The sequence below is a fragment of the Podarcis muralis genome, chromosome 17 (assembly GCF_964188315.1).
Source record: "Podarcis muralis chromosome 17, rPodMur119.hap1.1, whole genome shotgun sequence".
NCBI lineage: Eukaryota > Metazoa > Chordata > Lepidosauria > Squamata > Lacertidae > Podarcis > Podarcis muralis.
Window position 1 is genome coordinate 731,107 of NC_135671.1, and position 140,816 is coordinate 871,922.

The 140,816-nt window shown below is 44.4% G+C and overlaps 6 protein-coding genes and 1 long non-coding RNA gene across 26 annotated transcripts in view; 3 read left to right on the forward strand and 4 right to left on the reverse strand.

Annotated features, from left to right (window-relative positions):
- Positions 1–20,632, forward strand: part of STXBP5L (syntaxin binding protein 5L) — a 66,209-nt gene extending 45,577 nt beyond the window's left edge. For 2 of the 5 annotated variants that reach the window (XM_028711474.2, XM_028711479.2), the window contains exons 19-26: positions 3,014–3,085; positions 8,534–8,602; positions 9,000–9,170; positions 10,174–10,413; positions 12,550–12,910; positions 15,095–15,260; positions 15,429–15,540; positions 17,074–17,486. In XM_028711474.2, the coding sequence (XP_028567307.2) occupies positions 3,014–3,085; positions 8,534–8,602; positions 9,000–9,170; positions 10,174–10,413; positions 12,550–12,910; positions 15,095–15,260; positions 15,429–15,540; positions 17,074–17,387 (1,505 nt within the window). In that variant the 3' untranslated portion in view covers positions 17,388–17,486. Of the gene's footprint in view, positions 1–3,013; positions 3,086–8,533; positions 8,603–8,999; positions 9,171–10,173; positions 10,414–12,549; positions 12,911–15,094; positions 15,261–15,428; positions 15,541–17,073; positions 17,487–19,992 lie in introns of those variants that run through there. The other 3 variants (XM_028711475.2, XM_028711477.2, XM_028711476.2) reach the window with 3 other exon arrangements.
- Positions 20,633–22,794: 2,162 nt separating this feature from the next.
- POLQ (DNA polymerase theta) lies at positions 22,795–66,645 on the reverse strand. Of its 10 annotated transcripts, none has more exons than XM_077921355.1 (30): positions 66,134–66,643; positions 62,776–62,958; positions 61,941–62,071; positions 61,260–61,416; positions 60,061–60,169; positions 59,724–59,943; positions 58,886–59,027; positions 58,654–58,800; positions 56,609–56,821; positions 55,241–55,383; positions 52,631–52,829; positions 49,793–49,932; positions 47,595–47,788; positions 45,289–45,413; positions 43,872–44,115; positions 39,395–42,285; positions 38,013–38,153; positions 37,197–37,390; positions 35,831–36,071; positions 34,724–34,917; positions 33,628–33,765; positions 32,387–32,561; positions 31,106–31,235; positions 29,645–29,754; positions 29,147–29,331; positions 28,743–28,854; positions 27,634–27,758; positions 26,846–26,999; positions 24,881–25,012; positions 22,795–23,800 (listed from the first exon to the last, which is right to left on the reverse strand). In XM_077921355.1, the coding sequence occupies exons 1-29, from the start codon at positions 66,243–66,245 to the stop codon at positions 24,921–24,923; spliced, it is 7,341 nt and encodes a 2,446-aa protein (XP_077777481.1). In that variant the 5' UTR covers positions 66,246–66,643; the 3' UTR covers positions 22,795–23,800; positions 24,881–24,920. The 10 variants fall into 10 exon arrangements, 9 of the variants coding, with proteins under 9 accessions (XP_077777481.1, XP_077777480.1, XP_077777479.1 ...); XM_077921354.1 differs by having other exon boundaries at positions 24,881–24,996; positions 35,831–35,996; positions 66,134–66,642; XM_077921353.1 differs by having other exon boundaries at positions 24,881–24,996; positions 66,134–66,642.
- A 1,652-nt stretch (positions 66,646–68,297) lies between these two features.
- Positions 68,298–90,425, reverse strand: LOC114587799 (tumor necrosis factor receptor superfamily member 1A-like). The gene is made up of 10 exons (XM_028712575.2): positions 90,043–90,425; positions 83,387–83,588; positions 80,085–80,213; positions 79,067–79,213; positions 77,380–77,464; positions 76,521–76,594; positions 74,921–75,043; positions 72,258–72,295; positions 72,009–72,135; positions 68,298–70,756 (listed from the first exon to the last, which is right to left on the reverse strand). Exons 1-10 carry the CDS (start codon positions 90,079–90,081, stop codon positions 70,488–70,490), a joined length of 1,233 nt encoding a protein of 410 aa, XP_028568408.2. The 5' UTR covers positions 90,082–90,425; the 3' UTR covers positions 68,298–70,487.
- A 3,437-nt stretch (positions 90,426–93,862) lies between these two features.
- Positions 93,863–106,287, reverse strand: LOC114588143 (tumor necrosis factor receptor superfamily member 1A-like). 2 transcript variants are annotated; one of them, XM_077921267.1, is made up of 6 exons: positions 105,652–106,287; positions 104,852–104,980; positions 104,539–104,685; positions 95,401–95,480; positions 94,295–94,350; positions 93,863–94,033 (listed from the first exon to the last, which is right to left on the reverse strand). In XM_077921267.1, exons 2-6 carry the CDS (start codon positions 104,904–104,906, stop codon positions 94,006–94,008), a joined length of 366 nt encoding a protein of 121 aa, XP_077777393.1. In that variant the 5' UTR covers positions 104,907–104,980; positions 105,652–106,287; the 3' UTR covers positions 93,863–94,005. The 2 variants fall into 2 exon arrangements, with proteins under 2 accessions (XP_077777393.1, XP_077777391.1); XM_077921265.1 differs by having other exon boundaries at positions 94,295–94,356.
- On the forward strand, positions 98,849–104,413 carry LOC144325964 (uncharacterized). 2 transcript variants are annotated; one of them, XR_013391135.1, is made up of 2 exons: positions 98,849–99,613; positions 101,636–104,413. It is a non-coding gene; the product is annotated as an uncharacterized LOC144325964 (long non-coding RNA). The 2 variants fall into 2 exon arrangements; XR_013391136.1 differs by having other exon boundaries at positions 102,203–104,413.
- A 4,015-nt stretch (positions 106,288–110,302) lies between the features above and the next one.
- On the forward strand, positions 110,303–139,806 carry CTC1 (CST telomere replication complex component 1). 3 transcript variants are annotated; one of them, XM_028713091.2, is made up of 23 exons: positions 110,303–110,558; positions 112,109–112,355; positions 112,851–113,050; positions 113,828–113,972; positions 114,947–115,249; positions 115,392–115,520; positions 117,644–117,867; positions 119,423–119,594; positions 120,341–120,544; positions 122,138–122,261; positions 124,210–124,324; positions 125,582–126,035; positions 126,668–126,757; positions 127,906–128,031; positions 128,250–128,314; positions 131,890–131,996; positions 132,463–132,631; positions 133,900–133,980; positions 135,273–135,432; positions 136,908–136,972; positions 138,132–138,297; positions 138,424–138,550; positions 139,541–139,806. In XM_028713091.2, the coding sequence occupies exons 1-23, from the start codon at positions 110,356–110,358 to the stop codon at positions 139,648–139,650; spliced, it is 3,786 nt and encodes a 1,261-aa protein (XP_028568924.2). In that variant the 5' UTR covers positions 110,303–110,355; the 3' UTR covers positions 139,651–139,806. The 3 variants fall into 3 exon arrangements, with proteins under 3 accessions (XP_028568924.2, XP_077777389.1, XP_077777390.1); XM_077921263.1 differs by lacking the exons at positions 110,303–110,558; positions 112,851–113,050 and having other exon boundaries at positions 112,172–112,355; XM_077921264.1 differs by lacking the exons at positions 110,303–110,558; positions 112,109–112,355; positions 112,851–113,050 and adding an exon at positions 113,074–113,364.
- Positions 139,807–140,530: 724 nt separating this feature from the next.
- The window catches only part of ATP6V1A (ATPase H+ transporting V1 subunit A), a 24,803-nt gene continuing 24,517 nt past the window's right edge, over positions 140,531–140,816 (reverse strand). For all 3 annotated transcript variants that reach the window (XM_028713095.2, XM_028713096.2, XM_028713097.2), the window contains exon 15: positions 140,531–140,816. This exon is cut by the window's right edge and continues 1,797 nt beyond it. The gene's annotated coding sequence lies outside the window, so the exon portion shown is untranslated.

A 140,816-nucleotide genomic window follows, 5' to 3' on the forward strand; every position in this document is an offset into this window, starting at 1 on the left:
ATTTTATTTTACCCACCCTTCACCCTTAGGTTGTGTAGTGGGTTACAACAATCTAAAACATGACATGAATATTATTATTTTTTAAAGAACACCTTCTCCTGGGCTGCCACACCCCACCCAAGTTTCTGAGGGCAGTGGAGCTGTGAAGAAGGCCCTCTCTGCCAATCTTAACACCTGAGACGATCTGTAAAGAAGGATGCAGCCTAAGCCATTTAGAGCTTTAAATGTTAACATGAGCATCTTAAATTGGACCCAGAAACAAAATGGCAACCAGTGCAGCTGGTTTTAAAGCAGGGGCTACACGAGATATAAATAAAATCCCAGCTAGTAATCGGCTTAGTCATGCTGGCCACATGACCCGGAAGCTGTCTGCGGACAAACGCCGGCTCCCTCGGCCAATAAAACAAGATGAGCGCTGCAACCCCAGAGTTGGTCATGACTGGACCTAATGGTCAGGGGTCCCTTTACCTTTACCTAGTAATCTGGCCACTGTGTTCTGAACCAATTGACATTTCTGGGTGATCTTGAAGGATGACCAAGATGATAAAAGGTCTGAAAATCAAGACTTACGAAGAACAGTTGAGGGTATTTTTAGCTTGGAGAAGATCAGGCTGAGAGAAGATAGCCATCTTCAAATACCTAAAGGGCTGTCTTGTAGAAGATGGAGCAAGCTTGTTTTCTCTGGAGGGTAGGATCCGAGCCAATGGATTCAAGTTACAAGAAAGGAGATTCTGACTAAACATCAGGAAGAACTTTCTGGTGGTAAGAGGTGTTCAACAGTGGAACTGACTTCCTCAAAAGCTGGTGGACTCTTCTTCATTCAAGTTTATTAAGCTGAGGTTGGGTGGCAGTCTGTCATAGATGCTTTAGTTGAGACTCCCTCATTGCAAGGGTTTGAACTAGCTCACCCTCAGGGTCCCTTCCAACTCTACAATTCTATGATTAAGAAGTTCAGAACAGACAACTTTCATGCTAAGCTATGCTGTGCGCTTGGTTAGCATTTTGATTCCTCCCCTTGTTAAATCCTTCAGAAAGCTAAGAAGTGTTTAATTTGCATTCTGCCTATATTATCTTTTAAAACATTAGTTGAGGCAAATGAAACAAACTCTGAACATCTAATCATCGGTACCTAAGTGCAGCAGTATGAAGATCACAAATTTCAGATATAGCATCACACTATGTAGAGTTTTCTGAAGCTGTGCATAGAGCTTACTCTTTTGAATCAGGTGTTTGTTTACTTGTGTTTTATCTTGTTTGAAATCCACTCTTCAGCAAAGCTTACAGGATAGTTGCTGACAGGGAGAGAATATTGTATTTTGGATGCTTTGAAAAATGAAAATTAATTTGTTTTAGACAACTACATAATAAATATTTCTTTCAAGGTAGGACTCAAGCTATGATTTGGTTGAAAGCCTCCACTGCTTGTAGTCTAGCAGCAAGGTTTTTAAATAGTTATACTGCTGAATAGGACAAACACAAGGGACCCAACAGCTTCGCAGGTAAACACATACCCATTGGTGGATGGGATGAGGCAGAAGTAGGCGGCCCATCAGCATACATACTCATGCAGCCAAAACACATCCATACATTATTTTGCACAAACATGTGGAGAGTATGGAGATAAGTCAACATCCCCAATTTTTTGTTATGTTCAACAGAGTGTTCATTCTTATGCACATTTTCCCCTAATATATTCAGTTTTGTAAATCTTGTTTGGTTGGAGAATTGGGTTACAAATTATGGAGAAGTGTGAATTTTGAAGGATGGTGGTGTTTTGGTTCTCATATTGTTCGGGAAAGTGGGTTTGATTCATCTTCGAATGTAACTGAATTTAACTGCTCCCCCATCTTTGTCTTGTGCTCCAAGAGGACTATCCACATACTTTAGGAGTTGCCTAATGACTAAAGCACATCCTTTCTGTTTTTCCATTGGTCAGTAAGCATTTTCTCACTGACCTAATTGGGAGCAGATTGGTTTTTCAATTGGTAGGAAGTTCAGAGGACACCTTAAGTCTGTTCTCCAAATACTATTTCTCTTCATAAATATGCTATAAGCTAAGAACAAACACACATGATGATGGCAATCCATGTTTAAATCTTCCTGTCACCTATTTGAACCTTAAAAGCAGCTGGGGGTGGAGCAGAATCTGGATTTGTCTCCTGAAGCTGAGGAAGGAGAGGTTTAATCCCCACTCCCCAAGTCATTTCCTTGCTGGAAATTGCTCACTTGAAATAAGCCACGGTGCAGCAATTATTTTCTGTCTTCCTCCTCCTACCCTCCCACAAAGGCTAGTGACAGCTTCAGGGGCTCATTTCCATTGGGAAAATGGTGTGGCACAAAGGGTTTAACCCTGCACAAGTATCACAACCCTGGTGCAAATCCATGACTGCTTACAAAGCTAGCAAGAAAGCTGAGTGATCAGTTATGGATATTGTGCGTCATGCTTGGTCCTCAGGATCAGTTTTCAGTGGCACAAGGATGCAAACTTGGCATAACAGACAGGTGGGCTGACCAAGGTGCAAAGGAGAATCCAAGAATAAATGAAACAACCTTTAATCTCCCAGGTGAAGTCAGATGTAGTAGTTTTGCTTGTTTGTTTCTTTTTGGCACTTACATCCTACATAGTCAGCAAACTCCACTGGACAGTTTCTACTACATCCTACCTGGTGAAACTTTAGAGCAGCAATTGAGCTACTGGGAAAAAAGGATGAAATGAATTTTGGAACAGCAAAACTCTCTAAGCCTTTCAGAAATGGCTTTTTTTAAAAAAAACATTACATACTTGCACTCTCTTTTACTGGCTCTCCAGTATCCATCCCACATTTTTCAGTTCTTAAATTAATTTATTTGGTGTGTCTTCTGACTCCGAGGGGCCTGTGAAGACAGGTGTGAAGGCTCCTTCCCCTGGGCTTATGTAGATGCTCTTATCATTTCCTTTCACTTTGGACTGTTTTTCCCCCACTCTTTCCTCTGCCTGCTGCTGCTGCTGCTGATATTCTGGCATGTTCCCAAGACAACTTTTGCATGCGTGGCCTGTCTAACTTTTATCCTGATTTAACGAAACGGATCCGTACTTCTTATCAGAGTAAGTTCTCCAAAGAATAGGACAAGTGCTTTGTCAGGTGTCGGTGTCTGACTGACTCAGATGTGTTTCCATCCAACATGCATGCCATTTCCTCCTTTTTGGAGGACGCGTGAAACATGCCTTGTTATACAGTGGTACCTTGGTTCTCAAACTTAATCCGTTCTGGAAGTCTGTTCCAAAACCAAGGTGCGCTTTCCCATAGAAAGTAATGCAAAATGGATTAATCCATTCCAGACTTTTAAAAACAACCCCTAAAACAGCAAATTAACATGAATTTTACTATTTAACAAGACCATTGATCCATAAAATGAAAGCAATAAAGGATGTACTTCAGTCACACAATCGATCAATCAGTAGCTGAACTGGGTTCCACACAGTCACAAAAACGCAAAATAAATAGCAAAAACAGACAGACCTCAGCGTAACACTCAAAACCGAAATGTAACACTCAAATCGGAAGCGTAACACTCAAAACAGAGCACGTTCGGTTTCTTTAAAAAGTTCTCAAACCGGAACACTTACTTCTGGGTTTGTAGTGTTTGGGTTCCAAGTTGTATGAGTACCAAGGCGTTTGAGAACCAAGGTCCCACTGTAGTAGTTTTTGTAACTGTACCATCTCTAGATCTGATGATGATTCTAGTTGAAATGGTGATGAAATTTAGCAGAAATGGTTTTAATTCTCATTCATTTATTTACTTCATGAAATTTGCACATTTGGTTGCAAAAAAACCCACCTCATAGTGCTTCACCCAAAGAAAATTGCTAGAAGAGCAATGGATTTTCTATTGAGGTTTTCGTGGATGGTGACAAAAGCTGTGGAGACTGGGCACTTGCGAGAGCCTGCGTAGACTGCCTCTTTAGGCTGGGCATTTGCAAGTGTCCTTTGTGTGTTGCTGCATAAAGTGTGGAACCATTTTCAATATTTCTGTAATATGCATGTGTGTGTGAACATATGTCTCAGAAACCCTGGCTCAACGAGGGTTGCAAGACATACGTAAATGGATGTTTAAATATGTGTGCATGTTTGTCGCCCCCCCCACCCCCGCTCTGTTTTTCTTTCCCTTCTTCCAAATTAGTGGCAAACCCTAGTTTGCTGTTGCATGTAAATGGGGTAACCTGCCACAGTACAGAACACACAGCAATCAAATTCGTTTCTGCATGAAGTACGAATCTGTCTTCAGTACTTTTGGCAACTGAAGAGAAGCATAATGCTCTTTGTGCGTTAAAATCTGTGTTTATATATTTAAAAAAATGATATGCATTTGAACGGAAGTTGAGAGGTTAGTACTTTGCGCAGATGTACCACATTTTGGGCACATGTACCACCTTCTTCTTCAAATCAATACAAAGAGAAGCTGCGCTTGTACAGCACTGTTTGCAAGCCATTGTGTCAATATCACATCCTCTCTCATCAGGACAAAGTTGTCACCGTAGGAGCATTTTTCTGGCTAATGGGGGGCTTTTGGGGGATGGGGAAGGACTGCAGCATGGCAGGAAATTGTTGAATGTTCCTTCGCTGTGCACTGCAGTCCCAGTGAAAATTGGGGAGTCCCGCATACATACTATTAAAAAAACCCACACACCTTGGCATTCACTTAAGAGCACTCTTTCACCACACCAGCCTTGCTGCCATCTTGTACCCCCTCCCCCCGTCTTCATCCTGACAGGCAGCAACAATGGGTGGCTGGAGGTCAGGTGAGCCCCTGCTGTCTTGTGACTGGTGTCTTGTCTAGCTCGTCTCTTGACTCGTCGGAATGGATTAGTTTGAACGTGAATTCTCGGTTGTAGCCTTCTGCATGAGATCAAATCTCTCGGGGCTTGCCAGAAATTCTTGAAACTTTAAATATATACACTCAAAAGCCATTTCTTCTAATGAAAGTATTAATCTGTAGAAATATTGTACTAGAGTTATTTAGGGATATTTAGTTTTTGCTTCTAAAATTATTCTCTCTGCATATCTTACGTGGAAGCATACATCCTTGCTGAAAGATATGAGAGGCACTTTACTTTTATATTTACTTTAGAGATCCCTTTTTGTTAGCACTGTTTTAGTTTATGTTTTATTGATATGGAATTCATCAAAAACATGAATCAAATCATTTTTTTTTAAAAGAATAGTATCAGGTATCCAAACTAGGATATATATAAAAAAGAATTGCTACACACTGAGGAAGATCCTAGCATAATTGTCACAGTGTCTACTAGTAATTGCAGGCATGCTTACATTCTTTGAAATGACTATTTTGGTGTTTCTGTTGAAATTTATACAGTGTTTCTGTATGGTAATAGCTGTTTGTTTAAATATTCCCCCCATGGGTGAAATTAATTACTATTGTTAGTAGTTACCGTAAGTGGTGGTTCAATGCCAACAAAAGTAACTAATCTCCTTTTGTAGGAGCGTCCTTTCAGAAGGTAGCTGCAATTACCACTCAGCTACATGAAAAGCAGTTTAACTTAGTTGTTTAGCTCTGACATAATGTTCATGTTTACTCAGAAGTCTGTTGCACGTGTTTAGTGGGCCTTACTCGGTCGTAAGGATGCTTAGGATTTTAACCTAACTACTGATTATGATGATAGTGCTGATAGCTCCTTTATAACAGCTTCTGTAAAATTATATGCAGAAAATAAGTTACTATTGAAAGTAACTTCTTCATGAAATGGCTGTAGAAATCTCTACTTTTCCTTAGCTGCCAAAATCAGGGGAGAGCTGGCTTACAGACTGGGTACCTCCAGGCTGGTGGCATGGGGCTCTTGTCCAAGAGTCAAATCCTATAGCTCCTGCTCTTGTCTTTTAACCACATTTATTTAGGACTGATCTCTCTATCCCATATCAAAAGACTCGAGGGTTTCGTTTAAGAGTATCAAATGTAACTGTAAAAATAGTCTTTCTGCCCTTATTACCAGGGATCCATAGGACAGGAGCACACCGCCAAGAATTAATGGTCTTGTTAACTTTAATGGACTGTGTGTTTTGCCCGTGACTCAAATATTCCAAAAGTGGCTCAAGTTATTCCCTTCTCTCCAATGGCTATCTGGTGAATTGCTGGCTGGCTTCATGCCCACTCTCCTTATATTTAATTTTGTACACCTGCAGCTAATTAATTTTGCCTGATGCCTAATCCCATGACAGGGATCATATCGGTAACAAATGGTGGAGATGAATAAGGGTAATAGCTTCTGGAGAAAAGAGCACATCATTTAGTCATTTAATTTATGGGACTCCTCACTGAATAATTTATCTAGCCATCGTGTAAATAAATAACATTTAGGAATGCATGAATCCCATAGCCTTCGTTTTCAACAGTTAGGAGATTTTGAAAGTTCCTAAGAAGCATGGTTAAAAGAGAGAGGATGTGCAGAGTTAGTAACCACGTCTAGTTTTCAAACAGCTAAAATTAGCAATAAAGACTTAAATGTCTGAGGGGATTGAAACAGAGCTTAATTTGTACTAGGCACAGCTGCAGAATTCCTCTCCTTTCATTATACCAAGAGGAAATAGGAAATTGAAGAATAGGAAATTGAAGATTTTCCCCCAGGTATGTGCAGATTCCTTTTAATACACCAGTTCCCACATACCAGGGAAGGTGGAATGCAGGCTTTACGATTTAGTTCACAGAATTAGAAGGTGTCTGAACTTCTATTTCAACTGTTTGCAGATGGCAATGGTTCATGGCATTACGGATTCTCGCCAAGAGAGGTGCAGTCCATGTATCCCTTCAAACTCTATCATTATGCAACCAATCCTCAGGTTCTCAGACAGCTAACCTCTCTAGGGGGCTGTAGCAGAAAAATGCAGTTTTGTTGTCTGAGCAATCAATTTGCCTTGCTTGCTGGAAACGTTTTGCTAGATCGTGACTTTCAGAGTCATGAAGTCCGTGCTGCTGAGTGGAGTGAAAGGTGTTTGGAAGCATGGATCACCATCACCTCTAGGTGATGCTTTTGGACTTATTGTGGCATTTTCCTCATGAGATCAGGGGAAGTGATGGGTGACATGTAGAGAATGCCTTCTTGAAGTCTGTAAAGTGCCCAGCTGACATTCACGGGAATGTCGGATTTGACATGAATGATGTGCTGTGAGAAGTAAGGCTGCATTTTCAGAAACTGAGAGCTTTGCTTTCATGAGAGTTTAACTCCATCCACTTTCATCCACATCTCAAACATCTAGAAAGCCATTTCAATTTTGGATAGCTCAGTTGGATAGAGTGTGGTGCTAATAACACCAAGGTGTCACAGGAAGTGTTAGAAACCAAGATATGAAAGCCAGGAGCTAAATGGCACCTTAAACCTAGGTTATGGGCGCAACAACAGAATGTCTAGGTGCACTTTTTTTATATAACAAGAATACAAAGCTGAAAATGAATGAGCTGCAGCTAAAATATTATGTTCACTTTTCACATGGTCTAGTGCTTCCCCTGCCCACCCCCATAATATTCTTAGGAGGGTCTCTTCTCCGGTCTTCAGAGAGTAGCTGGAAGTAGGGAGGCAGGAAAAGGTCCTCCTTTCCTTCCACTCTGCAGTTTTAATCCGAAATCTTGCACCCAGAGCTCGGAAACCGGGCGTTTCAATGAAATTCCCTGTCGCAACATGCGCCTGGAACAACGCTGGTCAAAGGTCTGATCCCTGTATGGGGCAGCTGCATATTTCTGCACTGCAGGGGGGTGGACTAGAAGATCCTCAGGATCCCTTCCAACTCAACAATTCCATGATATCTAATTTGTAACCCATGCCCAAGCAACTTGGTCCAGCTGCAGCCAGGTTATTTGTTTCAGTGTAGTATTAGCAAGCTGACTGTGAGGAAGCACAGGTTTAATCTGACCAGAATAAGGAGGTGTGTTTTATTTCTTCACCAGTTCTAAACTGTGTAACAGCACGAGGACTGAAATTACTGGTTCATAGAATAGGATAAGCAGTGTCAGTGTGATATTCTATGTGGTCTTTCCTTTCGTTTGCAGTGGTCAGTGAACTGTGTGTTAATGTTTCACAGCTTCATCAAGTGGCATAACTGAGTATATTGGGATTTCAGGATCTGGCAAGGAATCCTTGGGATGAAAAAGCTTCTGTAATGGCAGTTTAGGGATGTAGTGAGCATCTATTTCCCACCAAATATGGAAATCAAATGGACACATCAACCAGTTATGCCTCTTGGATACATACATGATTATGTAGAGTTTAATATTGGCTCCATGTGGCTTGATTTTTTTATTTCATATTGGAGTGTGTAAAGCATGTGGCCAGGTCTCTATTATATTTGTATGCTTTTGGGGGGGGGGGGCGGGATATGTGAACCAATCCCTTTGATATATATTTTTTTCACCATGCCACCCCACTAAAAATGTTCCTTGTTGAACAAGGTATTTGTGGGCAAAAAACCCTGTTTCCAAGCTTCTTCCCACCCTTACTGTCCCTGGATAATTGATTATATCATATTTTCATTGCGTTTCCCCCCAGGTCTTACTGAGCTATCAGATGGTCCAGTGTCACTGGAGCTGGAGAGATGCAAGTCTCCCACAACCTCAGGTAAATGTGCTCTGGTATGTCAGCAGTTTGTGATGGTCACTCTGTTTCTCGCTTGTGAGATGTAGCACATCTCCACTGTTGAAATATTATATATTATGTTCACTGGGAAATATATTTGTAATAGGAATAGCAATATTATTATAGCTACAATATGATTTTATACACACAGAGAGAGAATCCTGCAAACTACAAGGTGCTTTGGAAAGGTATGAAATAACTTGCTCAATCATGTTTATTTTATTTTTCAGGTTATTTTATATTCGCTTATATTTATTTGTTTTATTTAATCCCAAATTTGTGCCCAAAGTGACTCACAGCATAGAGGATTAACAGCAACTAATATAACAATTAAAAAATCTGTAATGACTTCTTATTTTATTTTTTAATGTCACTGCAGATCACATAAACGGACACTGTACAAGTCCAACTTCCCAAAGCTGCAGCTCTGGAAAAAGGATGTCTAGTGCGGATGTTTCAAAAATAAACCGCCGTGGTTCTGGAAAGCCTCCATTTAGGAAAGTGCAATCTGCTGCTTGCATGGAGATTTCTTTGCCAGTCACAACAGAAGGTCAGTAGGCATATGCATTTGGGAGCTGCAGTTTTCACCTTTTTAAAATTTAGAATTGGATCTATGTGGTATTTCACTTCACTTTTTGTGGCAGTAGCATTTATACTGCTGTCTGTCGATAATTATTAAATGGGTAATTCTTCAGAGGTATGTGCATGTGTGACATCACACAAAGGTGGCCAATGAACGTGGAGGCTCCATAACGTGACAAGTAAAAAAGAAAAACTCTGGGAGGGCTTTGAAAGCACAAACTGGGGTTGGTGAATGCATTGAAAGACCCCTGGCAACTATGAGTCGTTTTTGTATTTTAATGTGGTTTTTAAGGGGTTATTATTCTTAGATATTTAAAGAATTTGGCACACAAGCTTAGCCTTCTAGAGTTTCTAATAAGCACTCTCTCTTTTGGGATTATTGTAAGTAATCGGTTTGTGAGATTATGAAGACAAACAGGCTTGGATGTCTTTTCTGGAACACTGCTGTTTTATATGCTCAGTAAAGACCACCTGTAGCTTAGATGCGTAGGCTTAGAACGTAACTAACTAACTAACTAACTAACTAACTAACTAACTATCTAACTACCCTTCATCTGAAGATCTCAGGGCAGTCCACAGCGTAAAAATGCAGAATAAAACCACAAAATACATAATAAAAACAAGAACAAAACAAACCAAGAATCCCCCTGATGCATTTAAAAAGACACCAACTGTTAATCAGCCAAAAGCCTGGCTGAAGAGGAACATTTTCACCTGGTGCCTAAAGATGTATAACGAAGGTGCCAGGTGAGCCTCCTCGGGGAAAGCATTCCACAAATGGGGCCACTGCAGAAAAGACCCCGTTCTCGTGTTGCCTCCTTCAAATGCATCTCCAATTACACAGTCTCAGGTAGCAGCTTTGATACCTTGGAGAGCTGCTGCTAAACGGTGAAGGCAGTAATAGACCAGATGGACCCCGTGGCCTCTTCTCGGTAGAAGGTGTGTTCATTTGTGTTCCTCTCTTTCGGCAGAAACCAGAGAGAACTCCATCAGCCATTCTCGAAGCTCCAGCGTCTCCAGTATAGACAAAGAATCTAAAGAAGCAATTACAGCATTGTATTTCACAGAGTCGTTTTCACGGAAAAATGACACCACCGTGTCTCCTTGCCTTTGGGTTGGTACAGGCCTCGGTATGGTCTTGACGTTATCCCTTAACCTGCCCACTGCGGATGAACTGAGGCAGACAGAGCCTGTCGTCGTTTCTCCAAGCGGTAAGAAATCTTGATCTCCTGGCTTTCTTGGAAATATGTAAAAATAGGCCACTAAGCACAATAACTTGTTAAACTCAGGATTTGTCTCCCTTTGGTGCTGTGGAGGGGCAATGTGGTCAGAAATCTTACGATTTAGGCTTAGTTCTCACGGAAGTGCTAACCCTACCTCTGAGCTGTACCAAATCCTTACTTCCTGACATGGTAGTTTTCTGTGTCCAAGGAGTTGTTTTGTGGAGAGAAGGATTATTGTTACACCCCGCCTTGCAGCCCGAAGTGGTACAGCCCATGCAAATCAGTGAGGAGCAAGCTCTCTTATAAAGCAAATGTTACTTCAGATTATTTTTGTTTATTATAAACTAGACTTTAAACTTCTTCTGCCTTGCGGGATATCTTCAGGAGAAGAAAATGCTAGGTGAAGGAGGTAAAGGAGATCCCTGACCATGAGTCCAGTCATGACCGACTCTGGGGTTGCGGCACTCATCTCGCTTTATCGGCCGAGGGAGCCGGCGTACAGCTTGCGGGTCATGTGGCCAGCATGTCTAAGCCGCTTCAGGCGAACCAGAGCAGCGCACGGAAACGCCGTTTACCTTCCCGCCAGAGCGGTACCTATTGATCTACTTGCACTTTGACGTGCTTTCAAACTGCTAGGTTGGCAGGAGCAAGGACCGAGCAACGGGAGCTCACCCCGTCGTGGGGATTCGAACCACCAGCCTTCTGATCGGCAAGTCCTAGGCTCTGTGGTTTAACCCACAGTGCCAAGGCTAACCCTGCACAAATCTGGAGGGGAGTTCCTAAGACAGTTGGATGGTGTCTTGTACGCCTCCTTCCGTCAACTCCTGCAGCCAAGCTGGTGCCGAATTTATTGCTGTGCTTTCCTTTGGAACACATCAGTGAGGTCAAGTGGGGGGTCTTGTCATCTGGGCAGCGCAGGTCCTCCATATACACTGCCCAGCCTTGTGCCCCAGAAAGGTCACTTGGGTGCTTACAAATGCAGCGGTTTGACTTCACCCCTGGAGGCACACTCTATTGTCTCTTGAGACAGATGGATGCCAACAGCAACAGATTAACTATTACTTCCTTTGCCCGACCAGAGATGAATGGTTGATGAAGATGATGGGCTACGCCAAAATGGCAAAAATGACTGGGAAAATCAGGAACCAGGAAGATAAGAAACTTTAATAAGGAATGGGGGGAGGGATACAATTTACTTTGTAAACAACTAAAAACTTTGGCAGGATTTGAGTAACGCTTGCAGTGATTAAAAACTAAGGAGAAAATGGATTCTCTTAAGAATATAGAGAAAATATATGATGCAGTAGAAAAAGTTTGATCATGGCGGGGTGGATTCAGGGAATCCTAAATGCTGATGATTATGATTAATGTTTGAATTCAAGTGTAAAATTGAAGAAAAAAGGTTTAAAAACAAATAAAACTATTAATTCCTTTGGAAGTAGCAACTGCAGTAACCAGCTCCATCTTCTGACTATTACTAGCTGCGAGTTTGCTGATTGGCTATTTTTGGCTACAGCGCTATTTTTTCTAGAAAAATAGGTGCCAGAATTCTCCATGAACACCTCCCTTGTCCCTTACAATTGCAATGGCGCTCACCGGAGAGGTGCCAGAACTGAGTGCCAGTAAGTTCCAACTGAAAGAAACCCCTGGCTTTTTCTTACAACATTAAGAATAGCTTCCAATTTTTGGAAGGAAAAAAGACTCTCGCTTTGTCATATTTGGAGGTAGCGGGAGCTAAATTCCTATTTTGCTCGTTCCAGGAAACATGACGCCAAGACTGTGCTCCTCCCTTCCGCTCCAGTTGCACATGAGAAGTTAATGGCATGGGGGGAACTATTCAGATAATTCAAAGAGGTGATAGGAGATTTTCTGACCAGCATAATCTCTTGAGTGCTGCCAGCAGGTTGGCATGTGACTTCCCAGAGTTGACTCCCTCAGGTTTTAGAGATTTATAAACCAGCATGGCTCTTCTAAAGTCTAATCATTTGTCAATGTCACGAGGCAGCAGAAGAGGAAGATGCAAATATACTCAAGAAATGACTGTATAAAGTTGGTTCATGTGTGTTGGCAGCTTTATAGCAAATTTGGGGAAGTTAATCAATCAATTTGAATTATGTTTCCTAGGGACCGTTCTGTCACTGAAGGGAGCAGTGTTAACGTTTGGTTGCTTGAGCTGCTCAGGGACCCTAATACACCCACCCTATGAAACATGGAGAGATCCCAACAGCACCGACGAAAGCGAAAGAACAAGAAAAAGAAAACTCGTCATGCATTCTCCGTGTTCATCCCAGGACATGGGAGACCACCAGTTTGCTGTTGTCTGCTCAGAGAAACAAGCCAAAGTTTTTTCACTGCCTTCCCAGATCTGCCTCTATGTTCACAATATCACAGACACCTCCTTTCTCTTGCGAGCGGATGTGGTGACCATGTGTAACAATGCTTGCTTGGCATGCTTCTCTGCCCATGGGCATATCATGATACTGAGGTATTTAAAATTATTAAGTGAATATTATGAGCTATTCCCTATCGAAGGGAAGGGGAAGATGGCAAGCACAGTTAGGGGTGATGTGTATTTGCTTATCAAAGGAACCTCTGAAACAGGATTCCAAGGAAAATCCTAATCCTTCTCCTATTCCACATATATGAATATGGATAACACTCTGTAGATATATATATATTAAGTTTCTTTGTTTATTCAAGTTAACAACCTCTCAGGATGTTTCTGGGGGGAATTTACTGCTGACATGTCTGGTCTGGTCTGGTGTGTTGCAAACCCCTGGAATGGGGAAATGGTCTGGGCAATTAGACAGGATTGCATCCAAGCACTCTCTCCCATTCCTCTTGGTTCTTTACCAATTTGAGGGCAGTAGGAAGATGGCTGAAATGCAAGCGATGGAAGATATGAAGCAAGTCCAATAACACAGCGATTAGAGAGAGCTCACTTTCAGGCCTACCTTGTGACACTGATAGTGATGAAAAAGTCTTTCTTCTTTGCTTTTGTTTTAGCTTGTTGGCCTGCAGAAGTCTTCCAAATGCTTTTGAAGGACTACAATTCTGGCCTACAATTTTGAGTCGGTGATACACTTGGTAGTCTACTAACACCCAGTTTACTAAACACTTTGGTGATAAAATCACTGGCATCTGCTCCAACTCGGATGATGCCTCTTTAGAGTAGAATCAAAAGGGCTCATTGCAAGGGCAGTATCTAGTCATGCTGTGATGGATGCTTCTCAGCTTCTTTGTCTCACTTGCTTGGTCAGCTACCATTCGCATGCTCAACATTGTGGCCTGTCAGAATTGCCAATTAAGGGAACACTGTGATTTGTTTGTTTGTTTATATTTATACACTCCATCGATTCTACAAAAACATCAAAGCAGTTTACAAAAATATAATAGAAAAAATTACAACCATAATTTAAAACATACAGAAGTTTAAAATATTAAAACAGATTGAAATGACCTCAATTTTGTAAGCTTCTGGGTAGACTTTTCTAAATAAGATTTTTTTTTTTGCAGTAGTTCCACTCATTCCTAGAGGAGCAGTGCTGGAAGTCACTGTTGTTCTAACCCAGGTTCTGTCTTACCTTCCATTCTATTTAAAACATGCCTTTTAATATCTTAGTAGAACTTCTGAGAAAGATAATCTAGAGGTTTGGGGGGAAGTGTCATCGTGTTGCTGATATGCACCTGTACCTCACATTCCCATCCTCTAATCTCAGGGTAGGGGCAGAAGTAATAACAATAACAATAACAATTTATTATTCATCTGGCTAGGTTTCCCCAGCCACTCTGGGCGGCTCCCAGCAGAATATTAATAGTATTTTGGAGGCAGTTAGATAATTTGCACAGGTAGCAGCTTTGCTGGATATGCTTTATGCAAAATGTTTATCATAAGATGAAATTTAACCTGGAGCTACTGTAGCACCTGAATGAACCTGACCATTGGTTGATTTACAACCTAATCCTATACAGGAGCAAGTGGCACTGTGTTCAGTGGGACTTGTTGTTATTTAGTCTGTCTTCCACTGCCTCCCGCAGTTTGGTCAAACTCGCGTTTGTAGCTTCAAGAACACTATCCAACCATCTCGTCCTCTGTCGTCCCCTTCTCCTTGTGCCCTCCATCTTTCCCAACATCAGGGTCTTTTCCAGGGAGTCTTCTCTTCTCATGAGGTGGCCAAAGTACTGGAGCCTCAGCTTCACGTTCTGTCCTTCCAGTGAGCACTCAGGGCTTATTTCCTTAAGAATGGACAGGTTTGGTCTTCTTGCAGTCCATGGGACTCTCCAGAGTCTCCTCCAGCACCATAATTCAAAAGCATCCATTCTTCAGCGATCAGCCTTCTTGATGGTCCAGCTCTCACTTCCATACATCACTACTGGGGAAACCATAGCTTTTACTATACGGACCTTTGTTGGCAAGGTGATGTCTCTGCTTTTTGAGATGCTATCTAGGCCTGTCATTGTCCTTCTCCCACGGAGCAGGCGTCTTTTAATTTCGTGGCTGCTGTCACCATCTGCAGTGATCATGGAGCCCAAGAAAGTAAAATCTCTCACTGCCTCCATCAAATACGCATAGGATTACAGCTGCTTTGATGGCAAAGTTGAGAATCTGGACTGCGGGGAATACTGTATTTTCTATTCCAATGTATAACGTCTGCTTGTTTCTTTCCAGTTTACCCAGCCTCCGCCCATTGCTAGATGTTCATTATTTGCCCGTAACAGACATGAGGATTGCACGGACCTTTCGTTTTACCAACGAAGGACAAGCGTTGTATCTTAGTTCTCCCACAGAAGTCCAGAGATTGAACTACAGTCAGGAGATGTTTGACAATCTGCAGGTGAGTCTGGAAACCTCGTCAAACGCTGTGATTGGAAGTGTCAGGAAATGGGCCAAGAAAGAAATGAGAGGAGGGGAAGACATCCCATTCTGTTCCAGAGTGTAGTATGGTGAAAGTACCTGCCTTCTGGTCTGTTGTTTTGCCTAAAATGGATTTGTTTTTGCCCAGGACATGCTTGGGGAGTTGTTCATTCCGGTGGAAACTCCGGAGGCTCAGTACAGAGGCTTTCTGAAGGGGCTGTTTGGTGGAACCGGAGGCACACTCGACAGAGAAGAGCTCTGTAAGTGATCTCCCCCCTCTCACTCGCATCAAATACAAAACGGAGAAAAAAGCCAAAGAGAGCTAATAGCGAAGGAGGCATTTGCCTGCAGAATGGAAGAACATGAAATTGGCAGCCATGCCGACACACCTTTTTGGATGTGCTGCTGTCCCGGGCAACAAAATGGGAAAGATTATTCAAATAGATAATTTGGGTGATAGAGTGGTCCCTTGGTACTTGAATTGGCTCCCGAATGCCACAAACCTGGAAGTAAGTGTTCCAGTTTGCAAACGTTTTTCGGAAGCCGAACGTGGCTTCCGCTTGAGTGCAGGAAGCTCCTGCAGCAAATCAGATGTTGCGCCTTGGTTTCTGAATGGTTTCGGGAGTCGAACAGACTCCCAGAACGGATTAAGTTTGAGAACCAAGGTGCCACTGTACTGTGTTTGACACCACTAATTTAAAACAGACCTTTCACAAGTTGGTGTGTGTTAGTGTGCCAGGGTTCTGCATAGATAGGAAGGGGAAATAGCATCCCTTGTCACTGTTCACAAGTTGATCTAACAGGTAAGACTTTCTCCAAAGATTCTTGCTACCTTTCTCTTGTGTGAAATTTTTCCCCTAAGTGTGGGGAGAAGGGAAGTGAGCCTCTGGGGAGACAGAGCTGTGTCCCTCCTCCTTCTCCAACTCCCAACTCTCAACTGACTTTCACACAACTCTCCCTCTAACCCTAACTCCTCCTATCAGTTTCCACTGGCCAATCACATCACACTCATTTTAACCCTTTCCTTATGACCCACCTAGGAGGCAAACGCCACAATAACTGATTAATAAAATGGAATAATTATCCCTTCAGAAGATGGAGCTGCTTTTGCATGACGGGCCCAGGCTGTGGAACTGTCAGTACAGCATTTCAGCAAGAGGGCATGAAATAACATGTTGGCTGTATTGAATAGATATGTGGAAGGGAAATCTTCTCCCCCCCCGTGGCGATCACACATGGTCCCCGGACGTTTGACGGTCTATTGATCCCTGTGCCACCACTGTGATTGCTTCCCCTCTGCCACCAACCTGTTTCTCTCGGGTACACACAGAGTCCAGACAGTTGTTAACATTAAACCAAATAAATGAGTTTATTTTATAAGCCTTAACAAGTTTCAGATCATTTTTCTTGTCAGTTTCTTAATCTTAGTTTCCTTACCGGCCTGGACCTTCCTATTTACCTCTAACTGATTATCCCAACTGCCTATCTGACTCCTCTCAACAGATTCTCTCACTCCCTCACATCAAACTATCCCAACCCACAGACGTATCCTCACTCTCCCTTCTCTAACACCCGACTGACTCCCCAACAACTCCAGCGCTAACTCTAACTCCTCCCCTTGGGTTCCCACTGGCCAATCACTTCACTCATTTAACCCTTTCCTTATGACCCGGCATGATGTCACTAACGCCACCCCACCCCCCCTTTTTTTTTTACAAAATAGCATCAACAAAGGGGGGGAAATATAGTATAGAAAGAAAACCCTCTGATTCCGTTCGGAATTCTCTTTGTAGTTGGCGAGGCTACGGCAGGAAAAGCATCTCGCAGTCTTGCTCAGCACATCCCCGGATCGGGTGGCGTCGAAGGGGTGAAAGGAGCCGCGGGCAGCGCCATCGGAGAGCTGGCTCGGGCGCGCATTGCTCTGGATGAGAGGGGGCAGAAACTGGGGGAACTGGATGAAAGGACGGCGAGAATGATGGCCAGTGCGGAAGCTTTCTCCAAACATGCACATGAGGTGAGTGGTGGTCCTCGAATGAGGCGTCAGGTTGCATTTCTTGGCGCAGACATTATGGATCTGATGTGCAGAGATCTTTCCTGTTCTGATTAATTCAAGAGGGTTCTGGAAGCTTCTCTGTGTGAAAGAAACTTCATGATGTTTGGGTTATTCCTTCCGAGAAGCTGAGTAAAGGTAAAGGTACCCCTGCCCATACGGGCCAGTCTTGACAGACTCTAGGGTTGTGCGCCCATCTCACTCTATAGGCCGGGAGCCAGCGCTGTCCGGAGACACTTCCGGGTCACGTGGCCAGCGTGACAAGCTGCATCTGGCGAGCCAGCGCAGCACACGGAAACGCCGTTTACCTTCCCGCTGGTAAGCGGTCCCTATTTATCTACTTGCACCCGGGGGTGCTTTCGAACTGCTAGGTTGGCAGGCGCTGGGACCGAACGATGGGAGCGCACCCCACCGTGGGGATTCGAACCGCCGACCATGCGATCGGCAAGCCCTAGGCGCTGAGGCTTTTAACCACAGCGCCACCCGCGTCCCTTGAGAAGCTGAGTACAGCTGGCTTAAACTGGTTCTCTTATCTCTTTTTGTCAATATTGTGCTGACTATAAAAGTAGGGCCAGAAGGAGCCTGGGTTTCTCTGTCTCTTTTCCTTCTGGTGTGGTGTTCCGTGCACAGTATGCTTAGTGTTAAGGTTTAGATTTCTTATACGCTATTGTAAGTTTAAGTTACTGTATTTTTCACTCCATAAGACGCACTTTTTCCCTCCTAAAAAGCAAGGGGAAATGTGTGCGCGTCTTATGGAGCGAATGCAGGTGAGAGGCAGGCAGGAAAAGCCCCCAAGAGCCGCACACATGCTCCGCGCAGCTCTTGCGGGTTTTCCCCAGGAGGGAGACGGGCCTGACTGGTCACATCAGTCCCTTCTCCCTCTTCGTTGTAAAGCGCGCAAAAGCTGTGCGCTCTTTAAAGGGTGCGCGGCTTCTGCGGGAGGTAGGGGGATTCCCCTGCCTCGTAGAAAAGCCCGCAGGAGCCGTGCGCTCTTTAAAGGGTGTGCGGCTCTTGCGGGCTTTTGTGGGAGGTGTGGGAAGGGATAGAGGGCAGCCCCTCAGTCGCTTCCCCCACCTCCCGGAAAAGCCCCCAAGAGCTGCACTCCCTTTCACGAGCCGCGTGGAGCATGTGTGCGGCTCTTGGGGGCTTTTCTCTCTCCTGGTGAAAAGCCTGCAAGCGCTGCACACATGCTCCACGCGGCTCGTGAAAGGGAGTGCTGAGCAGAGCCTGGGGTGCATACAGGCTCTGTTCAGCGCTCCCTTTAAAGAATATTTTTTTCCCTTGCATTCCCCTTCTAAAATCTAGGTGCGTCTAATGGTCCGGTGCGTCTTATGGAGCGAAAAAGACAGTGAGTCTGCTGCAACTGGATTTCTTATGGACAGTGCCAATCCTCATTGTATTGGATTTGTGACCATTAGGCTCATTTGCCTTCAGGAGCTGTAAAGCTCTGCTGGGTGAAATATTAATTGCCTCTGGCCTATTTTTGGGGAATCCTGAAATGTGTTTAAGTTTTTTCTCTGCTAACGATACATTGGAATCTGCTCTGGATCAATACTGAGGAGAATTTGATGACACGAGACTTCTCATCTAGGCATCAGTGGGGTAGATGGAGCCAAGTCACTTGGCTTGCCTCAATTCATTTTCAGCTACCGAATGTTAACACCACTTGTGGGCGGAAGAGGTGTAAAAAGGTAAAGGGACCCCTGACCATGAGGTCCAGTCGCGGACGCCTCTGGGGTTGCGGCGCTCATCTCGCTTTATTGGCCAAGGGAGCCGGCGTACAGCTTCCAGCATGACTAAGCCGCTTCTGGTGAACCAGAGCAGCGCACAGAAACGCCGTTTACCTTGCCGCCGGAGCGATACCTACCGTATTTTTTGCCCCATAGGACGCACCTAGTTTTTTGGGGGGGAAATAAGGGGGGGGAATTATTTTCCCCCCTGGGGCGGGGGGTGCCCGAGCTTCCTCTGACCCCGGCCCCCAGAACAGGCTGCTATCCGCAAGCCTAGGGACCCCGGCGGGAAGTCGCGCTGGTCTCCCCAGGCTTGCGGATATCTGTCCCCCGAGCTTGTGGGGCTGGCGGTGGGGAGAAGCGCGCTTCTCCCAGCGCCAGCCTCCAAACCAGGTCAGGGAACAGCGGGATGGCAGCGCTGCACCTCCCTGCTGTCCCCCAGCTTGTGGGGCTGCCCGATATCTGCACGAAGCCCGGGGCGCGCTATGCAGTGCGCCCCAGGCTTCGGGATGCAGGCTGCTATCCGCAAGCCTTGGGAGCCCGGCGGGAACTCCCGACCCCTCTCGCTCTCCAGGCTTCAGCAAAAGCCTGCATTCGCCCCATAGGAAGCACACACATTTCCCCTTCAGGGGAAAAAGTGCGTCCTATAGGGCGAAAAATACAGTATTTATCTACTTGCACTTTGACGTGCTTTCGAACTGCTAGGTTGGCAGGAGCTGGGACCAAGCAATGGGAGCTCACCCTGTTACCCCGTCGCGGGGATTCGAACCGCGACCTTCTGATCGGCAAGTCCTAGGCTCTGTGGTTTAACCCACAGCGCCACCCGTGTCCCCAGAAGAGGTGTCCTCTGCTACAAAATATTGGGAATCAGTGTTGAACTGTGACTTCTTCATTTGTGTCTCTCGAATAATATTGCTTTTTCACTCCTGTAGGTAATGTTGAAATACAAGGACAAAAAATGGTACCAGTTTTGACTTTTAACCATGAAGAAGCAAGACTTCTGTGAACTGAGAACAGGAGTCAAAGGACCTTGAGGCCTTATTCTAAAAATCCAGTCACTGGGCAGAAGCAGCTCTTTGGAATCCCTTTCACACTAGAGGATCACGCGAGAACTTTTTGAGGGACCCACAAGTGGTGGGTCTTTGTAATCAAGTCTACACTGAGTCTCTTCCTCCCACCAGAACAATCATCTTTAACAGGTAATGATTTCACTGGAATTAGGTTTGAACTGTGGGGAGGCCTGTGGATAGTTGAAAATGTCCTGTACAAAATAGATTGTTAATGCATTTAAACTTAAAACTTTGCATGACTAATTGACTTCTCATACAACAAAAGGCGCAAAAGCAAAGCATGCTGTGATTGAGGAAAAGGGATTTCCTTCTAAGTTCCACAAACGAAATAAGCAGCAACACTTTCTTTTTAAAGCAAAGAAGTCAGTACATCTCAAGCATGTTGCTCTCGACAGACAATGCTCTGCATTCCTCTCATTTGACATTCCTTTTCTGTAGACAATCTTAGTTTGAAAACACTTGTGCATTTCATTAGTAGAAAAATAAAGTAAGATTAAACTTCCGTGGCCAAATGATGGTGCTTTATTTATGCAGCAGTCGATGTTAGTCAAAGGCCAAGAGGACATCATGTGAGAAAGGAGCAGCTTTGCTGGCGGTTGGAAATCGCAGCAGGATTGTAGAAATACGAGCTGCTTTCCTTTTCACTGCTAGTGTTGGGAAATAGAGCAATGAAGCAGTTTAGGCCAAGAAATCAACCCCTGTGATCTGTGAGCATGTCAAACACTGGGGGAGACTGATGACCCAATGAAGGGGAAACCAGAAGGTGCCTTGGAGGGAGTCTGAGGGGAGGATTCAGGACCAGGTTCCAGCATTTCAGGGGGTTGGACTAGATGACCCTCAGGATCCCAACTCTGATTCTATGGGCAGTAGAAGCCAGACATCCAAGTTGTCTCAGCAATGTTCTAGAGCGGCTAGGCGATCATTGACTGGCGTCCCGGTCAGGGTCTGTTTTCTGCTGGGGGCCTTTGGGATACTGGGGTTTCCAGCTGTGGGGATCTCTCCTCAGGGCACTTGTTTGCCCGCAAAGAGTCTGGACCAGCCATCAGAGTCCAGTTTGGGGGCGAAGGTCCAAAACCATGCTGGCTTGGCCCACTATTTAGTATGAAACCTCTTTAGTTTGCCAATCAACGATCAAGTTTGTATCAGAGGCAGTTTTAGGGTAGTGCAACTGGTTTGGTGGTACTGGGCTCCACAGCAATGCTGTAGATCTGAGTGCGAGCGGGAGTGAATTTTAGTCTCAAACACTAAAATTTGGAAACCCACAGTCTGCCACTTAGGGCTTTTAAGTTTGCATAAATTGTATATGATGCACACATGCAAACAAAGTGGAACCTTATCTTTTTTAGTTAATCATGAGCTTAATAATAATAATAATAATAATAATAATAATAATAATAATAATTTATTTGTACCCTGCCCTCCCCAGCAGAGCTCAGGGTGTCCGCCCTGTGGAACGCCCTCCCATCAGATGTCAAAGAGATAAACAACTATCTGACTTTCAGAAGACATCTGAAGGCAGCCCTCTTTAGGGAAGCTTTTAATGTTTAACAGACCACTGTATTTTAATACTCTGTTGGAAGCCGCCCAGAGTGGCTGGGGGGACCCAGCCAGATGGGCGGGGTATAAATAAATTATTATTATTATTATTACATCATAAAACTAACACAGTATACATAGAACATAAAAACAGGCCATCAGTTAATTAAAATACATCAGAGCAAATTAAAATCTGGACAGATGGCAGCCCATGGGCAAAATTGAGAGTGGTTAATATTCTCCAGGGCCAACTGTTACCACTGGTCTTATAAAGGGCCTGTGAGCGGGCTAGGAGGCCTCTTTAATGCTTGTTCTTATACAGTGGAACCTCGGGTTAAGTACTTAATTTGTTCCAGAGGTCCGTTCTTAACCTGAAACTGTTCTTAACCTGAAGCACCACTTTAGCTAATGGGGCCTCCTGCTGCCACCTTGCCACCAGAGCACGATTTCTGTTCTCATCCTGAAGCAAAGTTCTTAACCTGAAGCACTATTTCTGGGTTAGCGGAGTCTGTAACCTGAAGCGTATGGAACCCGAGGTGCCACTGTATAGAAAGAAAAGAATCAGACTCAACCCCAACCAAAGGCCTGGCGGAACAGCTCCATCTTGGAGGCCCTGCGGAAAGATGTCAAAACCCGCAGGGCCCTGGTCTCTTGTGGCAGAGCGTTCCACCAGATTGGGGGCCACGGCCAAAAAGGCCCTGGCTCTGGTCGAGGCCAGTCTAATCTCCCTGGGGCCCGGGTTCTTCAGGGTGTTATTATTTGCAGACCTTAAGGTCCTCTGTGGGACATACCAGGAGAGGCGGTCCCGTGGGTACGAGGGTCCGAGGCCCTATAGGGCTTTAAAGGTTAAAACCAGCACCTAAAACCTGATCCTGTACTCCACCGGGAGCCAGTGCAGCTGGTATAGCACCGGGTGAATGTAATCTCGCAGCGAGGACCCCGTGAGCAGCACACATAAGAAATGATCGATAAAACACATTTAAAACTCACATGCACACATAAAATTATAAGTACCGCAAATACAAAATCAGTGTAACAATCCGCAGGCATCTAACAATATATCAGGTGGCCTACCTGTCAAAGCACAGCGCTATTCTTTTTTTCAAGTAACGCTCCAGCGAAGGAAAGTGCTATAAAAAATCTGTTTATTATTTACACAGCAATGAAATAATATCATAGTTTACAAAGCAAACGATTCATTGGTTAAAATGCTGGCAGAAAAGCCACAACAGGAGCCAGAATTGCAGGATACAGCTACCTGCTTTAGAGACAGGAAAATCAGAGAAAATTCATTTTCTCAGAGCAAACGAAGGAAGTAAATGGACAGACCTCGTGAATATTCACTACAGTAACATCATAGTCCCTTAAATCAAGAGACACCCTCTTGGATCTGGCAACGGGCTATTTCCCAAATTTACTGCTTTTGAATTGTGCACACTTTGGAAAGGCTGCTAATGCCTTATAATGTCTTATTCTGTGCATATGGTGTAAAATGCAGTGAGTCATGTGCATGTATGAATTCCCAGGAGAATGTCATCCTTTTTTTGAAAGATGCAAGTATCACAGAAATCTGAGCTATAGATGCCCTAAATTGTATACTCAGTTGCGTACATTGTGAAATAAACTAACACAAGCAGCTGGGGAATCAAACTTTCCAGAGGATCCCAGCTGGAAAAGCTCAGAATGCTTCTCCCAAGTCAGTTACGAAAGAGAAAAATTGTAGGCCTTCAAATAAATAAATAAATAAATTACTAGGAATTCATTTAAATACTTTGCTTTAAGCATTTCATTGTGGTTTCTAGTTATGCGACATGTCATTTAGAGCTGCCTTCCCCAACCCGTCACCCTCTAACTGTATTGGACACCAGGGCACCAGGTTGGGGAAGCATGATTTAAAGATTCTGATGAGAATTCAAAATTGTCATTGAAAGAAATGGATCCCGTTCTCCGGACTCGTCAGAGACGTCTTGCATTTCGCTGCAGCGTCAGGCAGCGCAGTACAAACTTCTATATTACCTGTTCACAACTCCAGCTCTTGCAGGTCTCCCCAGCTGGGCCCAACTTTGACTTTCACCGACAGTTTCACTGAGAGTTTGACGGCGTGTTCCATTTCATGTTTAACAATCTGGGCCACCTAAAGGACAAGGCACTTAGAAGAATCAGTGGGACAGTAAGGCAGAAAGGGCCGCAGTTTATTTAGTCCAGTTGATCAGACATTTCCAACTGGTATCATATCTGGAAACGCCTCTAAAAGCGGGTCAGAATTATGCTGAAATTCAGAGACGCTGAATGCAAATTTCTGGGAGCCAGAACTCTCCCAGGAAAAGCTCACAACACGCCCTTAAGTTTGCGTCTACCAACAAATATAGCTTCGTACACCCACAGAAAACAGTTAACAAGGTATAGGTAAATCACATGTTACGGCAGAGTAAAAAGCCAATTCACAAATCATTTGTTGCAAACACAACAAAGTCAGAAGAGGAGAGACACATATAAACACAGTGAGATACTGCAGATTGGTTCAGCAACAACTCTGAATGGCACCCATATTTCCATCGTACTTCTATAGTTTATCGAAGCCAACACTGGTGAACAGACAGGGTGGATTTGATTTAAATCAAATTGATTTAAATCACTTTTTTACAGAAAGACATTCTTGTGGGAACAATCTTCATATTTACAACCAGATGAAGGTTTCATTTTTGGAATAATTAATTTTTAGAGTAGTTTTTAATCTCAAAAATTACTGATTTGGTTATACCATTAGAAATACATAGACAGGTAATTATGAAATTATCGTGAGGTTTAATAAGTTAACTGTTTATGTTAGGACAACTTTTCTGCTGTACTTTATTAGAAGGAGACAAATAATCATTTCCTTAATAGCAAATTATTTAACTAAAACAGTAACATTATAGCATATGTATCCATGTTTGTTACCTGATGTGGTTAAACAATTAACTGAGTTTTAGCACACATGAAAAGCTTTAAACAAATCCTTATTTCCTGAATAGCCTTTGGACTATTATGTAATTTAAATAGAAAGATTTTTCCTCCAAAATGTTTTATTTTAAAAATCTGATTTAAATGGAAAAAATATGTTTTGATTTTTCAAAAAATCATTGATTTTTATCCACCCTGTGAACAAACACACCAGCCCCATTCTCTGAGAGGGATGCACTCCCCAGTTTTCAGTAAAACCAGTTCCTCCTACCTGAATCAGGCTGTCTTCTGCAACCTCATAGAGAAGCTCATCATGCAGCTGGAGTATGAAGAAACCTCCAGGTACGGAATGCATCATCTTCTTCTTTTCCATCCTCTCTGGTTTTCCTAGGCAGAAGGAAACCTAAACAATGACTTCAATAATACTTATGGTAAGAGCTATACAAATTCACAAGTACCACAAGACATTATTTGTATTTGTTCTGTATTGCTATGTAATTGTTATGGCCTGTAAACACCTAAAAACTTGGGCAAGAGTAACGCTTGTTGATGTACTAAAAACGAAGGTAAAAATGGATTATTTTGAGAGAGAGAGAGATAAAATATACGATGCAGTGGAAATAGCTTGATATTGGAAACCACGGAGGGGGGGAGGGAAGTCTAAGGATTCAGGGAATCCTAAATGTTGATGGTTATGACTAATGTCTGAATTCAAATGTATAGTGTAAAACTGAATAAAAAAGAATTTGAAGACAAATATATAATTGTGATGGCTTTGCTTCTTTATTGCTCTAGCATTTCTATTTCTTTAGCATTTCTGTTCCTGAATTGGATAATATCTCATTCCTCTTCTAGGTTTTTAAATAACATTTAGTTTTATATAAGAAAGTTTCTAAAAATTAAGAAAAACGGAAAGTATATTATTCATAATTTGTTATATTTTGTATTAAATATCTTTGCATCTGGGAAAATCATGTGTTTGTAATACCAGTGTTCAATTCATTCTGTTTAATTCTGCCTCCACCTTTCAGTCTTAAAATAGCTTGTAAATTTGGCCATAACTGTGTATTGTACATTTTTTGTTCCCATTCCAAGTGGGATTTGAGTCTTTTTTCCAACGACTAGCATAATAAACCCAGTCAGATGGGTGGGGAAAATAAATATATTCTTAGACTGCAGCAATCATATAGAATATTAGTTCTTATTATTGTACAGGTACCTGCATTAATTAACAAGAATAAAGCAGCATCAAGATTTAATTGTAGTTTCATTATTTTCTGTATTTTGAAACCAAAAGTCCTTTGCTTTGTTACGCAGCCACTATATGGATAAAGCTGCTACATTTCCAACATTTATCATATATATCATGAAGCTTTTCAGGGGTCATTTGGTTATCATTTTACTGCAGTTTTTAAGTATATTTGAACATGATGAAAAAGTATTACCTATTCTCAAAATATTCACTCTTGCAGGTGTCAAACATTATTGCAGCCCCTAAATAAATGACTGGTCTGCAAAATGTATTTATTTCTTTGTTTTTCCCCCACAATGCTAGATTAAAAAACCAGGTAAAATTCTACTTGTTTTACCTACGGCACTTTCTGGCGTTAGAAAGCCGTTTTCAAAGTTTATGCTGTTCCTTGCATAGAATCATAAATGAAATAAATCATGAATGAGTGCCCTTGCTGCTGTAATTTAAGAAAAATCCATTTTTCTTGGCTAATGCCAAGAATACAACAAGCCACGTTAGCATTATAGTCTTTTATCTGATGAAGAAGTAATAATAATAATAATAATAATAATTTTTATTTATACCCCGCCCTCCCCAGCCAAGGCCGGGCTCAGGGTGGCTAACAAGCAATAATAAAAACAAGTTGAATGAATACAACTTAAAAACAAGATTGAAATATTAAAATATTAAAATGCAGCCTCATCACAGGATGAGAAAGGAAAAAGAAAAAAGTAGGGTCTAACCCACGAGTTCCCCATACCTCGATTTCTTCAAAGTCCTCAAAGCCTTGCTCAAGGGATCAGGAAAATGTAAATGAGCACTGGGAAATCATGGTGACTTGGGAATTTGAAATAATTTTACTGGCATACATGCAGCCCAAATCCAGCTGTTTCATACGAAGAGGAGGCTCTCGGAAGAGAACACTGACTATTTATCCCCCACCCAGTAACATTTTTAGATGGGAAGCATTTGCTACCAAATACAAAGCCAGAGGAGAAAACATACCCGTTTGTCTTTTTTGGAACGAGCTCTCCAAGTGCCCATAAGATTTTACTGCTGAAGGGAACGATTCCAGCTGAGCCTGAATATTCACGGTGGCTGTTTTGACAATATCTGCTGCAGAGCCCTGGACGACAGTATTCACAGCTTGCCTCTCTGCCTAAAGTTACAAGATGACTTAGAAGAAGCAGCCAACTTTCCCTCCCCGACAACAACAAATCTTTTCAGTGCAGAGTTTCTGAAGTGGACAGCCTGAACCCCTAAAAGGAGGAATAGAAGGGACAGAAGTTTTGAGGAAATTGCAGCTGTCTAGTCTTCCTTCCACATCTCAAGCCTGAGTGAGTGGGACAAGCAGGGAGAGAAGAGATGGGAAGGAAAGCCTTGCAGAAAGCAAGAATCCCAAAAGTAACCTTCAGCTTTGCACAGACCCTCCAATCCCTGCTCAGTTGCAATGCACAACTAGTTAAAAACAGAGCAGTGGATTCTGAAGTTTTAGAAGGAAATGTTAGGAGCAGCTACGGAAAACTGTTATATTCTTCTGGTATTGCTTGAAGTTTCGGTAAGACAGTTGAGGGCACCTTGGTCCCTGAAAGCTCCTCCAGCCAAAAGGAGGTCCAACATGCACAAGAAGTGTGCAAACTAAATTTAAGCTGGCTCATCTTAGATTGAATGGGCACAGTAATATAGTACCAAAGTCAGTATCACTGGGGAGTGAGTAAAACTCAGCTAGCTCAATGGATCTCCCTGCTCAGCTAGATTTTAGCAGCTGAAAAAAAAAACACTTCTTTGCATACCTGAGCCTTTCTGTAAGGATTTGAGTCCTTAATTGCTGGCAGGTATCTACGCCGCCCCATGATTGTCTGCACAAACCCATCTCTGCTGCACTTCCGGACTGTTTCTCTCAGGAATTTCTGAATACCTATTTAAAAAAGAAACAGTGTTGTGCAACTTCCAGTTCAATCCAAAATATTCAACAGCAGCTGCTCTAGTTAATTCTGTGTATATGCTGACATTTCATACGGACACTTCCATGCTTGGGTGTCAATATGTATCCCATCAGCTTAAGAAAGGAAAAGAAGATACAAGGAAACTCTTCCCAATTTATTATGTTGCTATATTTTACATTTCAGCTGCAAGATTGTGGAAACGTGCAAATCAACAGTGGATGTACAGCCTTCTTTGCTGTTTTGTTTATTACATTTCTATCCCATCTTCCTTCTATCATGAAGTTTAAGGCAGCAAACATGCAGTAAGGTAAAGGTAAAGGAGCCCTGGACGATTAAGTCCAGTCAAAGGTGACTATGGGGTTGCGGCGCTAATCTCGCTTTCAGGACGAGGGAGCTGGCGTTTGTCCGCAGAAAGCTTTCCAGGTCATGCGGCCAGCATGACTAAACCACTTCTGACACAACAGAACACCGTGACAGAAGCTAGAGCGCACAGAAATGCCATTTATCTTCCTGCCGCAGTGGTACCTATTTATCAACTTGCACTGGCGTGCTTTCAAACTGCTAGGTTGGCAGGAGCTGGGACAGAGCAACAAGAGCTCACTCCGTCAAGGGGATTCAATGACCCCAAAACTTTGTTCAGTCACACGCCAGTGTTTTATTTTCTTCTGCTATCCAATTCTGCAGCCTACAGACCACTGCAAGTTAAAACATGGTACATTCATAGCGTTTCATTTTGCATTTTGGATAATACACAGAACTCCAAGTTGCCACAACTCTTTAAGAGTTTATGTAAGGTAAGTTCTTGGCTCAGTAGCTTGAACTCCCTTTTAAACCCACACCAAAAAGGTTACAAAAACCATAGGCAAAGAGATTTACACAACTCACTATATGCTTGATATTATGAATCAGTTAATGATGCCAAAAAGCCAGGACAATCAGATGCTAGCAATCTTTACCTGAGTATCTTGATTTGAAGGAGTCAATGTAGCAGGAGGCATCTTTTTCCTCAACACCCATCTGCTCTCCTAAAGATTTCGCTCCTATTCCATATATTATTCCATAACAAATCTAGAAAAATAATGCAATTTTTATTTTTATTCTAGAGTACACTCTACAACCAAGGGGACTAAAGTGCGAGAAAAACTGTTTGATTACTTATAAATGAGGTTTGTTTATTAGAATAAAGCACAATCTTCACAAAGCAACAAAGGACACAAATTTAAAACATTCAATATGCCAGAGTTTGCTCATTTGCTATCTGGTTGAATCAATCTCTCAGCCTGTACAACTTATTTCAAAACCCACTATCATTCAATTATATGAAAATGTTCCAAGAATTCTAAATGCTTCCGTAAGTTACCTGCTTGGCTTGTTGCCTTAAATCATCCCCAACTGCTTCAGAGTCAATCATCTTCCACTCGGCAGCAATGCTTTTGAACACATCAGAACCATCATTTAAGACCTGGAGAAGCCGCTTGTCACAACACAAATGAGCCAGGATCCTCAGCTCAAGCTGGGAATAATCAGCTGCCAAGATCAAGCCTCCTGCAGCCAATAAAACAGAATAATTCCTAAAGCGGACGTTTATTTATTTCAGGTAGTAAAACAGGTTCCTTCTTTGAAACTATTGTTCATAATAAACTATGATTTCCTTCCAACAATGACGGGGAGTTATGCATAAGAAGAGGCAGCAGTACATGATGCTGCCAAGTTTTCTCAGGCTTGTTCGTGTAACATCAAACCTTGGTTGCCATTGGGTCTGAATAGGCTCATTGTGTCAGCACAATATAATTGCTCAATTCTGTATATCCCTCTTCTACTTTTTAGCTCTAGAATGAGGCAATTCTCAAGGTGTTACCTGGAAATGGCACAAAGGCATGCCTCATGCTAACAGAAAATGGTACTTTCCCCCCACTGGGTTCAGCAAGACTCCTTTGTCCATGTGGTAGCACAGAATGCTTTCTCCATCTGTAAAATAAAATTAAATAACTGGCATCTAGTTGACTTCTGTAAGACACACAATGTTAAACCAAACAGCAGGGTTAAATCTAATATCTGTAGCAGGTAAACACAAAATAACTTCATATTTATGGCTGACTGTTACTCTGGTTTGCATGCAATAGGCTAGCCAAGCAGTAATTTCTAGAGGGTGGGTTTTGTTGCTTGATAGGTCTGGCTTGCAAGGCTGGACATTTATAGCCAAGCAAATAATTATTAAAAAATGCATCTACTCAGATACTTCAAAGTTTTTTCTCATCTTCATTTTTATACAACACTCCACACACACAAACTTCTTTTCATTCCCAATATGGTTCCAATAAGATGTTATAGTACTTATGACTAGCCTATTATAGTAATGCACTTTGTATGTACTTATTGTGATGTGCCATCTCTGGCCTTGGCAGTAGGCACATGAATTTCATGTACATCCTGCAGTTTCAGGATGTGAGGTTTTGGTGACACTTTGCAAGGTGTACATATCACAGCGATTCCAAGTGGGAAAATATCTACCTTGATGGCCTTCGTTTTAGAGAGTACTTGTACAAACCTCACTCCAGTTGGCTTTTCCTGAACTCCTGTATATTTATCTAAAGATCAGGTTTTTGAATAATTAGATGCTGTAGCCATACAACCTTATTTGTGTGCCCCTTCCACGAGAGTTCTGGAGGGTGGCAACACGAGAACAGGCCTTTTCTGAGGAATGCTCTCTCCAGGAAGGCTCCCCTGGCACCTTCATTACATGTCTTTTGGCGCCAGGCGAAAATGCTCCTCTATATCCTGGCCACTGGCTGACAAATCAACAGATTTTTAAATGTATTTGGGGGGGGGGGCTATTGGTTTGTTTTTGTTATTTATTTTGTGTTTTCATTTTGTATTTTTATGCTGTAAAGCACCCAGTGATCATCGGATGAAGGGCGGTATACAAATTTAGTAAAATAATATACTATGGGAAAGAACAACACAATGCACCAAAAATGGTCATTTTTTGTTTATAAATACAAGTGTGGCAATGTGCAAATGCAGGCAATTAAACAACCACATCAGTTTACAGATTATTCCTTATGTTTCCTGCCAGCAGGTACTGTATTAACTATAGAACCAAGACATGTTCAAAGGTGACAAGATGCAGCCACCTTGCTAATGTCAACCAGTGTGATTAATGCTTTGATGGAAGACGTTCTGGGAACTCAATGCAAGCCACCTTCAGTTTCATGGTGGAAAAAAGGCACCCTAACTTTGATACATTCTGGTCTTTTCAGGAATGTATCAGAAAAAATCTGAGACCTGATAAGAAAAAAAATAGATGAGAAAACTTTACCTGCTTCTGAGTAAACTGAACCCATTGTGTTCCTTCTGGGAAGGTGGGCTCTCTTCAACCATGGTTGGCATTTCAATTTCAAAGTCTTTTGGCACATTCTGTATATTTGGTTCCCTGAAGCTTATACGGCCTAAAAGCAAACGTGGTGCAAAGGTGAAAAGGCAGGCAGTATGTGGCAGTACAGCAGATGTCTGAAGGAACACTGAAGCTAAAACTAAAGCACTTAATGCTGAACTGCAAAAGCAGAAGACAAAGCAGACTTGGCCAACAAGCTTCCAGTTTTGCAAAACAAAGTACTCTTTAAATGATGATGCTCAATTAGTACATTTCAAAATTCTAGTGTTTATATGGAATACATATGATGCAAATTTAAAAAGAGTTCAGTGAAGAAGCTCACTCCATGAGTTACAGAGAGGCAAAGCAAACTGGCAAGTTAAGCAGCCAAGTGACTGGGGGATAAGTAACACCCATTTCTATAATTTTTTTAAGCATCAGATTTGACCACCAAGGGCACAGTGTTCAAGGAGCTAAATCCTATATAGTTCAGGGGCTACATCCTCGGTAAGCCTGTAGAAACCAAGCTTTCAATTTTACCCAAGACAGCAAGCTTCAGGGGCCACAGTAAACAAGGAAATTTTGGAGAAAGGGTAAAAAGAAAACTGCACTAATATACACTTCCACACAATACAGATCTAGCTAGTAGGTTGGTCAGCTCAGAAAAAGAGGCTTAGTTAAGAGCAGAGTGAGTTCAGCAGTCGGGCAAGGAGGCCTCAAAGTAGCAGGTGGGCATTTCAGTAATTAAAAAAAAATGTAACCACATGACAATGGTGGGGAACCTCCAGTCTGCAGACCCAAATAGGTCCACCAGCCCTCTGAATCTGGCCCACAAGGCCATCTGAATAAACCACCCATGCCTGTTAGCTGCCTGACATCTGGCACAGAGGTATCTGATCTCCAGTATTAACATTAAGCACCACAGCACAAAGATGGGGAAGAAACCTCTGCATGCTTCTGGGGCTTGAACTTTGTGGATTTGGCAGGTGGGCAGTCCTTCCAACCGGCCAAAATAGCCTGTTCCGCAGCTTGAACCAGTTCCACATTCCTGCTCTAGGGACATTCAATCAATGAGTGATCTTTCCCACAACAAGTGCCATCAGACAGAAACCGCAAAGCTTCCATGACTCATTTGGACCATGCGCTAGCCTTCCTGGTTCTTTTTCAGTCAAACGTTGATAAACTGCCAAGGTTTTACAACCTTCCGATGTAAAAAGCACCTGCTACCTGTAGCGCTGTGAGTCTGAGAAACAGGATAGATCCGTTCCATGCCCAGCACAGGGTTTAAACGCTTCTCCCTCTGCAGTGGAAACACCACTTTGGTCATGGCATTGGTGATCTTCCTCCATTCTAAAATCAGGCCTGGCAGTGGGTGCAAGGCCCTCAGTTTCTCCAGAACATCCTATGGGAATTAACCGTGGCACAAGTCAGTTGGCTGTCTTTCACATTGATTCTTTGTAACATTGGGAGCACTGAAAAATATTCTGGGCTCTATGAGGGCACAGCCAGGCTAGCATGGCACCGGGAGTCTGTACCAAGGACCACCTTTCTTTTCTGCTTTGACTCTGCCGTAGACGGGACAGAAGATGACAAAGCAGAGCCATTGTGATGCTTGGAGAACAGAGACCTCCTAGCACATAGGGAGTGGGTTGGGAGATGATGGGGAAGGTCAACCAGCCCCTCTCTCTTATTGTTTACTGCCTTTTCTCTTCTTGGACCTTTCCCCCTTAATGCTCACAGAAAGCCCTAAGCAAACTTGTCTTCTCATCCCAAGGCAGGAAGCCAGAAATGCTTTTCCTGGCTGAACAATTGCCTTAGTGCAATGCTGAATGGAATTCGCTGCCACAATAATGCGTCATAGTCATTGGCTTAGTCAACATTTTTTAAAGGATCAAGCAGACTGGGGTTGGGCGAGGTGGCCTTTGCGGTCCCTTCCAACTCTGCAATTCTAGGATTCTATGAAGACCAGCTAGGCATGATTGCTACGGTGAGCTGCAGTTAGTACAGCTCATGGACGAAAACATCTGAGGCCTTTTAAGTAATGCATAGAATTGATAATACTGAGTCAGGTAACACAACGGTAAAGTAGGCAACTTGATTTTTGTGTGGACATCACTTATGCAAAACTAGCAATTGTGAAACATACAGTGGTACCTCGGGTTACATACGCTTCAGGTTGCAGACTCCGCTAACCCAGAAATAGTACCTCGGGTTAAGAACTTTGCTTCAGGATGAGAACAGAAATCGTGCAACGGCGGCGCAACGGCAGCAGGAGGCCCCATTAGCTAAAGTGGTGCTTCAGGTTAAGAACAGTTTCAGGCTAAGAACAGACCTCCGGAACAAATTAAGTTCTTAGCCTGAGGTACCACTGTAATTCCACCAGTGGGTTTTTATGAATGACTAGCTTCCCACAATGACACATAGGCTAGAAAGGATGCTTCTCCGGGGGTTGCACACAAACAATATACCTTGGTTGTACTGAATTGCTTGCCTAATTTGGCAATTTTTCCATTTGCTATTTTCCTTCCAGTGTAACCTAATGTTTTCTTGCCCCTTTGCACTTTTGATTCTCCATTGAATGGCAACTTCTGCTCCAAAAACAGCACCTGAAAGAGGTAATAAATTCAGTCAGTGGAATCTTGCCATTTTCTTGGGGCTTAGACAACTTCTCCTTCCCATGCCCACTTCTTAAGCTACAATTAACTGAGATTGTAGCTAATCCATTAGCAGACAACCTCTGCGAGGTCACAAACTCCCATTTTACCAATACTGGATTTTTAAAAAAAAAACTTTGTAACCAAACACCTTTAGGCACCAGACAAAAACATTCCTTTTTAACCAGGCCTTTTTGGTTTATTTGATTGACAACCTATGCCCTTTTAACATGTGGGGTTTTGAGGGGGTATTGGGTTGTTGTTTTTATTTTGATTATGTATTTTGTGGTTTTATATTCTGATTTTGTTCTGTGAACTGCCCTGAGACCATTGGGTATAAGGCAGTATATAAATTCAATTAATAATAATAATAGTGAGGTAATTAAGGAGAAGTTAGTTAAGTAAGAATGAGTAGTTAAACAGAATCTTCATTTTCTGCAGAAAATATTAAGAACACTTTAACTAAAATGACGCAAATAATGGCAGCTGCTTATTTAATTTTTTATTGGAAGTTTAGAATCTGTGTGTCGCTCTAGTCTCTCTCTGGACTCAGATGAAGAAAGTACTACTAGTGGAACGGGGCTTTCCCTCCACCCTTTTCCCTCAGCACCCACACCCCCTTAATTGGCAAAGGGAGATCAGGAGAATCCCTGGAACAGGACAACGAGACTGGGGCGGGGAGAGATGGAACATCATTCCAGAAATACTTGCACTGATGCAATTATTGCCTTAACAAAACATTGAATTCCACCCACGATGTGTTGAGAACAACCTCTCAGCACTCTGGCCAACTGAAGGACTGCAACTTTATCCCACTCAAAATTTCACTGGTGGATTTGTTTTTCAGTTTTCTTCCACTGATCACGATAAGGACAGGGCTCACTCTTGAAAGGGGCCACGTGTTCAGTACCTCAGCAATGTCATCAGGACAGGTCAAGGAGAAACTGTGACCTGCCAGCTGATATATCCGATTCTCAATCTCGTTTAGTTTCGCTTCCATGACATGTTTCTGCGTCTCACACTCAACTGTGCTAAATCCGATGCCGTTGAGCTCCAGCAAGGCCAGGCAATATTGATTTGGCATCTCCACTTTACGAAAAGTATCTGTGGTACACAATGACAAATGAGGCAAAAGACAACATTCGTTCAGTGTCACAAAACACACAATGACGGAAGAGAATTACTTGAAATAATAATAATAATAATAATAATAATAATAATAATAATAATAATAATAAAGATGATGGTGTTTGCACCAATTACTCCTCCACTCCACCCCACTAACATTCTCAGTAGTGAATGCACAAGGTTGCACAAGGAGTATCTGCAAAGTGCAGAGTGAATAAGAATTTGTGGGTCAAGGAATTGAAAGCAAGACAGCTAGAGTTAGAGGCCTATCACACCTGAGAAGGTTTCATACTGGCAACAAACGAAATGTCAGTAGAGCATGAGACTCTTAATCTCAGAGTCAAGGGTTTGAGCTCCATCCTGGGAAAAGATTCCTGCATTGAAGGGGGTTGGACTAGATGGCCCTTGTGGTCCCTTCCAACTCTACAATTCTAAAAGTCTATGAAAATGTACCTATTCAATCATAATCATTCATTGTTTGTATTGCCAAAGTCACACTCCTTGCACCCAAGGTTCAGGGCATCACAATTACAAAAAAGGACTGTGTTGCAAAAAGAAAAATGGGGGGGGGGGAGTTCATTGTCACGTGTGAAAATCTGTTTCTCATTAGTAAAAAGTACTGATATTCTGTCACTTTCCAAACATGTTTAATCGTAGCAAAATACAAACAATTTCACACTACAGCATAGAAGGTTTTTAGATTTTCTAACGTGTGTCTGAAATTCAGCTGGAGACTAGCGTACTTTAAACTTAATTCATAGGGTGGTATTTAACTAAGTGAATTGACATTAATGAACATGGCTAAGTTAGGTGCATTAATATTAATAGCTCTACTCTGAGTAAAACTTAGTTAAATACCACCCATGGGGTAAGCTCTTCACCTTCTCACCTTGCAAGTTATCTTTATGCAACAGAGTATTGAGATGCTCCATAATATGAAAGACAAGAACAGACTCCACAGCTGCTCTGTATCGTCCAGAATGATCTGCGCTGGCGCTGAGCCCCAGACTCTGGCACCCCTGACCTGCTCCAAATTTGTCCAGCAAGAACAATTCCTGAGGAAGGAAATTGGTGACCATGTTGTGAAGGGAGCGTTCTTTAGACTCAGGATCCAACAGCCAGCACGCCACCTAGAATGAGGGAAGTGCAAAGCACACTTAACTCAAAATGCGTTCTCCGTCCCCCCCAAGAATGCAACAAGATTTGGGTATATGTATGTGCGCCCCTCCCCAAAGATAGGAACTTATAAGTTCTATTTCTGGCAATTGCTGGGGGATTTAAACATTGATTTTAAACATCACTCCCACTTTACAGATAGAGGTAGGCTGTCTGAATTATGCATTGCTTTGTAACGATTTGTTGGGTCTCTGGACCATAATAAAGATTGATTGATTGAGAAGATAGTATCAGGGGCTCAGGAGCAGAGGCACAGGGGAGAGAGGAAATGGAGAGCGAAGGGGAAGAATCTGAGGGCAGCGTAGGGGAGAATGACAGTGACCCGAGAGATTCCATGAGCTTCTCCAGCGAATCAGAAGATTCCCAGAAGGGGGCGCCGATGGTCAGGGCAAGGGGGGTCCCAGGGGGGACGCACCAGAAACAAGGGGCCAGCGGGGACTCCCAAAGCAGCAGCGGGAGATCAGGACCAGCTTCCCCACCAGAGCGTAGTGGGGGGGAAGAGTCCCATGTGTCAGGGCCAGCGTCTCCTCCAGCAGGGAGAGAAGATGAGTCAGGGCTGACCACGCCTCCATCGGAGAGTGGGGGAACGGAGGGGAGGTCAGGTCCAGCTAGCCTCACCGAAGGGGGAAGCAGTGACAGGAGCAGTGTAACGGTCAGGAGGAAGGTTGCCGGCTGGGCGCGCGCGCCAAGTTCGAATGTACAGGCGCGCGGGACAGCAGAAAACCCGGATTGGGAACCAGGTCCTAAAGCCCGCCGGAGGCAGGGGGAAGACTCAGGGGACTCAGCGTCAGAAGAGTCTAGGAAGGGCAGGACCTCAGCGGACAAGCGGACCCAGAGGAGGAGGGAGCAGAGGAAGAGGTGGAGCAAGGCTAGGGTCTTAAACTGGTGTCTGGGGGGAGGAGACTCAGACGGAGCTTCGGCAGTCTAGAGTTTGAGACATAGAGCTGCGCGCCGCGGATGTAAAAGCGAAACTGAGCTTCAATAAAGACTGTTTTATATAACAACGAACTGGCGTTGGTCCTTTGTGAGCTGGGACCTCGGGCAGCTCTGACAGATAGAAAAAGGGTTAGCTATAAAACCTTTGGGTCCTCATAGCATCCTGCCAGAGAGATGCCACAGGCCTTCAGGAGGATCTTGTAGTGCTGAATGAAATCATACACAGCAAGCGAAAACGCTCTCTTGGAATCCTGCAGGTGTAATTGAAGATGCTGCAACCTCTCTGCTGCGGCCAAGTTCTGATCCAGGGGAGGCGGTTCCAAACTGGCACTGATTTCTAAAACAACAGAGAAACCATCTTATTTAAGTATTATGACAAGGATCCATGGGAGGAAAGAGGGGGGAAGAGTGTATGCCTATACATTGTTTTTCCTTGTACAGGGCAGTATAAAAACCATCCTTGGCTCTCTTCCTCGCATTCTCCAGCTCCCATTACACCTGCCATTCGCATTAAGATCACAGCACCACCATCCTCATTCATAGGCTTCAAAGCTCACGCCTTATTCTTCCATCTTTCCCCAGTTCTCTACCATTCCCACCTGTGTCGTTCGGTCTTTTCTCAGAAGTATCTTACTTCTTCCCATGGATCTGAACTCCCAGCCGTCAGCTCCCCCACTTGCACCTTACACAAGGCTGCGTCCCAAACTCAGTTCCACCTTTTCCTGCTGGAATCCTATGTGAGATTTTTTACCCCCAAGCAATCCAAGCTCTGCCGTCCCTCGGAAAAGCTGCACCTTTTGTCAGTATTCTGTGATTGTTCTCTGTCCAGATAAACCATAACTGCCACTCTTATGGATAAAACAATACTTTATAATTTCGTTAACGTGGATTTGGGAAGGCAGCAAGATGCTACGCGTAGGCTTCTCTAAAGTGCATTCCTTTAGAAAACACTTCCTTACCAGTCTGTTCTTGAGATTTCTGTTGCAATGAAATGTAATAAGCATCCTTTCCACCCCAACACACAGCTAATCCAACTACCAGCAGGTCTTCACAGGCTGTTACAGGAAATCCATCACCTTCATATTGAATTTCCTGGTTCCCTATGAACACACAAAATTTAAATTTTTAAGACCCCCTGAAGTTCCTGCAAATTGTGTGCAAAGCATACTTTCCATTCCTGCTTTTTAAATTATCTTTATGACAGCGGTAGGGGAACCTTTGGCCTGAAGACCTGATTAGGGTCCCAATGTAGCTTGCAGGGCAGTTTCTCCCAAACCCACCTGGCATCCTCTGTGACGTCATGTGAGGGCTTGTGGAAACAAGGCTGACAACTGGGAGCCTTGAAGTGTGTTCCAAATGCTGCACTGTCAAGGAAGACTTGTAGTCATTGCTGATCAGCTGATAGGCACTGATTTCAAGCTCCCTGCTAGCCATTCCCAGCAGAAAAGTGGAGCTTGAAGTCAGTGAAACAGTCATGGTTCTTTGGGCCACATGTTAAATGACAGATACATATAATCGTACCTTGGAAGTCGAACGGAATCCATTCAACTTCCAAAACATTCAGAAACCAAAGCTCCTGCAGCCAATCGGAAGCCCCATTGGACGGTCAGCTTCCAAAAATAGTTCACAAACTGGAACAGTCATATCCAGGTTTGCGGTGTTCAGGAGCAAAAATGTTCGAGAACTAAGCTGTCCGAAAACCAAGTTATGACTATATATTGTATGATTCAATTTCAGTGTAACAAACTCAGTACAAACTCAGTGCTTTCTATAGCCTATAAATCCATGAACCATGATAGCCGAACCTTTGTCACTAAATGGCGTAAGGAACTGTGGAGAGGAAACATTACAGTGGTACCTCTGGTTACGTACTTAATTCGTTCCGGAGGTGTGTTCTTAACTTGAAACTGTTCTTAACCTGAAGCACCACTTTAGCTAATGGGGCCCCCCGCTGCTGCCGCGCCGCACAATTTCTGTTCTCAAGCCAAGTTCTTAACCCGAGGTACTATTTCTGGGTTAGTGGAGTCTGTAACCTGAAGTGTATGTAACCTGAAGTGTATGTAACCCAAGGTACCACTGTATATGCAATTTCTCATTAACCAGTGAAGAATCCGTATTTGTTGTCTTTGGTATCTCCAAGTGACTTTTTGCTGCTAAAACTAGGCGTATGCCTTCTTCCTACTTGGCACCACAGTATAAACTCTGTTTCCTTCCCGGATTCAGATCAATCTGCAGATTAACTTTCAGATATAGGACCACTTGCCACTTTACTAAATCCAGAGTAAAATGTCTAAAATATACATTTCTAAAATAATGGAAGGAGCACATGGGGCAAACTCACCTTGCTTGAACTTGGCACCAATAGCTGATCTGTGGGAAAGGGGGCCTTTTGCTCTTTCACAAGCCACTGAGATAGCAAATCTTTTTTTTGTGCTCCATTCTTTAATGAAGGTTTGGAAAAGAGCCTTATCATTCGCTACATCAATTATAGCAAAATTTTCAGCACTGCAGGATGGTAGATCTTGAGATAACTGCAGTGAAAAACCTTCAATTATAATAGAGTCATCCTCAGATGGAAACTCAGCATGTCTGCCGTTTTCTGGTTTTGCTTGCGGGTGTGAATCAAGTGCAGCGTTCTGCAGGAGCTGAAGACCAGGAGCTTTGTCTGTGGGGTTCATATTTTTGGCTTCGGCATGTGTCACAAAGCGTTGATCCTGTGAAGGAGGCTCCATGAACTTTGCTGGAGAAAGAGGTTCCTTGTTCCCATCTGTCCAAGAAATGGAACTTCCTTTTCTGTTGATTAGTAAAGAGCCACAGGTCTTACTCTGATCACCCATGCTAGTAAAATCTTTGCGAAATTTGAACTGACCACAGGATAGGGCAGAATCCTGATTCTTCTCAGATAGCACTACTCTCAAATTGCTTCTTGTATCCATTTCAGGTTTATTTCCAGTGGGGCTTGGCCATTCATCTAAGACTTCTTTCATTCCTGGACTTAAATCAAACAAAAAATCACACTTTCCCACTTGGTTAGCATTTGCATCTTTTCCAGTAATCTCAGGTCTGACATCATCATCTGCCTCTTTCAGATTTCTCAGCTTGTTGAGCACGTTTCTGTGAAAACAAGGCACGGACTCACCATCTCTCATTTCTGCTATGTGGAAAGAATCAGCATCTGAGAACATTAGAGAGTCATCCTCATGATACTCTGTCAGTCGCTGCTGGTTTATAGTGGTATTTGATACACCGTTGCCTGACCCCAAATTCTGTTCACCTGGAATATCATCTTCTAAAGTGGATTTAAAAGGAGCAGGGATAATTTGCTGCAGTGGAAGTTCTCCCATGGCAACAGCTTCACCAATGTGAACATCCTGAGGGTCATTAATGTGGTTAAAGTCTTCATCAAACAACAAACTATCACTGCTATTCAAATTTATTTCAGGCAAAGGACAGCACTTGGCATTTGCATCGACAGCAGGTGGGTACTGATTAGCAGCAAAGGAAGCCTTTGAAAGGACAATAGTTTCCTGCTCTTCTGCCAGATTTGGAGTCCGATAGTCTCGTAAGAAGCTTTCTAACTGGGAGTCCATAACAGAAAAACTGTTTCTTTCAAGGGAAAACGGTATTTCTGGGTATTTCATAGGCTTTTTGTGAGCGCCTTTTGCTTCACAATGCAATAAAGCTGTGTTTCCTGCTACATCGTTTTTTTTAACAGGTAACGGTTCTGCTTTTCTGCACGCTGGCTTATTCATTATAGATGCAGCATTAGTTTCTGAAGTACTAGCACACTTTATTTTCAGTGCTGAATCTGCTACTAAGTCTTTTTGTTTATCAGCTACTGTAGCTGCCACCTCCTGTTGCAATATCCTCTCAGTTTGCGTATCTAACTGGAAGCTTTCTTCAAATTCTTTGAAGACGAAATACAGATCAGGAGAACAGCTTTTGACGCATTCAGAAGGCTTCAGAACATTATCAGGGTGATTATGCACTTTACCCATAACTGTACTTGTATTTTCCAGGGTGGGGTTGAATCTTCCAGGCTCATTTTTGTCTGCTTTTCGAGAACTCTCTGCTTTTTGCTGATTTCCTGTTGTGGTGATAGCGCCACTTGCTGCTTCATTAAAAACATTTCTACCTCTGTCCATTTTATTTTCAGTAATTATGCTTCTAGCACCGTTTTTACTGAGCTCCAATTTGCTGCAATTTCTTATCAGATTCAGTTTCTTATCAGATATCACCAGATCGTCCATAACATCTTGCATTTCCATTTTATCTTTAACAGGAGCTGCATCTCCCTCTACTGAATTCAAAGCAGGTGTTTTAATGTGATTATTCAGTGTTAACTCATATCTGGATTCACTGGCATGTACAGGTTCTATAAGCAATTTGTGCACAGTTTTCCCACTATCTTGGTATATTTCATTTGCCTGTAGGGATATTTTGTCAATTTCTTCCTGGTAGCCTAATGATCCTTTAGTTACAGTTTGGTGATGTTTTTGGTTTGACTCACAGCTGTCGCTGGAGGATGGAAAATGATTGTTGAAACTTGATTCTTGACTCCAAGGCCTACTCCATTTTGCAACTGTGCTCTGTTCCCTACTTTGATTTAAATTAATTCCAGCTTTTTTCTTAAATCTAGCTGCAACATGATGTTTTTTTGAAGTAGCTTTCAAGCCTGGCCTTGTCCTCCGTTCAGTACTTATCATGGAATCCAACTTTTGCTTCACAGAGATATCTCTCATACTTTCCCCATCTTTTCTCAGATTTAGCCGTTTGCTTGCACTACAGCATACGTCATCATTTCTTGTCTCTCCCTTAGTTTCATCTCCCAGAGTCTCTTCAAGTCTCCCATTTACTAAACTAGCATCTAACGACCTCTTGTTTTTTTGTCTAACCCATTTTGCACTATCAGGTTGAGAACTGATCCTTTTGTCTGATGAAATTATACTTTGGCTATTTCTTGATATCTGTTTCCCACACAGTCTATGTTTTTCCTCTTCCTCAACTTGTCCTGTTACGGAAAATGTGGAAGAGGAATCTGATAAGAGAGAGGCATTGGGGTTCCACTGCACTCCCAAAGCAGCCAAGTCCTCCTTTAAGAGAGTTTTAGCCTCCTCCACAACAAGATTAGCAGCTTCAATCTCAGTTAAACCCTTCAGTCCAGACATCCATATAAGGGGTGCAATTTGGTGCTCCTCGACAGCCTGTTCATCTTCATCCACTGCCCTACGACTGAAGCAGAAGAAACAAGACAACATTACCTGGAAATCATGCTTCAGACTTTAAAAATTTGTAAAGAATTCCTACCATAGCACTCTTACTGTCATAGAATCATAGAATTGTAGAGTTGGAAGGGGCCTCAAGGGTTTTCTAGACCAACCCCCTAAAATGCGGGAATCTCAGCTAAAGCAGCCATGAATGTTTTGAATGTTTTATGTAGTTTTTATGTACAGTGGTGCCCCGCAAGACGAAAAACTCGCAAGACGAAAAACTCGCTAGACGAAAGGGTTTTCCGTTTTTTGAGTCGTTCCGCAAGACAAATTTCCCTATGGGCTTGCTTCGCAAGACGAAACGTCTTGCGAGTTCTTGCGAGTTTGTTTCCTTTTTCTTAAAGCCGCTAAGCCGTTAATAGCCGCTAAGCCGCTAATAGCCGTGCTTTGCAAGATGAAAAAACCGCAAGACGAAGAGACTCGCGGAACGGATTAATTTCGTCTTGCGAGGCACCACTGTAGTTTTTTGTAGTTTTTATGTAGTTTTATGTAGTTTTGTGGTAGTTTTATGTAGTTTTTCAATTTCATTGTTCCGCAAGGGACAATGACAATAAAGATATCGTAATCGTAATGACAGATGACCATCCAGCCTCTGCTTAACATGTCACCTCACATGCACCCATAACAAAAAGTCAATTTTTATATTAGTCTGCACGCCAATAAGGAAGTGAACAAAGGGGTTGGGAAGCAGTGGTGACAACTTATCTTGCATCAGAGGTTATGTGCATTCAGAGATCAGTCGCTGGACACTTGACTTCTAGGAAAAAGCTAAGTAAGAAGAAGAGGGGTGCAAAACCAAAGAAAAGAAAGGACGGGGAGGAATATAGTTTTCCCTTCAGGATTTCTCTAAGATGCTGCTCCCCTTAGAAGGTGCAGAAGAGCATGAGGGAGGAGGAAGAAAATAGCAGAAATCTCCTACTGAGAAGAGGTCAGTTTTAAAGAACTGCACATCCTAAGGTGATATATATCATAATTTAGGGGAAATGTATATTGCTCTTCATATGTGTTTCCAGGGCAGTATAGAAAGGGGAGAAATTATTAACAAGTATAAATGAACAGTGACACAGTAATGAAAGTACAGAAACAGCTGAAGTTAGAACTGAAGAAATAAAAATAAATAAAACACAGGTGCCTTGGGGAGGGAATTATGCTACCAAAAAGGCCCTCTCTTCTGACACCACTTGCCTTACTCCAAGCAGGTGGGGAACCTGGAAGACAGCACACAGGCATGCTGACATAGGAACACACATTCCTTAAGAGTAGGATTGAAACACCACCATATTATGAGTCTTACATAGAATCCTAAATATTACCTAGATAAAGCATGACAAACATTTATGTATAGTATTTTACACCAATACCAAATTCAGACATATCACACTGGCACTGGGGAGCATAAGAAAGCTAAAATAAAATTATTGGAGTGTAACATACTAAACTCTAGTAAACTGACATCCAAGAGTGAGAATCAGATCCATTTCCCAAACTTAGACTAGCTAAAACTGTATCAAAGGGATAGCTTTCTGTCATACTAGAAATACTTTTAACCTTCTGAAAGGTGCTGCATTCCTGAAGGCATTTTCCACCTCGGCAATATTCCCTTTGGCGACATCAGCGACCGTGACAAAACCAGCCTTATAGAGAGCTCTAGCACACTGTGCATTTAACAGAGATATCCGGACAAGATCACAGAGCTCTCTCTGGATTCCAAATGTGAGACGACTCTGAAACTGGGAGAGCAACTGTTCCATATTGTGCCACCCCAGACGGTTACAGAAAATGGTAATCATCCCTGAAATATATAAGAATTGTTACAAAATTCAGCATTTTAAAACTTTTTCTTTAAAAAAACATTATGTTGTTATCAAACAGTGTATGTATAAATGGTGCAAATTATTACAAAATCACTTTCAAGAGATCATTTAAGATAGCTACTACAGGGGTGTCTTCATATGTTCACTCTGACAGTGCCAAATATTCCCTTATGAGATATATATATATAAAGTCATACCTTGGGTTGAAGTTGCTTCAGGTTGAGCACTTTCGGGTTGCGCTCCACGGAATGTGTTACTTCTGGGTTTCGCCGCTCGCACATGCGCAGACGGTCAAAATGACGTCACGCGCATGTGCAGAAGCGGCAAATCGCGACCCGCACATGTGCAGACACAGGTTGTGTTTGCTTCTGGATGTGAACAGGGCTCCGGAACGTATCCCATTCGTATCCAGAGGTACCACTGTGTGTGTGTGTGTGTGTGTGTGTGTGTGTGTGTGTGTGTGTATATATAAGGTAAAGGTAAAGGTACCCCTGCCCGTACTGGCCAGTCTTGACAGACTCTAGGGTTGTGCGCCCATCTCACTTAAGAGGCCAGGGGCCAGCGCTGTCCGCAGACACTTCCGGGTCACGTGGCCAGTGTGACAAGCTGCATCTGGCGAGCCAGCGCAGCACACGGAAACGCCGTTTACCTTCCCGCTGGTAAGCGGTCCCTATTTATCTACTTGCACCCGGGGGTGCTTTCGAACTGCTAGGTTGGCAGGCGCTGGGACCGAGCAACGGGAGCGCACCCCGCCGCGGGGATTCGAACCGCTGACCTTTCGATCGGCAAGTCCTAGGCGCTGAGGCTCTTACCCACAGCGCCACCCGCGTCCCGTGTGTATATATATACGCACACACAAAAACACACACAGAGAGACAGACAGACAGACAGACAGAGAGACAGACACACACACACACACACACACACACACTGTTATTGGCCAAATCTGCACACGTTGGAAGACTGAAATATATTGTATAAAATACAGCAAAGGTTACTGGATTTATTATCCTGCCATTCCTCCCAAAAGAGTCTCCTGCATACACCAATTTGTATAATAATAATAATAATAATAATAATAATAATAATAATAATAATAATAATTTATTACTTATTAAATTAAATTAAATTATGTATGAGTATTGCCTCACCTGCATAAGTAGCAGCAGACTGCTGTAAAGACTGAAGTTGTCCACGATTGCTGCCATATTTCTTAGCAACGTCATTTATAGGAACCTCATTTATTAAGTCCAAGAGAGCCAGGCTTGTAAAAAATCTACATCAGTAAAAATTAAGATAAGTTGGTGTGCTGCAAAAGGGGCATGAATATTGCTTTATGGTAAGAACATAGAAAGGAAAAAATTAGAAGCAGATGAAGTAATCGAGAAGGTTGCATCTCTACTGGTGTGGACATTTGTGCCAAATTCATTTTCTGTCTGACTTTCTTCAACTTACCTTCCACTGGGAAGAAAATCGGCCGGGGGGGGGGGCAGGGGCTGGATGTGCAAGCTAGCTGAGAGCTTAAAACAGAAATGCACGTTTGGATGTGGATGTGTATCCCACTAAACCAAGGATAGCATATGATGTACGTGCAGACGCAGAGGCATAATAATTCCTCAAAGCAATGATATCAGAGATCATGGGGCAGGAAGGTGGAAGAGGCTTCATATATCCCTAAGCAGGTGGCAGAAATGAATCTGAGGAATAAACTCCCTACAATCTATCCAAACATCCTAACAGCAGGAGTTGAATAAGCACGTATGTGCCAAGCATGACAATCTCTGTTGAACCTCTGTTAAGTGGGTTCTAGTCTTGCTTCAAGACACATGTGACTGGTTTTCCCATTCCACCCCAAATGCCCTCCACCAACTGCAAGCATTCTTCACTTTCTTTTAACTTTAACAGTACTGTAGTACTGTACTGCTGTTCTCTCAGCTGGAAGAAAGGCTACAGAAAGCTACACACACAGGCCCGATTGCCACTTTATGGCTAGAACAGCAGCAACAATAATAATCAGAAAAGACCATCTGTAATTGTCCATGTTGCAGTCTGCTCCAAACAAAAATTAGAAGGGGTTGCAGTACACCAACTTAAAGGTGCCCTGCAGATTAACAAGTGTCCTGCAGAAATTGCAGCCAGCTAGATCCATATCTTGGGTTGCAGTTATGTTAGGCCTGTAACAGTGAGTGTTGTCAAGGTGATGGAGGGATTTGGCAGGAATTCTGGAAACAGATGGTGCCTGGGGGGAATTGGCAAGGTAGCTAGCATTCCTGCAGAAGTAGTTGGGGGCACAAGGAAAGGGAGCAAGAGAACAGCAACAGGGGTTTGCAATGGTAATTACTGCCTTGCAACTTATGACTGTCACAAACTCAGGCACATTTATGTTATATACAGTGGTACCTCGGGTTACAGACGCTTCAGGTTACATACGCTTCAGGTTACAGTTTCTGCTAACTCAGAAATAGTACCTTGGGTTAAGAACTTTGCTTCAGGATGAGAACAGAAATCGTGCTCCGGCGGCATGGCGGCAGCGGGAGGCCCCATTAGCTAAAGTGGTGCTTCAGGTTAAGAACAGTTTCAGGTTAAGTACGGACCTCCAGAATGAATTACCGTAAGTACTTAACCCGAGGTACCACTGTATATGGCAAAAGGACCACCATCTTAAGGCAGTTGGTGAAGCTAAGGAGCCCTGGGTCTACTTAAAGCCTGAATGAGAAACGGGGGGTGCCTGTGTATAATGGAATGTCTTCTACTGAAAAGAGGGTGCGAGTGAAAAAGTAATTCATAAAATTAGAGATGATCTGGCCATTGTACTGCTGGTTGAGAGTGGTAAAAAGTAAGTGGAACCAACTGCAAGTTCATCTGAAATAAGACAGCTGTTCCGTGGGGAAGAGGCACACCCATGCAGGGCACTTGTCCAAGGTACAAGAAGATGGAATGCGTGTGCCTTACTAGCAGAAAGAGGAAACTGAAATGGCATTCTGGGAAACCTAAGTTTCAGGCTGGGATGCCTTTGTATCACCCACAATTTTGAATTCCCTCTTAGATTATATGACCACACGCTGCTAAATGAAGATGCACACCTGGCAAAGAACACAGACAGCATGAGGAACAGAGGAATTGCCTGCAAGCACTGGAAATTGCTTATTTGCAAGGGATTCTTCAAAACTGCTCCGCATCAGTTGAATGTGTGTTGGGTATTTTCAATCACAATGCCTATTTCAAAAGTTATTACTCCCTTTATTTTGTACTACAGATAGGCTCCACGGAAATGTTTTGGAAGAAACTTGTTTCTAAACACACGCTACTTGCAAATCCAGTAACTTCAACATTATACTTAGAGCAGAAAACGGCTGAATGCAGGTTGCAAAGGTGGAGTATTTTGCACTAATGTCACCATCACTTTGTGATGTCATATACACCATAGTGTAACATTGTTAAGTTGTTCAGCCATTACCTTTTGTGGATAGCCATTTGCCTACGCTGCCTCTCTGTTCTAGTAATTATTTTGCCCTTCACAGAGCAAGCCAAAAAGCTTTCTTCAATTCCAACCAGCTCTGCAACTCTTTTCATCGAGGCAGGCAACTTCTCCCACATGCAAAAGAATCGATACCAGTCTATTTTGGCCCAGTCTTCATAAACAGGGGTGACCTAAAAAAACGAGAACCAAAACAAGAAGAAACAGGTTTTGAATCCCACTTCCTTTACATACTATTTTCACACCACCAAAAGAGGTGGGGAAAGCTTAACATGAATCAACAGTGTGATGCAGCACTGGAGCAATTGAGGGAGTTGGGTATCTTTAGCTTTGATAAGAGACTGAGAGGAGAGCTGATATTCAAATCTCTAACAGAGCAAGCTTGTTTGCTCCTGCTCCAGCGGGTAGGACCCGAACTTATGGCTTCAAGTTACAAGAACTAAACATCAGGAAGAACTTTCTGGCAGTAAGAGCTGTTCAATAGTGGGAAGGACTCCCTTGGAAGGTGGTGGGCTCTCCTTCCATGGAGGTTTTTAAGCCGAGGCTGGATGGCCGTCTGTCATGGATGCTTTAATTGAGATTCCTGCATTGCAGGGGGTTGGACTAGATGATCCTTGGAGGGCCTTCAAACCCTACGATTCTATGATTCTATTCTATGAATAAATCATCCTCTATTAACACTAGCTCTGTTTTAGTGTTGGGGGGAATACCAGTTGTCTGTGCAATACATGGCCACTACAATACATGACCACATGTTTAACAGGCAATAGCAGTGCTAAAATTATTGCCTTCTTTTGGAGTCAGGTGACAGGGCAAGAGACAAGCAATGGGTGAGGAAGGTTACTTCCAGTTGTGAAATTCAACAGCAGGAGCTGTCCACAGATCATTTATAGCCAATGAGAATCTCTGCCTCTCTCTATTGCATCTTTTCACATAGGCAGCAGCTACCAGGACAAGCCTGTTAATGATTCTGGGGGCATCGATCATAACAAGTGATTAAGTGTCAGCAGGATCTGATTCACTTTTCACACACCAGGGGCAGAGGTGGCTGGTACCGAAGACTACTAAAGGGCAACCAGAAGCAGGTATGGCAGTCATCGTCATCAGCAAATAAAATTTGCACCTGAAAGACTATTTTGGAAAGGAAGTGAGTCAAATTATGACACAATACCATGGCAGGGCTTTGCTCAACAAGTCAAAATCTAGTTTCCTTATGCACTTGGCATGATAGAATAAGGATTAAGAGAGTAAACTGGGAAATGACTTCTGGGAAATGATATATAATGAACTGGGGGAAAATGTTGAAAATAACTTTTCCTAAGAAGCCAAAAGCTTTTTTTTTTAAGGTATTATAGGACTAGAGATCCTGAAGGACCAGAGGAAACTATGTCCATGACCACTACTGTGCAGACTCTGTTAACCCAGAAATGGAAAGATGGTACAACTCCAACCAAAGAAGAGTGGCAGACAAAATGGATGAACTACACTGAGATGACAAAGCTTACAGGAAGAATTAGAAACCAGGAAGAAGAGGTCTTTTGAAAAAAAAACGGGGAAAGTTTATAATGTATTTGAAAAGCTATTGTAAACAATTACATACATGGGTCAGATTGACAGAAAACTTGTAGTAAAACTTTGAACTATGGATTGACAAAGGATTTATAAAAATAGAGTTATGAAAGAGATGCAGAGGAGAAAATAATTACATTAATATCCACAATGGGGGGTTTAAAAGGGATTATATGTTTATGCATTTAATTCATTTGTTTATGTAAAATAGAAAATGCAAAAATAAAATTGATAAAAAGAGAGTATGGGATTTAACCAAGCTTTAACCAAGCTGAAAAAGTATACCTGCAGTGGAAAAAAACTTTAAAAATTCAAGGCAGCAGTTTAATATGTTTGCAGGGCCAATCAGAATAAGATCTATTATTTGATTATAGATGTAAACCCCAAAAATGTTAAGCTTTTACCCTCTATCTTCAGTACATTTTATTTTATTGCTATGGCTAGTGGCTGATGCAAATAAAATTACTTCTGTTATGTTTAAGACATAACTTCATCTGCTGGGATAAGGCATAAATTATAAGTCACTGGTGTCAGGAAGGATTTCCCCTCCGCTGGAATCTCAGACTGTATACCTCAAGTATACTGAAAAGGTATGAACAAAAACACACCAAATAAAGACTGTGGAGATCATTCTCTAAGACAAAGCTCTTCATTGCTCTCTGGAGATCAGCAAAAATTTCTAGTGCTGCTACAGGTGAAAAGGAAGAAAACAAGGTAGCAGAGCCGAGATGTGTTGGGCAATATATTTCTGCCAAGAAAAAAAGAAACATTTATGATTGTTATTATTATTAATTAAATTTGTATATTGCTCTTCATCTGTAGATTTCAGGGTGGTTCACAGCATGAAAATACAAGATAAAACCACAAAATACATAATTAAAACAAGAACAAAAACAAAATATACCAATAACCTCCCTCCCCACCCAACACATTTAAAAGGATTTAGGATGTTAGCCAACCAAAGGCCTGGTTGAAGGACAATGTTTTTGCCTGGCTAAAGGTGTATAATAAGGACGTGGGTGGCGCTGTGGTCTAAACCACTGAGCCTCTTGGGATTGCTGATCTGAAGTTTGGCAGTTTGAATCCCTGCAACGGGGTGAGCTCCCATTGCTCGATCCCAGCAGTTCAAAAGCACGTCGAAGTGCAAGTAGATAAATAGGTACTGCTCCAGCGGGAAGGTAAACGGTGTTTCTGTGCGCTGCTCTGGTTTCGCCAGAAGCAGCTGAGTCATGTTGGCCACATCAGCCAGAAAAACTGTCTGCGGACTAACGCCAACCCCCTCGGCCTGTAAAGCAAGATGAGCGCTGCAACCTCAGAGTCGTCTGCGACTGGACTTACCTAGCAGGGGTCCTTTTACTAAAGGTGTATAATGAAGGTGCCAGGGGGAACTCCCTGGGAAGAGCATTCCACAAATGGGGAGCCACTGCAGAAAAGTACAAGTGTTTTACTGTTCATTTGCAAAATGCTTTGAGGCTTTGCTGCAATGAACTAACACAGCTAATCCTCAAGAATTTGTCTTTAATTATCCTGTTTCTTAAAATTTTTTTTTTGGGGGGTGGGGGTGGAATTCTCATATCTTTGCAGACTAGGAACCTGAGACGGTAGGATCAATGACAGATTCATTTCTGAACTGAGACGAATGTAAGAAGTATAATTTGATAGTATTACACATAGCCACATGAAGCTGCCTTACCCAACCACACCTAAATCTCTAGTGTATATTCTTACTGGATCTCAGAATAAGGTCTGCGGCAAAGCCTTTGCTATTGCTGGCTAGCCTATTCTTTTAAAACTGATTCCAAGGTCTGAACACCGTAAAATTAATAAATGAATCATATCCAGCAAACCAGATGAGGAAGTGGGAAGGAAAGAAGATAATCCCTGAGATTCAAATTAAACCTGACTAAATGCCCTTGGAGTTGTAATAGCTCCTTCTATGCAATTTTCTACGCAGTAAAAAAGGAAACCTGAACTAGGGTGTGCAGCCTGATGAGATACAGAAAGGCTGCAGAGTCGCTTGGCACTGATCTCTCCTGAATAAAAAAACAAAAAACCTTCCATGGGTTTTAAACGTCTCAAAACTGTCTCAGTTTTGTGAGTGGGTACTGGGAAATGTTGCCTCGCACCCTAAATAGCAAAGGTAAAGGTAAAGGGACCCCTGACCGTTAGGTCCAGTCGTGGCCGACTCTGGGGTTGCGGTGCTCATCTCGCTTTATTGGCCGAGGGAGCCGATGTTTGTCTGCAGGCAGTTTTTCCGGGTCATGTGGCCAGCATGACTAAGCTGCTGATGGCGACCCAGAGCAGCGTATGGAAAACGCCGTTTACCTTCCCGCCGGAGCAGTACCTATTTATCTACTTGCACTTTGACGTGCTTTCGAACTGCTAGGTTGGTAGGAGCTGGGACCGAGCAACGGGACCCCACGTCATGGGGATTCAAACCGCCGACCTTCTGATCGGCAAGTCCTAGGCTCTGTGGTTTAAGAAGAAGCCCTAACAGATTATGTTAGACTACTTGACACCAAAGGCCCTGTTTGTATATTAAAATTTAACCATGATTCTCTTAGTTTCTAATAATTTCAATTCCTTTCTCTTCTAGTTGCTTATAAACCCTATTGAGACCTCATTTACCATATTTTGTCAGTAATTTATCTCTCTCCTGCTCCGAAGTTTTTGTCCCTTGTCTCTTTTTTATCTCAGTTCCTTGATGCAAATCCCATGCATCACAGCTTTCATCACCTCCTACTTGATTGTTATCAAGTCCTCAGAAGCATTCAGTGAATTATTCAGTGAAATAATTAGTTAAAATTTCTTTCAGTTTTTCTGCACCACTTGGTGGTGACTAAAGCAGAGAGTTAAAGCACCACATGGGTATGTGTTTTTCTCCCTAAAGCTTCCAATTCCACTGTGACTAGACCATGACCATTTATTCTAATGGCACCAATATCGGCCCCTTTGGAGATCAAACTGACTTTACTGTCTTTGAGACTTTTTTCTGGTAGGTGATAGACCTAGTGCAGAGCAATAATTACAATCTTGGTTGATGTTGCAGCTACATGGTATCCAAGCGGTGTCAAGTGCATGATTAAAATGCCTTGAATTTATGGAACAAACTACTAAACAATTGACTTCCTTTGAGTCTTTCCTCCTTGCTGCCCCCAGGGACAGGACAAAGGGCACAGTTTCCAAATTGTAGCCTATTTTGTAAAACATTGATTGGGAAGATTTCTTAGGGCTTAAAAGGGTGTGGGAGGGTGACTGAGTCATAGAAATTAAAGAACAAGATTGAATCAATTTGTGGAAGAAGCTGAGCATAGAGACAGCATCAAAACAGGTTAGAGAAGCTATGCTCAAGGTTGCACATAAATGGTACAAATGTTTGCTGCTCCAAATCTGCATGTTTCATTTCTTACTTTAATATGCAATCCAAATGCAAATGTGAATTTTACCTTTGCCTGTATCAGACACTGAAATCAGGATAAATTCATTCTTAAGCAGCCACTTCACACAAGCATCTATAGAACCATGGCAATTTCTCTCCTGCTCTGTCCCATTGTCCGAGAAGTCTTTCAGACTTGCACCAAAGAGTGTACAGGAAGCATAACTCTGGATGTCTTCTGGAGAGCTAGCTACTCCATTTACTATGATCTGTCGGAATAAGAATTTAATCAGCATGCAGTACTTGCTAAAATGATACCGCAATTAAATCTGAAAGGAGACCCTTTTAGACGGAAAGGACACACTGCGCTTCTAAAATTTCTCAGTGAACATGTCAAGGGCACTCAGTCTCTCACAAGGATACCCCCTGGGCACAGAGGTATTTGCGTATGCATGTATAGATTTCCAGAATTTTGCAACTACATACCATTCCAGAATGACTAGTAACAGAAAAAGTGTCTTCAGCGCTTACATGATTCACTACAATAAGAATACAAAAAAGATGCTTCGGCTCAGATGGCTTTAAGAGAGGATCAGACATATATATGGAGGAAAGGTCAAGCAAACAAGTATTCGTCAGTCTAGTGAAATAGAGATCCTGTGTTTAGGAGTAGTATACCTCTGAACACCAATTGCATGGTACAGCATGAGACTCTTAATCTCAGCGTCTGGGTTGGAGCCCCACATTGGGGGAGAGTATCAGAGAAGAAGCTCAGGCCAGGGAGCAAACGGCCTTCAGCTCCTAAAGTTGACCTGAGAATACAGTGGTACCTCGGGTTAAGTACTTAATTCGTTCCGGAGGTCTGTACTTAACCTGAAACTGTTCTTAACCTGAAGCACCACTTTAGCTAATGGGGCCTCCCGCTGTTGCCTCGACGCCAGAGCACAATTTCTATTCTCATCCTGAAGCAAAGTTCTTAACCTGAAGCACTATTTCTGGCTTAGTGGAGTCTGTAACCTGAAGCGTATGTAACCCGAGATACCACTGTACTTTGTATCATTTCTTTGTCTTGGTGGAGAGGCAGCATATAAATGCATTAATAAAATTAAATTCTGGCATAACCTTGCCATTTTTGATGCATGATGCTTTTCATCAGTTTTATATATTTTGATCACACTGCTTCAGAGTCTGAAGATATGCCACACTGTCACCCTTCGGTAAACTGATATACAGTGATACTGTTCCCAGGACACCCTTCCCTGCCCTTCTCCTCCATTCCATCAGATTTATGCCCAATATAGGTTTAGCAGGGACGCAGGTGGCGCTGTGGTCTAAACCACAGAGCCTAGGGCTTTCTGATCAGAAGGTCGCGGTTCGAATCTCTGCAACAGGGTAACAGGGTGAGCTCCTGTTGCTCGGTCCCAGCTCCTGCCAACCTAGCAGTTCAAAAGCACGTCAAAGTGCAAGTAGATAAATAGGTACCACTCCAGCAGGAAGGTAAACGGCGTTTCTGTGCGCTGTTCTGGTTTGCCAGAAGCGGCTTATTCATGCTGGCCACATGACCCAGAAGCTGCACGCCGGCTCCCTCGGCCAATAAGGCGAGATGAACGCCGCAACCCCAGAGTCGTCTGCGACTGGACCTAACCGTCAGGGGTCCCTTTACTTTAATATAGGTTTCCCTTTAAAATTAAGTATTCCAATTCACTCATCTTTGCTCAGAGGCTTCTAAAATTATCATATAAACACCTAAACACGCTGCTCCTTTCCAAATGTTTCCATCTGACATGTGCATTTCCCCATACAGCAATTTGGCTTCTTCGACTAGCTATCATGTCCGTCTCCTATTTCTTCCACCCCAACCCCATTTGGGTAGTCAAAAACCTTTTCATCCTCATCTCCAAAATCAATGCTCCTCAGTTACTACCAACTTAACTGCCCCCCACCCTCCAAATGAGTTTAAAAGCTGCATCTGCCACCTTTTTGATGCTGAGCAACCGCAGCCTGGTTTCATTCTGGTTTAAGGGCAGCCTTCCCCTATTGTAGAGGGACAGCTTGTCCCAAAACACTCCCTAGTGAAAACTATGTTTCTTCAAGTCATTTTGACCCAGGGATGAATTCTGCCCCCAGCTCTGACAACCTTCTCTTGGGCAGGCAAATACAATATGCCGAATTGTAAATATGTTGTAATTAGTTTTACCTGGTTGTTTCCTAGTTTTGCCTGTTTTTTTCCTTTTTTTCCCTTTTTTTTTTTTTTGCTTAATTATATTTTACTGAATTTGCATTATTGCTATTGCTATCTTAAGCCTAATTCAGTGGAAAGGCAGGATATAAACTTGACAGATAAACAAAGGAAATAAACCTCTGTTCACCCAGATTATATGCTGCCATCTATGCTTGATTCAAGCAACATAGTCCCCAGCCTACTTTGAGTGTGAAGGATCACAGAAATTAGATCTAAGAGTGAAGGACTCACAGGATCCATTTCCTTAAGTACACCTGGCAGCTCCTTCACCTAGCTGCATAGGTGGAACTTAATGCTGAAGGTGGATATTAAAAGATGAAGTATTTCTACAGATGCATTCACCCCTCAAATGACTACAACCCAAAAGCCTGCAGGTAATAAATATTGATATATGCCTTGGGAGCAAAGTTTTATTGCCTTAGCATGAGCGTTACATACCTCCAGGATTGCCCGTATCATACTTGAAGTAATTTCTTCTCCCTCTTGGCTCAGCAAACAGCTCCGCACTGGCTTGAGACAGCCCTGGAGCAGAGCAATGCCTTTGGATTTCTCTGTGGTCTTGCACACCAGAATGCTCTCGCCTACCAAAACACACCAATTTCAACCGAGAGAGGGAAAATGCATTATTTAATAACCAGTGCATACAAGAGTCATTTTAATTAATAAGCAGTTTCATTATTAATCAAATCAATGTTCGTTAGAACCAAGAACAGGTAGGTCAAGTGGCGCAAGAACATTTAAACTGAAAGCAGGGATCACCGGAGTTAGGAACAAAGGTACATATTTTGTTCTTCTGCCCTGCTTACTTTCTTACAGAAAAATGATTCACTATAGAGGGCACACATCAGTGATTCAAATGGCAAAGCAGATGGGGGAATGGCAAAATCTTTGCAGATATATCACTAGGGACCATTGGCTGGGTACAATCTGTCCCCTTTCCTATAAGAAAGAACAGAACACACATTGATTCTGACTGGATCTTGAATTCCTCTTCCTCTGCATACAGCTGTGAGCAAGATCAGGGCTTGGAGGCTGGGCAATTATTGTCAACTATTCAACCAACTGACCAACTATCATTTCACCAAACCCAAACATTCTCAAGCATGCCATGAACTGAACAACCAACGTGTCAGTTTCTCTCTTTTACTGCATCATATCATCCGACAGCAGTGGCAGGTAGAGGGGCCAGGCCTCTTCCTCCCAACCTTTATGGGTATCTGGGTCACACACAGACACACCCTCATTTTTTGGTGCCTTTTTCTGTGCTTAACATTTATAGAGCACATATTCCCCCCCCCCCCTAAGAACTGTACACATATTAAAAGATAAGGAGAAGGGAGGGAAAAGGAAAACAAGCACTGAAAGCAAGCAGCTGCTTCTTCACTGGCCAATGGACGGGGTCAGGTTGGCCTCCACTCTGCCATTCAGCATGAATTAGCATGAACATGCTAATTACAATTTTGGGAATGTTCTACACTGTAGATCTTCTCTGATGAAAACTGCATTTTAGATCAAAACATGCAATTAAGCTCTATGGCTTGCACCTATTTATTTTCTTTGAACCTTGACTGCATAGGGACTGCCTCTTCTTAATATGGAACTATGTTACACCTGTTCTCTCACTCATTTTCCTAGCTTTTTGGCCTACTATATGGAAAACTGCCCACTCTCTAAACCTATAGCAACTTTCTGGATGCCCCTAATCAAGTGGGCATTAGCCCAAGAAAGCCTAGGCCACAATAATTTTGTTGGTCTTCAAACAGTCAAGGAACTATTGTTAGTCACAGCTAGAACATCTGCACTTACCTACGGTGTCTACTCCCTTCCTTCCAGCTCTCCCGGCCATCTGTTTGTATGTCAAGACATCCAATGATCTGCCTCCAAACACAGGAGTTCGGATGATTACCCGGCGCGCAGGCAGATTCACCCCAGAAGAAAGTGTAGAGGTTGCTACTAGGACTCGAAGCACTCCTTGACGAAAAGCAGTTTCAATGATGTCTCGTTCATCAAATGTAAGACCTAAGATTAATATACACTTTGAAATACTGGCATATTAACCAATGGTGGCAGATAGTTATTGAGGCAATTTAATCCTGGGAAATCAAGATTTTGGAATACAGTTCAAATCCAAATATTGTTTTATAGCATTAAAGTAATTCCACTTGTATACATATACTCCTCATTCCTGACAGTTGTTTTTTTTAAAAAAACACCTTCTGATAAAACGGATTTCATCAGCAGGATATCAAGATTGTGCGAACTGCCTCCACTGAAAAGCAAGCAGTATGAAATTCATAGAATCATAAAATTGTAGTTGGCAGTGACCCTGAGGGTCATCTAGTCCAGCCTCTGGCAATGCAGGAATCTCAACTAAAGCATCTCTGACAAATGGACATCCTAAGGTAAAGGTACCCCTGCCCGTACGGGCCAGTCTTGCCAGACTCTAGGGTTGTGCGCTCATCTCACTCTATAGGCCGGGAGCCAGCGCTGTCCGCAGACACTTCCGGGTCACGTGGCCAGCATGACAAAGCTGCTCTGGCGAGCCAGCGCAGCACACGGAAACGCCATTTACCTTCCCGCCAGCAAGCGGTCCCTATTTATCTACTTGCACCCGGGGGTGCTTTCGAACTGCTAGGTTGGCAGGCGCTGGGACCGAACGATGGGAGCACACCCCACCGTGGGGATTCGAACCACCGACCTTTCGATCGGCAAGCCCTAGGCGCTGAGGCTTTTACCCACAGCGCCACCCACGTCCCTAATGGACATCCTACTTCTGCTTAAAAACCTCCAAGGATGGAGAGTCCACCGCCTTCCAAGGGAGTCCATTCTACTGTCAAACAGCTGTTACTGTGAGAAAGTTATTCCTGATGTTTGGTTGGAATCTCCTTTCTTGTGACTTGAAGCCATTGGTTGGACTCCTAGCCTCTGGAGCAGGAGAAAACGTAAGCGTGCCCCATCTTCCAAGCGACAGCCCTTATTTGAAAATGCCTATCATCTTTCCTCTCGGTCTCTTATCTAGGCTAAACATACCCAGCTCCCTCAGCCATTCCCCATAAGGCTTGGTTGCCAGATCTTTGATCATCTTGGCTGCCCTCCTCTGCACATGCTCCAGCTTGCCAATATCCTTTTTAAATTGTGGTGCCCAGAACTGGACACAGTACACCTGGTGTGTTTCTGACCAAGGCTGAATAGAGCAGGACTCTATTACTTCCCATGATCTGGACACTATACTTCTGTTGATGTAGCCTAGAATAACATCAGGCCTTTTTGCTGCTGCATCACACTGTTGACTCAGGTTAAGCTTGGGGTCTACTAAGACCCCTAGATCCTTTTCACATGTACTACTTGCAAGCCCCCCATCTTATATTTCTGCAGTTGGTTCTTCCTGCCTAAGTGTAGAACCTTACATGTTCTCTGTTGAAATTCATTTTGTTATTTTTGGCCCAGTTCTCCAATCATCTTAAGGTCATCTTGAATCCTGATTCTGTCTCCTGCAGTATTAGCTACCCCTCCCAGTTTGGTGTCATCTGCAAATTTGATAAGCATCCCCTCAATTCCTTCAGCCAAGTCATTTAGAAAGATGTTGAACAACAGTGGACCCAGGACAGAATCCTGCAGCACTCCACTTGTCCCTTTTTTCCAGGATCATGAGGAATCATTAGTAAGCACTCTTTGGGTAGTGCTGTGTAGTGTTTGATTCATAATGGCTATTTCACTTAAAGCTACAAACATGAAGCATGGACATGCATGTGCCTACCAGTCAGAAACGTCATGGCAGGCCACACACTTACACACTCAGACTGATGTAGACAGATAAAATAGTACCAGATGAACACACCCCAAAGGCATACCTGCATGGTGAAAAGCTACACCCCATTTTATAGTCCTCTGAAGCACGGAGTCCAAACCAGAAGGCGAATGCTTTAGCTGACCTATCAACTCCTCTATCCCTTCTGTGTCCAGGGCTACTGGTGAAAGGGTGGACATCTTCTGAAGGTCTTTACATAGGAGGGAAAGCATATTGTCATGTTGTGTGTAGTCTTCAAGCCCCAGCCCTTCCCCAGCCCCTTAAGTTTGACTCACACTTGTGCTGGAGATTATAGAATTCCCGAGCAATGATGTCTGACAATTTCTCACACCAGTTCTTAGATGGGCAGAAAATAAGGACAGAATGGCCATTCTGAACAGTCTCATAACACAGAGTCACCACATGGTCCTCATCATTCTAAATAGAAACATTTTTTTAACAAGCAAATTTCATTTATCACTATGGAGGTGGTGATCTTGAAGCCTTTTTCCAATTCCTTCTTCAATTCAGAAACTCAAAAGCTCAGGATTGAAAATTATGTCCTGTTCTAAACAAGTGCCCAAGTCCTCCACCATGTGGTGTGACTGGGTGGGACTTTGGGGCAGGATTCACCTAACCAGCGCCATCAGAAGTCCCACTTAAGAATTTGTGCTTGCACAGCAAGGCTTCCCCCCTTCTCTTCAGCCCACCCCCTTGAAATTGGCTCTGGGAGAGGTCAGAAGAACCCCCAGAACAGCACATGAAGGGGAGGAGAGGGGAGACTGGCAAGCTGTTTCTGTCTGGCAAGCTGAAGAGCATGATGTTAAATTCCACCATTTTTGTTTGCCTGCCCTGCAACTGTGACAGGTCTGTTACAATCCTAAACATGCCTACTGTGAGGTAAGGTACACTGAACACATGCTTTTGGATTATACCATTAGACAGAAGTCCAGAACTTGCTAAATTATTGGTCAAAACCTGGAGATAGGAAAAGATTGCCCATCTACCTACTATGTGATACAACATGCTTTGACACATTACACACCTATTATACACTTAAGGGTTTCATTTTAAATTTTGGCAGCCAAGCAGCATTAAATTAAGTAAGACATATCCTTAGCAATATCTAGTTACCTTTATATGCAGCACAGACTGGATTTCTCTCACAACTTTAATGGAGGAGTCATAAATTTGGCTGCCAATTTTCACTTGCTCTACAAGGGGCACCGGTCGGAAATCTGTGTGGTATAGCTTTGCATTTAGCCAGGAGGCCAGAAGACCCAAGTTAGGAAGGGTAGCGCTCATGCCTACAATTTGTATTCCATTTGAGAGTGGTCCAGGCATGTTTGATTGTCTACAAGAAAGAAGAAAAGAAAGCCGAATTCTTAACAGTTATTCCATTGGAAAATCGTCTCACAGGAAACTAGATTTTTGAGATCTTAAAAAACAAAGACTTATCTAGTCTACTCACTTGTTCTTCATTTTTCTGGTCAAAAACTGAACCTTTGTCAGCAGGAGTTCTAGCAGATACCCTCTCTGAGGATCCCCCAGCATGTGCAGCTCATCTACAACTACTATTCCTATGGAACAGAAAGGGAGAGGCTACAGATATCAATTTACCTATTGTTATTTTAAATTTCTATACCACCCTTCACCAAAGCACATTCTAGGCTGCTGCAGAACATAACAAAAGAAAAAAGCAATAAGATACTTTATTGCATTTTTTAAACTTGAATAAATTTGAATAAAGTGCAAGGCCCAGACAGCTATACAGTACTATTGAATTTTAGGAAGCATTTAAAAGGGCAGTTAGCTGAGCTGTTTTCATACTGTAGAGAAACAGAGTCTATTCCTAATAAATGGATGGATGCAAATATCATAACGACACTTAAACTTAGAAAGGATGCCATCCAGCCAAATAGTTAAATGAACCCTCTAAATTTTAAGCTCCCATACTATTTTATTGATTTATAAAAGCATTTAAGAGTCACTTTTACTCCAACAAAGGGCACCCAAGGTGACTCAGAAACCTTAAAACTAGCACAAATATCAAATTTAATTATGGGTTCTTCCTTTAATTTTTTTTTTTACTTTCAAAACAGTTCAGACATATTTCTTTAAAAAATGCTGGTAAAGATATAAACATCAGGAAATTTACTAACAATAGCACTCTGACTTAAGATTGCTATTGAATGAACTGACAAATATCTGTAGATATACCTACAATTTTTCAAATCAAGTCAGTGGAATGCAGACCAAGCTGCTATAGAAATTATATACCATATTTCCCCACGTATAAGACAATGTTTCTTGCTTTAAAATTTTAGTCCAAAATTGGGGGCCGTCTTATACACAAATGGTTAATGCCAGGGGTTCAAGTTTGAGTTTGGGCTGTTGTGGGAGGCCTGGGCTCAGGTTCGAACTCTAGTGTGGGCAGCCTGGGTTTGGGTTCAGGTTCGGGGTCTGGCGGTTAGGGGTCAGGGTCTGGCTCTGGCCCAATTTCTTAATTTTGTGTTAAAAAAATTAGGGGTTGTCTTATACATGGGGGCGTCTTATACACAGAAAATATATACGGTATATATTGTGCAAAAAGAAGATGACTGATAAGTCCAACTGGGAGACCACTTTTCTCACTGTTTCTTGATAATGACAAATGCTGTTACAGCTTACCCAGTGAGTCCAGTATTTTCTCCTCTATGAGTCTGTTGATCAGACCATTAGCTCTCTCAATAGTGCAGACAGCAACATCCAGGGCAGAGAAACGGACAGCAGGGGAAAGACTCCCTATATACCCCTCCACTTGCACACCTACGTCTTGGAACACTGCCTATTTGCCAAAGAGACAATGTACATATTTTCACATGTTTAGAATTTTGGCATGCGCTGTGTAAAGCAGTCAACCCCACATTGTATTTTGAAAGCAACTCATCACTAGACAATCCCTCACCTAGGACAGGTATCTGATTGACCACTGTGAGAACAGGATACTTGACTAGTTGGGCCATTTACCTGATCCTCCAGGCTCTTCTTATAGTCAAGCCTGATGAAAAATGAGACCTCGGGGTCATAGTGGCTAGCTAAGTGAATATAGCCCTGTGTGCAGCAGCTGTGAAAAAGGCAAATCCCATACTTGGAATCACTGGGAAAGGGACTGAAAATAAAACCTTTACACAAATCTATGATGCAACCTCGTTTGGAATGCTGTGCACAGTTCTGGCTACCTCCACTCAAATAAGATGACCATTCTTCCCCAAAAATCTGTCAAAAATGTGCCTGCTTTTCTTCTCAGCACTTAAGATTCTGCAATATGACTTCTGATCTAGTACCCTACTTTAAATATCTTCTACTTACTTGCAGGTAGTATTTCTTTTCTTTGGCCACAGAGATAAAGGGTAAAATGAACAAAGCTTTTTTGCGAGATTCCAGCACTCTCTTCAGTATAAGTAATTCAGCAACTAGAGTTTTCCCTGCACTTGTAGGAGCTGAAAGTCATTGAAAGGAAGACATTCAACATCTAGAAACAAATTCCAACCTGGAATCACAAGGAAGATCCCCACCTTCCTTCCCCATTAAACTTGGAGCTTGAAAAAGAAACAAGGCATTGCTCATAACCTCACACGGAGGTGGAGCAGAAAGTCAAGGACAAGACAAGAGCAGGTGAGCACAAGTTGGACTGGCTGTAAAGGGCAGGCAAAGTTTGTGGATCGCTGATCCTGCCCTACAGAACTGTGCGTTACTGAAAATTCCTTACATATTTTATGTTTAGTGCTACCACAAGAGCAGTTAGCATGGATATGCTTTTATTGCTACTAGGACATGTACAAGTCACATTCTTTCTCTTTTTAGCTATCAAATGAGAAACAATGATGACGGCTTCAGAAAAATGTTCTCAAGTAGCATCAAAAGGTACCAAGAGAAAGAAGCAATGGCAATTCACCCTTTAAAAATATGCAGCTAGCAGTTATTAGAATCAGTTTTTAGATCTAATCAAAATACACATAAGGCAAATCAGAAATTCTTTGGTATTTATGTATTAAGGAGGGTCCCCCATTAAACTCAGAAGTTAATCGCACTGTCAAAAGGAAAGAGGTATTTACTCCCCACAAACACAGTCAAACAGGGAAATGCTATATCAGCTACTTGCAGCAACTGAGATTTGCTGAATGAACATCAACTACTAGCATACCTGAGTAAACCAAGTTTTCTCCCTCCAGAACTTGTCCAACCATCAGGCACTCGGCTTGCCAGGGGAACATACGAACCACTCCCAAACCATGGTATTTATCCAGGACCGCTTGGGGGAGCCCCCAGTTTGCCAGCAGCAGTTTGTCAGCTTGCTCATCTGGAACACCCACATGCTGACCTTGTCCTAGGGGGGAAATCCAGCATCAGATTACGATTTTTTTCCTCAGGGTGGAGGTCTGGACATTTACATGGTTCACACATATCAAAGAGTCTTGTGGAAGCAGCTTAGTTGTGACATAAACTGTCTTGCAATTCAACAGATGTGCAGTGTTATCCTTGGTTCTCAGACGAATGTGCACACACACAACTACAGTACAGTGGTACCTCGGGTTAAGTACTTAATTCGTTCCAGAGGTCCGTTCTTAACCTGAAACTTTTCTTAACCTGAAGTACCACTTTAGCTAATGGGGCCTCCTGCTGCCGCTGCGCCACCGGAGCACAATTTCTGTTCTCATCCTGAAGCAAAGTTCTGAACCCGAGGTACTATTTCTGGGTTAGCGGAGTCTGTAACCTGAAGCGTATGTAACCCGAGGTACCACTGTACAGAGAAACACTGTAATAAATGAGCCCAACAGCCCTTGATGATAATATATATATACCTGTGATATTTCTATGAACATCCAAATGTGTACATGAGAGATATGATAAAAAGGGTAAAGGGACCCCTGACCATTAGGTCCAGTTGTGGCCGACTCTGGGGTTGCGGCGCTCATCTCGCTTTACTGGCCAAGGGAGCCGGCGTACAGCTTCTGGGTCATGTGGCCAGCAGGACTAAGCCGCTTCTGGCGAACCAGAGCAGCGCATGGAAACGCCGTTTACCTTCCCGCTAGTAAGCGGTCCCTATTTATCTACTTGCACTTTGACGTGCTTTCGAACTGCTAGGTTGGCAGGAGCAGGGACCGAGGAACGGGAGCTCAACCCGTCAAGGGGATAGCCATCTTCAAATATCTAAAGGGCTGTCATATAGAAGATGGAGCAAGCTTTTTTCCCCCTGTTCCAGAGGGTAAGACCTGAACCAATGGATTCAAATTGTAAGGAAGGAGATTTCAACTAAACATCAGGAAGAACTTCAGGGAGCTGTTTCACAGTGGAAAGGACTCCGGGCTCATCCAGACTTCCTTTTGTGTAGTGTTTCATTTCTAGGCACAGGCCCACTCTTGAAAGCTTTATGTCCAAGCACTCCCCCCCACCCCCCTGCGCTTTCCTCACGAAAACCCACTCTTTACTGCGGAAAACGCAAATTGCCATTTGTTCCAATTCAGCATTAAAGAACAGGCTCCCCCGGGAAAGCAGCAGGCCAAAAAAACCCCCAAAAACCAGTGCTTGGACACGGACTGGGAAAGTGTGGGGCCAGGGGTGGAAATTGATTATTGGTAATAGGGTGCCATGAGCAAGGCCAAAATTTGACACCCCCAAATGGATCTTTTCAATGTTGTGCCCCCTCGATTCAGCGCCCTGGGTGAGAAAGCTGCCTGCTAACCCCCCCCCCCAAAAAAAAACACCCGACGCTGGGTAGGGCGAAAAATAAAGTGTGGATGAGCCCTAACTGGACAGGTGGGGAACTCTCCTTCATTGGAGGGTTTTAAACAGAGCTTGGGTGGCCACCTTGCCAGGGGTTCTTTAGTCGCCATTCCTGCACCGTGTAATAAGAATTTTATGGTCTTAGATATATGGTAATGTTCATAAGTGTACCAACCAAGCACATACATAGATCAGCACAGGAAGGCCGACCTAGAATCATTTTGATTCCTAAACTGAGCAAATGTTTCTCTGCATGGTCAAATGTGGAAAAGCCTCCCCATTGTCTTTTCCGTCACAAATCCTGTCTTAAGGGTGTTTGAATAAGTATTTATCACTACAAAAGAATGGCCAGGCTCCCCAGGCAATCCAGTCAAGTGAGCATTAACAGGTAATCTGCCAGACAGGAGATAAACAAGGATAAATGATGTTTCTGGGGGTGGTCTTGATCTACAGGGTGGCAATTTCAAAAGTCTTTATAAGGCCTTGCACAGCATTTTTCTGGGTCTCTCCTCTCTCCTGCGGCTGAGGGGAGCACCCTGTTGCAACAGATCAATAAAGATCAGGCTTACTAGCTCCTTTGCTTCTCAATAGTCTCTGGCTGGCCTCTGTTATTCTCTCCTACCAATAGGGAACCTATGTAAGGACCCTTACCCTTCCCACCCCGAACCTGGCCACAGTGATCCATGCAACGGTCATCTCCAGGCTTGACTACTGTAATTCTCTCTATTCGGGGCTGCCCTTGAAGCTGTCCCAGAAACTCCAGCGGGTGCAGAATGCTGCAGCGAGGCTCCTCATGGGGTCCCTGCCATGGGAGCATATTCACCCAGTGCTTTTCCAGCTGCACTGGCTCCCGGTGGAGTACAGGGTCAGATTGAAGGTGCTGCTTTTGACCTTTAAAGCCCTTCACGGCCTAGGACCCTCGTACCTACGGGACCGCCTCTCCCGGTATGCCCCACGGAGAGCCTCAAGGTCCATAAATAACAACACCCTAGTTGTCCCGGGTCCTAGGGAAGTCAGATTAGCCTCAACCACAGAGCCAGGGCCTTTTCAACACTGGCTCTGGCCTGGTGGAACGCTCTGCCTCATGAGACCAGGGCCCTGCAGGATCGGATCTCTTTCTGCAGGGCCTGTAAGACAGAGTTGTTCCGCCTGGCCTTTGGCTTGGAGCCAATTTGATTCCCTCCCTCCCTCTCTTTCTTTTTTCTTTTCCTTCTCCTCCTGCAATGAGGCTACATTTTAATATTTTAATGTTCCATTATTTTAATGTTGTATTTTATTTTTGTTTTTAAGTTGTAATCATTGCTTGTAAGCCGCTCTGAGCCCGGCCTTGGCTGGGGAGGGCGGGGTATAAATAAAAAAATATTATTATTATTATTATTTGGGCTCTTGGGTACCCTGTAAGGGAAAAGGGCAATTTTTGTTTACGACAGCCGCAGCGGGTTGGGCTAGATGACCCTTTGGGGTCCCCTTCAACTGCCACAGCCCAATAAGACTATGGGTTGGGGAACCGCTCTGCGTTGATTTAAGGTGTGGGGTTAGGAAAGAAACCCCATTGCAATGGTTAAATCCTTGGGCATAGCCAGGGGGGGCAGGGAGCGTAGCTGCCCCCCTAACTAAATAAAAATACATAGCAAACGGAGGTTCTGCTCCCCCTAACAAAAGGCCTATCCCCCCCCCCAAAAAAAATCCTGGCCACGCTCATGGTTAAATATCGCCCCCCTCAAAGAACAGCAGGTGAATAGCCAAGGCAGCGCCGAGGAGCCGCCTCCGAGCTTTACCTGGAGGGGAGAGATTGGGGCGGAGGGAGCAGCCCAGGCCGGGCGGGGGGCTCAGCACGACGCCGCTCAGAGCCCCTCGGCGGGGCGAAGGGGGAGACAAGGACGCCGCCATCTTCCCGCCCCTCGCCGGCTTCGGCTAAGCCAGCGCCGCCGCCGCCGCCGCCGCCGCCATTTTCCCGCGAGGGGATTCAAAGAGGCCGGAAGGGGCCGCGGCTGCTCCGCCTCGCTTCCCTTCGGCCTGACTCATGGCGGCCAAATTCCTGTCAGGAAGTGGCGGGAAACTGCGGCGTTTGGCCTCCCGGGCAACGTTTGCGTCTCCCTAAACAACTCCCAAAGAAAATTCCTGTCAGGAAGTGGCGGGAAACTGCGGCGTTTGGCCTCACGGGCCGCCCCGAATGCAGGCGCTTGGGCCGCTTCCTCTTCTTTGCCTCGTGGGCTAAGCCCATTTCACGGAACCGCGGACCCAGAAAGTCATCCAGTCCCAGCTCTACGCCCGCTTTTTCCTCACACTCGGGTCCCCAGATGATTTTGGACTACAACTCCCGTCATCCCCCGCCACTAGCCCCGGTAGCTAGGCATGATGGGAGTTGTAGTCCAACACCATCTGGGGACCCGAGTGTGAGGAAAAAGCGGGCGTTGAGAGAAGACTTTCTGGGTCCGCAGGTCCGGGAAATGGGCTTAGCCCACGGGGCATAGAATGCGAAGCGGCACAAACGGGGTATAAATAAGAAATTATTGTTATTTTAGTCCAACATCGTATGTTGGGAAACCGGCCGGAGGATGAAGGGATCGGGTGCAAACAGCATTTGAAAGTGCTGCCAGTTTGCATGCCTTGGCTGGGGAGGGCGGGGTATAAATAAAAATTATTATTATTATTAATTCTTTGTGCAAATGGGCGCTGGCTTTGGCCTGGGAGGGAATCTTAGGAGCCGCCACCGGTACAGTATAATGAAAGGTTAGGCTTTCTCTGCCATCTGAGATTTGATGGGCTTTTGCTGTCTCAAACTGCAAATCCAAGCCAGCTTCAGATCCACCTCTGTAATCATGGATGCAGGATGGAGTCTGGACTGCCTAACAGAACTACAGTGGTACCTCGGGTTACAGACGCTTCAGGTTACAGACTCTGCTAACCCAGAAACAGTGCTTCAGGTTAAGAACTTTGCTTCAGGATAAGAACAGAAATCGGGCTCTGGCGGCGCGGCGGCAGCGAGAGGCCCCATTAGCTAAAGTGGTGCTTCAGGTTAAGAACAGGTTCAGGTTAAGAACGGACCTCCGGAACTAAGTACTTAACCTGAGGTACCACTGTATGTCTCCTCCAGCACTCTTAAGCCTAATGCTGATGGCCAACAAAAGAGGTTTAAAGACTGTCTCAAGACAATTTTTTTAAAATGTAGTATAAACACCAACAATTGGGAAACTCTTGCCTGCGAGGGCTCCAGTTGGAGAACAGCCTTGACCAAAGGTGTCATGGGCTTTGAAGACATTCGAACTCGGGACACAAGAGAAAGGCACGCTTGGCAAATCCACACCGTGTTCAACTCCCACCCGGAAACCAAGGTCCCCACTGTGGAAGGACGCGTGGATCCAGAATTGGCCTCCACAGTCACTTACGGACTCATTGTTAACACTGTGTTTATTGGAAGACAATCTTACTCGGCTACGAGGGATCGCCAGAGAGACACAAACGCACAACTTGGAATACAGTGGTGCCTCCCAAGACGAAAAGAATCTGTTCCGCGATTCTCTTCGTCTAGCGGTTTTTTTTGTTTTGCGAAGCAAGCCCATTGACAGCTTAGCGGATTAGCGCTACAGCGGTCTAGCAGCTTTCAGCGATCAGCTGTTAAGCGGCTTATCAGCGGAACAGCTGATAAGCGGCTTAGCGCCTTAGGAAAGGGGGGGGGGAGCGAAAAAAACCGGTGGGGACTCGCAAGATTTTTTCGTCTTGCGAAGTAACCCCATAGGGAAATTCGTTTTGCGAAGCGCCTCCAAAACGGAAAACCCTTTCGTCTAGCGGGTTTTCCGTCTTGCGAGGCATTCGTCTTGCGGGGCACCACTGTACTGGGAAAGGTGTGATTTAAATGAAAGGGGATGCTGAGTAAAGGCATTTGTCTCTCTTTGCTCATGGGCTTTTGTTGGGAAAAAGAAAGGAAAAACAGCTTCTCTCTTGTTTTCAGGTTTTTATTTGTATTACAAATTTAGGCATTTATATCTCTATAATGAACAAAGGTGTTCAAGAAAATATAAAAGAAAGCACATTTGTCTGGCTGTATTTTGTCAGAGACTCGGTCGCTCAGTTATAACAAGGCTTATACAAAGATACAACAAAAGTATATACAAAATACTTAACTGCATTACTTAACCCAACGGCAAATATATACAGATGAAACTGCCATTCCCAGGACCTCCATACACACTGCCCAGGCTTCACCCCCGGAGGCACACTCCATTGTCTCTCGAAACAGACAGACGCCAATCAACCAACAAATACTATTTATGCCGGAGCACCTCTACTGATTCTCTGATTGAAATATTTCCTCCTAACTTTCATTAACTTTACGCTGTCCAGGAGAGTGCAATTTTTGCCGACTGCCAGTGCAAGTTTGTGCACATTTACTCAAAAGTAAATCCCACTATGTTCATTGGAGCTTATCCAAAGGTGCATAGGATTGCAGCCTAAAATTGTTTTCAGCTAGTGATTTAGAATCCATTGGTGGGTTGCCCAAATGTCCCCACAATATTGGATTTTTAATTTTTTTTAAAAAGGAAGAGAGAAAGAATATGATGGTGGGAAAGACAAGCAAAGATTTAGAGCAAGATTATGGCTACTTGTTTATGCTAGTTCTATAAAGGCTGAGCCTTATGAGGAACGGTTGAAGGAGCTGGGTATGTTTAGCTTGGAAAAGAGGAGACTGAAAGGAGATATGATAGTCACACGTCACATGGAAGAGGGAACAAGCTTGTTTTCTCCTGCTCTGGAGGGTAGGACTCAAACCAATGGCTTAAAGTTGGAAGAAATGAGATTCTGACTAATGCATTGCAGGGGTTGGACTAGATGACCCTTGGGCCCCTCCCAACGCTACGATTCTTTGATTCTAATGTCTTCCTGCCAATTTACACGTGCTAAAATTGTCTGTTAGTGCTCCAAACAACAATTCCCAATGCTCCATACACAAAAGGAACCACAGTTAACCAAGATATCTGTAGTGTACGCATGCCCTGAAGAAGACCTTGTGGGAGGCAGAAAGACAGACAGTGCAAATATATGAAAATGGACATATACATTTGTTTTTTTAAAAAACCCCAACACACATTCAAACTGGTTGGGATTGAAAGAGCCCTGGATCAGAAAAGGCCAGGAGTATTCATTTAAGAGACATTATCACAATCCTATAAAGTAGAACATTTAATTTAAAAAATATATTATTTATACCCCGCCCAACTGGCTGGGCTTCCCCAGCCACTCTGGGCGGCTCCCAACAGAATATTAAAAACACGATAAAACATCAAACATTAAAAACTTCCCTAAACAGGGCTGCCTCCAGATGTCTTCTAAAAGTCAGGTAGTTGTTTATTTCCTTGACATCTGAAGGGAGGGTGTTCCACAGGGCGGGAGCCACCACCGAGAAGGCCCTCTGCCTGGTTTACTGTAACTTGGCTTCTCACAGTGAGGGAACCGCCAGAAGGCCCTCAGTACTGGACCTCAGTGTCCGGGCTGGACGATGGGGGTGGAGACACTCCTTCAGGTATACTGGGCCAAGGCAGTTTAGGACTTTAAAGGTCAGCACCAACACTTTGAACTGTGCTCAGAAACATACTTGACTAAGTCGCTTTTCAGTCTCTACAAAAAAGAAGAATGAAGTAGATGACAAGCAAGTGAAGAGGCCAAAATCTAACTGGGCTTGAACACGCTTCTGCTTGTGCCATGGCAAGAAAGCATGGGTCCAAGTGGTTTACCGTTTGCCCCGCTCCTTTCCAAGAAAACCCACTCTTTAAGAGATCGATAAGAACTGCGGAAAACCAGATTGCCATTTGCTCCAATTACGAGCTAAAGAGCAGTTTCCCCTGGGTGAGGAAAGCAGTAGGACAAAAGGATGAGTGGATAAGCCCTTTGAAAGGAGGGCCTAGACTTGGCATCGATGGGAAGAAGAACCCGTTTCAGACACATATTTCTCGATTGTTTATGAATGGAACACAGTGAGCTTACTCCACTGAAAAAAACATTTGTGTTGAAGGTAGTAACACCTACAAGTTCTGTTTATGGCACAATGGCACATTCAAACACACAATCCACCATGATGCTACAAGTCATCAGGGGATGATTGTGCTTTGTGTGAGTGAGTACTGATGCAGTACTCTAAGGCAGGTTGGAAAGAACCTCCTGAATAGTCTCACTGCAGCCACTCATCTCCATTTGGTTGAGAACATAACAAATGCGCTCTACAGTGGCCCCATGGCCTGCTTGCTGCCTCCATTGTCTCAGCATGACATATTGCGCTTCTCGAATGTGCCGATGCTCGGCATAAATCCTCTCTATTGAAATTTCATTCAGTCCCAGGCGCCGCACAAATTCGTTCCACCGGGTCAGCGGTACTTGATCCACCACAGCATACAAAACTTCAGGACCTAGGGGTAAAAGGAACAAAGGAGGTATCAAGTGATGCTGTGAGAGTTATGCTCTGCCCACCTCCCAGTATTTGGTCTGTGTCAGGGTTTCCCAAACTTGGGCCTCCAGCTGTTTTTTTGAACTACAATTCCTGCTAGCTCCTGCTAGCTAAGGATGGTGGGAGTTGTAGTCCAAAAACAGCTGGACACCCACGTTTAGGAAACCCTAGCATAGTACAAATTGTCAGTAACAAAAATTATTTCCATTCTCCCTATTATTGAAAAACTGCTGAGACAGCCATGTTTCCTTAATAGCACATTCATTGTATGACAAACGTGAAATACAATGGTGCCTTGGTTCTCAAATGCCTTGGTACTCAAACAACTTGGAACCCAAACACTGCAAACCCGGAAGTAAGTGTTCTGGTTTGCGAATCTTTTTCGAAAGCTGAACGTGCTCCGTTTTGAGAGTTACACTTCCTTTTTGAGTGCCACACTTCCATTTTGAGTGTTACACTGAGGTCTGTCTGTTTTGCTATTTATTTTGGAGTTTTTTGTTTTTGTGGCTCTTTTTGTTTTGTTTTTGTAACTGCGTGGAACCCAGTTCAGCTACTGATTGATTGACCGTGTGACTGCAGTACATTGTTTACTGCTTTCATTTTATGGATCCATGGTCTCGTTAGATAGTAAAATTCATGTTAAATTGCTGTTTGAGGAGTTGTTTTTAAGTCTGGATTGGATTCATCCATTTTGCATTGCTTTCTATGGGAAAGCGTTTTGGAACAGACTTCTGGAACTGATGAAGTCTGAGAACCAAGGTACCACTGTAGTGAAACATGAGCAATCTGCAATGCCCCATATAACCAGATAGCTGCACTTAAGAAAATAAGGGCTCTGATGGATCAGGCAAGGGTGCTTCTATTCCTGCACTCTGTTCTCACAGTGGTCAACCAGATGTGCATGGGAAGCCCACTAACAAGACTTAAGTACAGCAGCGCTCTCCCCACAACATTCTCAGCAACTGGCATTCCGCTTTTCTGTATTTCTTTGTAACATTCAAATTCAGGATTTTAGCACCTTGGGTTTTTGATTCAGGCAATAGTTCGTTCTCTCTCTCTCTCTCTCTCTCTCTCTCTCTCTCTCACACACACACACACACACACACACACACACACCTACACATCTTTATTATAGGAGCAATGCACACATAACTCACATATTCTTCTCCCCGCCCGCCGCCCACGTTTTATTTCTGAAATTAAGATGCACTCACGATCTGAGATTTGTGTCTCTCCTGCCACTCTTACACAATCTGGGAGGTCAGCTGGTGTGGCTTTCAGTGGCAAAAGATTGTCTGTCTGGTTTTGTTCCAGAAATGTGCCTTTTCCTTTTTCTACCACCTAAGGAACAAGAGAAACGTCAAGCATGCAGTTGGCTGAACTTAGAAAATAAGAAAGCTAGGCATAAACCGCAAACAATCCTGAGGTTTAGAGGAATTTTAGAAACCTTTGCAACAACTTACCTCTGGGGAAGGTTCACTTGCTGGCTGCAGATTTGAAGCTGAAAAAAATCCCAGAATAAATTATTTTACAGCCATCAAAAGAGAAAATTAGCTTTATTGTTATTGTCAAGCCAATAGACAGCTAGATGATTCTTTAGCAAACACAAATGGTGGCAGCTACTAGCTACTGGATGCATTTAACAGCCAGGGTTGTGTTGAAGACCAGAGTTCTGCTTATATTCACTTCACTAAAGGAATTGGAGTACATATAACTAGGCTACAGAGATATTGGAGGCATTGCAGCCTGCTGGGTCATAAGCCAAACTTTTTGGAATTTTGAAATGGTGCCATTGATATCCCTCTGATTGCTTCTCTTCCCCAACTCGCCCCTCTTTGTTCTTCCATGGGGTCTGGGTAAATGTTGGATCTTCTTGATTTTGCAGGATTTTACCTGGAGCCCCACCAAAAGCACATCAAATTAAAGCTTACTTGGGTAGCCTGCACAGTAAAGATGGCAGGTCCTGTGCTTGCCAGCACCACAAGAACACAGGGAACCAGGCAGAGGGCCTTCTCAGTAGTGGCGCCCGCCCTGTGGAATGCCCTCCCATCAGATGTTAAGGAAATAAACAACTATCTGACTTTTAGAAGACATCTGAAGGCAGCCCTGTTAGGGGAGTTTTTAATGTTTGATGGTTTATTGTGCTTTTAATTCGGTTCGGAGCCGCCCAGATTGGCTGGGGTATAAATAATAAATTATTTTTATTATTACTGATACAAGGCACAGATTCTCATGGATCTTCATAGCTTTTTTTACATAGCACGAAGACCACAAACAAACAGAAGTGGCCTATGATTTGATAGTAGTTTTAAAAACATTATGAGGTTCCAAATGTACTTTGGATTCATGCTTTTGTGCCATATCAGGGCTGGAGAGCACTTGATCTGTGATTTGATGAAACAAAAAAAATTCCTTCCAGTAGCACCTTAAAGACCAACTAAGTTAGTTCTTGGTATGAGCTCATACTATGAGCTCATACCAAGAACTAACTTAGTTGGTCTTCAAGGTGCTAGGTATCTGAAGAAGTGTGCATGCACACGAAAGCTCATACCAAGAACTAACTTAGTTGGTCTTCAAGGTGCTACTGGAAGGAATTTTTTTTGTTTTGACTATGGCAGACCAACACGGCTACCTATCTGTAACTGTGATTTGATGGTGATGGAAGTGGGAGGGAAGGGAACCCATGGAAAAATTTTACAATTACAAGAAGATCTGTTTTACTGGCGACCACTTGTGTGTTTTTTTCCTCTCTGACACTCCATTCTCTTTCTCTCCCAATTTCCGTGGCACCCTGCATTCCTTCTCTTGTCCCCTCTCAACCCTCTTACTCTGTTTTCCTCCATCCAGGCTACCAGGTTGTTCCCCTCCCCCCCCCTACTTTCTAGATACCTGCTCAGCTGTCAATCTGAGCCTTGAGAAGCACTTAGAACTGAATGAGAAAATGGGAAAGAACCTGTCTGTCTGCCTATCTGTCTCTCAACTAATTTATCCACTACATGTATTTTTAAAGAAGAAAAAGGTACCCGTTCTCATCATCTTATGAAATTATGAAAATTGCATCAATGAGCAGCAGGGGCTGCGGTGGACGACCCTTGCGCCAAAAACCGTGGTCAAAATTTAAAGGTTCAGGAACTCAGACCAGACCAAATTTCATAATATCACACACTGACTTTACTGAAACAAAACTCTATCAGAGAAACTGCAAATAACTGCAGAGATTAAAAATAGCTCAGAAGGGAAGAAAATAACAAACACTAATTTATCCAGCTAATTAACATAAATGCTTAAACTTAAATTTCAGTAGGAACAAGATGCTGTCAAAGCCCAAATAGATGCCTGGCTGACTGGCGAGAGCTCCCACCAACGCAGGTTTTATGGGAACTTAGACCATGGGCGTTCACCTCTTCCACCCAATTACCTTGTGACACCGGCCTTGAAGCCTTAACGGGAGACAGCTGTATGTAAGCTCACTATTTCTTAAATTCTAACCTATTTCCATAAATCAGTCTTAAAGGGGCGAGATCACCACAGGGGCCTAGAAGGCAGTTCTCAAAGGTGTCACTGTGTCCATGACTGGCACAGTGGTGGCCACAGGTATAAGCTGTGTGCTTATGTGGGAACTGCCTGCTTAAAGCAGAGCTGCTTTGAAAAGCACCTTTGCAAAGGGAAAGTCCTTGGAGGGGGGGGGACCCACGCTCCTTAAAGCAGCCCCCCTCTTCTCCTTTAAACACTAGAGCAAGCAGTTGGGCAGCTCTAGGGCACGGCGGAGTCATTCTGCTGACCATTCACTTAAAAAAGGGGAAGAGGCTGCTTCAAAAATATTTTGCTGTAAGACAGCGCACCACCACCCTCGGCCATCCATCTGAGCCTCTGGGGGATCAAGCATGAGCGCTGGGACTCAAAGCATTTGCAAGTTCCCCACGTACTCCCCACCCACCTGCTCTCTCCAATATTTGAAGGATAAGGGGAGCAGTTGGCTTTAAGGGCTTTAAGACAGCATGTCGCCCTGCACACGCTGCTCCTGTTTGAGCTTCCTTAAAGCCCTTTGCAAGTCTCCCCTTGCTCAGCTTTGAAACCACAGACTTTTCCTAATCTGGATCCTCCAACAGGCAAGTGCTATACTCACCAAATGGACAGAAAGTGGAGTTGAACCTCTTCTGACAGGATCGTTTGCGAAGTATGTTCACCAACAGCAATACACCGACAGTTATGATTAAAATGACTATTATAGTGAGGAGAAGTGCTTGGTCTGTAAGGAAAAATAAGCATAATATAGATGATAGGGTCTGGAAGGATAGGAAAACAGGTGTGAAGAGATGGATAGGATAGCTAGAGCACAGAGGCAAATGTGGCGTGGAGATCAATGATTGGAAAGTGAAGTCAATGTCAGGTATTAGAGAGCAGGAGTAGGGAACCTGAGGTCAGCAATCTCTTCTGCATAATAATAATAATAATAATAATAATAATAATAATAATAATAATAATTTATTTATACTCCGCCCATCTGGCTGGGTTTCCCCAGCCACTCTGGGCGGCTTCCAACAAAATATTAATAAAAAAGTGACATCAAACATTGAAAACTTCCCTAAACAGGACTGCCTTTGTCTTCTAAAAGTAAGATAGTTGTTTATTTCTTTGACATTTGATGGGAGGACGTTCCACAGGGCAGGCGTCACTACTGAGAAGACCCTCTGCCTGGTTCCCTGTAGCTTCACTTCTCGCAGTGAGTGAACCGCCAGAAGACCCTCGGAGCTGGACCTCAGTGTCCGGGCAGAACGATGGGGGTGGAGACGTTCTTTCAGATATACAGGACGGAGGCCATTTAGGGCTTGAAAGGTCAGCACCAACACTTTGAATTGTGCTCGGAAATGTACTGGGAGTCAATGTAGGTCTTTCAGGACCGGTGTTATATGGTCTCTGCGGCCACTCCCAGTCACCAGTCTAGCTGCCGCATTCTGGATTAGTTGCAGTTTCCGGGTCACCTTCAAAGGTAGCCCCACATTGAGCGCATTGTAGTAGTCCAAGCGCAAGCATCTGGGGGGTCACATGCTAACAGTGGATGGCACCAGAGGCGTAAATGGGTGGAGTAGCAAATGTACATTTTACGTTTGTTCTGTCGGTTTCTTTCTAGAGACGCCCTCTCTATCCTCCATCCACACAAGTAAATGATGTCAAAGTTCAAGGACACCTTCCAGTCATCAGGTGTGCCCTCTCCTAGGGGCCAAGCCCTTTGGGACCCCCCTCCCCATGTTCAAAGTGGGAGGAAGAGGCCAAGAGAGCACTTCAGTGACTGGCTTCTTCTCCTCCTCCTGAATTAGAGTGGAAGGAATAAGGAAGCAGATCCCACAGGAGGAGGAGGAGGACCCGTGACCAGCTGCATTCAGTTCCACCCCAGCGATGGGCATAGCCAGGATTTTTTTTAAGAGGGGACAGGACTTTTGTTAAGCAGGGCAGAAGCGACGTGGTTGGTCAGTTAGTTAAGTATTTGTATTGTTTTACTTGATCTAGAGGAGGCAACTGCTACACCCAGGAGTCCGGCTCTTCCTGATATCACACATCACATGACATCACCCCCCCCCCTTCTCCCTTGGAAGTTGGTGCCTCTGCCAGCCATGCAAGAACAATTGAGGTGTGAAGCAAAGCTGGTAAAAGTTGTTGCTGTGGATTGTATCAAGGGCTAAAGAGAGAGACCTGGAGTGTTGTCCAAGTATTATTCCAGAACTTACATGGGTGATTTTCTGGCTTTATCACTTTATCGAGAAAGTCGCAGTCCATCTTGCATTCTTCTTTCTCATTGCAGCTGAAATAGGAAAAAGTGGGTCTCAGTTGCACAGGAGACAAATACTACTTTACAGTGGTATCTTGGTTCTCAAACGCCTTGGTACTCAAACAACTTGGAACCCAAACACTGCAAACCTGGAAGTAAGTGTCCCGGTTTGCGAACTTTTTTCGGAAGCCGAACGTGCTTCGCTTTGAGTGTTACGCTTCCGATTTGAGTGCCACACTTCTGTTTCGAGTGCTGCGCTTCCGATTTGAGTGTTACACTGAGGTCTGTCTGTTTTTGCTATTTATTTTGCATTTTTGTTTTTGTGGCTCTTTTTTTGTGACTGTGTGGAACCCAGTTCAGCTACTGATTGATTGTGTGACTGCAGTACATCGTTTATTGCTTTCATTTATGGATCCATGCTTTCGTTAGTAAAATTCATGTTAATTGGCTGTTTTAGGGTTTTTTTTTTAAAGTCTGGAACAGATTAATCCATTTTGCATTGCTTTCCATGGGAAAGCGCACCTTGGTTTTGGAACGCTTTGGTTTTGGAACGGACTTCCGAAACGGATTAAGTTTGAGAACCAAGGTACCACTGTATAGCACTAAAGTTCCTCCTATTTCATTGCCCCCTTGACACTACTTGGAGAACGGAGAGTTCTGGGGAGGTCAGGATGTTGCATACTATTCTGTGACATTTCAGTTGGTCTATTAAAAGTGTGGCCTTATACAGACTTTGGATTTTTTTTGTTTTTTCCTTATGGGCCAGTACGGCTGCCTTTACTTTCTGTGTGTAAGACAGATAACAAGATTTTCCCCACCTGCTGCATGGGTAGCACTTGTTTTCATCTTTTTGGAGAAAGTATCCAGCGCGACACTCACATATTGTATCACTGAATTTGGTACCTAGAAAGAAAAGATAAGTTTTGTTTAGTGATTTGGATCTCACTCAAACACAGTAGCACCTAAGCAGTGTTTATTATCTGGGGACAAGTTAGATGTGATGCAGAAGTTCCACATTCAGGATTACTTGTGACTTTAAAGGCAATTCAGCAACAGCAGTAGGGTGCCAAAATCTGATCAACACTTCCCATATGCAGTGGTTTCCCATTAATAACTGTGGGGCCAATTTACAGGTGGAGACACAACAGGTTCCCAGACAATACCTGTGTATTTTTTTCCTCTTGGGGAAAACAATAGCTTCAGAGATGGGATTTTAATCAAGAAAACAGCCCTGGAGAAGAAGAATCAGAGGGCATGAGAAGGAGCCAGCATCTTTTCCCAGCACTATGCTCCTGATCTGAATCAGGACCAGTGTTGTTGTTACATTAGGAACAAATTGCAGGAGGTCCTGATCACAGATCTCCTGTGTCAACACATTTAACTGCGGCCTCTGCAGGGCGAAAAGAGAATGGGGGAATGAACGGAATGGTTCTAAGAGAAAGAATCTGTTCACCATTTAATTTCACAATTACACTATTGGCCCGAATATAAGCCGCAGCTTCAAAAGGGTGGGGAAGATAAAAAACAATACCTGAATATAAACCACTCCCTTAAAATTGGGATACAGGCTGAAAATCGCTGCTGTTAGTAGAATTGTTAACTCCGAGCCAATTTAAGCCTTTGATTAAAGCCTGCAAAAGTTACCGTACAGTTGCTAAAATCGCAATTCAATAAAATAACAATTCAATTGCTACAATTCCACAGTCACTCACACCCATAAATGGCAAATGAACAGTCTCGAGCTTGCAAATTGGCAATAAAGCATTGTTTTTGTTCCGTTTTATGTTTGTTTCAGGAGCGATATCGTAAAAGCCAGTTTTTGTAATGTCACGAATTTAAGCTGCACTTTAACTTTTCACGGTCAGAATTTTGGGGAAAAGGACAGCTTATATTTGGGCCAATACGGTAAACACAGCAGGGGAGCTCAAACTTCTAGGCCAGGGGTAGATGAAGTGGTGCTCTCCATGTGTGGCATTAAGAGCATCTTCTGTAAGTTTCTAGGTGTTGTTGTTTTTTTGTACCAAGCTAGGAGTAGGTACATCCTGCCGTCAGAATAAGTGCAGGAGGATAATTAGATGTGCTTGCAGGTGTATGCTGAGGTTAAGAACAAGGACATAGCATGTTTAAGAGAACATTCTCTGCTTAAGAAGCATCTTCAGAAAGTTAACAGGTGAAATTTTAAGGACTGTATACCGAGCACTATATAAATGCATCACCATCACCAGCATTCAAATTTAATAGTGCTTTAAGGGTGCTGGGCTTAAGGACATCTCACATTAAAAGAAATACATAAAGCTGGAGAAGAGAGGGAGGGGTAAAAATAAGGAAAACCAATATTATAGGATAAGGAGAGTTGAAGGAATTCAATTTTGCCAGCACACGCAGCTTGCACCAAAGACAAATGCACAGCTTTGCTGTAGGGGCGAGAGTCTCTGTTCCTAGTATGAATGAATTTATTCATGAAGTCATTTTTTAAAGACATTGATTCTGTCCTACTGCACTCACAAGCCAGCTTGATTCTTCCATTGAGACAAGCACTGCAATTCTTGCACATGAATTCATCACTGTGGCTACTTTGATATTGATCACTGCCGCAACCGCAAACTGTGTCGTGCTCACTGGTACATTTGGATATCTCTATTTGTCCAAAGGCTAAGCAGAAAGAGAAGAAGTGTTGGTTAATTGTATGTGGGCCATTGATGCTCAAGAAACAAGTAAACTAAAGTCAATACACATATTCAACATTCCCAATGCAAGGGCCTTTCGCTGCCACTTTTTAATTTTTATTATTTAAATTTTTATTGAATTATTATGCAGATACAAACGAAACAAAGTATACAAACATTTCATCTGAATACAAAAAATAAAGAAAAAAGAAAACAGGGTAAATGCAAAAAGTAAGAACATAAGTATAAAACAAGGTAACTATAATAGACATCCCAGAATGTCATTTCTCTACCGAGATGCTGACACTTCTGGGGTCAATCTCTTTTTATTATACAGTACTTTTGGGTTTTTTACTTCCATCGACCTCACGGTGGTTCATATCCTAGAACTAAAACAATTTCTCTGTATTTCAATATATTCCTCATCTTGGTATAAGGAGACATTTTCCCACTTACAGGTTTATTCTAAACACAACCAAATCTTGGTTGTTAAATCCTTGACTCGATAGATAGGAATTTAGGCATTCCCATTCTTTCCGGACTATTTTATTTGACTTGTTCCTTAAGGCTTCAGTCAGCTTAGCGAGTTCCAAGTATACCTGCTCAGCTTTTGTAGCCATTCTTCTCTAGTTGGTATATGGTCACCCTTCCAGTGCTTGGCTATTAATACCCTGGCTGCCATCACTGCATAGAAAAATAATTTTCATCTTTCTTTTGGAATAATGTCAGTTAGAATCCCAAGAAGGAATGATTCCGGTTTTTTGTGAAATGTAATTTTTAGTAATTTTTTCATTTCCTCGCTGCTGCTTTCCCCTATCCAACACAGAGACATGAACCCACACAGAGAAACGACTTACTTGGACGGCAGCGTCGGCATCCGCGACACTGCTCAGAGCTATTATCTCCATCAATGAAGGAACCCTCAGAGCAGACTGAGCACTTGGTTGCCTTATCAGAGTCTAAACAGTGTTGTGCAACGAAAGTTCCTGCAAAAGAATTATCCAAGAGGAAGCAGGAAAAAGTCATTCAGTGAGAAAAGGAATGCAAGGCTGAGCATTGAATGAAAGTTTCAGTAGCTCAATGGTACACCACATGTGATTTATATACAAAATGCCCCAGGTTCAACCCAGCCCTACTTTTTATCACTCCCCAACCCAGGCCTACGGGGTGGCTTAGGCTGCTGTCTAAAACCACTGCTTGGAGTTGCAGCTTGCATTTTAACCAACATTACACCCCAAGAGGTGAAGCTGCTGAGGCTCCAAGGCTTTGGCCACCTCATGAGAAGAGAAGACTCCCTGGAAAAGACCCTGATGTTGGGAAAGATGGAGGGCACAAGGAGAAGGGGACGACAGAGGACGAGGTGGTGGTACAGTGTTCTCAAAGCTACCAGCATGAGTTTGACCAAACTGCGGGAGGCAGTGGAAGACAGGAGGGCCTGGCGTGCTCTGGTCCAGGGGGTCACGAAGAGTCGGACATGACTAAACGACTAAACAACAACAACACCACACTCCAAGAGAGTCTTCCTTCTCCCACAGCTGTAGCCTGGGATTCAAACTCAGAAGTATGTCCCACTGACTTCAGTAGGAATACGGTCTTAATTTTTGGCGTGCCACCTCCAATCTCTGCAGCGGTGCAAGATTGCAGGGAGTCCCAGGCACGCTTTACCCAGGGAAATGCTTTGGAAATGAGGCACAGCAGAGACTGGGATGTCCTTATGATATAAAGGTAAAGGACCCCTGGACGGTTAAATCTAATCCAAGGCGACTTTCCAGGTCATGTGGTCAGCATGGCCAAACCGCTTCTGGTGCAAGGAACACCATGACGTAAGCCAGCGCGCACAGAAATGCCATTTACCCTTCCTCCAAAGTGGTACCTATTTATCTACTTGCACTGGCGTGCTTCTGAACTGCTAGGCTGGCAGGAGTTGGGACAGAGGAACGGGAACTCACTCTGTCACGGGGATTCAAACTGCCAACCTTCCAATGGGCAAGCCCAGGAGGAGAATGAATGGGGGGGGGGGATGAATTCCTATGCCCCATAAATAACCCAGAGATGCATTTTCAATAAAAGGGACACATTCTACTCATGTAAAAACACGCTGATTTCTGGACCGTCTGCAGGCTGGATTTAGAAGGCGATTGGGCCGGATCCAGCCCCCGGGCCTTAGTTTGCCTACCCATGGACTAGATGACCCTTGGATCCCATCCAGCTCTACAGTTCTATGATTCTACAATTCTTTTCGGATTTACATTGATGCTAAGGATCCCTGCCCCCTCTGCTCTGAGAGAGGATAAGAAAGAAAGCTACCATTTTCTTCCTGCCCTTCTGCAGAAAGGAAGGAAATGAATAATTTCCACTGTCTCTCCCCCTGCAGCTTTTCTGTTCCCAAAACAATTCCATCCTTCCCCGCAGCCCGGAAGCCAAAGCAATCCATTGTACAGCTTCATTCCAGCATTCCTTCTCGTTCTGTCCTCTCTCTGCCACAGCCTTCACAGTTAGCTACCGAGTATTCATAATACTTTCTCAATGAAACTAAATTTTGGGAAATCTCTGATTTCATGTCTGTTGTTTCTAGAACACCTTGCAAAGTTGCTTTACAGTCTTGACGGAAGTTACTCATACTGCGCTCTGCTAAATTTGGAAAACATTCTACTTTCTAGCCAGCTGTACAACCGTTTGCCCTCCAAAAGAATAAACTGAGGGACACAAGGAGAAACTGTTCCCCTGGCAGATTTGAGCTCAATCACTCACGGTTGTCTGTGTTCTGAAAACATATACAATGAACACAGGGAAGTGGCTTGCAGGTGTGAAAAGAGGTATGTGTGCCAAGCAGGTGCGGTAAAAGGACAGCTAGCCATTTGTATTGAAATATTTGAATAAATCATGCAAATTAGTAATGTATTCACCCATTCGCTGAGCGGCTAAAGGAGGAAGAATTGCAACTAATGTCCAAGTATCAGTTCCTCCTTTCCTCCTGCATCAGTCTGAGGTCTAAATGTTATTGGAGCAAGCTTTGGTTACTGATATCAAAATATAGCCAACAGTTGCTGAGTAGGATGGATTTAAGGGAATGCTACGGTGGGGTAAGCACCACCACTGCCTTTTACCTCGGTAAGAGCATAGGTCAGACATTTCCTCTGTCTGAATTTCAAATAGCCAGGGACTTCCCCAACCCTGGCCCCATCAGCATTCCACATGCCCAACAGAAAGCACAAACCAAGACTACCGTATTTTTCGCTATATAGGACGCAATTTTTCCCCTCCAAAAATGAAGGGGAAATGTGTGTGCGTCCTATGGAGCGAATGCAGGCTCCTTGGCTTCAGCGAAAGCAACGCGAAGTCTCCAAAGTGCAGAGGGAGCGCTCCCTATGCATTGCTTTCGCTGAAGCCTGGAGAGCGAGAGGGGTCGGTGCGCACCGACCCCTCTCACTCTCCAGGCTTCAGGGATAGCCACCTGAAGCCTTTGGAGTGCAGCGGGACCCCGCGCTGCGCTCCAAAGGCTTCGGGGTTAGCTGCGCAAAGCCTCCGCAGGGCAGCCCTTCGTCTCGCTGATCTAGCTTGGGGATGGCTGTGCAAAGCCTCCTGCAGAGGCTTGAAAGGCTGTGCCCGAAGCCAGAACAGCGAGACGGAGTGCTGCGTAGCGCCTCGCTGTTCTAGCTTGGGGATGCCGGGGCTTTATGGGGAAACCCCGGGCTTCCCCCTTCAGCCCCGACACTGATTTGATTCAGAATTTTTTTTACTTGTTTTCCTCCTGTAAAAACTAGGTGCGTCCTTTGCTCGGGTGCGTCCTATAGAGCGAAAAATATGGTAATTATATATGGAATCTCAGCTTTATCTATTTTTTAGGTTAGATTTATCTAGTTTTCTGGGGAGATAGGATAAAAGGGCACAACTGTTGCCAAAAAAAGGCTATCTTCCTTCTGTCTCCCCTAGCAGTTCCCAACCAGCTGCAAGAACTCACTCATTACAAGTGTATACCATACTTTGGTATACTCCAGAGGAGCTATTGCTTTTCACTGCTGCACAATTATATTTGAGTTGAAGTGGGGGAAATAAAAAAGTGCATTTTTCAAAAACTGGATTCTTGACCGAATCAGGGGCACACAAAAATAGGAAATCACAACTCATTGTTATTACTCTGTTTTACACTCTGTCATACCTTTGTGGCATCTAAGGCAGCAGTGGGTTTTATTTGGGTGAAGATAGTATCCTATTGAGCATTTCAGCTCCCTCTTTTGTTTACTGCTGGAATGCAGGAAGGCATCCCTGTCCACAACTGCTGCAGGGATAGGTTTCGTAACAGGGTTCAGGGTTACCCGCAATGATCCCCCACTTTCTGTCCGAATGAGGTTCAAGTTGACCTGCAAAGAAAAAGAATAAATAAGCAAACTGCTTTTCATTTTAAAAAAAAGGCTCAACTTCAGCCGTACTTTTCTGTGTATAAGATGAGGGGTTTTTTTAAATTAAAAAATAAGGTAAAAAAATTGGGGTCGTCTTATACACAGATAGTGCATAGGGGGGGATGTGTGATTGGCAGCTGCTGCAGGCCAGATTGTCTGCGGCTATTGGATGTGTTATTGGTGGCTGCAGCAAGGGCTGGTGTTGATTGGCTGCTGCTGCGTCAATTGGGCGGGCGATTGGCGTCTTCTGCTGACAAGGGGACAGCAGATAAGCAGCTACTGCAACGTGTGCGAGTGGCAGCGCAGGTGAGCGATTTTTGCCAGTCCCCCCCCCAAAAAAAGCTCAACAACTCTGGGCAATCTCCCCCCATTTTCTTAATCTGGAATCCCCAAAAATAGGGGGCGTCTTATACATGGGTGTGAGTTATACACAGAAAAATACGGTATTATTTAACATATTGCAGTGCTGTAGCTATTGGGGGGGCAAATGGTTTTTTTGCCATGAGTGAAGCACCTAGAGGGGCACCACTGAGGCTCCTAGCCTCTGTGTGTGTATATGCAAATATGCATGCAGTGTGTGTGTGCCAAACTGAGTCTTTGACCCGGGGTGAAATAAAACCTAGTTTCACCTCTGCATAATGGATTGCAAAGTACAATATCTCTCTCAGGTGATTAGGAAAACATTATTCAGATTGGTAATGGCTGTTCCATGTGACATGTGCAACCTCAACTAAACATTAGAGCAAGGGCGAGCAATATAACGCAGATTGGTCACAATGCTAATTGTTGCTTGGATTCTGAATCCAAGGAACAGAAACATAAGGATTCTTCCGTAGTTAGTAACATTGCCAACAATTAGCACTTTGAGCTGTCCCATTTATATACTATTTTTTAATACACCCTGAATACAGACATTTGCTGATCGGTCCGTGAACAAAATATAGATGCATCAGGGTGGATAAAAATCAATGTTTTTAAAAAAGAATATGTTTTGTTTGTATTATATTATTGATGTATATGCTGCCAGGGCTCGAAGAAGAAGAAGAAGAAGAAGAAGACCAAGACCTGAGAAGCTGCAAGGAGTGTGCCAGCTCCCTCCTACCCAGCTCTGATTGGGAAGTAGATCAGATTGAGAAATCAAGTGCTTTGTCTGCTTCAGAAAGCGGTCTCTAAAAAAGCAGGCAGAGGAACCTTTTATCTCACAACCTTAGTGAGATAACACAACCACAGTGTTAAGATCAGAGATACAGCTTGCCTGTTCTTTAACACTAAAAGGCAGTCATTCCACCCACACCCCAATAGGGATAAATACTACAAAGAATGATCTGCATGGAGGTTACTTAGGGGGTCCCTGCCCTCATTTAATAGTTCTGAGCAAACCCCAGCTAATTTGATGCCACCAGCACATGATATTCGTTTTCCAGGAAGACAGCAGGTCCATTTACCTCCCAGATTCCCTCAATGTGTAAATGACCACTCTGAGATGTTGTTACTACTGCCAATGAGCAGTCAAGATGTAGGGAGCAGCTGGGTGTGAGGCAGGAACTATGCAGTGGTACCTCGGGTTAAGAACTTAATTCGTTCCGGAGGTCTGTTCTTAACCTGAAACTGTTCTTAACCTGAAGCACCACTTTAGCTAATGGAGCCTCCTGCTGCCGCTGCACCACCGCTGCACGATTTCTGTTCTCATCCTGAAGCAAAGTTCTTAACCCGAGGTAATATTTCTGGGTTAGCAGAGTCTGTAACCTGAAGCGTCTGTAACCCGAGGTACCAGTGTATTCTGGCTATTCTCTATGTTGTAAGAAACAGGGTCTGAAGAGAAGCAATATTACTCAGCAGTACACTGTCTATTATCATTGTTATGACTACAGTGGTGCCTCGCAAGACGAAAAGAATCCGTTCCGCGAGTCTCTTCGTCTTGCGGTTTTCTCATCTTGCGAAGCAAGCCCATTAGCGGCTTAGTGGATTAGCGGACTTAGCGGATCAGCTGATAAGCGGCTTAGCGGATCAGCTGTTAAGCGGCTTAGCGATCAGCTGTTAAGCGGCTTAGCGGATCAGCTGATAAGCGGCTTAGCGGCTTGGGAAAAAGGGGGGGGGGACCCTGCAGGAACTTGCAAGACATTTTCGTCTTGCGAAGCAAGCCCATAGGAAATTCGTTTTGTGAAGAAGAGTTTGGATTTGATATCCTGCTTTATCACTACCCTGAGGAGTCTCAAAGCGGCTAACAATCTCCTTTCCCTTCCCCCACAACAAACCCTCTGTGAGGTGAGTGGGGCTGAGAGACTTCAGAGAAGTGTGACTGGCCCAAGGTCACCCAGCAGCTGCAGGTGGAGGAGCAGAGACGCGAACCCAGTTCATCAGATTACGAGTCCACCGTCTTGCGAGGCATTTGTCTTGCAGGGCACCACTGTACTGCTATTATTACTGTTGTTGTTATTTATTAATGCATACTGTCCTTCCTCTGAAGATCACAGGGCAGTTCACAACATTAAAATTGCAAAATGAAAACACAAAATACATAATAAAAGAAAAACCAAAATGAACCAATAACCTCCCTTCCACTAACTCATTTAAAAGGATATACATACAGTGGTACCTCGGGTTACAGACGCTTCAGGTTACAGACACTTCAGGTTACAGACTCTGCTAACCCAGAAATATTACCTCGGGTTAAGAACTTTGCTTCAGGATGAGAACAGAAATCGTGCTCTGGCAGCGCGGCGGCAGCAGGAGGCCCCATTAGCTAAAGTGGTGCTTCAGGTTAAGAACAGTTTCAGGTTAAGAACGGACCTCCAGAAAAAATTAAGTACGTAACCCGAGGTACCACTGTATTGTTAATCAGCCAAAGACCTTGTTGAAGAGAAACGTTTTCACCTGGCGCCTAAAGCTATGTAACAAAAGGACCAGGTGAGCCTCCTTGGGGAGAGCATGCCACAAACAGGGAGCCACCACAGAAAAGGCCTGTTCTCATTTTGTCACCCTCTAAACCTCTCATGGAGGTGGCACACAAAGAAACTAACCACAGCAATGCAAATTCTGAAGCGACTGTAAGGCTTCTCAAACACCTAGTTTCCCTAATTTTAACCCTATTTTGTAGACTGCATTGAGTGTTCTCATGCAACCATAATGCCAGGTTTCGGTTAGTGCTGGGTTTAAAAACAAAACAAAACAAAACAAAACAAGAATGTCCTAAAACAGCAGTAGATAAATGAAAATTCCAGGAGATATACCAAGGCTATTATGTGAGACACTTGGAAATGCTCTCAGGGCTCTGTAGCAGTGGACCCCATGTGAATTATTGACCTGATCCTGACATAACCTACACTGCCTGGGTCTGGAACAAGTTTTCCTAAGACTATTCTGTAATAATGGAAATCGTATTCTGACCTTTTTATATCCAGGAATTGATCAGTTCTTAAACTTCTGTCTGCTGTTGAATCAATGGAGTTCACTTCCTAATCAGAGTTACACGTCATGCCTCAACATGAGTTTGTTTCTGAAGTATTGGTATTAGATTATTTTATCACTATTTTACTTCGGCCGGAAATAAAGAGCTTTCCATTACCGAGTTCCAAAGCAATAGATCCTTTTCATTTACTACATTTCTAAACCAGCTGTGCAATCAAGTTCTCTCGGCAAAGAATATAGCAGATGCTGGTGCCAGCCCTGAGCTGTCATAATTGGATTCTTGAGGAGGAGGAGGAGGAGGAGGAGAAAAGTGCAAAGTTAGGGGAAGGAAAGAAACAGCATGCCTAGCAGCCAGTGTTAGAAACTGAGATATGAAAGCTAGGAGCTAAATGGCACCTTAAGCCTAGGTTACGGGCGCAACAACAGAATCTCTGGGTGCGCTTTTTGTATAACAAGAATACAAAGCTGAAAATGAATGAACTGTGGCTAAAATATTATGTTCATTTTTCACACGGTTTAGTCCAGTGGTTCCCAATCTTTTTTGGGGGGGCATGCCCCACCTAAGCATCTCTAAAACCCTGATGCCCTCCCCCGTGATATATAATTCATATTACACTCATGCCTTGGAAATCAAACAGAATCCTTTCCAGAAGTCCGTTCGAATTCCAAAACGTTCAGAAACCAAAATGCAGCTTCTGATTGGCTGCAGGAGCTTCCAATCGGAAGCCACGGAAGCCGCACCAGACATTCGGCTTCTGAAAATCATTCAATTACCAGAACGCTCACTTCCGGGAGCCAATTTGGTACGACCATATTCAAAATGCGAACTCTTATTCACGTGGAGAAAGCCTAAAAGGTCATTAACTTGGTCTAACTCAATTAAAAGACGACTGCTTCTTGGAAGAAAACCGATGACAAACCTAGACAGCATCCTAAAAAGCAGTGACATCACCTTGCCAACAAAGGTCCGTATAGTTAAAGCTATGGTTTTCCCAGTAGTGATGTATGGAAGTGAGAGCTGGACCATAAAGAAGGCTGATCGCCAAAGAATGGATGCTTTTGAATTCTGGGGCTGGAGGAGACTCTTGAGAGTCCCATGGACTGCAAAAAGATCCAACCTCTCCATTCTGAAGGAAATCAGCCCTGAGTGCTCACTGGAAGGACAGATCCTGAAGCTGAGGCTCCAAGACTTTGGCCACCTCATGAGAAGAGAAGACTCCCTGGAAAAGACCCTGATGTTGGGAAAGATGGAGGGCACAAGGAGAAGGGGACGACAGAGGACGAGATGGTGGGACAGTGTTCTCGAAGCTACAAACATGAGCCTGACTAAACTGCGGGAGGCAGTGGAAGACAGGAGTGCCTGGCGTGCTCTGGTCCAGGGGGTCACGAAGAGTCGGACACGACTAAATGACTAAACAACAACAACAACAGAGTTGGAAGGGACCTGAGGATCATCTAGTCCAACCCCATGCAATGCAGAAATATGCAGCTGTCCCGTATGGGGATGGAACCTGCAACCAGGGCCAGATTTAGGTCTGATGAGGCTCTAAGCTACTGAAGGTAATGGGGCCCTTTGTATGTCCAGCTGTCCTTTGTCAACAACAAATTGCAGCTGTTTCTTGTGTTGAATATATTGCTATATGGTATATTTGGACAGTGTTCTCAAAGCTACCAGCATGAGTTTGACCAAACTGCGGGAGGCAGTGGAAGACAGGAGTGCCTGGCGAGCTCTGGTCCAGGGGGTCACGAAGAGGCGGACACGACTAAACGACTGAACAACAACAACAACTCATTCTCGAATTGCCTCCCTTAAAAATCAAATTGCCCCCCTGTGGGGCATCTGACCCACGTTGGGAACCCTGGGTCTAGTCCTTCCCCTGCCCACCCCCTTAATATTCTCAAGAGGGTCTCTTCGCCGGTCTTCAGAGAGCAGCTGGAAGTGGGGAGGCAGGAAAAGCTCCTCTTTTCCTTTCCACTCTGCACTTTTAATCCAAAATCCTGTGCCCAGAGCTCGGAAACTGGGCGTTTGAATGAGATTCCCTGTCGCAAAATGCGCCTGGAAGAAGGGGAGTTTCGAAGGCTGCCAGGAGCCGCTCGCTAAGCAATTCCGTGGGGCTACCTTTGAAGGTGACCCAGAAACTACAACTAATCCAGAATGCGGCAGCTAGACTGGTGACTGGGAGCAGCCGCCGGGACCATATAACACTGGTCCCGAGACATCTGCATTGGCTCCCAGTACGTTTCCAAGCACAATTCAAAGTGCTGATGCTGACCTTTCAAGCCCTAAATGGCCTCAGCCCAGTAGACATTAAGGAGCGTCTCCCCCTCCATTGAGGTCCAGCGCCGAGGGCCTTTTGGTGGTTCCCTCACTGCGAGAAGCCAAGTTACAGGGAACCAGGCAGAGGGCCTTCTCGGTGGTGGCGCCCTCCGTGTTGAACGCCCTCCCATCAGATGCCAAGGAAATAAACAACTATCTGACTTTTAGAAGACATCTGAAGGCAGCCCTGTTTAGGGAAGCTTTTAATGTTTAACAGACCACAGTATTTTAATATTTTTTTGGAAGCCACCCAGAGTGGCTGGGGAAACCCTGCCAGATGGGCGGGGTATAAATAATAAATTTATAAATTTATAAATTATTATTATTATTATTATTATTCCGTGTGGGGCAAAGCAAGGAAGCAAAACAAAGCCAACCTCCTCCATGCCCCTAGATGGAGCGAGAGGCCGCACCCTGCCAATGGGGCCGAGGCCTGAAGAGGTTTTTCAGGAAGCAGAAAGCCTCCTGAACCTCCCGAGGAAAAGCAATGGAGGGAGTCCGAAAGCTCCCCTTTCCAGCAAAAATATGAGGCTGCCTTTGCCTCAGGGACACGACTCCCCATAACTTCTTAGCTGCGAGGCTTCCTCGCTTAGGTCAGGGCCAGGAATTCAGCGCCCAAGCGGTGGCCTTCCGGTCCCACGAAGACCCCGGACTTTCCTGACCCTTTCCCCCCCCGAGTTCCTCACTTACCACGGCCACTAAGACTGGGAAGAGCCCCAGCGGGGCCATGGCCTCGGGCCCGGCTCAGAGCATCGGCGGACCAGGCCCGGCTCCGTCTCCTCCGAGCAGGCCTCTCGCGGGCCCAGAGAGAGCGAAACCGGCTCGCCTGGTGATCCAAGTTCCCTAAAGCGCAGGAAGGCCGGAGATGGGGAGGGAAAGGGAGGAGGAGACTTCACTTCCCACCCACTTCGCCTTTCCCGGCTCCATTAGTCACTCCAGCCAGGCCTCGCTGCTTAACCCGTCAAGGGCACAGAGGCCTCCAGAAAAGACGGAGGACGAAGCTCCTGAGGCGGCTTTTCCTCCCCGGGTCCAGTTTTGCTTCCCTCAGAAAAGGCTGCTTCCTCTGGACAATGGCGCTGATAAACCCAGTGCCTTTTTTCCCCTGAGGGGACGCAGGCAATGGCGCTGATAAATCCAGGGATAAAACGCGGGGATACGCAAACCTCTCAATATTGTGTGGATCTAGGTTTGGCCTCACTGAGGGGCAGTCTTTCAATAGGAGTGGGAAAGTGAGAGGACCCCCAAACATTTATTTAAGAAAAAAAAGGACTGGGTAAATCCACCAGCTCTCCTTTCGTTTTTTAAAAAATCATTTTTATTCGATTTTACAGATAAAAATGTATAACAAAACCAAATACACAGTGCTTTTTTCTAGGGAGACACATGCCCCTCAACATTTTGTGGATCTAGGTTTGGCCTCATTGAGGGGCAGTATTTCAATATGAGTAGGAAAAGGACAGGACCCCCAAACTTTTTAAAGTAAAACAGCACTGGATAAATCCATCAGCTCTCCTATCTTTTTTAAAAAATCATTTTTATTTGATTTTACTGATATAAATTTATAACAAAACCAAATACGCAGTGCTTCTTTCTGGGGGGGGGGGGGACACAAGGACGCATGCCCCTAAACATTTTGTGAATCTCAGTTTGGCCTCATTGAGGAGCAGCATTTCAATATGAGGAGGAATGAGAGTACCCCTAAACATTTTTTTAGAAAAAAAGCACTGCAAATACGTATCCATATATAGAGTTTTCCTTGCATCTGGAGACTCCCCCCCCCATCCCCTCCATGAGTCCTATTGTCAATGTTTCCAACTGCATATTATTTCATAATCTATATTTTATATCTATCCACATTGTCCATAGCATTTGTTACATTACAAGTGAGATTAAAATCCTGCTAATGTTTTAATCTGTTTACAATGGTCTCCTAAGTAAATTATAAATTTCCCCCCAATATTTCTTGAAATTTTTATCTTCTTGGTTCCAGAGTTTTCCGGTCAGTTTTGCCATTTCAGCATAGTCTAACAACTTGGTTTGCCATTCCTATCTGGTAGGGTATCGGCTCCCTTTTCCAAGCCATCCGACAGTTCACGGCATGGAGCCTTGTAAGATTCTTGCATTTGAGCTAAGAAACTAGTAATAAACAGAGAACTTAATTATTTTTTCAGATATAAAACCACCTATTAAGGACTTGCATTTAAAGCCAAATGATGCTCCCTGCAGCATTGCAATGGTTCTATATTCTGAACACACAAGCTATTTTTCATGCCCCAAATAACTCTTAGGTAAAGGTAAAGGGACCCCTGACCGTTAGGTCCAGTCGTGGCCGACTCTGGGGTTGCGGTGCTCATCTCACTTTATGTGGCCAGCATGACTAAGCCGCTTCTGGCGAACCAGAGCAGCGCACGGAAACACCGTTTCCCTTCCTGCCGGAGCGGTACCTATTTATCTACTTGCTCTTTGATGTGCTTTCAAACTGCTAGGTTGGCAGGAGCAGGGACCGAGCAATGGGAGCTCACCCCGTCGCGGGGATTCGAACTGCTGACCTTCTGATCGGCAAGTCCTAGGCTCTGTGGTTTAACCCACAGCGCCACCCGCTACCCAAATAACTCTTAAGACATTGCTATTATTTATGTGAAGGCCAATCTGATCTGTATCACAGAGACCTGGGTGGGTGAACAGAGAGAAGCTTATCTCACCCAGTTGTGCCCACCTGTGTATTCGACAAAGAATCAGGACAGACTTCGGGGGGGGGGCGCGTTGTTATAGTCTAGAGATTTTCTTTCTTACTCCAGATTTTCTGACCAGCTGAATGGAGATCTACAGTGTTTGTGCCTGGTGTTGAGTAAATATTAGGGATTCTGCTGGTTTACCACCTGCCTCCTTGCCCAGCAGTCACTCTACCTGAGCTGGTCTCATGGGCAGGCTTGAGGACTCTCAGGCTGCTGGTTCTGGGTGGGCTTCAATATCCATGCTGAGGTGGCTCAGGACTTCATGTCTGCCATGGGGCTGACCCCACACGCCATCAGCCCAACACACATTACAGACTGCATTCTGAAGCTTGTATTTTCAACCGGACCGGGAAGAGGGTGATCTTAAAGTTGGGGGATATTGACGTCACTCCCTTGTCCTGGTCAAATCATCCAGGCTTGGACACAAAAATTGCCCTGGTCACCTTATATGATGACCTCTGTCAGGAGAGATAGGGGAGATGCATCCCTGTTAATCCTCCTTGACCTCCATACTGTATGCACCAGTATAAAAGGTAAAAGGACCCCTGGACGGTTAAGTCCAGTCAAAGGCGACTCTGGGGTTGTGGCGGTCATCTCGCTTTACTGGCCGAGGGAGACAGTGCTTGTTCACAGAGTTTTCTGGGTCATGTGGCCAGCATGACTAAACTGCTTCTGACACAACGGGACAACGGGACGAAATCCAGAGCGCATGGAAACGCCGTTTACCTTCCCGCTGGAGCGGTACCTATTTATCTACTTGCACTGGTGTGATTTCAAACTTCTACGTTGGCAGGAGCTGGGACAGAGCAACGGGAGCTCACTCTGTTGCAGGGATTCGAACCGCCGACCTTCTGATCGGCAAGCCCAAGAGGCTCAGTGATTTAGACCACAGCACCACCCACATCCTCTTTACCATATACATCAGTACTCCCTGCTGGTGAGTACTGTAACAAAAAATGGTTGTATCTCTGCTGCTATTGTTTTTGCATGACTTGAGTTTGTTTGATCACCTGTGCTGCTCACCAGCACCAAGAAACCTCTTGAGAGCACTGGGAAGTTCTTTGTTTCTGTTCCAGATCCTGCTATCCTGCAGCACCATGTGGGCTGTATTTCTCAGGTACGCCTGTGTGGGTCTTTGTAGTTCTGCGTTTCTGCCATTGCTGACCCAGGCCGCTCCTGCAGCAACCATGGGCATAGAAGAAGAAGAAGAAGAAGAAGAAGAAGAAGAAGAAGAAGAAGAAGAAGAAGAAGAAGAAGAGGAGGAGGAGGAGTAGTTTGGCGGCTAACATTCTCCTTTCCCTTCCTCCCCCACAACAAACCCTCTGTGGGGTGAGTGGGGCTGGGAGACTTCAGAGAAGTGTGACTGGCCCAAGGTCACCCAGCAGCTGCATGTGGAGGAGCGGAGACGCGAACCCGGTTCCCCAGATTACGAGTCTACCGCTCTTAACCACTACACCACACATAGCCAAGGAGAGCAGCTGTCCCCCCTACCATATCAAGTAAAACAATAGAAATACTCAACCAACTGACCAATCACGTCAGTTCTGCCCCCCCAAAAGTCCTCCCCCCCCCAACAATGTCTTGCCTCCCCTAACAAAAATCCTGGCTACGCCCATGGCAGCAACCCTGTTTTTACTTTATTCCAGAAAACAGTGAAGTAAGAATGGATAAAGCAGGGAGCAGCTTGCTGCTAGTACTCTCCCATCAAGGAATCTGGTTGTACAGTGGCCAAAGCTAGATCAGGGAGAAAACAACAGAAATTCGACAGGAGGGCAGAAGGTGAAATGTTTTATTTTAAATATTTATATTTTTAAAATGAAATGTTTTACAGCTGGTTCCAGCGATGCCAGAAATGGGGCAAAAACTCTTCTCCGTTGCAGAGATCCATAGCTCCAGGTATACAGCCTTTCCTCAGTTCCTATTTACTAAGAGGCCGATAAGGGAATCTGTGGGGAAACATTCAAAAATAATTAATGGTGAATAACACTGGCCAGTAAACCAGTTCCTGCGATGGGGAATTTTCCTTTTGGCTACTGATTCTCCACTTTCCACTAAAAAGAAAATGTAATGATATTCTGGGCTTTACCCCCGCAATCATCTCCTCCTGCTCTGGACATGAGAGAAGCAGGTCAAGGGCTAATAAGAGAGACCTGGAGGTCTGTACCCCCCACGCCTGAGGTTCCCCACCCTATTATTCCAGAACTCACTTGAAGAATTTTCGTTTCTGAGCCCGATGTCGCTGTCTGTCTGGCAATCTGGCTGACTGCAACTGAAACAGGAAAAAGTAGGCCATAGTTGCACAGGAAATAAATACTGCTTTATAGCTCCTTTACAGTTCCTCCTATTTCATCGCCCCCTTGAATCTCTACTCAGAGAAAGGAGTCTTTTGGGGAAGTCAGGATCTTGCATACTGTTTTGTGATATTTTGGTTGGTTTAACAAAGTTCTGCCTTGGGTAAAACTACCTAATTTGGCTTCTATATTTGCTCCTTTTACCTAGCATGGAAGATTGGCAGGCAGGAGGAAAAGATGTTGAAGCTTTTGCAACTGCTGGGCGATTCTCCCCTGCAAAGGCTCTCAAAAGCTGTCCAAGTGCCAGCCAGAAGTATGCCTGGTTGAATACTATTGCTTTATGAACGTGACATTGAGAATCCTATCATCATCTGAAGTATTATTCATATTGTTTTATTTTGTTTATACCTGCCTTCCCCCCCCCCAAAGGGAGTAAATATTTGTTCAACTGAGTGCTAAAAACAGTTTGGGGGGGGGCAGCAGGACAAGAGGAAGTGTGGATAAACTCTTAGTAAGGGCCAGTGGCGTAGCGTGGGTTGTCAGCACCCGGGGCAAGGCAAGTAATTTGCGCCCCCTAACCCGTGGATTTGCGCCCCCTAACCCTAACCCCCAGATGTTGCGCCCGGTGCGGCCGGCCCCCCCTGCACCCCCCACGCTACGCCACTGGTAAGGGCTAAACCATGGGTAGGCAAACTAAGGCCTGGGGTCTGGATCCGGCCCAATCGCCTTCTAAATCCAGCCCGTAGACAGTCCGGGAATCAGCGTGTTTTTACATGAGTAGAATGTGCCCTTTTATTTAAAATGCATCTCTGGGTTATTTGTGGGGCACAGGAATTGGTTCATTCCCCCCCCCCCAAAAAAATATATAGTCCGGCCCCCCACAAGGTCTGAGGGGCAGTGGACCGGCCCCCTGCTGAAAACGTTTGCTGACTCCTGGGCTAAACCCTTAGGATGCTGTTTTTCTACAAAGATGTACTCCCACCTTTTATGCAGGTAAGACAGATAACAAGGTTTCCCCTCACCTGCTGCATGGCTAGCATTTGTTTTTGGGAGAAAAAATCCATGGAGGCACTCTCACATACTGTGTCACTGAATTTGGTACCTAGAAAGAAAAGATAAGTGAGAGAAGGAGATATTTTATTTCAATGATTTGGATCTCACTCAAACATACTAGCACCTAAGTGGTGTTTATTATCTGGGAACAAACTAGATGTGATGCAGAAGTTCCACATTCAGGATCACTAGTGGCTTTAAAGGCAATTCAACAACAGCAGTAGGGTGCCAAAATCTGATCAACATTTCCCCTATGCAGTGGTTTTCCCATTAATAACTGGGGGGCCAATTTACAGGTGGAGACATAACAGGTTCTCAGACAATACCTGCATATTTTTTCCTCTTGGGGAAAACAATAGCTTCAGAGATGGGACTTTAATCAAGAAAACAGCTCTGAAGAAGAAGAATCAGAGGGCATGAGAAGGAGCCAGCATCTTTTCCCAGCACTATGCTCCTGATCTGAATCAGGGCCAGTGTTGTTGTTACATTAGGAACAAATTGCAGGAGGTCCTGATCACAGATCTCCTGTGTCAACACATTTAACTGTGCCCTCTGCAGGGCGAAAAGAGAATGGGGGAATTAACAGCATGGTTAAAAGAAAAGGAATCTGTTCCAAACATTGACACAGGAGGGAACTGTTCAACCATTTCAATCATTGAAAACAAGCACCAAATAGTTACATATCAAAGGGGAAAGATGAGTCATTTTGCATTTAAAAAGCAAGATAAATTAAGACTGCAATTCTATGCATGTTTACTTGAAAGTGAACTCCATAAAGTAGGGGTTACCTCTGAGTAAACATGCATAGACTTATGGTTGCATATAATTGAAAATTAATATTTTCTAATGTTCATTCTATACTGAAAGTTTTTAAAAAAATTACAGCTGAATGAAGATTTTAGCTTATTTTAACTTTGGATTTTGAAATTTGTTAAAAATGCCTCATGTTATGTTTTGGCTCATCTGTTTGCTCATATTTTTATAATAGACAATTTATTGCATTCCTAATATTAAAGTAAGATTATGGAACTGCAGAATAATTACTAGATCCTGATATCATTTTTGCTTCAATTTATTAGGCTTTCTAAATCGAAACGTTGTAGACAAAATAGCTAATTTTGATTACTGTTAAGTCCTCCTTAAAACTCCCCAGATAAAATTATATATATATACCACAACTAAATATTCTGGAGCTTGCTTGGAAAAAATAAAGGTATTGTGTCCCTTAAAAGAAACCACCCCCAAAAAACCACAATGAAATGCAGCAGGGAGCTCAAAATTCTAGCCCAGGGGAACAAAATGTGGTGCTCTCCAGGTGTTTGTTTTTTTTAACTCCGCTTTGTCCCGGATCTTGGAGAAGTCAATCGGAAATTGCTCACTCAGCGCTAAAGAGCAGCTACCCAACTCCCGAAAACCAGTGGGAAAACCTTGAATTGCAAATATGTTTTTCTGCTATGCTCTCATGTGCCATGGCTCAAATGAAACAATTACTCTTGCCTTATTGGCTGAAATATTTTGTTCTTTCAGTTGAGAGAAGAAGTGTTTCAGATAATGAACATTGATTTGTTTGGGGAAGAAAAGCGCATGCATTTAGAAGCTCAAGTTCATCACATTTTAGAAGTTTCTGTGTGTTGGTTTAGTTTCTTTGGCATTGGATGAGCAGGTGTTATTGAGTTCAAAAGTGTATGTCATGTGGCAGGGTTCTAAGTGAGAGATATGGAGTCAGTCTTGTCTGAAAGCCATACTTGGAATATCTTACATGGAAGTTGGAACTTTAAATTTCATTTAAAAATTCAACATAAGCGCTAGTGGTAGATTAGCACTAGGATTGTGTAGGAATAAAGGAATGTTTATGTTGATTAAACCTACATTTTATATACTCTGGTTCGGGATGTTTCACTTATTTGTTAGCGTCTGCATCGTTCATATATATGGTTTGAGAAGCTTGAATTAAATGCCAGCAGGGGAACTCAGAATCCTAGGCCAGGGGTAGACAATGTGCTCCTCTCCATATGTGGCATTAAGGGGGCATTGTGTAAGTTTCTAGGTGTCAGTTTTCTGTACCAAGCTAAGAGTACATCCTGTAGTCAGAATAAGTGCAGGAGGAATCTTTGGTGTGGGTTCAGAACAAGGACATAGCAGGTTTGAGAGAACATTCTCTGCTTCAGAAGACTCTTAAGAGAGTTAATAGGTTAGATTTTAAGGTATAGAGGTTATTTTAATGTCTTCAGGGTGTTTTTGCCTTTTAAAGAGTAACCCATTTAGTTAGTAGTTATAATAAGAGAGATTAATAGTCATTAGAAATGAGGTAAGAAGGCATACGGGACACGGGTGGCGCTGTGGGTTAAACCACAGAGCCTAGGACTTGCCGATCAGAAGGTTGGCGGTTCGAATCCCCGCGATGGGGTGAGCTCCCGTTGCTCAGTCCCTGCTCCTGCCCACCTAGCAGTTCGAAAGCACGTCAAAGTGCAAGTAGATAAATAGGTACCACTCCGGCGGGAAGGTAAACGGCATTTCTGTGCGCTGCTCTGGTTCGCCAGAAGTGGCTTAGTCATGCTGGCCACATGACCCGGAAGCTGGACGCCGGCTCCCTCAGCCAATAAAGCGAGATGAGCGCCACAACCCCAGAGTTGGTCACGACTGGACCTAATGGTCAGGGGTCCCTTTACCTTTAAGAAGGCATACAAGTGGAGTTCAGCACCATTCCTTGAATCTGCTCCTTCACCAGTGGAGACTCCCTTACTTTGCTTCCGAGTTTGTTAAGTCCATGAGCTTTTGCTGTCAAAGGGTGTGAATGATTACAGTACTTGTTTGTTTTCTGCTAAGCAAAATGAAAACCCATATTGGATATCTGTCTCTCTCTGTGTGGGTTATCAGTGGTGTTCCAACTAAAACAGACGTCTGCTGAAGCCTCAATGTATGGGGAAGGATTGCTGGGAACTCAGCGACGGTTCCCCCTTAGGCCCAGAGTTGGTAGCAACTTTAATTTTCATCCCTAGCACTTCCCCTCTCCACAGATGTACAGAAAATAATGGATGGCATTATATAAGGAGGCAACGGTACTCTGCAATAGCACACTTTCCTGGTGAGGTTAAAAACTGCAGCCCTACCACCTCAAAATATCACCCACCACCACTGTCTTTTTGTTTGTACTCTGAGAAGTTTGGGCACTATATAAATGCATCCCCATCACCAGCATTCAAATTTAATACTGCCTTAGGGGTGCTGGGCTTAAGGACATATCACGTTAAAAGAAAAACATAAAGCTGGAGAGGAGAGGAAGGGTTAAAAATAAGGAGAATCACTATCATAGAACAAGGAGAGTTGAAGGAATTCAATTTTGCCAGCACACACAGTTTGCAACAAAGAAAAATGCTTTGCATTTGCTAGTATGAATGAATTAATTTGTGGGAGATAGTGAAGGAAGGGACGGTTTAGCTCTGTCACAATATAGATTGCAATATAGATTGCCTGAGCAGCTTTGGCTTTAGATTCCAATAAAGATTGCTTGAGCAGGTTTGGCTTGTGACACTGGTCAAGTAAAGAATAAGAGAAGCCACGTAGGCCCAAAAGACAGGGAAATGGGTGAGGAACTTGCTTAACGTAATTATCCTCCTAAGGAAGGTGTATCTATAGGTTGGCAATTGGTGATTGGTGGAAGGAAGGTGTACCTATAGGTTGGCAATTGGTGATTGGTGGAAGGAAGGTGTACCTATAGGTTGGCAATTGGTGATTGGTGGAGAAATGTATACCTACAGTATAAGAATGCCTGCCAAATGCCATGTATTTACAGCCAGTTTACAGGAGCTATCCTGCTGGTTGTCTCTGTGTACAGATTATCTCTGTGCACAGATTTCAATAAACTCTTTTTCTCCAAAGAAGATTTTGCTTTCCTGGTACTTTTGTTCCCTCCAAGGTCCGGGGATGGCGAGGCTGATGGATCCCTAGGTAAATAAGGCTTCATTTCTTTGGGGGCTCGTCCGGGATAAGCCTCCCCCCCAAATACGGACCGGAGGGCCAGGCTCAACCAAGGTGAACAGCTCAGCAGCGTTTTGCAGGCTCCCGTGCGCACCCCACCTGTTTCGTGGGGGGGAGCCAGCCACACTGTTCTGGAGTGGAGACATCTAGTTGAGGGAGAACAAGAGGATGGCGCCGAGGGGACAGGTCCGCAGCGGAAGCAAGGTAAGCCCAAGGGAAAGGGCGAGGCCTGATCAGCCTCACCTGGCCGTGGCAATAAAGGTGCCGCCAGGAAAAGGGAACTGGCCGTGGTAGAAGTGTGCCAGTAAGGTTAAATAAAAGGGAAACAGAGGAGAAATTATATTGCTGTGATTTGTATGTTGTATGTTGCATGTCAGATACTCCGGTGATTGAATTGTCAAGTGTGGGCCGGGGTATTAGTGCCCCTTGGCTGGGCGATTGCAGGGTTGTGCATTAGAGTGCCACCAGCAAAAGTTTGGAACAGAAGAGGGAGGGATATATATATATTGTGATTTTTGGTGTATTCTGTGTGGTGTGTGTACCGGATACTCCAGTGTTTGTCTTGATGTGTGAAGGTCGGGGCTTAGCGTTCCCCTTGGGCGATTGCAGGGTTGTGCATTTTCTGGCAGGTCTGTTGTGTGTGAAGTGTGAGAGAATTTTTACTGTGAATAGGAGCGGGGTATCTGGAAGAAATGGGTTCTGGCCAAAGTAAAAGCACCCCTTTGGAAGGCTTTTGGGGATTCAAGCTGATGAGGGGAGGATGAGGACATTGTGTGAATTAGATTGGCCCACCCAAAAGAATAAATTGGCCGTCCACCAGGACCCTTGATTTGCAACTCATTAATCTATTAGATCAGAACATTTTGAATGTCCATTCTGATCAAATCCCCTACATTTCCACATGGAAGACCAATGTGGAACAGAACCCCCCCCCCTGGCTGAAGTCATGCTGCCAAAAAGTCTCAGGCAGCCGTATCTGCTCAGTCAGGAAGACAGGAGGACAACCCCCCAGTCCTCCAGGATTTAGAGAGGGAAGAAGATAAAGTTTTAATGCCCCCACTGCCTTATGCCCCGGCAACAGCCCTGGCACCACCCCCGCCACAGGGAGCAGATGGCCCAGCCCCAATCCTGTGGACAATGCATTGTTAAACCTGGGCGAAGATGGAGAAAGGGAGGAAAGAGAAGAGGATGATGAGGATGAGGCATTTGTAGGAAGATTGATTAAGTTGACAAGTGATGGAAAGATATGAACAGAGGAACAGGCAGAACGTTTGAGAAAGTATGTGGAACCTTATGCAGAAGAAGTGGACGTCAGTCCCCATTTGTTAAAAGCAGCAGGATGCATAGGGGAACAGAGAAGAATGTGGCAGAAAGAGTGGGGAAGGCAGTGAAAAGAGTGACCCTCCATAGGGCACATGAAGCACAGGAAAAGGGCGCGGCCAGAGTGATGCCTCTCCATAGAGTATATGACCCTCCGGCCCCCGCGGGACCTGATGGGGTGGTGCCCAATAGAACTTATACAGTTCAACATGTCCCCTTCTCTAGTGCAGATGTTTGTAATTGGAAGAACCAAAACCCTTCATTTGAAGAAAACCCTGCCAAAATCATTAAGCTGTTTGAGGGAATTTTTTTAAACATACAACCCCACTTTTTATGATGTGCAATATTTGATGGATGCCCTGCTAGCTACAGAGGAGGATAGGCGAATTCATGCTGAAGCCCGAGCACACATGAGAGTGCAAGGGACAGAGGAGGCCCCTGGAGCCTACTTAAAGAGGCTGAAGGAAGCCTACCGCCAGTATACCCCTGTGGACCCAGATGAGGCTGCCAACACCCCAATTCTCAAAGTGGCCTTTGTAGCCCAGGCAGCGCCCGATAAAATTTTAAAAAAAATTTTGAAGGTTTTTATGGGCCACACCCTTGAATGGATGCTGGAACTAGCCCAGACCACTTATAATCAGAGGGAGGAAGAGGCCCAGAAAAAAAAAAAAGGAGAAGTACCAGGCAGAGAAGTTGATGGCCCTGAAGACGGGAGGTCCACCGTTGGGAGAAACCGCCCGGGGAGGAGGGCGAGGCCGCTTAGGAAAGAGTCAGCGTGCCATCTGCCGAACGGCACGTATTTCCTCTCCTAGGCTAAAATGAGGAAATGTCAGATGCTACTACTACATCCGCGTTAGAAATTCCAAGTCACCACAGCCCTCAACCCAGCTGCCCTATTACCGGTAGGAGAAGGTGAGGAGCCCACGCATGACTGCATTGAAGTAATGGATGAGGTGTACTCTAGCAGACCTGACCTTAAAGATGAAGCAGACCCCCAGTGGCCGTCACGGTTTGTGGATGGAAGCAGCTTTGTTGAGGCTGGACACCGGAAGGCAGGTTACGCAGTGGTAGCCCTGGAAGACCAGGTGATCGAGGCAAAGCCACTCCCACCTGGAACATCAGCACAATTGGCAGAAATAACAGCGCTCACCAGAGCCCTAAACCTGGCAAAGGGGCAGAAGCTGACAATGGACCAGCCTTTGTTCACTCAGTGTTGCAGGAGTTGGCTAAGGCACTATAACTGAAAGTTGCATACAGCATACAGACCCTAGAATCAGCCATCCAAGCTGACACAGGAAACTGGGTCTAATTGGGTGACAATGTTACCCCTGGCATTACTCAGGGTCCATAGTCTCCCATTAAGGTGTTTGGGAGACCAGTCCCATATGTTAGAATGTTAACTCCATATGCTAGCCAAGATATGCAATTGAATAATTAAGTCCAGATATTCTTCCGAGTTTTCTGTCTCAACAGGTGGACCCAGGCTCGCAACCCCTGTGTGTTGGCTGCATCAGTTCGAGCCAGGTGATGAAGTGTGGGTAAAAGATTGGGCACGGACGCCGCTACAACCGTGCTGGAAGGGACCTTATACCGTCCTGCTCTCCACACCCACGGCCGTGAAAGTTGCCGGCATTACCCCTTGGGTCCACCATACTCAGTGAAGAAAGCCATTTCAGACTGGACAGTTACACCAGATCCAGAGAACTCCCTTCGGCTGACTATCTCCAGATGCCTGGCAGACGACCGCTCTGCTGATATCACACCGGAAGCTGATATCTCAACGCACAGCTGAAGAATTGGATGGGAGGGGCGCCCGCGGGCAGCGTCCCCTACGTGAAAACCCGTGCCGGGACTAATCCAGGAAGTCCACCAGGTTCTACTTTCATAAGGACTTTCTCTTTTCTTTTTTTTTCTGTTATATTCTGTATTGATTTGCTCTATGTCCCACAGCCCTGACCCCACCGAGCCATACCGCCCTTACTGGCCTGCTGACCTCTGCTATGACTGGTTCGTCTTGCCGGTGGTAAGAGATGGCGTGCTCATTGGCTATTGGAAACAGGGGTTTGATGAGGTTACCATATTGAAACATCCCGCTTCCCCGTTGTGGCTCCTCTTCCACACCACTATCCAGCACGCGTGGGTAGTGCTCCTACGGGAAGTTGCAGAGACGGTCGAATTCTATCAAGTTCTGGACTGCTCTTGCTGTTGGGGGGAAGTAACCAACTGTCATTCGGGGGGTAGAGCACTGTACCAACCTCATTTGATAGACCAGGTCCTACTCTTAATCCAGGCAATAGATGGGACAGAACCTATCTTAATGCAAGTATTACAGGAGTGGGAGCCTTAACCAGGTGTGCATTGAAATTGCTGAACAAGTGCCAGTAAATTCTGCAGCACCACCTCTGACAATCATGGTGGCTCGAGCCTCCCAAAATAAGAATTGCCACCCCAGGATTTCAGCCTCCATATGCCCTGGTCAGTAGGGAGGCAGCACGAGAGTTCAATCCACCCAACAGGGTTAGTAGAAAAGTTGACCCACATAGTGGGAGCATCAGCTCACCGGTGGGCTCTCATCCTTGAGGCTCAACAGATAATCGGGCACAAATATCAGTGGGCTCTTCAACAATGAGCACACCCCCTGAATATTGCTGGGAGGAACCATGGAGTGATTGGGGTTGGTGGATGGGAGTTATTTCAACTGCCCTTGCCACATGGATGTGTCTCTTTTTCTGCTGGCATGAGCGTCATAGGCTCTGCGGGAGACGACGGCCCGATCCTTCTATCCCCTTGATGATCCTCCTAGTGTTCCTCGTTCTCCTAGTTGCAGGAGACAAGGAAGGTGCTGCACCTGGTGAACATGGTCAGATGGAGACTAGGTTATTGAGTAAAATATCAGCATTTCGGCCACAATTGACCACATGGAAACAATGATAGCTGAAAACCCGCTAAAAATTACAGAAGGTGATCCATGATCCATGGAATTGGTTATATTATTGGCTCCCCGATGGTGGTTGAATCAGGCATATTATGGTATTGACAGTACACTTATAATCCTTTTGCTTTTCTGCTTCTGTATTCCCTGCTTGGTGCAATGCTTGCAAAATATGGTGCACAAAACAATGTCGCGCATGATGGGTCCCCGAGTGATAGCTTTGAGGCGTGAATACCAGCCTATTGCCTTGGACGAGCCAGAAGGCTGTCCAAAAGAAGAGGAGGGAATGAAGGAAGGGACGGTTTAGCTCTGTCGCAATATAGATTGCAATATAGATTGCCTGAGCAGCTTTGGCTTTAGATTCCAATAAAGATTGCTTGAGCAGGTTTGGCTTGTGACACTGGTCAAGTAAAGAATAAGAGAAGCCACGTAGGCCCAAAAGACAGGGAAATGGGTGAGGAACTTGCTTAACGTAATTATCCTCCTAAGGAAGGTGTATCTATAGGTTGGCAATTGGTGATTGGTGGAAGGAAGGTGTACCTATAGGTTGGCAATTGGTGATTGGTGGAAGGAAGGTGTACCTATAGGTTGGCAATTGGTGATTGGTGGAGAAATGTATACCTACAGTATAAGAATGCCTGCCAAATGCCATGTATTTACAGCCAGTTTACAGGAGCTATCCTGCTGGTTGTCTCTGTGTACAGATTATCTCTGTGCACAGATTTCAATAAACTCTTTTTCTCCAAAGAAGATTTTGCTTTCCTGGTACTTTTGTTCCCTCCAAGGTCCGGGGATGGCGAGGCTGATGGATCCCTAGGTAAATAAGGCTTCAATAGTAACATTTTAAACTCATTGATTCTGTCCTAATTGCACTCACAAGGTTGCTGGATTCTTCCATCGGGACAGTCACTGCAGCTCTTGCACATAAAGTCAAGACTGCGGCTACTTTGATATTGATCGCTGCCACAACCGCAAACTGTGTCGTTCTCACTGGTGCATTTGGAGACTTCTATTTGTCCAAAGGCTAAGAGGAAAGAGAGGAAGAGTTGGTTAATTCTATATGGGCCATTAATGCTCGAGAAACAAGTAACCTACAGTCGATCCACATATGCAACATTCCAGATGCAGGGGCCTTTTTGCTTACTCCTGTCCAAAACACAGGCATGAACACACACAGAGAAAAGACTTACTTCGACGGCACTGAAGGCATCCGAGACACCTTTCAGAGAAATGATCTTCAGGCATGAAGGAACCCTCAGGGCATACTGAGCACTTAGATGTCTCCTCCGCGTTTAAACAGTGTTGTGCAATGTACGTTCCTGCAAAAGAATTATCCAAGAGGAAGTAGGAAAAAGACAATAAATGCAAGACTGAGCATAGAATGAAAGTTTCCGTACAGTCAAACCTCGGTTGTCGATTGTAATCTGTTCCGGAAGACAGTTCGACTTCCAAAACATTCAACAACCCAAGGGAAAGCATGGACGAAGCCTAATTATATATGGAATTTTATATTTATCTAGTCTTTAGGTAAGATCTATTTACTTTTCTGCTGAGATAGGATAAAAGGGCACATATGTTGCAAGAAAAAAAAGACTATCCCACCGGCTGCAAGAACTCATTCATTACAAGTGTATCCCATATTGTCATATACAGTCGTACCTTGGTTTTCAAACAGCTTAGTTCTTGAAGGTTTTGGCTCTCGAACACCGCAGTGAGTGTTCTGGTTTGCAAACTATTTTTGGAAGCCAAACGTCCGATGCCGCTTCCGCGGCTTCTGATTGGCTGCAGGAAGCCGCGCTTTGGTTTCCGAAGATTTTGAAATTCAAACGGACTTCCGGAACGGATTCCATTTGACTTCCGAGGTACGACTGTACTCCAGAGGAGTACGTTTTCCCCAAACTGGATTATTTACGTTTCTAAGAATCAGGGGGTACACGGAAACAGGAAATCACAACCAACAGTTATTACTCTGTTTTACATTCTGTCATACCTCTGGGGCATTTAAGGCAGCAGTGGGTTTCGTCCGGGTGACGATAGTATCCTTCTGAGCATTCCAGCTCCCTCTTTTGTATCCCACTGGAGTGGATGAGGGCATCCTTATCCACAACTGATGCAGGGATAGGTTTAGCACCAGGGATGAGGGGTTCCCCTGTGTCTGTCTGAATGAGGCTCAAGTTGATCTGCAAAGGGGAAAAAAACAAAACCCAGCATACAGAGGCAAACTACTTTTCATCAAGAATGGCTCAGTTTCGGGAATCCACCACACAAGCCAGAAGGCGAACATTTACAGAGCCTTTCTGTTCGCACAAAAAATACTGACTTAGCCAGTGCTTTTTTCTGGGTGTACGCAGGGGTACGCACACCCCTAAACATTTTGTGAATCTTTGTACTTTTGTTCATTTGCTGTATTTATTTATTTTCCCCGATTTGAACTATAAAATTGTGATTTTCTTGAGTCAAAATGAGAATACCTCTAAACATTTTTTAAAGGAAAAAAGCACTGGACTTAGCTCTTTTCTCTCAGCCTCGATGACCCGTTTCCTTCGGGTTTCTCACTTACCATCGCCACTAAAACTGGGAGCAGCTCCAACAGAGCCATAGCTTTTGGCCAACTTGTCCCTTACACCTCCAGGCTCTGTCACCTCTCACAGGACCTCCCCAGGCAAAGAGAGTGAAATTTGCTTGTCTGGTAAACTAAGTTCTTTATAACACAGGAAGCCAAAAAAAAAAAAAAAAAAAGATGGAAAGGGTGGAGACTTGACTTCCCACCCACAGGACACAGTTAGCCTTTTCCCACCTCCACAGTGCCTTGAAAGGATTTTGCTTCATCATATGAAGAAGGCAGTGAACCCAGAAACTCCACAAGTGGACATGGGCAAAGGCAGGATTTATACTGGGTGGGGGGCAGGTAGCTGGATTTATGGGCGGGCAGGAGGCCCACCTATCAACATCCTCTGTGTGGCTCCGTCTAGCAGATTTGGAATGAAATATCTCAACAACACTTGTTTTAAATTACAGTGGAACCTCAGTTTTCAAGTGTCTCAGAAGCCAAAGGTTTTGGTTTTCAAGTGCCAAAAACCTGGAAGTACGGTAATTGCTTCCATTTTCGAACGCGCCTTGGAAGTCGAACGGCTTCTTCTGCGTGTTTTTTTATTTTCTCAATGGATTTTGTCGACCACCCATTGCACCTCAGTTTTCAAACATTTCAACAGCTGAACGGTCTTCTGGAACGGATTACGTTCGAAAATCAAGGTTCCACTGTTTCTTTTCACCCCCAAGTGCTCAGAAAAATCTCTCAAAATTTTTCTACAATTTCTACTTTTAGTTACGTATTTTTTATTTATTTTCTTGATTTAGTGGGGGCAACTGCCCCCTCCTTGGCCACAACCGTGTTAGGAGAGTACATTGAAAAATTGTATGGCTACTTTCTGCATTGATCTGCACACATGGGATACTGACAAATTTTACTTCTGACTCTCCCCACCTCCTCCATAAATTTAGCATGTCGTTCTTAAGTTCTGTTCTTCCTGGCTCTCTTTCCATATCTACTTCATGACATAGTCCTAGTAGACCACCAAATGTGCCCGGCTTGGCAAGTGTAGGAATTGTGAAAGCTACTTTTGTCTAGCAAAAGTCCAAAAAGATGCAACTTGTGTATTACACATTTTTGTGTTTTTATATTGTCAACCGCCTCGTGATCCTCAGGCAAAAGGCGGTATATAAATTATAGTAGTGCCCAGCGATGGTGAAGGAAGGTGAGGACAGGTGACCTCACCTAGGCCCGAAGTCACCACCCACCAAAGGAGGCTCAAAGCTTCTCAGAGCTTTTCAAAATCATTTTTCTCAGCAGCTAAAAGGCATTAGCTAAGCATCAGAAACATTCCGCTTGCTGTAACTAAAAAGATTGCAACAAAGGTAGGGAACACAGTCCATTGTCTTCTCAGGCATTTCTGATGCCTTCTGGCCTTGCTAAAGAACCACATTGCAACTTACTTTCTGTCCGGGAACCATGCCAGAACAAGAGATTGAAACATATCTGAACACTCTGAAACCCCTTTCCTGGGAAGGGTGCCAAGAGTCCCAAGACAGCTTTCTGTACATGCTCAGAGGACTCCTGAGGGAGGAGAAAGGAGGAGGGAACTGGAAAGGGGTATATATGCTTGTGCACATGATTGTGAATTTCGTGCATGCTTTTTGTGACTTATCACACTTGCTCCTTCTACCAGTTCATAAAGGTAAAGGTACCCCTGCCCTTACGGGCCAGTCTTGCCAGACTCTAGGGTTGTGCGCCCATCTCACTCTATAGGCCGAGGGCCAGCGCTGTCCGCAGACACTTCCGGGTCACGTGGCCAGCGTGACAAAGCTGCATCTGGCGAGCCAGCGCAGCACACGGAACACCGTTTACCTTCCCGCTAGTAAACGGTCCCTATTTATCTACTTGCACCCGAGGGTGCTTTCGAACTGCTAGGTTGGCAGGCGCTGGGACCGAGCAACGGGAGCGCACCCCGCCACGGGGATTCAAACTGCCGATCGGCAAGTCCTAGGCACTGAGGCTTTAACCCACAGCGCCACCCGCGTCTACCAGTTCATGGATGGTAGAAATAAAAGCCTTTTCTCTGAAACTATTCCTTGAGTGTCTGTTGACTCCGACTTCCCTTTCCCAGGCGCAATATTTTTCCCACCCGAGGGCAAAGCCTCATAAGGCTACAATGGAAAGAGGAGATACTGACAAAAGCGAATTGGCAGATGAAACTGTAAGAGTATGCAGAGATGGCAAGACTGACAGGGAAAATCAGAAATCAGGAAGATCAAAACTTCAATAGGGAATGAGACAAAATACAGACTGTACTTAAAAGATCACTGTGATCACGTGAGCTCTTTGGCAGGCTTTTAGTAACTCTTGCAATGTCACAAAGGCTTTGGATACTTTGGAGGACCATAATGTGGAGGAACGATAATATGCATTTGATTTAGATATACAAAGGACCCACAGAGGGTAGGAGGGAAATCATAAGATTCGGAAGAATCTCATTTGATTTTAAAATTCAAATGTGGTAAATGTGAGATTTATTTTGTAAAACCAATAAAAATTATTTTAAAAGAAAAAGGGGGAAAGTAATTATAGTAGTAGTAACAACAACAATAAAAGCATAGACTATGATCAACATCAAAAAAATGAAGATCCTGGCCACTGGTCCCATCACCTCCTGGCAAATAGAAGGGGAAGAAATGGAGGCAGTGAGAGATTTTACTTTCTTGGGCTCCATGATCACTGCAGATGGTGACAGCAGTCACGAAATTAAAAGACGCCTGCTTCTGGGGAGAAAAGCAATGACAAACCTAGACAGCATCTTAAAAAGCAGAGACATCACCTTGCCAACAAAGGTCTGTATAGTCAAAGCCATGGTTTTCCCAGTAGTGATGTATGGAAGTGAGAGCTGGACCTGGAAAAGACCCTGATGTTGGGAAAGATGGAGGGCGCAAGGAGAAGGGGACGACAGAGATAGTGGGACAGTGTTCTCAAAGCTACAAACATGAGCCTGACAAACTGCGGGAGGCAGTGGAAGACAGGAGGGCCTGGCATGCTCTGGTCCAGGGGGTCACGAAGAGGCGGACACGACTAAAGGACTAAACAACAACAACAGAGTTGGAAGGGACCTGAGTATCATCTAGTCCAACCCCGTGAAATGCAGGAATATACAGCTGTCCCGTATGGGGATGGAACCTGCAACCAGGGCCAGATTTAGGTCTGATGAGGCTCTAAGCTACTGAAGGTAATGGGGCCCTTTGTATGTCCAGCTGTCCTTTGTCAACAACAAATTGTAGCTGTTTTTTGTGTTGAATATATTGCTATATGGTATATTTGGACAGTGTTCTCGAAGCTACCAGCATGAGGGAGGCAGTGGAAGACAGGAGTGCCTGGCATGCTCTGGTCCAGGGGGTCACGAAGAGGCGGACACAACTAAACGACTCAACAACAACACATTTTTGTCCATGCCGGGTCGCTCAACCATTGCTGCTGTGTCCTTTTTTTTTAGCAGATCAAGATGATCTGGTGATAGCAAAAACTGAAAGAGTTTTTTGGGAGGGCAATTATTTGATTATTGATGTAAACCCTCAAAATGTATTTTCTATAGTTAAGTTTTTACCTCTGTCTTCAGTGCGTTTTATTTTGTTTTATTGCTATGGCTAGTGGCTGATGCAAATAAAGATTCTTCTGAAGTATAGAGCAGCCTATCTCGACCTTAGAGCCCAAGTCGCTGTTGGACTACAACCCCCATCATCCCTGACAGCCGGCCCTTCCTGCTAGGGATGATGGGAGTTGTAGTCCAACAACGTACTGGGACCCCCCCCAAAGTACAGGAGTGCCTGGCGTGCTCTGGTCCAGGGGGTCACGAAGAGTTGGACACCACTAAACGACAACAACATGCTAGCACGGGGAAGCTTGGAAAACTAGTCTCCGCTTTCTCACGGAAGGAAACGCCTCGCTTCTTCTCTGCTTGTTTGGTGGGGGAAGTGGATCCCAATTGCGTTGCACTATTTGAATTTCTGCCTTGCTTTCCTAGGGCATCTCCCTCCTGGGGGGAACCAGGAAGTGGCGCTTCCGCCTCTGAGCTCCGGGGACGCGCGAGTCTGGCGGCGCGCTCGGCTCTCTCCTCCTCTTCCGGAGAGAACTTTTGCGCGCCTTGGAGCCATGGATGCGCCGGGCTCGGGTGCCGGAGAAGCGGGCCGGGGGCTGCCCGGAGCCTCCCTCCCGGCCCTGGAGCAGCAGTGGCTGCAGGCGCTGCGCGGAATCAGCGGGAGCGACGCGGAAGAGGCGGGCGCAACGCTGCGCTGCCTGATGCGCGCCCTGGAGCGCGGGAGCCCAAAGGACCTCTTGCAATTGCAGGGCTACAGGTGAGGGAAGGGAGCCAGAGTTGGAAGGTGGGATAGGAATTTTGAGGTCTTCGATATATGGTCTTGGTTATATATATATGATATATATATATGTAATTAATATATATACATACATATGTGTGTGTGTGTGTGTGTTAGATATATATGGTTTTCTTGGGAGAAAAGCAATGACAAACCTAGACAGCATCTTAAAAAGCAGAGACATCACCTTGCCAACAAATGTCCGCATAGTTAAAGCCATGGTTTTCCCAGTAGTGATGTATGGAAGTGAGAGCTGGACCCTAAAGAAGGCTGATCGCCCAAGAATGGATGCTTTTGAATTCTGGTGCTGGAGGAGACTCTTGAGAGTCCCATGGACTGCAAGAAGATCAAACCAATCCATTCTGAAGGAAATCAGCCCTGAGTGCTCACTGGAAGGACAGATCCTGAAGCTGAGGCTCCAAGACTTTGGCCACCTCATGAGAAGAGAAGACTCCCTGGAAAAGACCCTGATTTTGGGAAAGATGGAGGGCACAAGGAGAAGGGGACGACAGAGGACGAGATGGTGGGACAGTGTTCTCAAAGCTACCAGCATGAGTTTGACCAAACTGCGGGAGGCAGTGGAAGACAGGAGGGCCTGGCGTGCTCTGGTCCAGGGGGTCACGAAGAGGCGAACACCACTAAACGACTAAACAACAACATGGGTTCCCTATTGGTAGGAGAGAATAACAGAGGCCAACCAGAGAATATTGAGAAGCAAAGCAGCTAGTAAGCTTGATCTTTATTGCTCTGTTGCAACAGGGTTCTCCCCTCACCTGCAGGAGAGAGGAGGAACTCTATATGGGCTATATGGGCTCTTGAATACCCCATAAGGGAAAAGGGCAATTTTTGTTGACAACAAAGGGACCGCCAGGTCATGTAGCTGAATCCCCTGCGATGCAGGAATCTCAAAAAGATCACAAATATCAGGTTGTTCACTTAGGCAGGAAGAGCCAGATGCACAAATATAAGATGGTAAAAGGTGTATTTCACATATGGTTAGCTAGCTTTGTGTCCTCTTGCGAAATTTTGAAATCAGTTTTCTGAAGGGTATTTTAGTAATTATTGCAATTGTTAATACGTTTCTGTTTAATTATTATATGTTGGTATTTCAAGAGTTAATTTTATTGTGTATTATTAAATTCTAATACATTATTGAATGTTACTTTATTTGTTTATTTTAAAGTTATGTTTTTATTATGATTTTGTATTTCATCAGATTATTCTAAGGTGTGTGGACTTTGTTGTATATTTTCTTGTTGTAAACTGCCTTGTGTATAGTAATATAGAAAGGCGGTATACATATTAAAGGTGAAATGAAAATGGAATGAGCGCAATGAGGCAGCTTAAAAAGTATTGAGACCTATTCTTTTGGCTGATTCCCCCCACCCCCAAGCTGAGCCAATTATTTTTTATGTACGGTATGTATTTTTTTATGGATGAATATTGACTCTTACGTCGAGACGTCTTGCGGAATTCTATGTGGAAAATCAAAATTTTGTTTCCTAAATCAATCATTATTTCCCTTCCAGCCTTATTTCTGTCTCTGACCTCCAGTCTCAACAGCGGATGCCTTGCTGCAGTCATCTAACCTGGAGCTCTGATGAATTCAGGGAATGGGTTCGCCAAGGTGAAGGCGTCTTGGCTAACCAGAGAAGGTTGCAACGGACACACTTGATACTCGTGGGCTACTTGACGGACGAAAGACTTGGGGAGAAAGAGAAGTTGGTGGATGGTAGTTTGTATGTGCGAGACAACACTGGCGAGCTGCCCTGCACGGTATGGCTTGAGGACTGCCTTCTCTTTTGCTTTCTAACACTGTTTCTAACAAACATAGATGCGGGTGGCGCTGGGGTCTAAGCCACTGAGCCTCTTGGGCTTGCCGATTGGAAGGTCGGCGGTTCGAATCCCCGCGACGGGGTGAGCTCCCGTTGCTCCGTCCCAGCTCCTGCCAACCTAGCAGCTCGAAAGCACACCAGTGCAAGTAGATAAATAGGTACTGCTGCGGCGGGAAGGTAAATAGCGTTTCCGTGCGCTTTGGTTTTTGTCACGGTGTCCCGTTGCGCTAGAAGCAGTTTAATCATGCTGGCTGCATGACCCAGAAAGCTGTCTGTGGACAAACGCCGGCTCCCTCGGCCTGAAAGTGAAATGAGCGCCGCAACCCCAGAGTCGCCTTCGGCTGGACTTAACCATCCAGGGGTCCTTTACCTATTCAAAGTACCAATTTCATAGAAAATGTCTTCCTAATAGAGTCTCTTTCTCTCTTCGGTTCAGCTCCTGCGTTTTAAGCTTGAGTGGCTAGGGTGTCTGTTGCTGTTTCCCAGCTGGATATACATCCCCAAAACAGGCAAGAGCACAGCTGGATATTTGGAGATCATGCAGGACCCAATCCAAGTGATGCCCAGTCCAGAGAAAACTCTTGATATCCTCCCTGTTTTCTACCCGAGACAAGCTGCACAGCTGCTCAATGCCAGGTAAAGGTTCAGTCTTGCCTGCCAAATACTTCCAGCAGCCATGATTGTTCAACCGGTTGTCGTCTTCCACCAAGGGAGCAAGCTGTCTGAGAAAATGAATACAGTCGTAACTTGGATCCCAAACGCCTTGGTACTCGGACGTTTTGGCTCCCGAATGCTGCAAACCCGGAAGTGACTGTTCCGGTTTGCGAACTCTTTTTGAAAGCCGAATGTCCGACGGGAGTTTCCTGCAGCCGATCAGAAGCCGCACTTTGGTTTCCGAATGTTTTGGAAGTCGAACAGACTTCCGGAATGGATTCCATTTGGCTTCCAAGGTATGACTGTACAGAAATACGATGTTCTGCAAGCTTCTGTTAGAGTGGTGAATGACTTGGCTTAAGTAAAGACAAGTCATTCAAGCTTGTAAAGTGAATTATTTTCCTGCCTTTGGCAGAACGTAACCTAGAGAAGGATGGTCTAGCCAGATTGGTTGCTGCTGTTGCAATTTTCTGTTTATATAGGTAGATCCACCTTGATATGCCAGTGTGGTGTAGTGGTTAAGAGCGGTGGACTCGTAATCTGGTGAACCAGGTTCGATTCCCCACTCCTCCACATGCAGCTGCTGGGTGACCTTGGGCCAGTCACACTTCTTTGAAGTCTCTCAGCCCCACTCACCTCACAGAGTGTTTGTTATGAGGGAGGAAGGGAAAGGAGATTGTTAGCTGCTTTGAGACTCCTTAGGGTAGTGATAAAGCGGGATATCAAATCCAAACTCCTCCTCCTCCCTTTTTTTTTTAGGCCTCAGTATAAGGAGATCGCAAAGCTGAATGTGGCAGGCGAACTGTGTAGGCTAAGCACTCTTCTCTACATCCACCAAAATACCTTCTTTTTCATCTTCCTGAAGTGCTTTAGTTCAGCTACGTGTATCCCAGTATTTGTGCAGGTAAGCTGTCCCAGAAAATTCACTGTTACATCTGTACTGTACTGTAGCTCAGCCAAGCTGAGTCAGAGCTATATTTATTTTCTACGTTTCAAAATATTGCCTCTACACTAAGAGTTCATATTGCGATATATTCATTATGTAGAAGGTCATGATGTAAAGTTACAGTCGTACCCTGGTTTTCGAACAGCTTAGTTTTCAAACGTTTTGGCTCCTGAACGTCGCAAACCCAGAAGTGGCTGTTCCAGTTTGCGAACTAATTTTGGAAGCCGAAGGTCCAACGGGGCTTCCACAGCTTCCAATTGGCTGCAGGAGCTTCTTGCAGCCAATCAGAAGCCGCACTTTGGTTTCCGAACGTTTTGGAAGTCGAACGGACTTCTGGAATGGATTCTATTTGACTTCCAAGGTACAACTGTAATAGGTAGCACAGTCCAGGGTTCAAATCTCCCATTGTTCTAGGTGCATTTTGCGACAGTGAAATTCATTAGTGCGAGCAGTTTCCAAGTACTGGGCGCCTAAGATTTCAGATTAAAGCTGTAGAGTAGAAGGAAAGAAGGACCTTTTTCTGCCTCCCCTCTTCCAGCTACGCTTTGAAGATTGCAGAAGAGGCCTTCTTAAGAATATTAAGGGGGTTGGCAGGGGAAGGACTAGACCATGTGAAAAATGAACATAATATTTTAGCTGCAGCTCATTCATTTTCAGCTTTGTATTCTTGTTATAAAACAGCACACCTAGACATTCCGTTGTTGCGCCCATAACCTCGGTCTAAGGTGCCATTTAGCTCCTGGCTTCCATATCTCAGTTTCCAACACTGGTGCAGTCATCTTAGAGGTGATGTGTAACTTCCATGACCCATAAATACCAGTTGAGATGCATTGCAGCTAGTTTTGAGGCTGGTGGATAAGGCTCTTGTTGGAAGAATATATTTCTTGAGAGTGTGCTGAATTCTGACTCACCTTCTGGTTTTTCTGTCCTAGAGATCTTCCCAGTTGGTTTGGCATCACGTGCTACAGCTTGGGCATCGGTATGTCCTCACTGCTCTTAAAACAGCTTGCCTTAAAGCTTCTGGATTGAGGGTATTCATCACCAGCTCCTCCTCACACCTTCTACCTTACTGTATGGAACGAGTGAAGGAGCAGTCTTTGGGCAGTACTTCAGAAGGAAGTCCAACTGTGTCTGTTTCCACCAAGGCCTGTGAGCAGCTTAGCAGCTCGTTGGAGTTGGAGGAGGAAGCAAAGACGGTGGTTTCACTCCGGAAGTCCCAAATTATCTCCTATGCAGTAAGCAAACAGTATCTCCTGCACAGAGAGAACCTCACCCTGAACTTGGTTCCTCTACCTTGGGATTCAAGAAGGTGTCTTTGGATTTCTCCAGAGCAGGGCACGTTGTTAGTAATGTTTCCTTTCTCTGTTCCTTTTCCAGGGCACTATCACCCAGGTGCTAAATGCCCAAGCTGGGCTCTATGAACTGGACAACAAGTTCACTCTGTGCCTTGCTTATCAGCAGATGTTGAATTATGGCCGTGGGCTCCGACCAGGAGCAGGCGTAGAGGTGAGACTGAGGTCCTAGAGTTGGCGCTTTAAGAAGAAGTAGGGTTGGGTGACATCACCTAGAGACATCACCTTGCCAACAAAGGTCCGTCTAGTTCAAGCTCTGGTTTTCCCAGTAGTGATGTATGGAAGTGAGAGCTGGACCATAAAGAAGGCTGATCGCCGAAGAATGGATGCTTTTGAATTCTGGTGCTGGAGGAGACTCTTGAGAGTCCCATGGACTGCAAGAAGATGCAACCTCTCCATTCTTAAGGAAATCAGCCCTGAGTGCTCACTGGAAGGACAGATCCTGAAGCTGAGGCTCCAATACTTTGACCACCTCATGAGAAGAGAAGACTCCCTGGAAAAGACCCTGATGTTGGGAAAGATGGAGGGCACAAGGAGAAGGGGGCGACAGAGGACAAGATGGTTGGACGGTGTTCTCGAAGCTACAAACATGAGTCTGACCAAACTGCGGGAGGCAGTGGAAGACAGGAGTGCCTGGTGTGCTCTGGTCCAGGGGGTCATGAAGAGTCGGACACGACTAAACGACTAAACAACAAGGGTTGGGTGATATCTGGTTTTCGACATCATAAATATATCGCAGCTAAATACTACGATATGCTGATATATCTCAATGTCTGCCTCTGGCATGTATCTCAGCTGCTGCTTACTCCCAACCTTAGAGAAGGAAAAAGCAGCTGAGGCACATCACCCAACCCTACTGCGCAAGTCCCCATGCTGCTCTAGCTCACATGAGCTGGGAGGGGACCAGGGCTTTGTTGAACTCAGCTGGGGGGTGGGAAGCTCCCCCCACCCCCAGCTCAGCAAGCCCCTATGCTGCTGGGGCTCACACGAGCCAAAGGGGCAGGGAGCAAGATTTTAAGCAATCTTGCTTAAATTGTATATAGGAAGTGCAGTGTGAGCGATGGAAGTCAATGAAATTTTATGATTATTTTCATATTGAGATATTTGTAGAATAAATTTGGAAGAAATTCTTCCAACTTTTCTTCTTCCACTTTTCTCTTTATTTTTTCTTATTTTTTCTTTTCTTCTCTTTTGTTCCTTTATTTGAAGTGTATATGTGTGTATGCATTTGCAGTGCTTTGCTTATATTTTGTAACAATTACGTTAAATAAAATTCATTTATAAAAAAACCAAAAACAAAGGGGCAGGGAGCTCCCTCAAAGGCGCTGACAGGCAGGCGGAGCCCACTAAAGTGCTTTCCGGAACATTCTCAGGCTCCGCCTGCCTGCGCTGTTGCTCTCTGCAGGCAATTTGAGCCTTCTCAAATTGTCTGAAACCGGTATCATGGGCTGAAAGCCATACCAGTTTCAGACAATTTATAGATCTATCGTCCAGTTCTAATGATGGAATCTGGCCTGGCCGTTGCCCATCCCTCAAATGCAGCACAGCCAAGGGCAAGAACAGCATCTGACCTGAGTTATGAGATTCTTGTTGGGAGTGAATATTATCTTGTCTCTCTTTGCCTAAGCTGTTTCCATGGTGCTTCTTAAACCTCAAAGGAGTACAGTGGTACCTTGGGTTATGTACTTAATTCATTCCGGAGGTCCGTTCTTAACCTGAAACTGTTCTTAACTTGAAGCACCACTTTAGCTAATGGGGCCTCCTGCTGCTGCCGTGCCGCCGGAGCATAATTTCTGTTCTCATCCTGAAGCAAAGTTCTTAACCCGAGGTAATATTTCTGGATTAGCGGAGTCTGTAACCTGAAGCGTCTGTAACCTGAAGCATCTAACTTGAAGCGTATGTAAACCGAGGTACCCCTGTAATGTTTGACTGGTGGGATATCGGGTGAAATCATTTGGTCTTTTTTATGGAATCTGCAGTACAGTGGTACCTCAGGTTACATATGCTTCAGGTTACATACACTTCAGGTTACAGACTCCGCTAACCCAGAAATAGTACCTCGGGTTAAGAACTTTGCTTCAGGATGAGAACAGAAATCGTGCTCTAGCAGTGCGGCAGCAGCAGGAGGCCCCATTAGCTAAAGTGGTGCTTCAGGTTAAGAACAGTTGCAGGTTAAGAACGGACCTCCGGAACGAATTAAGTACTTAACCCGAATTACCACTGTAGCTTTCAGAACTCACTGTTTCCTTTATGCTGATCTGTCTGCTTGTCTTACAGCTCCAAGACGTCCACCTTGTGCAGAAGCCCCTGGCTGCCTCGCCTTCCGTCCTCGGAGCTTGTCTGCGCAGCGTGGTTGTGCTGAAGAGCTTTTCGCCATGCAGCACGTTCTACCAGCCTGTAGCCTTATTTGGGAATTTTTATATTCAGCTGCTTTTGCGTTTCAATTTGAGCCTGCCACTCTATATCTGGCTGGTCAGCTTGCTAGAGACCTTTGAGCAGAGGTGAGTGAAGTGTCGGTGGGTTCCCACGAGGCAAGACGCAGCGATAACAGCAAGAACCTTATTGAACTACATAACTGGGAAACAGGGGCAAAGCAACTGCTTATATACATTCCTGAAAGCCTGGGCCACTCCCACTCCCAACGTGATTGGCTGTCTAAACATCCAACTGTTTAGGGAAGTTTTTAATGTCTGATGTTTTATTGTATTTTTAATATTTTGTTGGAAGCCACCCAGAGTGGCTGGGGAAACCCAGCCAGATGGGTGGGGTATAAATAAATAAATTGTTGTTGTTGTTGTTATACCCCCAAATTAAGACCAATCACTCAAGGCCCCGTTACCTTGAGACTCTGACCTTCCCACAACAAGGCAGGGCCTTTGTAGAGCTAAGATTCCAACAGATGCCCTCATCATATTTAGAGGGGAGATATTGGGGAATTTCCCCATATGGATAACAAATGTATATATGGATGCAATCAGGTAAAGGACATTACACACTATCTGCTCATTTGCACAGGAAGTGCCAGCTGTACTCCTAGCAGATACAGGTAGGTACAGTAGCTGTGTTGGTCTGACACAGTTGAAATAAAAATAATAAAAATAAAAAATTGTCCAGTAGCACCTTATAGAACAAACTTACCGTAGTTGGTCTATAAGGTGCTACTGGACAATTTTTTATTTTTTAAATTTTTATTCCTAGCAGATAAGCATCTATACATTACAAGGAAGCCAAATTTGCGCTGGCAGCCAAGAAGCTCTGTTCCAGCTATGCGAATGCTCTCCAATCTTAATTTTTAATGTTGTAAATTTATTTTACGTTGTAAACTGCTACGGCTTACGTTGTATACATTTTAGAGGAAAGTTTTCCTTTTATTCTCTGTTGGCCTTTGGCTATATACAATAAAATTGACTGACTTGGATCACTGATTACCATATTTTTTGCTCTATAAGACTCACTTTTTCCCTCCTAAAAAGTAAGGGGAAATGTGTGTGCGTCTTAGGGAGCGAATGCAGGCTGCGCAGCTATCCCAGAAGCCAGAACAGCAAGAGGGATTGCTGCTTTCACTGTGCAGCGATCCCTCTTGCTGTTCTGGCTTCTGAGATTCAGAATATTTTTTTTTCTTGTTTTCCTCCTCCAAAAACTAGGTGCGTCTTGTGGTCTGGTGCGTCTTATAGAGCGAAAAATATGGTATATTAAATGTCTTAAAAGCTTATAACAGATTAAAACTCTGACCCAACCCCTGGTCATTTCACGTACTGTAGAAGATGGCAGTTAAGAACATAGTAATGAAGAACTTGAGAACAAAGTGGGAGGGTAACGAAGGACTTCGATCACAGAAGGTATAAAATGTCCCATTGTGTGGGAATATCTTAGACTGACCTTTTCTTGCATGTGTACATTCACATCCCATATCCTTTCCCCTTACTGTTGTCTCGGCTTGTTCTGCGCTTCCTTCCTACTATCTCCACCTGCTGTTTGCATTTCCCCCTTCCTGGGGTTTCTATTTGAGGGTTGCTTGAACCTGGCAGGCGCTAATGCATCCATAATCCCTCCTAGGTTTTGTATCCTTCCACACCAGCAGTCCTTGCACTGCCTTAGCCACCAAGCCCAGGGGGCAGCAGAGAAGTTTATTGTTCCTATTTTGAATGTTCTGGTGCCGCTCGGAAAAGAAGAAAGAAACATCCATCAAGAGATTCTGGCGGAAGAGCACCACTGCCCCCTGCAGCAGGTAACTCTACTCCTGACTGTGCAGGGACGCGGGTGGCCCTGTGATCTAAACCACTGGGCCTCTCGGGCTTGCCAGTCGGAAGGTCGGTGGTTCGAATCCCCACAATGGAATGAGCATCACACCCCATAATCAAATTCTTCTGGACTTAACTGTCCATGGGTCCTTTACCTTTACCTTTAGCTCCATGAATGGAGGACTTGCTAGTAATGTTGAGAGGATGCCAACAATTTAGCAAACTGGACGTTTCCCATGTTTCTCAGCTATTCAATGGTCGCTGTTTTTCACCAAACCTATCAGAACCTTGGGTACATCTAGGGTGGTGCTGTGGTCTAAACCGATCGGAAGGCCGGCGGTTCGAATCCCCGCAATGGGAGGAGCTCCCGTTGCTCTGTCCCAGCTCCTGCCAACCTAGCAGTTCAAAAGCACGCCAGTGCAAGTAGATAAATAGGTACCACTGCGGCAGGAAGGTAAACAGCGTTTCTGTGTGCTCTGGTTTCCGTCACTGTGTCCCATTGCACCAGAAGTGGTTTAGTCATGCTGATCACATGACCTGGAAAGCCGTCTGTGGACAAACGCCGGCTCCCTTGGCCTGAAAGCGAGATGAGCGCCACAACCCCATAATCACCTTTGACTGGACTTAACCATCCAGGGGTCCTTTACCTTTTCTTACTCCTGATTGTAGCCCCGAGTGCTTCCATCTCTTCCTGGAGATAGAGGTTAATTTGACCCTCTCAATCCTTTCCTAGTTTGAGATTTTTGAGCCGCCATGTCAGATTCCGCCTTTCTCTCTGCTGTCTGCCATGGCTGAGAAGAAGGGCTGGGAAAGCCTCAGTCCACTGCAACAACTGAACTCAGTCCCCGAGCTCTGCAACGTAATCGCCGAGGAGCTGAATCGCAGATTGGCCTGGTCCTACTCCAGTTTATCTGCTGAGAGCTTTCAGCCTCGGATGGTGAGTGCTAAATTCAACTTCCTAAAAGCAGCAACGTTCCTGCACTTGCTGGGGGTTGAACTAGATGGCCCTCTTGTCAGGAAAAAGCAGCAATGCAAAAGCAAGCTGCAGGTGTCTGGAATGCAAAACACAATGTTGATGTCTGGGACTGTACTATTGGAAAAAGGGGGCAGTCTATTCAATGTACTGAGCACCGGATGTTAGCTCAGAGTGTCATCTGACCTGTACTGGAAGTACATGGGTGGAGTCTGTGTGGTCTTCTGCTTGAGACTGGAGGGTACAGACATATTTCTCTGTACTGCTAGAGTGACAGAAATAAAAGGATGTAAATAGATTTCTGTCTGTCTCTTTTCTCCTCCCTGAAGAAGCAGGGAGGAGGGAGGAGTGTGTGTGTCCCTCTCACGTTGAGTGGGATCGCCGATTTGTGACCTTGCCTGTATCCTGCCGGGGTAGCAGACGGGAAGGTCATCAAGGATCTCGAGCCGAATGCCTGGTGTGAGGCCAGTTACCTCTGACTGCGGCTGAGAATCCTGACACCTCTGTCTGGGACCGTGCTGAGGAAAGCTGCATTGAGGAGGAATGGTGGAAGCCATCCCCTCCCTCTGCTCCTGAATCTTCCCAGGAGCAGGAGCACAATATAGATTTGGAATAGTGGTTTGCAGAGGGGCATAGTTCAGAAGGCAGAAGCTGGGAAATATGGATGGGGTACAGCTAGGAGAAGAAACACTGGAAGCAGCGTCTCCACCTGCATCGTTCTACCCAAACACTGAGGTCCAGCACCGAGGGCCTTCTGGTGGTTCCCTCATTGTGAGAAGTGAAGTTACAGGGAACCAGGTAGAGGGTCTTCTCGGTGGTGGCGCCCGCCCTGTGGAACGCCCTCCCACCAGATGTCAAAGAGAACAACAACTACCACACTTTTAGAAGACATCTGAAGGCAGCCCTGTTTAGGGAAGCTTTTAATGTTTGATGTATTACGGTATTTTAATATTTTGTTGGAAGCCGCCCAGAGTGGCTGGGGAATAAATAATAAATTTATTATTATTATTATTATTATTATTATTATTATTATTATTATTATTAAAAGAGAGGGTTAACAGATTCACAGTCGTTGGACAGCATTCCTCCAGCGCCCTCCCCAAGGTTGAGAAGAGCTCAGAAACTCTCAGAACAGAAAGCGCAGAGGGTACAAACTCAGATTACAAGATGTAGGAGTGACGTAGATTAATAGAGACGAAAAGGGTGTAAACCTTAATTTGGAGCACCGCCATTCTGGGTAGATGCTTTCTTTTGTCCTTCGCTGTGTTTATTAAAGAGACTAACTGGTAATAATTCCCTTTCATTTGATCTGCTCACTAAGAGCCACGGGGGAGGAATCCAATTCCCCGAAGCCTGACACCCTCAGGGGTCCCTTCCAACTCTACAATTCTGCGATCCTGTGATTTTAAGTGCTTTGCACACTCCCATCGTGTTATACAAATGCTGATTATTTCATTACAAAGAGATCCCTGGAAAATGTTTGGGAATAGCATCATTTAATCATTATGACTCGTCCGTGTTCTTCACCTTTCTCTTCTCTCTTTTTTGGGTGGGTAGGTGTTGCTTGGGTGGCTGGACTCTTCCAGCAGTGGCTCCCTCAAGTTACAAGACAGAAGCAAAGCCCTCCCTTGTATAATATTCCACAGAGATGGCCGGCCATTTGCTGAGACGTCTTTAGTAGGTGTGTCCATCCTATATCGATTCTGTGGTTTGAGTGCTCTTAAAAACCAATAATATGATGCTGGCTCTTAGGACTTAGAAAATTATTTCACAGCTTTGATTTTAAGAGGATAGCTTTCTTCAAAAGAAACCATTGTATTGGAGCTTTAAAAAAACCAAACCCTGGAAGATAGATTAGCACATAGTAAGAACATAGTATAGTATTCTAACTTCCAAAATACAATACTAAGACAGCTTTTACATTTGAGCAAAGTTGCCAAAATAGATTGTTACACATCACGATAAAAAGGTCTGACACCTGACAATGAAAGCAAATAGCCTGTTCTTAGCCATGCAGTCTTCACCAACCAAGTCAAGAAAATGCACTTTTTAAAAACCAACTTTGTATTAATTAAGAAGCATGGAAACAAATATTTGCAATTCCTCGGACTTCAGAAAGGGGTGAAATAATGTTGCCTTTAATTTTAAAAGGGCTCTTGATTATCTGTGGTTTAATCTTGCTTTGGGTTCTAGCTCTGGAGAAGGCCTGTGCAACATTAAAGGTAAAGGTAAAGGTACCCCTGCCCATACGGGCCAGTCTTGACAGACTCTAGGGTTGTGCGCTCATCTCACTCTATAGGCCGGGGGCCAGCGCTGTCCGCAGACACTTCCGGGTCACGTGGCCAGCGTGACAAGCTGCATCTGGCGAGCCAGCGCAGCACACGGAAACGCCGTTTACCTTCCCGCTAGTAAGCGGTCCCTATTTATCTACTTGCACTTTGACGTGCTTTCGAACTGCTAGGTTGGTAGGCGCTGGGACCGAGCAACGGGAGCTCACCCCGCCGCGGGGATTCGAACCGCCGACCTTTCAATCGGCAAGTCCTAGGCGCTGAGGCTTTAACCCACAGCGCCACCCGCGTCCCTAATGTGCAACATTAGGGACAAGCATCTTGTAACTTGTAACTTGCCTTTATTGGCATACGTTAAAACAGTAAAATCATAAAATCATACAAAGTCATCCAAATAGATTGATAATACAAACACATACAGTATATAAAAGACTAAATAACCACCATTGAATAAATCAGGCAACTTTAGATTTAGCTTTAAAGATCTCGGCTAAATACCCTGAAACAATCTTGGTAGTTTTGGGAGTATCATCCCTCAACAAATATTGGATTGCAAGTTGATATTTTCAGCTGTAAGGGAGTCGCCAGGAGAACTCTGCAAAGTATAACCGGCTGCTGCTGTGGTTTGCGGGGCAGCGGGAAAAGGGGCTTTCCAATCTTGCTAAATTTCTGATGCTGCTGAGAGCTCTAGCTTGGAGAAAGATCTTATTTTATCTTGCCCTCCAGCCTGCCTGCCCCTTCCCATACAGTGGTACCTCGGATTACAGAACCTTCAGGTTACAGACGCTTCAGATTACAGACTCCGCTAATCCAGAAATATTACCTCGGGTTAAGAACTTTGCTTCAGGATGAGAACAGAAATTGTGCTCCGGGGGCGTGGCAGCAGTAGGAGGCCCCATTAACTAAAGTGGTGCTTTAACAGTTTCAGGTTAAGAACAGACCTCTGGAACGAATTAAGTACTTAACCCGAGGTACCACTGTAATTGGAGTCCCCCTCATCCCTATTTTACCTTCATAAACAGATTGCTAACTTTGTCTCAAGTGACTACAGATGGAAATCCACTGGTGTCCGGACTACTTTGCGCTCAAAGGAGGATTCTCAAAGCTAAGCCAGATTTCTCAGTCTCTCCCCCTGGAATGTACTGGGTCAGATAAGGATGAGTTTGGGGGTTGAGAAAGAAGAGATTTAGCACAGAGAGTAGAATGGCTTGCTTTAGATTTGAGGACCATGCCTTCTGCAAGCACCTACATCTGCTTCATCGTTAAGACTTTTTATTTAGCCAGCTTTGCTTAACTGTTGATGTGGTGTCTATTTCTATTATTGTTGTTTGTTTATTGCAGGGTGCTTCCTGCAGGTAGAAATATTTCAGTTTGTAATCGAGCAATTCCTGCGAAGTGATTTCCCTTCCTGGCAGCAGCTGGGGTCACCCGAGCACATAAAGGAGAAGAAAACAAGGCAAGTCTCCACAAGCTGGTCTCCGACTGTAATAATAAATTATTATTATTATTAAGGCAAGTCTCCCCCTTTCTCTGAGCCCCCAAAAGAACCATGGCAGGGCCTCAGAGTGGTACAGAGCACACAGGCGGAAGGTCCTAATATAGAAGGTTCTCCTCAAGAGGTGGAGGAGGAGGTAGGAAGCTGCCCTCCAGCTTCGATTTGGGGCCGGCGGGGGCAGCAGCAAGGCAGGAAGCAATATTCAAGGCCCGTCATCTTCAAGCTTTTCAGGCTTGAGATTCATTTTAGCCCAAATATTCTACAAAACCGATGTTGCCGTGTGAAATGCTGCTGTGTAGGAGACCCACCTCTCTGTTCCCTTTCCCTTTCCCTCCAAAGTCTTTTCTGCTGTAACTCAGCAAACCTTCTGCTTCCCCCAAGCCTGTGGATAGCCCTTTTCTCATGCACGGATAGTGTCAGGATGGTGCAGTCTTGGAGTTTGCTGCTCTTCTGCCCATGGGGCATTTGAAGCAGCTTCACAGCATAAGAAATGCAAACAAAGAAAAAATTACCTACTGGGACGTGGGCATACACTTGAATAACATACGTAAAGTAAAATTCAGCAATAATATGAAAACTGGCAGCAGCAGTCAACAAAAAAGTCCTGTCCAACAGAGAGATGTTTTTAGCATACACACCCCGAAAGGCTTGCCTTTGCAGTCCTTTCCCACAGCTATGTTCACAGTGGTACCTTGGTTCTCAAACGCCTTGGTACTCAAACAACTTGGAACCCAAACACTCGAAACCCAGAAGTAAGTGCTCTGGTTTGCAATCTTTTTTTGGAAGCCAAACGTGCTCCGTTTTGAGTGTTACACTTCCGATTTGAGTGCCATACTTCCATTTTGGGTGTTACGCTGAGTTCTGTCTGTTTTGGCTATTTATTTTGCGTTTTTGTTATTGCGACTGCGTGGAACTCAGTTCAGCTACTGATTGACTGATTGTGTGACTGCAGTACATTGTTTATTGCTTTCATTTTATGGATCCATGGTCTCGTTAGATAGTGAAATTCATGTTAAATTGCTGTTTTAGGGGTTGTTTTTTAAAGTCTGGAACAGAGTAATCGATTTTGCATTACTTTCTATTGGAAAGGGCACCTTGGTTTTGGAACGCTTTGGTTTTGGGAACGGATTAAGTTTGAGAACCAAGGTCCCACTGTATTTATCTTTGTAAATAATGGGCTTGAGCTGTACTCACCCCTCTTCTCTGCTCTCCTCCAAGGCCTTGCGTACAGTTTTGTTTTGAGGATGTGGAGATCCTTTATACTCCCGAAAAGAGAGCCTCCGAGGGTCGCCGAGCGAATGAAAGGACCTCTTCTCAAGCGGAAGGCGATGGCTCCTCGGCCGCTGAGCCAAGATCGCAAGAGGGGAGAATACCCAGCGCAGGAAGGGCAGAGTCGGGCGCCAGCACAGCAGAGCCTTCCCAGGGCAGTGCTGCGGAAGCCGGCTGCGTGTCCCGCCTGTTCCTCGTGACACAGAAAGAGGGACTCGTCTGGCGCAACTATCTGCCGACTTCCGGAGACGGGGGCAAAGGCGGCCGCGCAGCACAACTCTGCTTTCAAGCCACAGTGGTATGGATGGGCAGCCCTGAACTGTGCAAGAATCTTGGAGAAACCGGGTGCCGGCAAGAGTTTACCACTTCCGCTCTGCAAGAGACCAGTGAAACCCAGCAGAAAGTAAGACAGGCGAGGGAGCAAGGGATGTTTTCAGAATCCTCTCCGGGGTTGGAGTGGAGGGAGCTGGGTTGACTTTTGAGATAAGTGCTGCTTCCTGCATTGTTCCTCTACTGATGCATAGCTGTCAACTTACAGATTTGAAAATAAGGGACCAGCAGCCTCGAAAATAAGGGATCAGCAGCCAAAATAAGGGATCAACAATTACTTTGATAAAATACATATTTTGTTGCATGCAAATGGCTTTAGATACCTATTAGGTCCATAAATTACCATATAACATATATTCAACACAAAAAAACAGCAACAATTTGTTGTTGACAAAGGACAGCTGGACATAGAAAGGGCCCCATTACCTTCAGTAGCTAATTTAAGGGACACCATCAATAAGGGACAGCAGCGGGACATGGCGCTGGGATAAGGGACTGTCCCGCCAAACAGCTATGTACTGATATATATTGCATTTCCAGCGTTCCAGCTGGTTTTAATTCTCACGTTCTCTCAAATGATCACCTGTTCTGCATGGAAGCCAATTCTGTTGCTTCTTAATGTGTTTTGCCTTTACATTTAAAATCGGCTTTCTTCTCTTCCTGGACTCTCTTTTTTCCCTTTATTAAAAAATCCTCTCACTTCAGCTGTTGCTCCTGTTCCTGAGGAAATCGCTCCGGTGGTTCCCCTTCCTGCACCCGGATCACCTGTACCAGCTCACCATCCCCCAGTGCACGGTAAGGATGGAAAACGGCTCCGGCTCCAACCCATTCCTGGAAACCTCGCAAGAGACCTGCCAGTCATTTCTGGGGTTCTTTGATTTCCTGTGATCAAAATGCTCGTTCTTGGCTGGAGGCTTGTTTATGCTGTGACCATCTGGCGTCTCTTCCTTGTTTGCTCTGCTAAATTGTCAGACTGTAGTTCATAGATTTGCTCTTGTTTGTGACCCTTTTCTTTCTGAGTCAATATTTACCTGTGCCTGAACAGAAACATTTTCACTTGATTTGCTACTTTCCCCAAAGGGTCTATTACCTTTTATTGTCCATTCTTCACATCCTTCTAGGCTTGGGGATGGATGTGGGTCTCCTCTCCCCTCTACCCAGAGGATATAACTGATTGGGTGGTACATAAATACCAAGTTTATGTTCCCGCATTGCAGGGGGTTGGATTATAGGACCTTTAGGGGTCCTTCCAACTACCAGTACAGTGGTACCTCTAGTTACGTGCTTAATTTGTTCCAGAGGTCCGTTCTTAACCTGAAACTGTTCTTAACCTGAAGCACCACTTTAGCTAATGGGGCCTCCTGCTGCCGCGGCACCACCGGAGCACAATTTCTGTTCTCATCCTGAAGCAAAGTTCTTAACCCGAGGTAATATTTCTGGGTTAGCAGAGTCTGCAACCTGAAGTGTATGTAACCTGAAGCGTATGTAACCCGAGGTACCACTGTACAGTCGTACCTCGGGTGACAGCTGCTTCAAGGTTGCGTTTTTTCAGATTACGGACTGCGGAAACCCGAAGTACCAGAACAGATTACTTCCGGGTTTCGGCGGTCGTGCATGTGCAGAAGCGCTAAATTGCACTTTGCGCATGTGCAGAAGCGCCGAATCACAACCCGTGCATGCACAGACGCAGGTTGCGAACGCTGTGGGTTGCGAATGTGCATCCCGCACGGATCACGTTCGCAACCCGAGCGTCCACTGTATTCTGTTGCACAATATTTTTCTATTCTGTACCGCATCCAGTGCTTTTTTAGGTAAAAGTGCCATGGCTGTCGGCATAAAATGGCTGTCATGTGCCTCAAGAAAAAGAGGTGACAGTACTCTTTAGTGAGTACTGCCACAGCAAGAAAGCACTGACTGTATCTTTGGTGCTATTGCTTTTGCAGGACTTGGGTGTCTTTGATCAACTGTGCTGCTCACCAGCACAAGGAAACCTGAATCCGCTGAGACGGTCCTTGTTTCTCCCTGTTCCAGATGGAGCCTTCCTGCACCACGTGGGCTGTATTTCTCAGGTAAGCCTGTGTGTGTTGCCTCGCTGTGAGAAGTGAAGTAACAGGGAATCAAGAGGAAGGCCTGCATGGTAATCGCCTTGTGGAACACCCTCCTACCAGATGTCAAGGAGATAAAGAACTACGCAACTTCTAGAAGACATCTGAAGGCAGCCGTGTGTCAGGAAGTTTTAAGTGTTTGACATTGCATTGTGTTTTTATAAAGGAATGTTGTTTTCCAGTTGGTTTCGACAGTGCCGCAGATGGATCGAAAGCTGTTTTCCATTGCGGAGATTCTCAGCTCTAGGTAATCTAGCCTTCCCTCTGTTCCTATTTACTAAGAAGCTGATAAAAGAATCTGTGGGGGAAACATTAAAAAAAAAGATTCACAGGGAACAACACGGCCCAGTCAACTAGTTCCTGCAATGGGGAATTTTTGTATTGGCTTCTGACTAAAAATAAATAAATAATGATATTCTGGCTTTTAATGCCAACATCTTTGGCTGCGGATATGAGAGAAGCTAGTTTTTGAGTCCCAGTGCCTTGCATTGAGATGAGAGAGAGAGCTAGCTGAGGACATGAGGTGCACACAGACCTCGTCTTAATCTGAAGAGTAATTTGCATGCGCATGGGCCGGAGGATCAGGGAAATGGCGCTCTCTTGAGCCCCACCAGCCCCCTCCATACACGAGTGCTGCCTCCGTAATGTATGCATTAATGTATGGATGCTTTTAAACAAGACCAAAAGGGATCATGTTAAGATTAAGCACCAGAGATGCCAGTTAAGACACACGTTGCTCAATATTCATACGGCCGTGTCATGTTGTGATAGGAATTTTGAGGTCTTAATATGGTAATGTTCATAAGTGTTACCAACCAACCATGTACATAAATCAGCACAGGAAGACCGACCTGCAACCATTTTGATTCCTAAACTGAGCAAATGTTTTCTCTGCATGGTCAAAGTGGGAAACCTCCCCATTGTCTTTTCCTTCACAAATCCTGTCATAAGGGTATGTCTGTGTTTGAATAGGGTGTGAGCCTGTGACCTGGCCCAGGAACTAAGGATTTATCATTACAAAAGACTGGCCAGGCTCCCCAGGCAATCCAATCAAGTAACCTGCCAGACAGGAGATGAACAATGACAGGAGAAAAACAACATTCAAATTTCTGTTTTAGACCGCCTTTTCTGTGATATAGGTATGATGTATCTGAGGGGTGGTCTTAGGTTACACCCCTTCTGTGATGTATGTATGCTGTTTCTGGGGGTGGTCTTGATCTACAGGGTGGCAATTTCAAAAGTCTTTATAAGCCCTTGCACAGCATTTTTGGGGTCCTCTTCCTTTCCTGCATGTGAGGGGAGCACCCTGTTGCAACAGATCAATAAAGATCAGGCTTACGAGCTGCTTTGCTTCTCAATATTCTCTGGTTGGCCTCTATTATTCTTTCTTACCAATAGGGAATCTATGTAAGGACTCTATATGGGCTCTTTGATACCCCATAAGGGAAAAGGGCAATTTTTGCTTACAACAATGTCCTGACCCCTTCAATCCCATACCTCTGCCACACACCTTTGCTTGAATCTGCACCTCTTCTGCCTTCAGCTTCATGTCTGGAAATGGTTCCTTCACAACTGGGAAGTTTCCACAGTGATGATGCTATTAGGGAAGTGGTTACTGACTCAAGCCTGCGCTGTTTTTGTGTGTGTGGGATGAGGAATATCTGATGCTTAGCTCCATCTGCTGCAATCTCTGTCTTCTCCCTGGATGTTAATGAAGGGCACAGTTTGCCAGTCCTTGCTTTTGTCTTGTGCCCGTCTGTCAGTTGCCTCCTTTCGTCGGCCTTTGCCTTCAGATTTATTCCACTTTCTCTGCTCTTGTCAAAGAACTTGGCCCTCTAATGGCGTTGATTTGCTGCCTCTACTTTTGCTCCCATTTTCCGCGCCCCAGTTTTGACCACAGATGTACCAAGTAGATACCACTTCGGTGTTTGCTACCCTGAACACCTTTGGGAAGAAAGGCAGGGTAGGAATTTAATCAATAAATCCTGCTCTCACTCAACATGGTGCCAACTCAAGAGCCATAATTCTTCCCCGTTGAAGCATCTCTCCTATTGAGACATGCTGACACTCCAGGTGCAATAATAATAATAATAATAATAACAATAAGAATAATAATAATTTATTCCCCGGCCATCTGTGGCTCGGTTTCCCCAGCCACTCTGGGTGGCTCCCAACAGAATATTAAAAACAAGATAAAACATCAAACATTAAAAACTTCCCTAAACAGGGCTGTCTTCTAAAAGTCAGATAGTTGTTTATTTCCTTGACATATGATAGGAGGGCATTCCACAGGGCGGGCGCCACCACCAAAAAGGCCTTCTTCTTGGTTCCCTGTAACTTGGCTTCTCGCAGGGAGGGAACCGCCAGAAGGCCCTCAGTGCTGGACCTCAGTGTCCGGGCTGAACGATGGGGGAGGAGACGCTCCTTCAGGCATACTGGGCCGAGGCCGTTTAGGGCTTTAAAGATCAGCAGCAACACTTTGAATTGTGCTCGGAAACATACTGGGAGCCAATGTAGGTCTTTCAGGATCAATGTTCTATGGTCACTTTAAGAGTACAAACATACTGGGTTAGGAATCTGGCCGTTCCCAGAGATGGAAAGAAGATAAAGTCCCTACTAGAGAAGAATGGCAGATTAAGTTGATAGACTATGCCGAAAAAGCAAAAATGACCGGAAGAATCAGAAATCAGGAGAGCCAAAACATTAATAAGGAATGGAGAAAAATTATAATTTACCATAAAACCCGTTGTAAACAGTTAAAATTATTAGTGGGATTGCAGTAACGCTTGTAATGTAACGACAAATTATGGATATAATGGAGATGCAAAAATATGTGTCAGGGCTGCCTCAGGTCCCAGCTCACAGAGGACCAACGCCAGTCCGTTGTTATATAAAATAGTCTTTATTGAAGTTCAGTTTCTCATTTACAGCCACGGCGCGCAGCTCTACGTCTTAAACCCTAGACCGCCGAAGCTCCGTCTGAGTCTCCTCCCCCCAGACACCAGTTTAAGACCCTAGCCTTGCTCCACCTCTTCCTTTGTTCTTTCCTCCTCTGGGTCCGCCTGTCTGCCGGGGTTTTGCCCTTCCTAGACTCTTCTGACGCTGAGTCCCCCGAGTCTTCCCCCTCCCTCCGGCGGGCTTTAGGACCTGGTTCCCAATCTGGGCTTCCTGCTGTCCCGCGCGCCTGTACATTTGAACTTGGCGCGCGCGCCCAGCCGGTCACCTTCCTTCTGACCGTTACACTGCTCCTGTCGCTGCTCCCCTCTTCGGGGACGCTAGCTGGGCCTGACTCCTCCTCCCTGCTTGCCGGAGGAGACGCTGACTCTGACCTATGGGACTCTTCCCCCCCACTACGCTCTGGTGGGGAAGCTGGCCCTGATTTCCAGCTGCTGCTTTGGGAGTCCCCGCTGGCCCCTTGTTTCTGGTGTGTCCCCCCTGGGACCCCCCTTGCCCTGACCATCGGCGCCCCCTTCTGGGAATCTTCTGATTCACTGGAGAGGCTCATGGAATCTCTCGGGTCACTGTCATTCTGCCCTCCGCTGCCCTCAGATTCTTCTCCTTCGCTCTCCATTTCCTCTCTCCCCTGTGCCTCTGCTCCTGAGCCCCTGACAATATGGATTATTATAAAAGACGCAGAAGGAAAAGATTAACAATAAGACCCGCTAAAGGGAGGAGGGAAGTCCAGGAGAGTCTTTAGAATCTTGTTTTTATATAGTATGCTCTTTATGTGAATGTAAATTTCAATATGGAAAATCAAATAAAATTTTGGGTAGAGAATCTGGCCGTATTTGAGAAACTCTTAAACCTGTTCTCATTCATCAGTTTCACAGGCTCCCTGGTCTCTTTCTCTGGCCTAATAGTGCAGAGGACTTTGGTTCAATCTTACGTTGGAAAGAAGTCGCCTGGAGAGGTTTTGATGCAGCAGATGGGTGAGAACCTTGAATGTACTATAGAAGGAGCATTTCTGGTCCAGGGCTGAGCCCATAAATAAGACACATGGACCTGTTCGGTGCGTCTGGGTCAGGCAGAATGATTCTGCAGAGCTGCTCTTGTGCCAAGTCTGTAGATCTGCCTTTCCTAACTTAGGGTACCGTATTTTTTGCTCTGTAAGACTCACTTTTCCCCTCCTAAAAAGTAAGGGGTGATGTGTGTGCGTCTTATGGAGCGAATGCAGGCTGTGTGGCTATCCCAGAAGCCAGAACAGCAAGAGGGATTGCTGCTTTCACTGCACAGCGATCCCTCTTGCTGTTCTGGCTTCTGAGATTCAGAATATTTTTTTTCTTGTTTTCCTCCTCCAAAAATTAGGTGTGTCTTGTGGTCTGGTGCATCTTATAGAGCGAAAATACGGTATTTACTGGATGAGATCCAAGTGTTGCCTGTCTTCCTCACACTTAGGTAACCTCTTAACTCGGGATTACACCGTGAAGCTACGTGTATCACCTACAGCTGGTGCCCCAGAAGTGCTGGATGTGTACATTGAAGCGGCATTCTTGCCCTACCTTTGGGGTCTGCTTCCTGGCGCCAGAATTCTCTTTCAGAACTTGCAGCGCAAGGTTTCCATCAGGTATGTGGATCCAAAAGGTGTTGAAATGGGCTTAGGCGCCTACTCTGGGCTGGTTGGTTTGTTTGCGCTGACCACCACCCAGGGCTGTAGCTACGGGGTGTTGAGGAATACTCCCGCCAGGGGCACAGGCGAGGAGTGTGTGTGCAAAATTGGCTAAAACATATGTCCATAAATATGTCTATACAGTGGTACCCCTGGTTACATACTTATCGTATTTTTCGCTCTATAAGACGCACCAGACCACAAGACGCACCTAGTTTTTGGAGGAGGAAAACAAGAAAAAAAATATTCTGAATCTCAGAAGCCAGAACAGCAAGAGGGATCGCTGTTCGCTGTTCTGGCTTCTGGGATAGCTGCGCAGCCTGCATTCGCTCCATAAGACACACATACATTTCCCCTTACTTTTTGGGAGGGAAAAAGTGAGTCTTATAGAGCAAAAAATACGGTAATTCGTTCCGGAGGTCCATTCTTAACCTGAGGTACCACTTTAGCTAATGGGGCCTCCCGCTGCTGCTGTGCCGCCGGTGCGCGATTTGTGTTCTCATCCTGAGGTAAAGTTCTTAACCCGAGGTAATACTTCCGGGTTAGCGGAGTCTGTAACCTGAAGTGTTTGTAACCCAAGGTGTTTGTAACCCGAAGTAAATAAATAAAATAAATAAATAAATAAATAAATAAAATGTAAATAAAAATATTGTAAATAAAATATATAAATAAATAAAAATATGTAAATAAAAATAAAAATAAAAATATTGTAAATAAAAATATTGATTATCTCCGCATAGGAAAAGGTTTTGAATGGGTGAAGGGTGGGGTTGGAGCAGAGGCGGAAAGAAGAGCTAATTTGTCCATGGCTGGGGGCGCAATCTGGACGGTTCTGCCAGGGGCGCAAGATCACCTCTCTACGGCTCTGCCACCACCCCAACCTTGCCATGCTCTCATTGCTAGATACAGCACCTCTGTATCTGTGGATGTCAAGTCCGTTGGGGACACAACTGATTATATGTTGAACCATTAAGTTATATGAAATTCCGAGGGCTCAACAAGGACGTTTTAAGGTTGGCGCAGTTACAAAGAGGACTGAGTCAAGCCCAGATGTCGCAGTGGTGTGCTGTACTGGGGTGTGTGTGTGTGTGTGTGTGTGTGGAATTAGCAGCTACTCTGAGCTCCAGTTCTTTGGGAATCCCATTTCTGTCCCGTGGCATTGATATATTTCTTTTAGGATAACAGACAGGCTGCTTCCTCGAAAAACCAAAACCTCTGTATTACAGATTCAAAAACGTCTATTGTACATACATTATGTCCAGCTGCGTGTCTGTTCTGGCTGCTGCACCCCAAGACCTTTCTTCCCTGTGAGTACAAAACCCTTGACAGCTCTATCCTCTCACCCAACTCTCTACTGTGTTTGGCAAATGCGTTTCATTTTTTTCTTTTTTCTTTCCTTTTTAAAAAAATCTTTTTAATTTGCTTTTACCGGCACAAGTTTACATTCAAACAGCTTATGTAATCATTTCATGAGATTCTCTGTACAGTGGTATCTCGGGTTAAGTACTTAATTTGTTCCAGAGGTCCATACTTAACCTGAAACTGTTCTTAACTTGAAGCACCACTTTAGCTAATGGGGCCTCCTGCTGCTGCCATGCCGCTGGAGCACAATTTCTGTTCTCATCCTGAAGCAAAGTTCTTAACGTGAAGCACTATTTCTAGGTTAGCGGAGTCTGTAAGCTGAAGAGTATGTAACCTGAAGCGTATGTAACCCGAGGTACCACTGTATTCCTGACTTCTCCCATCCCCTACATGGGTCCTTATTACAATATTTATGACATATCAGTCCGTTCTCCAAATTTTCAATTTTTCCAAATTATCCATAGTTTTCGTTACTTTACAAGTGTATCTCAAAGTCCAGCTAAAGTTTTAACTTGCTTACAATGGTCTCCTAGATATATTATAAAATTTCCCCATTCTTTTTTAAAGTCCATATCTTCTTGATTCCTGAGTTTCCCAGTTAGTTTTGCCATCTCAACGTAGTCCAGCAACTTGGCTTGCCATTCTTCCCTAGCTGGGATTATTTCTTCTTTCCATCTTTGGGCTAGCAACATCCATGCAGCTGTTGTCGCATACATAAAACGTCTTTTCTGTTCCCGTGGGATCTCAGTACCTCTAAGTCCTAATAGGAAAGCTTCTGGTTTTTTAACAAAAGTTATTTTAAACATTTTTTTTTCAATTCATTATATACCATTTCCCAAAATGGTTTTGTTACCTTACATGTCCACCACATATGGTAAAAGGTGCCTTCCTTTTCTTTACACTTGCAGCAGAAATTTGAACTTGTTCTATACATTTTAGTTAATTTAGTAGGGCTCAAATACCCACTGGTACATCATTTTCATATTTAGCGTACAGGATGCTGTGAATTTCAAATCTCTTTCCCAAAGCCTCTCCCAATCTTCCATCTGTATTAAGTCCTTTGCCCAGTGTATGATAACCAATTTAACCTGTTTATCTTTTGTATGCCATTCCAGGAGCAAATTATACATTTTCGACAGTATTTTAGTATTGCTTTCTAGAAGATCTTTTTGAAACTTTGATATCTCATAACTGACACCTTTCTGTTTGTCTATCCTTTTTGTCTTTTTAATTTTAGGCAGCTGGGTGCCGCCTCTGCTCCTTCCGTGCTATATTTGTCCAAGATAACACCTGAGCCTTCTGGTCTGGGCCAAGCACAGCTTGCCTGTCACGTGACGTGTGTCCTGTCTTTGTCCCTCCACTGGAGCTGCTCCCTTTGCAACAGCATCTTCACAGAGGTGCCCAGCAAACTCATATCCTCTAACTAGAACCTTCCTCCTGGTATTTTTCTGTGCAAAGGGGGGCATATTTTTTAATAACAATAATTTTTATTAGATTTCAATGACAATAACCCAATGTTAGCCTTATTATAACAGTGCCAAATTATACAATTACTAATCCCAATCATTCAGATGCCAAATTATATAATTTAGGTGGCCTCCGGCGTGCTAGAATTGATGGTTTGATGATTTACTTTGTTCTGCTTTCCAACAGCTTATTTATCTCCATTACATTCCAGTCAAAATAACAACCCCTTATACTATAACTGCAATATTAATGACATCCGCTTCTCTTGACACATTAAATGATTTATAAACCCAGAGGTGAAGCATTCAAACTACAGTGGTACCTCGGTTTTCGAATGTCTCCATTGACGGACATTTTGGTTTACGAATGCCGTAAACCCGGAAGTAAATGCTTTGGTTTTTGAACACGTCTCGGAATTCGAACATGCCCCACACTTTCGCTGAGTGCAGGATCCTGAGGCTTAACTGTCGGCTTTTGAGTTTTCGGTTTTTCAACGATTCAGAACTCGAATGGTCTTCCGGAACGGATTACGTTCGAAAACTGAGGTACCGCTGTATATCCTTCTTCCTCCTGTGTGTGACAGTTACCATATTTTTCACTCCATAAGACACTTTTTTCTTCCTAAAAAGTAAGGGGAAATGTCTGTGCGTCTTATGGAGCGAATGTGTGGTCCCTGGAGCCGAATTGCCCAAGGGCAAAAAGTAGATCGTGCTTTTTTTTTTGAAAGAGGGAAGGGGGTGTTGAAACAAAGCCGCTGATTGTTTGCCCATCGGGAAGGAGATAAGGGACACTAGAGATAAAGGAGGCTGCCTGGGAGGGGGGAGGTAAAGACAGCAAACTTGCAAAGGGGGGAAACAGGAAGACTAAAGCAATAAGGAGAGAAATTAGAAGAAAAGGAGGAGCAAAAAACTGCTCTAGCTAAGGAAAAGACACTAAGGCAAACAAGAGGGAAGGGGGTGTTGAAAGGAAAACAGCTGATCAGTGGGATCGGGAGAGAGATAAGGGGCGCTAGCGGAGGCTGCCTGGAAGGGGGGAGGTAAAAGCCCATGGATCCTCAGGATTTTTACATTGGGTCACCCCAAATTCGCCATCAGATCACATAGCATGTCCATGGCTACAGCCTGCACCAAAAAAATCATACATCCACTGTTTCGTTCGGAATATTTTTTCTTGTTTTCCTCCTCTAAAAACTAGGTGCGTCTTATGGTCAGGAGCGAAAAATACAGTATTCTGTCCGTGGTTTTCCCTCCTGTCCTTGTAAATGTTATGTCTATCTATTCGCATTTTTGTGTGGCGAAAGCATTCAGTTGTAGGAACCCTGCACCTCTATCCCGACGGACATTTACTTGTTTACCCCCTCAGTGAGAAGTGACCTGAGTTCGCCATCTTTCTCTCTCTCATCCAGGGAAGATGTAGCCAGTATAACCCACCTTGTCTGTCGCGTACAGGAGTGTGCAAGGCCCGTGCCAGGTGAGTACAGTGGATTAGATTTGAGGTGAATTTGCTTTCCACAATCTTCCTTTGATGTGGCTTTGAAGGTTCTGTTTAGCCAGAGTCAGGATTTGAATGCGATGTCTGTGCAGCCTGAGCAAGTCTCAAAGTTTGTCTGGTTTTGCTCAGTCCCTTTCAGCCCCTTCAGCCAAGTTTTTACCTGCCCCATAGCTGACATGGTATATGGCACCAGGTATAGGGTAGACGGGGGTGGCTTGGCCAAAAAGTCCCCATGGGCCAAATGCCAGCGTCGTCTATGGGAGGTTCCTCACTTGGACTGTACTGTAAGCCAGTTTAGTAGACTGTCAGGCATGGAGAGTCCTCCTCTCCCTTCCGTAACTTCACAAACAAGAAATAACAAGCCGTTTATAATTTATAGTTCTTTTATTCAAGCATCAGGTTGCAAGCAAAAATCCACATCTTTCCACAGGGAGAGCAGTTAGCCACTCTAAATCCTCCCACTTCTGTCTCCCGCAACATCCTGGGCGCCAACGGAAAGTCCCTCCTCCTCTTTGCGTCCTTTGTTCTCAAATATGGACAGACCTCCTAGTTCAGGGGCCGGCAACCTAAGGCCCGGGGGCCAAATGCGGTCCAATCGCCTTCTCAATCCGGCCCACGGACGGTCCAGGAATCAGCGTGTTTTTACATGAGTAGAATGTGTGCTTTTATTTAAAATGCATCTCTGGGTTATTTATGGGGCATAGGAATTCGTTCATCCCCCCCCAAATATATAGTCCGGCCCCCCACATGGTCTGAGGGACAGTGGACCAGCTCATGGCTGAAAAAGGTTGCTGACCCCTGTTTTAGTTTGTGGGGAAGGAGGTTCCCCCACACTAACGACGTCTCGGCTAGCTGCTCCCTCCCTTCTCTTTCCCTTGCTATTAACTCGTAGTTACGTAACTCCTGTCTAAGCTGCTCTGCGTCTGTGTCTCTCACTGAAGACAAGGGTGTGTGTGTGTGTGTGTGTGTGTGTGTGTGTGTGTGTGAGTGAATCTTCCCCCTCCGGCTCCTCTTCGGAGCTAAGCTGATCTGCCTGAGAATGCATTCCCCAGTCCTCTGCTTCAGGCCATTCCCTGACATAGACCACCATTCCGAGTCAGAATAATTTTGTGATCTCCTTACTCCTTCAAACCTTCAGAATCATAGTCGAAGATGGAACAAGCGAATTTGTGGTGGTGTGCAAGAACCAACAGGTGCAGAAAGTGCTGGGATTGAGCACCAAGGAGTGGGATGTTCTACAGAACCATGTTAAGAACACGGGCACTATTGGCATTCAGCACAGTGAAGTTAATACGGCTCCTGGGGTGAGTGGCTTATTCTCCTCTGGTTGAACTGCTAACCCCGTACCTGAATTACGAATTCTCCCTAGTGAGCTTCTCTGTGTATTTCACTTGCTCAGTCCACTGCCAATCATCTTCTGTTTTTGATAGCAAACTGAGGAGCGTGAAGACCTGATCACCTGGTACTTGAGAAGCTTATGCAGAAGCCCAGTTGTCTGTCGGCCTGTCCTGTTGACTTTCAGACCAGATAGAAAGCCCTCGGGAGATCACGAGGCAGGTAGGTAGATATGTGTCCTCAATCTTATCGGAGCTGAGATGTCATGGAGTGGTTGGATGAGTGGCGTTGTGGTCTACACCACTGAGCCTCTTGGGCTTGCCAATCAGAAGGTCGGCAGTTTGAATCCCCGTGATGGGGTGAGCTCCCGTTGCTCGGACCCAGCTCCTGCCAACCTAGCATTTTGAAAGCACGCCAGTGCAAGTAGATAAATAGGTACCGCTGTAGTGGGAAGGTAGACAGTGTTTCTGTCAGTGTGTTCCATTGCACCAGAAGCGGTTTAGTCCTGCTGGCCACATGACCTGGAAAGCTGTCTGTGGACAACGGCATCTCCCTCGGCCTGAAAGCGAGATGAGCACCACAACCCCATAGTCACCTTTGACTGGACTTAACTGTCCAGGTGTCCTTTACCTTTACTTTTTTCACATAACCTAGTTTTTATTGAACTAGTTGAAAAATATTTACATATTGGGAATCAGAGGAAAAGGGCAAGTTGGCTGTTGGCTTGCACATTTTAAAATAAACCGGGGGGGGGGGGGAATCAGGTTTGGCAATTTGATTAATATATCTGTTTGGGGTTTTTTGTGGGTTTATGATGGGTTGTAAGAGTTTCTCATCCATGGTCCTATAGACCTCTGGTGATTTATACTTTCAGGACCAAAAATCTGGAGATTGTGGAATGTTGTAAAGGCAATGAACTCTTAACAGGATGTCAGCTTCTTAAATTTAGAAAGAAAGAAAATTGTAGGTGTCTAGGTATCTTTTTCCAGCTTATAGTCCGAGCTTAGTGTTGTCCTAACCAACTTTCCCTAAGGAAATATCTGAATTTTTAGGTAGCTCAAATAATGTTTTAAAAGTAAATCAAATGAAAAAAATAATACAATGGAATTGTACAATGGCTACATGGTTGTTTGGTTTCAACACCCCAAATCTTACGTGGAATGTTGAGACTTCATTTTTTAAAGTGAAACTGTGTTTTTGTTTTTCCCCAAGGCTTAGGGCAGTTGAGGAGGTTTTTCTCCAATGGCTTGGAGTTCCTAAGTCAGGCGAGGCAGCGGTGGAACTTGATGTGTCTGGATCTCCAGGAGGCGACACGAACGTGAGGCTTGTGACAAAAGGCTGTACATCTCGGGTCTGATCCTGCTGCGGAAGAGCAATTACGACATTTCTGCTTCTTCCATGCAACCCATCATTTGGAGACACGTCATTTACATTTCTCATATAAAATGCAGTAAATGTAATAAACCTGAACAAATCTATTTTGTGGCCTTTTAAAGATATTCCTAATTGCTGTCGCAAAAATAATACTAACACTCATTTTAAACATCTAGCTTGTTTTTCTGTCATGCAGATATGACTATTAATTTTCACCACCTTTCGTGTATTCTAGCCAATTTTTTGCAAATTCTGGCACTGACCGTTCTAGCTACTATGAATGCATAACATGCTAGTTTTTATTTTGGCTGAGTAGTAGTTTGATATACATTCCAAGACTTTGATGAGTTTGGGGACGAGGGGAATTCCATAGCTGAGAGCCCCTCAGAACACTTCCTTCACATTCTTGAGGTCTTGTTTCATCAGAATTAAGAGGATTTCTGTGCAATCTTAAGGGTCATGTCAAAAACATGGGGGACTGAGGTGCTCTCAGATTTGCTAAACAGGCTTTTTTAAAAGCCTCTTCACTTCCACTAATCTCTAAGTGGAAGCTGAGCCCTCTAGCTGAAAAAAAATCAGTGAACATTTTTGCTACATAAGGAAGGACAGGTCAAGTATATTCTAAATCCATTTTTTTTATTCTCAGTTACTTCAACAATGTACACAGTTTCTAGCAACAGATAATGTACTTACTATACAGGCTTCCCCTCCCCTCCCTTCCCCACCTTGTCCCATCCCTCCACTTTTTGGTGAACCAAGAATTTGCAGCAGCACAGTAAGTTATTTTTCTAACACTGAAAAACAGACACAAAACAAGGAGACAAAATATATATGAAACTGAACTGGCCAGTTTTAGGCAGGTACAGCACAATAAATAGACATCTTTATTTCAGATATAGTTCGTAAAATTTTACAGCATCCTCTTAAAGTAGTTATCTGTTTCATAGGCATGAAATGCTACAGCACAGTACAGTCAATTAGGTTTTCAGCAAAAGTGGGTTTTGCACAAATCATTCATACGCCACGCTTGAGGAACCTGACACTCAATGCAGAACCAGCAATAATGTCAAGGTGCAGTTAGGTTTTAACTGGCATTTAACTTAAAGACAAGATA

What these genes read in the sequence shown, in the direction of transcription:
- LOC114588143 (XM_077921265.1), bottom strand. Translation starts at nt 104,906, where the DNA reads ATGCCTGAAGATCATTTCTCTGAAAGGTGTCTCGGATGCCTTCAGTGC. An exon ending in ATGCCTTCAGTGCCGTCGAA is followed by an intron (nt 104,686 to 104,851) that starts GTAAGTCTTTTC and finishes CTTTCCTCTTAG; the next exon opens with CCTTTGGACAAATAGAAGTC. An exon ending in TGGAAGAATCCAGCAACCTT is followed by an intron (nt 95,481 to 104,538) that starts GTGAGTGCAATT and finishes TTTTCTTTCTAG; the next exon opens with GTACCAAATTCAGTGACACA.
- POLQ (XM_077921353.1), bottom strand. Translation starts at nt 66,245, where the DNA reads ATGGCGGCGTCCTTGTCTCCCCCTTCGCCCCGCCGAGGGGCTCTGAGC. An exon ending in AAAAGAAATACTACCTGCAA is followed by an intron (nt 61,417 to 61,940) that starts GTAAGTAGAAGA and finishes TTTGGCAAATAG; the next exon opens with GCAGTGTTCCAAGACGTAGG. An exon ending in GAAGGGAGTAGACACCGTAG is followed by an intron (nt 55,384 to 56,608) that starts GTAAGTGCAGAT and finishes GTGTTTTGGTAG; the next exon opens with GCGAGAGCATTCTGGTGTGC.
- CTC1 (XM_028713091.2), top strand. Translation starts at nt 110,356, where the DNA reads ATGGATGCGCCGGGCTCGGGTGCCGGAGAAGCGGGCCGGGGGCTGCCC. An exon ending in AGAGCTTTCAGCCTCGGATG is followed by an intron (nt 120,545 to 122,137) that starts GTGAGTGCTAAA and finishes TTGGGTGGGTAG; the next exon opens with GTGTTGCTTGGGTGGCTGGA. An exon ending in CTCGGGAGATCACGAGGCAG is followed by an intron (nt 138,551 to 139,540) that starts GTAGGTAGATAT and finishes TTTTTCCCCAAG; the next exon opens with GCTTAGGGCAGTTGAGGAGG.
- LOC114587799 (XM_028712575.2), bottom strand. Translation starts at nt 90,081, where the DNA reads ATGGCCCCGCTGGGGCTCTTCCCAGTCTTAGTGGCCGTG. An exon ending in TGGAAGAATCAAGCTGGCTT is followed by an intron (nt 77,465 to 79,066) that starts GTGAGTGCAGTA and finishes TTTTCTTTCTAG; the next exon opens with GTACCAAATTCAGTGATACA. An exon ending in AGAGACACAAATCTCAGATC is followed by an intron (nt 70,757 to 72,008) that starts GTGAGTGCATCT and finishes TTTTACCCCTAG; the next exon opens with GTCCTGAAGTTTTGTATGCT.